This window comes from Drosophila elegans, unplaced genomic scaffold, assembly GCF_018152505.1.
Source record: "Drosophila elegans isolate 14027-0461.03 unplaced genomic scaffold, ASM1815250v1 contig_433, whole genome shotgun sequence".
Classification (NCBI taxonomy): domain Eukaryota; kingdom Metazoa; phylum Arthropoda; class Insecta; order Diptera; family Drosophilidae; genus Drosophila; species Drosophila elegans.
The window spans coordinates 1,220,818-1,357,718 of NW_024545820.1; the positions used below are offsets into that span (position 1 = coordinate 1,220,818).

At 37.4% G+C, this 136,901-nt stretch overlaps 3 protein-coding genes and 1 long non-coding RNA gene across 4 annotated transcripts; 1 reads left to right on the top strand and 3 right to left on the bottom strand.

Moving 5' to 3' along the window:
- Positions 1-8,671: 8,671 nt before the first annotated feature.
- On the bottom strand, positions 8,672-24,509 carry LOC121467513. Its single transcript, XM_041708932.1, has 5 exons — positions 24,353-24,509; positions 10,925-10,950; positions 9,207-9,233; positions 8,724-8,966; positions 8,672-8,683 (listed from the first exon to the last, which is right to left on the bottom strand). The coding sequence occupies exons 1-5, from the start codon at positions 24,507-24,509 to the stop codon at positions 8,672-8,674; spliced, it is 465 nt and encodes a 154-aa protein (XP_041564866.1).
- A 9,011-nt stretch (positions 24,510-33,520) lies between these two features.
- Positions 33,521-34,963, bottom strand: LOC121467514 (uncharacterized protein K02A2.6-like). Its single transcript, XM_041708933.1, has 2 exons — positions 34,758-34,963; positions 33,521-34,481 (listed from the first exon to the last, which is right to left on the bottom strand). The coding sequence occupies exons 1-2, from the start codon at positions 34,961-34,963 to the stop codon at positions 33,521-33,523; spliced, it is 1,167 nt and encodes a 388-aa protein (XP_041564867.1).
- Positions 34,964-44,365: 9,402 nt separating this feature from the next.
- Positions 44,366-121,459, top strand: LOC108149592 (troponin C, isoallergen Bla g 6.0201). Its single transcript, XM_041708923.1, has 6 exons — positions 44,366-44,475; positions 44,592-44,619; positions 44,837-44,870; positions 44,930-45,328; positions 45,387-45,407; positions 121,289-121,459. Exons 2-6 carry the CDS (start codon positions 44,617-44,619, stop codon positions 121,291-121,293), a joined length of 462 nt encoding a protein of 153 aa, XP_041564857.1. The 5' UTR covers positions 44,366-44,475; positions 44,592-44,616; the 3' UTR covers positions 121,294-121,459.
- LOC108149593 lies at positions 48,980-49,530 on the bottom strand. The gene is made up of 4 exons (XR_001774632.2): positions 49,465-49,530; positions 49,324-49,410; positions 49,172-49,263; positions 48,980-49,111 (listed from the first exon to the last, which is right to left on the bottom strand). It is a non-coding gene; the product is annotated as an uncharacterized LOC108149593 (long non-coding RNA).
- Positions 121,460-136,901: the final 15,442 nt, after the last annotated feature.

The window sequence follows — 136,901 nt, forward strand, 5'->3', positions numbered from 1 at the left end:
ATTCATTAATTCTTTTGATCAATCCACTAAGTAAATGAGCTGCACATAACTCTAGTTTGGGAATAGTTTTTCTATTTTTAATTGGATTGACGCTACTTTTGCTGGCTATTATATTCACAGAATTTCCTACCTTAGCATATACTACGGCTGCATATGCCTTTTCGGAAGCGTCCGCAAATCCATGAAGTTGTATCCCCAAACAATTCTTGGAACTAATCCATCTTGGGATTCGAATCTTTTCTAAAGATAATAAACTTTCTTTATAATTTTCCCAATAATCTTTGTCTTCCTTGGATAACTCCTGATCCCACTCACTTTTATTTATCCATAATTTTTGAATAAAAAGCTTTCCTAAAACAGTGACAGGAGCCAGCCATCCTAGGGGATCATAAATTTTTGATAATGTCGATAACACTACCCTTTTGTTAGTTTTTTTGGATTCCCCGCAATTTACTTTAAATTTAAATAAATCTTTTTGGGGTTCCCATTGAAGCCCAAGAGTTTTAACGCTTTCATTTTCCGTAATAGCAAGCACTTTGTTATCTCCTGTGTTCTCAACAGTTTGAGTTACTTTAAAATTGTTGGAAACCTATTTCCTTAAGTTAAACCCTACCTTTTGTAGTTCCTTGGAGATTAGTTTAATTAAATTGTTGGCATCTTCCACAGAATCAGCCCCAGCCATTAGGTCATCCATATAGCAATCATTCCTAATTATTTCACTCAAATATTTATTTTTACATTTATCAGCAATATCTACCAGAACTCTGGTAGCTAAATATGGTGCGGATGTAGTACCATATGTGACTGTTGTCAATTTATAATTTTTTATTTTTTCATCTGGAGAGTTTCTCCATAAAATGTACTGGTATTGCTGATCCTCATCATCAATCTTTATTTGACGATACATTTTTTCAACATCCGCGGATACCACATATTCCCATTTTCTCCATTTAACGATAATGTCAAAAATATCCTTTTGAACTCGTGGACCAACCCACATTATATCGTTCAAACTTTTGTTATTAGTAGTTTTTGCTGAAGCGTCAAAAACTACTCTTAATTTGGTCGTCAAGCTCGAATCTCTGATCACGGCTTGGTGCGGTAAGAAATACTTGCCTTCATTCTGCACTTCGACCATATGTCCTAAATTCATATATTCTTTAATAAAATTAGTGTAGTCTGCCCTTAGTTTCTCGTTTCTTTTTAATTTTTTCTCCAGATTCATAAAACGAGCGATCGCTTGTTTCTTTGAATCCCCTAAGGTGACATCATCTTTAAATGGAATTGACACAATGTAACGCCCATCTGAATCTATCTTTATAGTTTTTGTGAAACTATTTTCACATATTTCAGATTCGATATCATTTTTATTTTCATCCTCTACTTCCCAATACCGATCCATATCTTTTAATTCTATGGTGGTTGCTACAATTGTCTTCTGTCCCTTTGATTTTTTACATCCAGAGATAATCCACCCGAAATCGGTTTTTTGGCCGAGGAGGCCATTTATTTTGACCACTCCACTCTGTAGAATGTCAGTATATAGATCTGCTCCAATAATTAGATCTACACGCCCCGGCTTATTAAAGTCGGGGTTGGCCATATTATATTTTTCCCATTTTGTTTTGTCAACATTAACTTTGTGGGCTGGGAGAGCCCTCATAAGTTTTAAGAGTACTAATGCTTCAACTTTTAAAATTTTTTGGGAAGCATTACATTTAATTGAAAGATGAATTTTGTGCTTCGAGATGCACTTTCCTGTGGAGAATACTCCACTGATCTCTGTTTGAGATCGAATTTTTTGTAATTTTAGAATCTGCACAGATTCTTCAGAAATTATGGTGCTTTGAGAACCACTGTCAATCAAAGCTCTGAAATTTTCAAACCCTCCATTCGAGGATTTTATTTGAACGCGTGCTGTAGCAAGCAACGCCTGTTCGGATGTCCTGCAAGTGTTAACCTTTTCTAATTTTTGGTTAACGTTATAATTTATATGTAGCATGCTGTGGTGATTTTTCTTGCAAATAGAACATGAAATGTCGCTTTGAAATTTTTTATTAAATGAGTGTTTCAGACATTTGAAACACAAATGAGCATTTTTTACTTTTTCCATTCTTTCTGATGGATTTAAAACCTTAAATATCTGACACTGGAATATAAAATGTCCCGAAATTTTACATATGGGACAATTATTAGTAGCTAATTCTCTTATATTGCTACTATATATTTTTTTTACAGGCTTTTCATCCTGAACTGAGCTTATCGAACTTAGCCGTTGCTCTAAAAATTCAATGACGTCCGATAACGCTTGAATCTCTTTAGTTTTTTTAACATGGCTCTCATATATTTGAAGAGCTTCTTTGTTAAACTTCCTAATTATTATATGTGCAAACATAATATCCACTTCATCAGAAAGTTGTGCCTTCAATTTTATCATATGTATTGACTCGTTAATCGTGTCAATAAATATTTTTAGTTGCCTAACTGAATCAACATTTACGATTTGAGGATGCAGAAAGCGGTTTAATTGATCGGAAAAATGTTCCTTTTATTTTCGTACCGCTTGGTTAATAACTCCCAAGCGGCCTCATAATTCTCCCCAGATCCCAACAATAAGTGAGAAACCACATTTCTGGCTTCTCCCTTAAGTGAGATCTTAAGGTAACTGAACTTAAAAGAAGGACTTAGATCCTCTCTTAAATGAATGAGTTCATTAAACAACTCATAAAACAGGTCCCAGTCTTTGGAATCTCCATAGAACGTGGGTACCTGAATTTTAGGTAACGTTGGCAAATCATCAATTTTATGATTTCCAACGTTAACCTTTCCGGGCACAATTTGTTCGATTTTTTTTCATTGTGTTGGTTATTGACGAGATGTCGAACTCTAACTCGTTCAAATCCTCGTCATAACCCCTATCAGTGACATCTACTTGGTCGACTTGTTTAAGACCTACTATTTTTGTCCAATAAAATTCTAATTTCTGGACTCTAATCTCAAAAGTTGAAACATTATCAGCTTAATGTCTTCAAAAGTTTCTTTTAAGTATTCCCGTACCTGTACTATTGCCCTATCTAATTTATTGACAACTTTAGAACTACTGGCCTCTAAGTCAACTTCGTCAGCTTTGTTTAAAACCCTATTTATCCTACCTTTTATATTTGAGAGATCTATCATCATTTTCTCATAATGATTCTTCTTGAAGTAGTCATGATCGACTACTCCAATTTTAACCAAAACCGAATGATTTTGAACACATTCGGACCTTAATTCCTCATACTGTTTCAAATATTCAAATGATATACTAGGTAGCTCTTTAAGGGTATGAATTAGTTTTGTAATTTCTACTTGCCTTTTTATTAAGGCAATAGTTTCAGCGGACAACATGGTTTTGACTTTAGTTTTGTATATGTATATATATAAAAATAAATTGTTGTTCGTTAAAACTCGAGAGCGTCTAAACGGATTTATCTTTTCTTAATATTAAAATGTTCGTAACTTATAAAAATAAATTTTAAGATTAACTTAGCTGGTGTATTTGTTGTCGTCACTGCCGTTGTCGCCGTTGTAGTTGTTTTAGCTGATGATGTTGTTGCTGATGCGCTTGTTGTTGCGACTGTTGTTGCTGATGGTCGTTGTTGCTGCTGCTGCCGTTGTCCTTGTCTCTGTTGCCGTTCCTGTTGTTGATCCTGCTAGCCTTCCTTCAGTTGTCGTCTCTTTGAGGGTCTTCGTTGTTGTTTTTAAAGATGATTTAAGTTTTTTTTATTTATTTTTGAACAGTTAATATTGGGTGTTTTTTTTTAATATATGTTTTTTGTCACTGATAGTTTAAATATATATGTATATATATACTTTTTTTTCACTTTTTCGATGTGTGGCCTGATTTTAATTAATCACTTTTTTTTTTCTTTCGTTGTTTCAAGGCCACGAATACGCCTCAAAATCAAATTGTTCGATGACAATTTATTATATTTTTTTTTTTATTTTAACTTGTCGATTTCTCGACCACAATTTCACAAAAAAAATTTTATTATTTTTTTATTATTTTTGAAAATTGCTTTAAACAATAAGGACTCTTATTTGTCCTTTTGCTTTTAAATTTATACTCTGTTATAATTAATCAATTAAGGTGCTGGCTTTCCACTAAGTCTCTTACCACTGGTGGGGGAAAACTGTAGAGTTGCTCGTAGGACCAACATGTTAAGGATAGTAAATAAATACAACCTTTTTGTTTGAGTTCTGTATTGAAACTGTTTCATTTTATTTAAAACTTCTTGACAAGAAACTTATGTGAAAATCTTATTCTAATCTTAGCTATGGTCTACGCAGAGACCTAATCTTTTAGTCTGGGCGGGGGAGTTATTTATTTTGCCCCCCGCACACCGAGAGTTCGGTATTAGATAACTCAAGTGGCCTGCTGTTACAGATTACAAGTGCATTTGAAAAACTGAACCCTTGGCGGGTCCCAGATCGTAAATTGTGGCTCTTATTACACATTTCTACATGACATGTGCAGAGCTCATTAAATCTTAGACATAATATTTATCAGTGTTCGTCTGAACAGGTGTGTTTTCTTCAACAATTCTGTCCTCAGGGTTCTCTAAAAGTGGATGCTTACATACCGGTTCTTCGTCTGCGAATAATAGAGCTATGTGCTGAATGTCCCTCTTGAAGAATCCTTTTGCTGTTTTGACTTCCACTACTCTGACGAAATTGTCTTTTCCGTGGAATACCAATTCTTCCCATTGGCCATTGCAGTACTGGTGTGCTATCTTCTTTTATTAACACCAGCTCTCCTTCCTTAATGTTTGCTGATGATCGTCTCCACTTTGGTTTTGCTGTAGTTGTTGTAGATAATCAGTTGACCATTGCTTCCAAAGGCGTGCTTAAGTTTTGATACAGCTTGCCATCGTTGTTCCAATGTCTGTGAAGGTTCGCTGTCAGCTTGGGCGGTGAGTGGTTCTCCAATAAGAAAATGACCTGGAGTAATTGCTGTCAAATCATTTGGATCAGTTGACATGGGAACCAAAGGTTGAGAGTTTAAAATTGCTTCAATCTCGACTAAAACAGTTTCTAACTCCTCATAAGTTAGATTAGCTGTGATGACATTTTTTAACAGCAAATGCTTAGCTGATTTTACAGCAGCTTCCCACAATCCTCCAAAATGCGGTGCTCTTGGTGGAATAAACTTAAAATTGACTCCTTTATCAATACAGCTTTCCACAATGCATTGTTTTGCCTTTTCGGAAAATATTGCATCTTCCAGCTCTTGAAGCTTATTTCTTGCTCCAACAAAATTAGTCGCATTGTCGCAATGCAAAGTTTGACATTTTCCTCGTCGACTTATAAAACGACGAAGCGCTGCCAAAAATGCCTCTGAAGTAAGATCACTTACTAATTCTAGATGGACTGCTTTAGTCGCAAAGCAGCAAAATATTGCAATATATGCAGTGTGTGGTTTCTTACCACGAATTTTATAATGAATCTTAAATGGTCCACAATAATCAATGCCAGAGTTTAAAAATGGTCGTGCTAGCGTTACTCTTAATGGTGGTAAATTTCCCATTATTTGCTCCAATAATTTTGGCTTGGCTCTCGTACACTTTACGCAGTTGAGAACAACACTTCGGGCGATTGTTTTTGCTCTTATAGCCCAATATCTCTGGCGTGAAATAGCCACCAGAGCCTGGACACCAAAATGCATATTGTCCTTATGCATTTTTTCAAAAATTAATTTTACGATTTGGTCGCCATATGAAAGTAATATTGGGTGCTTGGCATCAAATGACAATCCAGCTGCTTCCAATCTACCTCCAGCTCTGATGAGATCATCTTGGTCTAAAAATGGTGTGAGCGTGCTTAAACTGCTGCCTTTTTCAACTTCACGACAGTTCTTCAAGCTCCTATATTCCGTACCGAAATGCCTTTCCTGGATAATAGGTAGTATTACTTTTCCGGCTCGTTCCATCTCTTCTAACTGGATTGTTGCACCTTTGACTCGTGGCCTTTTTTTTCACACGCATAACATTTGCTATTATCCCAAGCAGTTTAGAACTTGAGTTCCTATGGCTTATGCGATAAAATAACACATCATCTTTCACTGTTACTATTGATGAATTTGGGGTCTATATGATACGCTCTGATTTTGCAGCAATGAATGGTGCTGGCCACTTTGTAGATGGCCCATATAAAAATAGTGGGCCAAAAAACCAAAGGCTGTGACTGGCAAATTTGGAACCACATATTCCTCTTGAAGCTACATCCGCGGCATTCTGTTCTGATGGAATATGGTGCCATTCCTTTTGAAGAGACGTTTCTTGAATTGTCGTAATCCTAGAAGCCACAAATTTATCCTTTATTGTAGTGGGGCTATTTATCCATGATAGCACTATTTCCGAATCTGACCAGTAGTATGTAGGAATTGCTTGCATTGATAACTGTTCCTTTACATTGTATGTTAGTTGTGCACCTAGCACTGCTGCTTTCAATTCCAGTCGGGGAAGCGTAATTGTATTTATTGGAGCCAAACGCGTTTTTGCGCACAGCAATTGTACAGTCACCCTTTTGTCTTTGTGAACTGCTCGAATATAAACGGCTGCTGCATATTCATTTTCTGAAGCATCAACAATGGTGTGGATCTCCTTTGAAATCGTTTTTTTTCTTCAAAGACATGACGTGTAATTTTAATGTCATTAACGCCTCTAAACTGTCACGGAATTGGATCCATTGCCTTTGTAGATGATCAGGCAATTCCTCGTTGTAATCAAATTTCTCCTTTGTAAGACTCTGCATGAATATCTTTGCTTTAACGACGACTGGAGAGAATAATCCAAGAGGATCAAATATTTTGAATATTTCTGAGACAACGCCTCTTCTTGTTATTTTGGTTGTTGTAGCAATTTGTGTTTTGCCACAAAGTTTGTCTATCTTGGGATTCCAGAGGATTCCAAGAGTTTTGATGCTGCAATCTTCATATGTAGTATCTTCCAATTGCACATTGGTAATTATGTCATCTTTATTTAACCCCTGTAGAAGTTGGTTGCTGTTTGCGCACCATTTTCTCAATTTAAATCCTGAGATTTACTCGGATGAGTAAAGCTTCCTGGATTGTATCTGCTCCAATAATGCAGTCATCCACATACAAATTATTTTTAAGAGCAGACGATCCCAGGTGATACTGCTTCAACTGCTTTGTTGCCAAGTATTCTAAACATCTTGTGGCTAAACAAGCTGCTGATTTAATGCCATACGTGACCTTCTTCAGTCGATAAAATCTCAATTTCTCTGAAGGGTCGTTTCTCCATACAATCATCTGATATTGCTTGTCATTTGGGTTTATCCAAATCTGCCTATACATTTTCTCAATATCAGCGGTAAACACATATTTGTGTAATCTAAACCGTAATAAAATATACATCAATGTATTTTGTACTGTTGGGCCTTTGTGCAATAAATCATTCAATGAATTGACGTCGGGGTCACCATATATACGAATTCAAATGAATTCAGAATGCTGAAATATATTTTTTGCGTGCCGCAAGTACAATACCAGTGGCAATAGTCGCCGCAATAAGTACAATACCAATTGGGCTGCGGAGAAGTGAATACGTCAAGAGATCTTTTCGTACTGATTTTATTGAGCATAACTTGGGGTTTATATACATGTTCTTGAGTCAAATGGGGTGTTTACATAGGTCTATTTTAGATTACAATTGTCAGTTACATGGCTTATCCTAATCAAACTATACAATTTAGATAACGATATCGTAGGTAAAATAGTCTCAAATATTCTGCATGCAGATGGTCTGAAAACGTGACCGATCGTGGGTTATCTTTTATGATGGGTCAGAATTGACACACATGTGCACGCAGGCATACGTGGTCCTGTTTTGATTTAGGTAGGCCGATATCACAAATGACCCTTGTCTATTTAACCCATAAATATCAATCCAGCTGCGAACAATTTTCTTTTTGGCGAAAATCGTACATTCTCCCGGCCGTCATTAATGTTGATGGTAAACGGCTGAGTTGTAAATGTGGTCGCACTCGTAGGTATACTAGGTCCTTGTTGAAGTGGTAGAGGAGACGTAGATTTACGCCATCTTTTGAATAGATGAATAAGGGTGATGATCATTACAAAAATCGATTTGATGATGCTCAATATTAGATAAATTGTGTGGTAGCTTAAAGTTTTTTTGTGGAAACAGTTCCATTTTTCTTTGAAGAAGCTCATTGAAATGTAGTTTCTGAGTGTCAATTACAACCGTCATATTTGAATTTGACGGCAAACTTTCAGTTAAATCGCTATCTCCAAATCGAGCATATGAAGCCTGTAGTGTAGTTTCTGTTGACTCTTGAGTCGTTATCGTCATCAATGTATTTCGAATTGTGCACCCAGGACTTGCAGTCAAATAGCCGGAGCCTTGTAGTTCTATGTTAGATGTCCCATCGAAGCAAACAGCAGAAAGCTTTAAAGATTCGTTTGATGCAAATATCCATTGATTCTTGGCATACATTCCAGACCAAAGAAAGGATTTTCTAGTACTTACTATTTTACAGGAGGAATCCGTTTTATAATGAAATAATTTCATCTCACAACTAATTTCTGATGAAAACATTGTTTGCTTGTTGAAACAAACAAAATCGCTTTTAGCTCTTTCTTGACATAACGTTAAGTCTGCTTCTGACATTTCAACAAATTCATCACGATGACTGTTGATTACAAGAAACGGTGATTTTATTTCAATCGAATGAATTTCATCTTTACCCAGAAATGGAATTGGAGTCAATTTGTAGATGTCCAGAACTTGCGAGGATATTAAAGGAAAATTTACTTTAATAATGACATGATCCTTCACAATAGTTCCTTCACCCTTCATTAGCTGGTATGCCATAAGAATGTTATCTGGGTGAACTGGGAGCATTTGTCCAGGTCTCAAGTGACTATGTATTTGTTCCATTTGCTCCTTTAGTTGTCGTGGTGATATTAGCATTGGGCTAATTGTATTATGACGAATATTTGTTAATACATTTATTATTTCTGCTTGTACCCGTTGAAGATTTGATGCCAGAATAGAAAGTTGAGTTGACAGTGTTATAAACCATGAAAGTTTTTAAAATACACTCTTGGTACTTTCTGTGTCGGAGATATAGTTTTCAATCAATTTTAATCGATTTGAGTTGGAAATCTCATCTCTTTTTATGACATTAATTGTTGAATCAATCAATGATGTCTAATTTTTTAATAAATTCAATCGTTGCCTTTAACCTTTGTTATTGTCTTGGCCATTTCGTTAGCATATGTTGAGTCTAATACGCCAAACAGACTACTTGCTATATTTCCAACGATATCCAGTGGTGCTCTTTGTCTACGTGATTTTGCTAGTAGGATATTTTCAGCCTGCAGATCTTCCTCCAAATTTTTGATGTGATGATACAGACTTGTACATGCTTCTTGTTGTGGAAATTGTGTACATAAATGACCAATTTTGCTAACTCCCATTGAAAATGGGTTTATGTCATTCAATACGGCCTTAAATTGTAATAAACAATTATAGACCAATCCGTTGTGGCAAATTGACCATTTCCAACCTTTTCAAAAAAGATTCCTGGCCTTGAAACAAATTTTGTTACATTGATTTATTGTGCAATAGTTAATGGTAACAAAAGAAGCATTACTATCAATGTCATTGCCATTGACGACAGACCTGAAGATTTTTTCCTTTTTGGTGTTGTTAAGAATAGTAAATAAATACGAAGTTTTTGTTTGAGTTCTGTATTGAAACTGTTTCATTTTATTTAAAACTTCTTGACAAGAAACTTATGTGAAAATCTTATTCTAATCTTAGCTATGGTCTACGCAGAGACCTAATATTTTAGTCTGGGCGGGGAGTTATTTATTTTGCCCCCCGCACAAGAACTCTCGGTATTAGATAGCTCAAGTGGCCTGCTGTTACAGATTACAAGTGCATTTGAAAAACTGAACCCTTGTCGGGTCCCAGATCGTAAATTATGGCTCTTGATGGAATTACACAGTTCTACATGACATGTGCAGAGCTCATTAAATCTTAGACATAATATTTATCAGTGTTCGTCTGAACATTCTGGCAAGGGCCGGCAAACTGTGGTGTATGTGTTGTAATTACATAATTGCTTCAATTGCAATATAAAATTAGTGGACTGTATTTATTCGATATATTTTATTTTGCATTATAAATTTAACACCTTGCACGGCTTGAAATGACTTATGTTTAGGATTACAAAATTTTTAATTTATTTATTTTTAATCAAAACATTCTTTAACATAATTTATTTATAACATAAATTGATTAAATATTAATTATACCGTTTGGTATGGCAATGGCTTGTAATTGCCTTCGTACATTTATTTTTCTTATAAAATATACAGTTAATACAAGTATTATAATAATTGCCAAAATTAAAGAAGCATGTCCAGTTACATGATGGAAGTCTAATTCTTTTAATTCTAACTTGTGAGTCTTTAAATATTGTATTTCTTGTGTTAATCGATTGATTTTATCAGTATGATTTATTAAGGGCAAATCGAGCTGGTTCCAAACTATCTTCGGTACATCATTAACCTCTCCAATATAAGACACAGAAAATGTTCCCTGATCTTCTAGCTGAATACTGTGTTGGGCAACTAATATTTTGTCATCAGTTCGAGCAGTACAATCTGACCTTAGCGTTAATATTCCTTGCTCAGGTAAATCCACTATTTCTATTTTCGAGTTGCTGCACTGAATTCTAGCCTTAGAATGGTTCTGAACCTTAAAAAGCCAACTGCTCTTCCTTTCTAACTCGACCCAATATGATTTACTCTCAATCACTGATTTATATTTGCAATCTGATTGCTTATTTGGTTTGAGAGGCTTAAGCTCACAACTATTATCGTTAGCACTACTCCAAGGCCAACTTCCTTCACAAACCCTTTTATTAATCTAATCTTTGACACTTATTAATGGTTGGTTCTGAAATGAGGTGAGAAGCATCTATTTCAAAATTGTAAACTAAGTACTGAGAATCGACATGTACTGTAATCATACGTTCATCTAGCCTAACTGGTACTGGGATAATTTTATAAAGCACCGAAGCATGTCTTCCAAACAAAGGTATTTTTGCATTGATAATTAACTTTTTATCTAAAAATAACCCCCTAGCCGTGGGTAAAGTATAAACCTCTTTTAATTCTGTACCTGTTCTTTTTCCTGGCAGAATTAAATTCTCTGACGAACTGTCTTTTATTTGGGAAATCTCACTTTTCAACTGACTAGGTTTCAATATATTGGTATTAAGTCGACCATGATTGATGTCAATTAACAGGCTTATGACTCCGGATTGAATCTTTTCGCATTCATCTATAATGTTACCTAATTGTTTTGTTATCATGAAGAAGTTGATGGACTCCTTGTACACATAATAAGATTTCTGCAATACCCGGCGGTATCAAGTTCTCAATTCTTTTATTCATTCCTTTAAAGTTTAAATTAACTTATTCAGTAGTCCTTTTCAAAATATTAGTCATAGAATCAACTAAGGAAGTTTGTTTCCTACTTAACTCATTAAGATTATGTTGATTGCTTAATAAGTTATTCATTTTGTCCTCCATTTGTATCCTGTCGTCTCTCTTTTAATTTTCTGGATTAGTTTCCACCTGTCTAAATTCCCAATTCTCTCATTTTCAATTGGTTCAACTTTTTCTAGCGGTGGTCTACCAATCAAGAAATGTCCTGGTGTTAGGACTTCATTTTGATCAATTTCATTTTCATGGGTATACAATAGTCTTAAATTTAAGCATGCTTCTTTCTGACATAAAAGTGTTGACATTTCTTCGTATGTCAGTCTATTTTCCCCGATTACCCGTTTCAGATGGTATTTAATGGTTTTAACTCCAACTTCCCAAATACCTCCGAAGTGAGGTCCTGCCGGGGGGATAAAATGCCAATCAATTCTATCTTTTTCGAGCTGCGCGGCAATCATTGTATTTTCCTTGATTGCTTTAACTAAATCTTGATCTAATTTTCTTGAGGCTCCTACGAAATTAGTTCCGTTATCCGAATAAATATTAGCACATTTACCTCTTCTAGCAATAAATCTTCTAAGTGCTGCTAGAAATGCTTCCGAGGTTAAGTCACTTACCATTTCTAGATGTATGGCTTTGGTGGCCATACAAACAAATACGGCAATGTATCCCTTGTACGTCTTTAGTCCACGATTCTTGGAATATTTAACGAAATAAGGACCTGCGTAATCTATTCCAGTATTAAAAAATGGGTACGACATCATAACTCTGTATCTAGGCAGGTTGCCCATTATTTGTTGAGCTGTATTTTGTTTGTATCTCGCACACTTGACACATTCTTTTAAATACTTTTTTAATGAATTTTTTAACCCAAAATCCAATACTTTCTTTGGATATAATTTCGCATTAGGTTTATTCCTCCATGCAAAGTTTCATTATGAGCATTTTTTATCAACAAGTTAGTTAAATGGCATTTGTCCAAGATTATTGGGTGCTTAACTTTAAATTCTGCACCGGAGTTTTCTAGTCTTCCTCCCACTCGCAGAATACCATCATTATCTAAAAACGGATTTAACGACAATATCCTATTATTTGTCTTAATTTCCTTATTTGTTTTTAAGCATTTTATTTCTTGGCTGAATTGATATTCTTGTTGCTTTCTTATAACAATCTTTTCAGCTAGTTTTAACTCTTTTACAGATAGGAAGGAAGGATAGGATTCCTTTTTTATCTTGATTTGAATGAATCTATTTATGTATACTATTACTCGCATAATCTTTTCAATACTGGAAAACCTCTCCAGTAAATTATAAATAGGATTATCGGTTTTATTGTTTAAAATTGAATTTATCAAGACAATTTCTCCTGTGGATTCCTGGTGAGGCCATTGCTCCTGTGGCTCAGATAACCACTTCGGACCTTTCCACCAAAGATCACAGTTAACCAATTGGCTAGAACTAATTCCCCTTGATGCTAAGTCTGCAGGATTTTCTTCAGACTTCTCATGATTCCATTTGGTATTCTTTAGTTTACGAATGTCACCTGTTCTTCGTCTAATAAACTTGACTTTGCTATCTCCATTGTTTATCCATGCTAAAGTGATAGTGGAATCACTCCAAGCGTAGATTTCCACTGTATTATCAATGGATTCATTAATTCTTTTGATCAATCCACTAAGTAAATGAGCTGCACATAACTCTAGTTTGGGAATAGTTTTTCTATTTTTAATTGGATTGACGCTACTTTTGCTGGCTATTATATTCACAGAATTTCCTACCTTAGCATATACTACGGCTGCATATGCCTTTTCGGAAGCGTCCGCAAATCCATGAAGTTGTATCCCCAAACAATTCTTGGAACTAATCCATCTTGGGATTCGAATCTTTTCTAAAGATAATAAACTTTCTTTATAATTTTCCCAATAATCTTTGTCTTCCTTGGATAACTCCTGATCCCACTCACTTTTATTTATCCATAATTTTTGAATAAAAAGCTTTCCTAAAACAGTGACAGGAGCCAGCCATCCTAGGGGATCATAAATTTTTGATAATGTCGATAACACTACCCTTTTGTTAGTTTTTTTGGATTCCCCGCAATTTACTTTAAATTTAAATAAATCTTTTTGGGGTTCCCATTGAAGCCCAAGAGTTTTAACGCTTTCATTTTCCGTAATAGCAAGCACTTTGTTATCTCCTGTGTTCTCAACAGTTTGAGTTACTTTAAAATTGTTGGAAACCTATTTCCTTAAGTTAAACCCTACCTTTTGTAGTTCCTTGGAGATTAGTTTAATTAAATTGTTGGCATCTTCCACAGAATCAGCCCCAGCCATTAGGTCATCCATATAGCAATCATTCCTAATTATTTCACTCAAATATTTATTTTTACATTTATCAGCAATATCTACCAGAACTCTGGTAGCTAAATATGGTGCGGATGTAGTACCATATGTGACTGTTGTCAATTTATAATTTTTTATTTTTTCATCTGGAGAGTTTCTCCATAAAATGTACTGGTATTGCTGATCCTCATCATCAATCTTTATTTGACGATACATTTTTTCAACATCCGCGGATACCACATATTCCCATTTTCTCCATTTAACGATAATGTCAAAAATATCCTTTTGAACTCGTGGACCAACCCACATTATATCGTTCAAACTTTTGTTATTAGTAGTTTTTGCTGAAGCGTCAAAAACTACTCTTAATTTGGTCGTCAAGCTCGAATCTCTGATCACGGCTTGGTGCGGTAAGAAATACTTGCCTTCATTCTGCACTTCGACCATATGTCCTAAATTCATATATTCTTTAATAAAATTAGTGTAGTCTGCCCTTAGTTTCTCGTTTCTTTTTAATTTTTTCTCCAGATTCATAAAACGAGCGATCGCTTGTTTCTTTGAATCCCCTAAGGTGACATCATCTTTAAATGGAATTGACACAATGTAACGCCCATCTGAATCTATCTTTATAGTTTTTGTGAAACTATTTTCACATATTTCAGATTCGATATCATTTTTATTTTCATCCTCTACTTCCCAATACCGATCCATATCTTTTAATTCTATGGTGGTTGCTACAATTGTCTTCTGTCCCTTTGATTTTTTACATCCAGAGATAATCCACCCGAAATCGGTTTTTTGGCCGAGGAGGCCATTTATTTTGACCACTCCACTCTGTAGAATGTCAGTATATAGATCTGCTCCAATAATTAGATCTACACGCCCCGGCTTATTAAAGTCGGGGTTGGCCATATTATATTTTTCCCATTTTGTTTTGTCAACATTAACTTTGTGGGCTGGGAGAGCCCTCATAAGTTTTGGGAGTACTAATGCTTCAACTTTTAAAATTTTTTGGGAAGCATTACATTTAATTGAAAGATGAATTTTGTGCTTCGAGATGCACTTTCCTGTGGAGAATACTCCACTGATCTCTGTTTGAGATCGAATTTTTTGTAATTTTAGAATCTGCACAGATTCTTCAGAAATTATGGTGCTTTGAGAACCACTGTCAATCAAAGCTCTGAAATTTTCAAACCCTCCATTCGAGGATTTTATTTGAACGCGTGCTGTAGCAAGCAACGCCTGTTCGGATGTCCTGCAAGTGTTAACCTTTTCTAATTTTTGGTTAACGTTATAATTTATATGTAGCATGCTGTGGTGATTTTTCTTGCAAATAGAACATGAAATGTCGCTTTGAAATTTTTTATTAAATGAGTGTTTCAGACATTTGAAACACAAATGAGCATTTTTTACTTTTTCCATCCTTTCTGATGGATTTAAAACCTTAAATATCTGACACTGGAATATAAAATGTCCCGAAATTTTACATATGGGACAATTATTAGTAGCTAATTCTCTTATATTGCTACTATATATTTTTTTTTACAGGCTTTTCATCCTGAACTGAGCTTATCGAACTTAGCCGTTGCTCTAAAAATTCAATGACGTCCGATAACGCTTGAATCTCTTTAGTTTTTTTTAACATGGCTCTCATATATTTGAAGAGCTTCTTTGTTAAACTTCCTAATTATTATATGTGCAAACATAATATCCACTTCATCAGAAAGTTGTGCCTTCAATTTTATCATATGTATTGACTCGTTAATCGTGTCAATAAATATTTTTAGTTGCCTAACTGAATCAACATTTACGATTTGAGGATGCAGAAAGCGGTTTAATTGATCGGAAAAATGTTCCTTTTATTTTCGTACCGCTTGGTTAATAACTCCCAAGCGGCCTCATAATTCTCCCCAGATCCCAACAATAAGTGAGAAACCACATTTCTGGCTTCTCCCTTAAGTGAGATCTTAAGGTAACTGAACTTAAAAGAAGGACTTAGATCCTCTCTTAAATGAATGAGTTCATTAAACAACTCATAAAACAGGTCCCAGTCTTTGGAATCTCCATAGAACGTGGGTACCTGAATTTTAGGTAACGTTGGCAAATCATCAATTTTATGATTTCCAACGTTAACCTTTCCGGGCACAATTTGTTCGATTTTTTTTTTTCATTGTGTTGGTTATTGACGAGATGTCGAACTCTAACTCGTTCAAATCCTCGTCATAACCCCTATCAGTGACATCTACTTGGTCGACTTGTTTAAGACCTACTATTTTTGTCCAATAAAATTCTAATTTCTGGACTCTAATCTCAAAAGTTGAAACATTATCAGCTTAATGTCTTCAAAAGTTTCTTTTAAGTATTCCCGTACCTGTACTATTGCCCTATCTAATTTATTGACAACTTTAGAACTACTGGCCTCTAAGTCAACTTCGTCAGCTTTGTTTAAAACCCTATTTATCCTACCTTTTATATTTGAGAGATCTATCATCATTTTCTCATAATGATTCTTCTTGAAGTAGTCATGATCGACTACTCCAATTTGAACCAAAACCGAATGATTTTGAACACATTCGGACCTTAATTCCTCATACTGTTTCAAATATTCAAATGATATACTAGGTAGCTCTTTAAGGGTATGAATTAGTTTTGTAATTTCTACTTGCCTTTTTATTAAGGCAATAGTTTCAGCGGACAACATGGTTTTGACTTTAGTTTTGTATATGTATATATATAAAAATAAATTGCTGTTCGTTAAAACTCGAGAGCGTCTAAACGGATTTATCTTTTCTTAATATTAAAATGTTCGTAACTTATAAAAATAAATTTTAAGATTAACTTAGCTGGTGTATTTGTTGTCGTCACTGCCGTTGTCGCCGTTGTAGTTGTTTTAGCTGATGATGTTGTTGCTGATGCGCTTGTTGTTGCGGCTGTTGTTGCTGATGGTCGTTGTTGCTGCTGCTGCCGTTGTCCTTGTCTCTGTTGCCGCTCCTGTTGTTGATCCTGCTAGCCTTCCTTCAGTTGTCGTCTCTTTGAGGGTCTTCGTTGTTGTTTTTAAAGATGATTTAAGTTTTTTTTTATTTATTTTTGAACAGTTAATATTGGGTGTTTCTTTTTAATATTTGTTTTTTGTCACTGATAGTTTAAATATATATGTATATGTCGGATCTTTAGTTTTGTTTTCGTGGTATTACGCTCTTAAAATAAGAATTAACATGAAATGCTGTATTACTTGGAATTACATTTTTACTTAGAATTAAAGCTTATGTTATGAATGCCACTCGTTGCTTTTTGTTCCTCCCTTCGCATTCCTTTCTTTATACGAGTTTCTGTGTGTTAGTGTTGCGTTGAGCCTAACGGAGGTCCGTTATGTGCAGTCTCGCTGTGACATGGTGCGAGTAAAAGAGACGGCCATATGGTATTTGGTAAAGTATGTGAACAAGGGGATGTTGACCAATTTGGGCTGTATAAAAGGGAGCTCTGATTGATAGATCGGGCAGTCTCGATCGAGGTACGGTACTAAAAGGTCACGAAATGTCACAGCCGAGAAAGCGCACGGCTCGCAACGCCCTAGAAATCATCGAGGAACTCGATGTTCCGACATCAGAAGTGGGATCGCCTACACCCCAAGTTGAGTCCGATGATCGCGTTTGTGCACTTCTAGAAATGCAGCACCGAAGCATGATGGAAGTGATAAAAGCAGTGAAAAGTGCAGAGCCACAAAGAAGTGAAAACAATCCAGTGACATTACCAAAATTCAACCCCGATACCGCAGGGGCAAGTGCAGCGTCTTGGTGCTCTACAGTGGACCTGATAGTGTCAGAAAAACCTATGTATGGAAGCGCACTGATCATAGCACTGAGTAAATCCCTAGAGGGTAGCGCTTCCAATTGGCTATCCCAAATTAGTTATTCTGGAATGACCTGGAACCAGTTCAAAGAACTCTTTCTGCAACAATTTGAAGGCAACGAAACTACAGCGGCTACAGTGTTCAACGTTTTTAACGGTCGCCCAAAAGACGGCGAATGTTTGTCCCTTTATGGAAGCCGTCAATTAACCACTCTGATGGCCAAGTGGAAATCAATGACGACAGAACAAATAGCCTTGTCAGTTGTTCTAGCGCATACCGCCCAAATAGACTCTAGATTGCAACGTACAGTCTTTACGACCGACATTAAAACACGAGCAGAGTTGCAGAACGAGTTGAAGGCATTCGCATTCGTCAATAAGGGAAACTATATTGCTTCGGAGAATCCTGTGGCCAAAAAGCCGCGCCTGACAACACCACCTAAATGTCACTTCTGCGGGAAAATCGGTCATAAGATCGTCGACTGCCACGCGAGGAAAAACAGCTCAAAAAACCAACACGGAGCCCATAAAATTTCCAGCCGACCGATCGACGCTAACAGGGGAACCATTACGTGCTACCGGTGTGGCAATCCGGGACATATTGCATCGGCTTGCCCAGGACGTCTATCATCACAAATACAGGGCAAATCAGAAGAAAAGCGTATTAACTTGTGTAACGTATCAGGACCAATAAGCACTTTGACATCATCCGGTGAGTCGTATCCATTTTGCTTTGATTCTGGAGCAGAGTGCTCCCTCGTAAAAGAATCGGTATCCCAACAGCTGTCCGGCACACGAACCAATAATGTTGTTAGCTTAAGAGGGATAGGAAATAATACGGTAACTAGTACGTTACAAATATTATCTAATGTCATGATTAGCGAGTACACGCTTGAAGTTATTCGGTATGTTGTTCAAGATAGTTATATTAATTATAGTATAATAATTGGCCGCGAAATTCTAAGTCAGGGCTTTGGCGTATCAATAACGATCGATAAATTTAAACTGTTTAAAACTGTATCTGTAAATACCTGTTCTGCTTTGATTAATAGTTTTAATTTTTCAAATATCGATACCGGTTTGGATGGTGTAAATAAGTCAAGCTTGTTGTGCATTTTGAATGAATTCTCGGACGCATTTATAGATGGATTCCCTAAAAGTCGAGTGACAACCACAGAGTTTCATATTCGATTAATTAATCCAAATAAGACCGTCCAAAGGCGGCCATACAGACTCAGTATCGAGGAAAAAGAAGTAGTGAGAAAAAGAATAAATGAATTACTACAAGCTAATATCATCCGTCCTAGCTCTTCTCCATTTGCTAGTCCGATGCTTCTGGTAAAAAAGAAAGACGGATCTGACCGACTCTGTGTAGACTACCGCGAGTTGAATTCGAACACGGTGGCAGAAAAGTTTCCCTTGCCTCTTATTAATGATCAGATCGCTAGATTAGGTGGGGTAAAGTATTTTACGTGTTTGGATATGGCAAGCGGTTATCACCAGATCCCGATTCATCCAAACTCAGTTGAACGTACAGCATTCGTTACACCAGAGGGTCAATTTGAGTTCTTAACAATGCCTTTCGGACTTAAGAATGCGGCACCTGTGTTTCAAAGGGCGGTAATTAAGGCGTTAGGTGAGCTGGCATATTCATATGTCGTAGTTTATATGGATGATATCTTAATAACCTCTGGTACAGAAGAAGAAGCATTTGAAAGATTAAGAACAGTTCTAAGCTTATTATCTCAAGCTGGTTTTTCATTTAATATCGCGAAATGTTCCTTTTTAAAAACAAGCGTGGATTATTTAGGTTTTCAAATCAAAGATGGCGAAGTTAGACCCAATCCACGAAAGGTGCATGCTTTGGTCAATCTACCCCCTCCACAGTCAGTTACACAAGTAAGGCAGTTTATCGGTTTGGCGTCCTACTTTCGACAGTTCGTCCCAAAATTTTCTGAAATAATGAAGCCATTGTACGCCGTTACCTGTAAAAATAAAGTATTCGAGTGGAAAAGCGACCATGAGGAAGTGCGAAAAAAAATTATCAAAATTTTAACTGATAAGCCGGTGCTTTTCATTTTTGACCCGAAATATCCCCTCGAATTGCACACTGACGCGAGCATGGATGGCTACGGTGCAATACTACTTCATAAAATCGACAATAAACCTAGGGTCATTGAATATTTCAGTAAACAAACATCTGCAACTGAATCACGTTACCACTCTTACGAGTTAGAAACACTAGCCGTGTTTAACGCTATGAAACATTTCCGACACTATTTACACGGCCGTCATTTTGTTGTATTTACGGATTGTAATTCTCTGCAAGCTACGCGAAATAAAATAAGCCTTACACCAAGAGTACAACGTTGGTGGGCCTATATGCAAATGTTTGATTTCGATATAAAATATGTACCTGGTGCAAAAATGGCCCACGTAGATTTTTTATCACGCAACCCGATGCCATCGAAGGTAATTACTAAATTGTATCCCAGTCCTGAAAACAAATGTGTTTCGTTGGCCGAAATATCGGACAATTGGTTGCTGGCTGAGCAGCAACGAGATGAAGAAACTTTATCCATTATTTCAAGAATTCAAAATGAAGAACTGGGAGAAGATTTGGCCAAAACATATGAATTGCGTTCTAAAATACTTTTCCGTATAATTCAAAGAAATGGTAGGACGCGCAGCCTTCCAGTAGTGCCCAGATCATTTAGGTGGTCGGTAGTAAACCACGTCCATGAGGCAATAGTTCATCTAGGGTGGGAAAAGACATTGGACAAGATGTATGAGTTCTACTGGTTCGACAATATGTCTAAATATGTCCGAAAATTTGTAAGTAATTGTATCACCTGTAAATTAACAAAACCACCCTCGGGTAAATTACCAATTGAACTCCACCCTATACCGAAAGTAGATATTCCATGGCACACTGTTCACATAGATATAACAGGAAAATTAAGTGGCAAAAGGGATCAAAAGGAGTATATTATAGTCCAGGTTGATGCCTTTACTAAATTTGTTTATTTGCACCATACCATAAATATTACCAGTGAAAGTTGTGTTGAAGCAGTGAAATCGTCCATATCTATGTTTGGCATACCAACAAGAATCATAGCAGATCAGGGAAGGAGTTTTACCGGAGCAGTCTTTGGAGACTTTTGTAACATGCAAAAAATACAATTACATTTAATTGCAACGGGAGCCAGCCGTGCAAACGGCCAAGTAGAACGAGTAATGAGCACCCTGAAGGGTATGCTGACTGCCGTAGAAAGTAGTCAGCGTACTTGGCAGGACGCTTTAGGCGAGATACAATTGGCCATAAACTGTACTGTAAATCGAATTACGAAAGCAAGTCCTCTAGAACTATTAATTGGAAAAGAAGCGAGACCTTTTAATATGTTACCCCTCTGTGAAGGAAATAACAAAGTAGATTTAAGCACTGTAAGAAATAAAGCCAAAGAAAATATGAAAAATAATGCTAAATATGAAAAGAAAAGATTTGATAAAAACAAATGTAAAGTTAAAAGTTTTAAAGTTGGTGATTATGTTTTGCTTAAAAACGAAGAGAGGCATCAGACCAAATTAGATAATAAGTTTAAAGGCCCATTCTTAGTGACAGAGTTACTTGAAGGCGACCGCTATGTTCTAAAATCACTAACTAATAAACGAACGTATAAATACGCGCACGAAGCTTTAAGAAAAATGCCTATTGAAGAGATTCCCAGAGAGTTAGATGTATGTAATGAGAGAATAGAAAATGATGATAGCTTATTGGTGGATTCCAATGAAGCAAGCGACGTGGAAGGCGACGTCGCGAGTCAGTTAGAGGATTCTAACTAAGATGTGGCATTGATGGACTTCAATGCGAGATTCTGTACAATCATACACCTAGATCAACTCTAGCCACTAGGTTGCTGTAGGTGCATACATGATCATGTATTCACCTGGCTATGGTGAGGCGCCTAATTAGTGGTGGAAACCTGATTGGTGTGTTTGTGATAGATGGTATTCAAATCTTTGGGAATCGATTTCTAGTAAAGGCTCTTCGCAAACGAATAATCTAATTAACTAGTAACTATTGAAAAAAGTAACAACGAGCGACGTATTAATACGTTTTATTATTTTTTTTATGATCGTTTCAGATTGAACGATACCTTCTAATTACTCTTAGTATTTTCATTAAAATTTGTAACACACGAGGACGTGTGGATATCAGGATGGCCGTGTCGGATCTTTAGTTTTGTTTTCGTGGTATTACGCTCTTAAAATAAGAATTAACATGAAATGCTGTATTACTTGGAATTACATTTTTACTTAGAATTAAAGCTTATGTTATGAATGCCACTCGTTGCTTTTTGTTCCTCCCTTCGCATTCCTTTCTTTATACGAGTTTCTGTGTGTTAGTGTTGCGTTGAGCCTAACGGAGGTCCGTTATGTGCAGTCTCGCTGTGACATGGTGCGAGTAAAAGAGACGGCCATATGGTATTTGGTAAAGTATGTGAACAAGGGGATGTTGACCAATTTGGGCTGTATAAAAGGGAGCTCTGATTGATAGATCGGGCAGTCTCGATCGAGGTACGGTACTAAAAGGTCACGAAATGTCACAGCCAAGAAAGCGCACGGCTCGCAACGCCCTAGAAATCATCGAGGAACTCGATGTTCCGACATATATATATACTTTTTTTTCACTTTTTCGATGTGTGGCCTGATTTTAATTAATCACTTTTTTTTTTCATTCGTTGTTTCAGGGCCACGAATACGCCTCAAAATCAAATTGTTCGATGACAATTTATTATATTTTTTTTTTTTTATTTTAACTTGTCGATTTCTCGACCACAATTTCACAAAAAAATGTTTATTATTTTTTTATTATTTTTGAAAATTGCTTTAAACAATAAGGACTCTTATTTGTCCTTTTGCTTTTAAATTTATACTCTGTTATAATTAATCAATTAAGGTGCTGGCTTTCCACTAAGTCTCTTACCACTGGTGGGGGAAAACTGTAGCGTTGCTCGTAGGACCAACATGTTAAGGATAGTAAATAAATACAACCTTTTTGTTTGAGTTCTGTATTGAAACTGTTTCATTTTATTTAAAACTTCTTGACAAGAAACTTATGTGAAAATCTTATTCTAATCTTAGCTATGGTCTACGCAGAGACCTAATCTTTTAGTCTGGGCGGGGGAGTTATTTATTTTGCCCCCCGCACACCGAGAGTTCGGTATTAGATAACTCAAGTGGCCTGCTGTTACAGATTACAAGTGCATTTGAAAAACTGAACCCTTGTCGGGTCCCAGATCGTAAATTGTGGCTCTTGATCGAATTACACAGTTCTACATGACATGTGCAGAGCTCATTAAATCTTAGACATAATATTTATCAGTGTTCGTCTGAACAGGTGTGTTTTCTTCAACAATTCTGTCCTCAGGGTTCTCTAAAAGTGGATGCTTACATACGGAATAATACAGCTATGTGCTGAATGTCCCACTTGAAGAATCCTTTTGCTGTTTTGACTTCCACTACTCTGACGAAATTGTCTTTTCCGTGGAATACCTTGACAATTCTTCCCATTGGCCATTGCAGTACTGGTGTGCTATCTTCTTTTATTAACACCAGCTCTCCTTCCTTAATGTTTGCTGATGATCGTCTCCACTTTGGTTTTGCTGTAGCTGTTGTAGATAATCAGTTGACCATTGCTTCCAAAGGCGTGCTTAAGTTTTGATACAGCTTGCCATCGTTGTCCCAATGTCTGTGAAGGTTCGCTGTCAGCTTGGGCGGTGAGTGGTTCTCCAATAAGAAAATTACCTGGAGTAATTGCTGTCAAATCATTTGGATCAGTTGACATGGGAACCAAAGGTCGAGAGTTTAAAATTGCTTCAATCTCGACTAAAACAGTTTCTAACTCCTCATAAGTTAGATTAGCTGTGATGACATTTTTTAACAGCAAATGCTTAGCTGATTTTACAGCAGCTTCCCACAATCCTCCAAAATGCGGTGCTCTTGGTGGAATAAACTTAAAATTGACTCCCTGATCAATACAGCTTTCCACAATGCATTGTTTTGCCTTTTCGGAAAATATTGCATCTTCCAGCTCTTGAAGCTTATTTCTTGCTCCAACAAAATTAGTCGCATTGTCGGAATGCAAAGTTTGACATTTTCCTCGTCGACTTATAAAACGACGAAGATCTGCCAAAAATGCCTCTGTAGTAAGATCACTTACTAATTCCAGATGGACTTCTTTAGTCGCAAAGCTGCAAAATATTGCAATATATGCAGTGTGTGGTTTCTTACCACGAATTTTATAATGAATCTTAAATGGTCCACTATAATCAATGCCAGAGTTTAAAAATGGTCGTGCTTTCGTTACTCTTAATGGTGGTAAATTTCCCATTATTTGCTCCAATAATTTTGGCTTGACTCTCGTACACTTTACGCAGTTGAGAACAACACTTCGGGCGATGGTTTTTGCTCTTATAGCTCAATATCTCTGGCGTGAAATAGCCACCAGAGCCTGGACACCTTATGCATTTTTTCAAAAATTAATTTTACGATTTGGTCGCCATATGGAAGTAATATTGGGTGCTTGGCATCAAATGACAATTCAGCTGCTTCCAATTTACCTCCAGCTCTGATGAGATCATCTTGGTCAAAAAATGGTGTGAGCGTGCTTAAACTGCTCACTTTTTCAACTTCACGACAGTTCTTCAAGCTCCTATATTCCGTACCGAAATGCCTTTCCTGGATAATGGGTAGTAATACTTTTCTGGCTCGTTCCATCTCTTCTAACTGGATTGTTGCACCTTTGACTCGTGGCCTTTTTTTCACACGCATAACATTTGCTACTATCCTAAGCAGTTTAGAAATTGAGTTCCTATGCTTTATGCGATAAAATAACACATCATCTTTTACTGTTACTATTGATGAATTTGGCGTCTATATGGTGCTGGCCACTTTGTAGATGGCCCATATAAAAATAGTGGGCCAAAAAACCAAAGGCTGTGACTGGCAAATTTGGAACCACATATTCCTCTTGAAGCTACATCCGCGGCATTCTGTTCTGATGGAATATGGTGCCATTCCTTTTGAAGAGACGTTTCTTGAATTGTCGTAATCCTAGAAGCCACAAATTTATCCTTTATTGTAGTGGGGCTATTTATCCATGATAGCACTATTTCCGAATCTGACCAGTAGTATGTAGGAATTGCTTGCATTGATAACTGTTCCTTTACATTGTATGTTAGTTGTGCACCTAGCACTGCTGCTTTCAATACCAGTCGGGGAAGCGTAATTGTATTTATTGGAGCCAAACGGGATTTTGCGCACAGCCATTGTACAGTCACCCTTTTGTCTTTGTGAACTGCTCGAATATAAACGGCTGCTGCATATTCATTTTCTGAAGCATCAACAATGGTGTGGATTTCCTTTGAAATCGTTTTTTTTCTTCAAAGACATGACGTGAAATTTTAATGTCATTAACGCCTCTAAACTGTCACGGAATTGGATCCATTGCCTTTGTAGATGATCAGGCAATTCCTCGTTGTAATCAAATTTCTCCTTTGTAAGACTCTGCATGAATATCTTTGCTTTAACGACGACTGGAGAGAATAATCCAAGAGGATCAAATATTTTGAATATTTCTGAGACAACGCCTCTTCTTGTTATTTTGGTTGTTGTAGCAATTTGTGTTTTGCCACAAAGTTTGTCTATCTTGGGATTCCAGAGGATTCCAAGAGTTTTGATGCTGCAATCTTCATATGTAGTATCTTCCAATTGCACATTGGGGATTATGTCATCTCTATTTAACCCCTGTAGAAGTTTGTTGCTGTTTGCGCACCCTTTTTCTCAATTTAAATCCTGAACTGACTAATATTTTGTCTAGCTAAGTTCGGATGAGTAAAGCTTCCTGGATTGTATCTGCTCCAGTAATGCAGTCATCCACATACAAATTATTTTTAAGAGCAGACGATCCCAGGTGATACTGCTTCAACTGCTTTGTTGCCAAGTATTCTAAACATCTTGTGGCTAAATAAGCTGCTGATTTAATGCCATACGTGACCTTCTTCAGTCGATAAAATCTCAATTTCTCTGAAGGGTCGTTTCTCCATACAATCATCTGATATTGCTGGTCATTTGGGTTTATCCAAATCTGCCTATACATTTTCTCAATGTCAGCGGTAAACACATATTTGTGTAATCTAAACCGTAATAAAATAGACATCAATGTATTTTGTACTGTTGGGCCTTTGTACAATAAATCATTCAATGAATTGACGTCGGGGTCACCATATATACGAATTCAAATGAATTCAGAATGCTGAAATATATTTTTTGCGTACCGCAAGTACAATACCACTGGCAATAGTCGCCGCAATAAGTACAATACCAATTGGGCTGCGGAGAGGTAAATACGTCAAGAGATCTTTTCGTACTGATTTTATTGAGCATAACTTGGGGTTTATATACATGTTCTTGGGTCAAAAGGGGTGTTAACATAGGTCTATTCTAGACTTCAATTTTCAGTTACATGGTTTATCCTAATCAAACAATAAAATTTAGATAACGATATCGTTGGTAAAATAGTCTCAAATATTCTGCATGCAGATGGTGTGAAAACGTGACCGATCGTGAGTTATCTTTTTTGACGGGTCATAATTGACACACATGTGGACGCAGGCATACGTGGTCCTGTATTAATTTAGGTAGGCCGATATCACAAATGAGCCTTGTCTATTTAACCCATAAATATCAATCCAGCTGCGAACAATTTTCTTCTTGGCGAAAATCGTACAGTTTGGTTGTTCGCATGAGAGCTTTATTTGATAGTCTCCGATTTTAATAAAATTAAAATCGTAGTTGTAAAAAAATAAATCATAACTATTTGTCGAAGAATTAAAAAAAATATAAAAACTGCAAAGTTAAAATTTTTTTATTTATTTTTCTAATTGTTTCTATGGTTGCTAAATGATTCAGTCGAATTTTATGCTACATGCAATAGGAAGACAACTTTTGGGAAAGTTTAATACAGACGGACAGTCGGACAGACGGACATGACTAGATCGACTCTTCTAGTGATGCTGATCAAGAATATATATACTTTATAGGGTCGGAGATGCCTCCTCCACTGCGTTGCAAACTTATGACTGAAATTATAATACCCTCTGCAAGGGTTAAAAAATATAAATAAGTTATAAGTTATTATTGAGTCTTCTGCATTGGTCAAATTTAAATTAAAGAAATTGTACACTTATTCGAGATACGGAAAATCCAAAAAATTCATGCAATTCCAGCTCTTCTTTTGGATGCTATATAAATATAAAGAATCAGTTATAAATGATCAAAATAATAAAAACAGTTTTAAGGTATCTTTTATAAATTATAAAATTTTTTTAAGGATGAGAACAAATGTTAACATTTCGGATTTACGGTGAATAATTTTTAATAGCATGGAAGAGCAAGACAGCGCATATTTTTTTCGTCAGCTATTGAAATGTCCGTCCCTAAAAGGAATAAAAAAATTTTTTCACATAAACAGTTTTTACATAGACAAGTTATCAAAAACTATGTGTTATAGAAATTTATAACTAACTACGAAAAATAGAAGGTCAATAAATCCAATACAATATCTAAAAGAGAATTACTCGCCCAAAAACATGTAGCATGTTGCAAATGTATATATATAGCGTACATCTTCGAATCAGCAACCTAAAATTTTAGTTGTTTTATTCGAGTCTATATAGTAAAGCAGATCACTTTCAAAAAGACAATGCACTAATTTTTCAAGAACTCAAGAACTAGAAGTGTATGAAAACTCCATAATTGCAAGGCTTTTGAGAGAAGTTCTTGACGTTTAGCTGCTATATCCACCGATAGCTGATGATTTTAAAGTGACCTGCTAACGAGGTCTGAGTTCGGTTCCCTATCCAGTGAGTGTTAGTGGTATAAAAGCTATCGAACAACTTTGTGATACAGATACCTTAGACAACAGAGAATGTCATTGCCAATTTGCGGAATTCAATTCCGCATCAAATGATCTAGTAAACTTTAATTACGGTGTTTGGAAAAAATATTGAAAATGAACAGAAACTCAAGCCGTGCTTTTTTTTTGCACTAAATTAAGTCGTTCATTTCTACATGACAAAAATTAAAAACACTATAGTCAAGTTCTTCGAATATTAGATACCCATTATTCAGCCAACAAATTTCAAAGTAAATATACCCTCAAAAAACATTCAAGGCTTAGGTGGCCCCATCTGTCGAACTGCATAATAAACACTAGAAGCAGCAGCCGATCAGCGGTAGAGGGGCGGCAAAGAGGCGGCAGAGGACTTAACAAACCTATAACTTCTAAAATAATAGCTCGATTTTGCAAATTGTGGTGCCTACCGATAAATATGACTAGGCCACACACAGAGTATAACAACAAAGGCTTAACATGTCTTAGAGTGACGTGACAGGCGTGTTTAGAGTTTCGCGATTTGTGGGCTGTAGTAGGCTGCGTAGGATACGAGTATCTGCATTTCAAATCCCAAATCTCTAGCTTTTATAGTTTCCGAGATCTCGATGTTCATTCAGACGGACAGAAGGACAGCGAAATAAGAGAAACTGCAATTGTTTTGTTTATTTCTTTTTTTAGTTTTCTAGTTGTTTTGAATGGATTTATATAACCGTAATTTCAAAATGGTAAACTATCACTAAATATTGAAAAACTGAACAAAAAAATGAAAAAACAGCATATAATAATTTTTTTCATTTTTCCCGATTGTTCCTTTGGCAGCTTTGTGATCCGTATTCCGATCTGACTCATTTCGACGTATACTACCGGCAATAAGCAAAAAATTTTTTGCAAAGTTTCATGAAGATAGCTTTAAAACTGAAAGATAAGCTTGCGTAGAAACGGACGGACGGACATACTAACTGACGGACAGACGGACATGGCTAGGTACACTCTCCTAGTGATGCTGTTCAAGAATATATATGCTTTATAGGGTCGGAAGTATTGCTCAACTGTGTTGCTAGCTTCTTGCACTTCGGCAAGCCTAAGCTTTTGCATTTATTACAAACAACTACATTGTGATTTCTATGCCTATAAAAATAAACTACGGCTGTTATATGATATTGTTTATCGATTTAAAACTAAGCTCGTAATACTGAAAAAGTAAACAATAACTACACCTAAAAATATGTTCAAATGAATTTAAAAAGAGTGAAGTTATATTTTTAAAAAATTTTTTTAAATATTTTTTGTGCTGTTAGATATAGATAGATATATAGATAGATATAGTTAGATATATATATAAACCATTAATATATCTTAAACAACTAAAAAAAAATAATTTTGAACTACAAAGTTATTTTTAAGTTTCAAAATCTGAGAGAGTCGATCTGTCTGTCTGACCGTCTGTCAGTCCGTCCGTTTCTCTCAGTTTTTATCAGCATGAAGCTCTCCTAAAAGTTTCCGAGCTGGATCGGACGACTATATCACATGGCTCCCATAGAAACAATCGAGAACAAAATAAACAATTAATTTTAACTTTTCTGTTTTTTTATTTTTCTTCATAGTTTTTCGAGATAAAGTAATTGTTTATTGTTTCTGAGTTATGGGTTGAGTTTGAATAAAATCAGACGTCTATATAATAAAGCTCCCATGGGAACATTGAAAATATAAAAAAAAATGAAAAAAAAGGTTAGCTTATCTAATTTGTAATTTCTTGTTTTAGTTTCTTTTGGATATAGTTATTGTTTAATAAGTTAGAATTAAGCTTTTAATTTTATTCAAATCGCAGAACGATATCATATAGGTGCCATAGGAAGGATCGAAAAGTTTAGCTAAAAATCATTATAGCTTCAATGTTATTAACAATCGGACGACTATATCATTAAGCTTCCATGGAAAAAATTTGAATATAAAAAAAAAAATTTAACTAATTTTAAATTTTTCTTTTGGACAAATAAATGGTTACAAATAATAAATTACGCTTTTAATTATATTTAAGTCGGAAATATTATATATAAAAATCATACTCATATAATTCAAAATTTACATGTTTTAAAAATGTTTCATCTTTGTTATAGCTGCAAGGGAATATAAGCTTCGGCTTGTCGAAGTTCGCTTCCTTACTTGTTGCTATTAACTTCCAAAATAATAGTTCCGGTTATTTTTTGTGAGAGTCGATAAAAATTGATCCAATAAACATATACATCTTATTAACTGGCTTGTACTATGTCTCTGAGTAACATGAAAGGCTTTCGCCACTTGTTTTCGTTGGAGTGGTCGTGAACATTAAAAAACAAAAAAAAAACGCTATAGTCGAGTTCCACGACTATTAGATACCCAAACCCTAACAAATTTCAAAATAAATGTTCCCTCAGAAAACAATCGGGTTATTGCTGGCGCCATCTGGGGAACTGCATTAACAACACTACAAGCAATAAGCGAGCAGCACCCACCCCCTTATCTTATGCAGAGGAGCGGCAGAGACGAATAGTTTTAAACCACAAACACATTGACAAGTTTCACCTTTGAAATTACTCACTTAAATCCGCTGCTCTTCATTCTCGAACTCCGGTTTTTAGATATGCAGTGACGTCATATCAAAATAATTGCAATAACTTTTTCAAAAATTTTATTTTTTTCCGATAGAAATGACCGAAACACACATACCAAGTCCAATCACTACGGACTACCAATGACATGTCTCAGAGTGACAGTAAATTCTTTCACGATTTGGGGGCGCTAGAGTAGGCGTGGCTCCGTTTTGAAATAAAATTGCGCTGCCAAGGAACTACTAACTAATGCATGCCAAATCTCAAATCGCAAGCTTTTATAGTTTACGAGATCTCGACGTTCATACAGACGGACAGACAGACGGACGGACAGACGGACCTAGCTAGATCGACCCGGCTATTGATCCTTATCAAAAATATATATACTGTATATGGTCGGAAACGCACGCTACTGCCTGTAACATTATTTTCAACGAATACAATATACTTAGGTATTTACTCGACGAGTAACGTTGTAGCAATTTGTGTTTTGCCACAACGTAGATTTACGCCATCTTTTGACCAGATGAATAATGGTGATGATCATTACAAAAATTAATCCAATATAAATGGCGATTTGATGATGCTCAATATTAGATAAATTGTGTGGTAGCTTAAAGTTTTTTTGTGGAAACAGTTCCATTTTTCTTTGAAGAAGCTCATTGAAATGTAGTTTCTGAGTGTCAATTACAACCGTCATATTTGAATTTGACGGCAAACTTTCAGTTAAATCGCTATCTCCAAATCGAGCATATGAAGCCTGTAGTGTAGTTTCTGTTGACTCTTGAGTCGTTATCGTCATCAATGTATTTCGAATTGTGCACCCAGGACTTGCAGTCAAATAGCCGGAGCCTTGTAGTTCTATGTTAGATGTCCCATCGAAGCAAACAGCAGAAAGCTTTAAAGATTCGTTTGTTGCAAATATCCATTGATTCTTGGCATACATTCCAGACCAAAAAAAGGATTTTCTAGTACTTACTATTTTACAGGAGGAATCCGTTTTATAATGAAATAATTTCATCTCACAACTAATTTCTGATGAAAACATTGTTTGCTTGTTGAAACAAACAAAATCGCTTTTAGCTCTTTCTTGACATAACGTTAAGTCTGCTTCTGACATTTCAACAAATTCATCACGATGACTGTTGATTACAAGAAACGGTGATTTTATTTCAATCGAATGAATTTCATCTTTACCCAGAAATGGAATTGGAGTCAATTTGTAGATGTCCAGAACTTGCGAGGATATTAAAGGAAAATTTACTTTAATAATGACATGATCCTTCACAATAGTTCCTTCACCCTTCATTAGCTGGTATGCCATAAGAATGTTATCTGGGTCTCCAGTGACTATGTATTTGTTCCATTTGCTCCTTTAGTTGTCGTGGTGATATTAGCATTGGGCTAATTGTATTATGACGAATATTTGTTAATACATTTATTATTTCTGCTTGTACCCGTTGAAGATTTGATGCCAGAATAGAAAGTTGAGTTGACAGTGTTATAAAGCATGAAAGTATATAAAAACCATGAAAATATAGTAAAAATATATATTTCTGTGTCGAAGATATAGTTTTCAATCAATTTTAATCGTTTTGAGTTGGAAATCTCATCTCTTTTTATGACATTAATTGTTGAATCAATCAATGATGTCTAATTTTTTAATAAATTCAATAGGTGTTTTTCGTTGCCTTTAACCTTTGTTATTGTCTTGGCCATTTCGTTAGCATATGTTGAGTCTAATACGCCTAACAGACTACTTGCTATATTTCCAACGATATCCAGTGGTGCTCTTTGTCTACGCGATTTTGCTAGTAGGATATTTTCAGCCTGCAGATCTTCCTCTAAATGTTTGAAGGTATGATACAGACTTGTACATGCTTCTTGTTGTGGAAATTGTGTACATAAATGACCAATTTTGCTAACTCCCATTGAAAATGTGTTCATGTCATTCCAATACGGCCTTAAATTGTAATAAACAACTATAGACCAATCCGTTGTGGCAAATTTACCATTTCCAACCTTTTCAAAAAGATTCCTGGCCTTGAAACAAATTTTGTTACATTGAATGATTGTGCAATAGTTAATGGTAACAAAAGAAGCATTACTATCAATGTCATTGCCATTGACGACAGTCCTGAAGATTTTTTCCTTTTTGGTGTGTTTTCTTCAACAATTCTGTCCTCAGGGTTCTCTAAAAGTGGATGCTTACATACCGGTTCTTCCTCTGCGAATAATGGAACTATGTGCTGAATGTCCCTCTTGAAGAATCCTTTTGCTGTTTTGACTTCCACTACTCTGACGAAATTGTCTTTTCCGTGGAATACCTTGACAATTCTTCCCATTGGCCATTGCAGTACTGGTGTGCTATCTTCTTTTATTAACACCAGTTCTCCTTCCTTAATGTTTGCTGATGATCGTCTCCACTTTGGTTTTGCTGTAGTTGTTGTAGATAAGCAGTTGACCATTGCTTCCAAAGGCGTGCTTAAGTTTTGATACAGCTTGCCATCGTTGTTCCAATGTCTGTGAAGGTTCGCTGTCAGCTTAGGCGGTGAGTGGTTCTCCAATAAGAAAATGACCTGGAGTAATTGCTGTCAAATCATTTGGATCAGTTGACATGGGAACCAAAGGTCGAGAGTTTAAAATTGCTTCAACCTCGACTAAAACAGTTTCTAACTCCTCATAAGTTAGATTAGCTGTGATGACATTTTTTAACAGCAAATGCTTAGCTGATTTTACAGCAGCTCCCCACAATCCTCCAAAATGCGGTGCTCTTGGTGGAATAAACTTAAAATTGACTCCTTTATCAATACAGCTTTCCACAATGCATTGTTTTGCCTTTTCGGAAAATATTGCATCTTCCAGCTCTTGAAGCTTATTTCTTGCTCCAACAAAATTAGTCGAATTGTCGGAATGCAAAGTTTGACAATTTCCTCGTCGACTTATAAAACGACGAAGAGCTGCCAAAAATGCCTCTATAGTAAGATCACTTACTAATTCCAGATGGACTGCTTTAGTCGCAAAGCAGCAAAATATTGCAATATATGCAGTGTGTGGTTTCTTGCCACGAATTTTATAATGAATCTTAAATGGTCCACAAAAATCAATGCCAGAGTTTAAAAATGGTCGTGCTTGCGTTACTCTTAACGGTGGTAAATTTCCCATTATTTGCTCCAATAATTTTGGCTTGGCCCTCGTACACTTTACGCAGTTGAGAACAACACTTCGGGCGATTGTTTTTGCTCTTATAGCCCAATATCTCTGGCGTGAAATATGCCTGAAAAACGTCGTGTAGATTGGTTCTGCCTCGGCTGCTGGGTAGGCTCTGCTGCGCATTCAGGAGGACGAGAAACAGGAACAGGATCAGATTGCTGAACAACTGGCGGAGTTAGCGGTCGATCTTGTTGCTGTATTTCTTGATTGCAGGATGGCTTTGGCAATTCAGGAATCCACCAAAACTCTGGAGGTCTCTTGATTGAGTTGTTTGCTGACAACTTCGGTTTTAGCTGGTTGAAATGGCGCTTGATGTAACCATTTGACGTGCGAACAATGAACAGCATTTTTCCAACTGGACGGTCGATAATGCCTTCAATCCACTTTTCTCCCCTTGAATAGTTTCGAGCGTATACCATTTGATTAGAGATGTACTTGGTGATTGTCCGTTTATTCTCGACAGGCTGCTCGAAAAGTTGACTAAGCACGGTGCGGACTGGTCGACCGTGGATTAACTCGGCAGGAGTTTTACCTTGGGCGTTTGGAGTGAACCTGTAAGAAGAAAGATATTTTGTTACAGCTTCCCTAAGTGGTATACCGTCTTTGAGGTTCTTCTTGACTGCGAATTTAAATGTCTGTACAAATCGCTCTGCTAATCCGTTGGATGCTGGATGAAACGGTGCTGTGGTAATATGCCTTATACCGTGCAGTTTGCAGAATTCTTCGAAGGCGTCAGCTGTAAGCTGAGGACCGTTTTCGCTAACCATGGTTTTCGGGTATCCTTCGATGGCGAAAATCGAAGAAAGTGCAGCGATCGTGTTGGCGGTTGTTGTAGACGACATTTGGATGACAAATGGGAACTGTGAGTACGCGTCCACGCATATGAGCCACATAGCGTTAAAGATTGGACCGGCGAAGTCGATATGAATTCGCTCCCATGCTGTTGTTGCTGCTGGCCAACTTGGTGGTGCAGGATTGTTGCACTTGCAGATGCTACAAGACTGAGCAAGGCTTTTGATGTCATCGTCTATGGTAGGCCACCAAACATGTTGTCTTGCCAACTGCTTCATTCGAATAATGCCCCAATGGCCTTCATGTAAGAGTTTTAGGATACGGGCACGTAGACTGGCTGGAATCATAATACGATTTGCGTCTGTGTGTAGGCAAAGCAATTGTTTGTTAATTGTAAGAGCAAACTTCCGGTTAAAGTAAGGCAATAGAGCTTTGTTGCCTGGCTGGAGTTTTTCTGGCCATCCTATAGATACGTACTGCAGGACCTGTTTGAGAACTTTGTCTTTGTCCATGTGGTTGCGAATTTGCTCGGAATTTATCGGTGGTGATACTTCGACTACATTGTGGCAAGCTTCGTCTTCTTTGTCGAAGTCTGGATCTGTACCCACTGGGAGGCGTGAAAGAGCATCTGCATTACCATGAGCAGATGTGGATCGATACTGGATATCGAAGTTGTAGGCCATGAGAATAATAGCCCAACGTTGTAGCCTGTTTGACGTCATCAACGGGAGATGCTTGCCTGGATTAAAAATGGTTACAAGCGGCTTGTGGTCTGTGACTAGGATAAACTTTCTGCCATAAAGGTATTGATGAAAACGCTTTAATAATTAACTTTAATTGCGCTGATTCTTCGCCCTAAGTATTCTATTTCGTCCTTGAAAAAGAAGCATTTTTGCCGTTTGCATCTGATGCCGTTCTCTTGAAGAGTGCGGAGAACTCGGTCGATTCGGTTCAGATGTTCCTCGCTTGTAGGTGCTGAGATGATGATGTCATCTAAATAGTTGCCACAACCTTCTATTCCTTTTAGAAGTTGCTCGAGGTATCTTTGGAAAATAGCTGGTGCGCTTGCAATCCCGTAAGGAAGACGCTGATATTGAAAAAGGCCCAGTGGAGTGTTTACCACCATGATTTCCTTCGAAGCCTCATCTAATTCCATCTGGAGATAGGCATCCTTGAGGTCTATCTTGCTGAACTGCTTACCATGACGAATGATGTGAAATAGAGCTTCTTTTGTTAGTAACGGATACTGTTCGACGTCGATTTGTGCGTTGACTGCCTGTTTAAAATCGCCACAAATACGAATATCGCCACCTGGCTTAGGAGCGAGCACGATTGGGGATGCCCAATTGCTGAATTTTATTGGTTTCCAAATTCCGGCTTGAGTGAGTCTGTCTGCTTCGGCTTTAAATTTGTCCATTTGAGCGAACGGAATTTGGCGGCATTTATAAAACTTTGGCGTCGCTGAAGATTTTAAAAATACGCTGGCTTTGAAGTCTTTAATGACACCCATGGCTGGTTCAAACACTTCGCTGTACTTGTTGCAGAGGTCACTTACTTTGTCATTATGTACCTCAAAAATGTTTGATACTTGCATGATATCAAATCCGAAAACGTTAAATAAATCCATGCCGAAGAGATTAGTAGAACTTTCTATAATTGCCACGATTATGACCACTTGTTTCTCTTTCTCTCCGCACTTTGCGAAAGTGTGAAGCTCCCCTAGTATTGGTATTGGAGTATGTCCAAACGCATGTAAAACTCGGGAACACTTATGCAATTTCGGCTTCTGCAGCAAGGCGTATGTATTGGAGTTTATCACGGATGCTGTTGCTCCGGAATCCATTTGAAATGAGATAACTTGTTTTAATATTTCGAGGTCAATAACTTTTCTGTTTTGTTGACATTTTACTTGACCTGTGACACTGTAAACTGCTTCGATCACTTCGACTTCGTTTGCTTCGTTCTTATTGGACTTTACTTCCCGGTTATTTACTTGACCCGGCCATTTGACATTTGACTTGGCATACTTTGACATACAGACGACTGCTATATGACCTTTCCTACCGCTTTTGTGACATACGGCGGTTCTGAACTTACATTTTTCTCTGTGGTGAGTTTGACCACAACCAGAGCAAGATTTAAGATCACCTTTAAACGATCTGGCATCGTTTCCACTGCTTGCTGGCTTTTTGTGTATGTGTGGATCGCATTGATTGGATCCTGTTTGTATACGTTCTCTTTTAGCGTTGCAACGGTTTTTGTTGTTGTCTCATAGGTTTCTGCAACTATGAGAACATCTTCAAGAGTTGGCTGTGACTTTTGAAGAGCAGATGCCCGGACTGCATCATACGGAGTATGTACTATGATCTGATCTCGTATCATCTCATCTACATAATTTGTAGATTTGTTTGCGTTGCATACAAATTGGCATTCACGAGCGATCCCGCGCAAGTCGGCTACCCACTCTCTATGTGTTTGTGAATGCTTCATCTCTCGTTTGAAAAACTCGTAGCGAGCTGCTACAATATGGCGTTTTGTAGTGAAATGCTCCGTTAGCTTGTCTGTGAGCTGATTGTATGTATACGTGTTCAAATTGTTACTCCCGAAAAGATTTTTTAATAGTTCGAATATGTTAACACCACACCATGAAAGGAAATAAGCTTTTTGTTTTTGTTCTGCACTAACCGAATATGCGTTGAAGTGCTGCGATAATTGTTCCAGATATGACTCCCAATTTTGATTGTCTTTGTCGAATTTGTGGAATGGAGGACACATAGATAATTCACCCGCGTGGCTTGAATCACTAGCAACTGGAGAAGCGTTTTTTTCTAGGATTGCTTACATCCATGTTCGTTGTTGTTCAATAAGAGCTGCTGTAAATTCTTGCTGTTGAGCAAGCATTGTCTGGATTATGTTCTGATCTGCCGGCATCTTGATGAAAATCAACGACTACGCGACACTGTATTACACAAAAACGATGTGTTTTTGCGGCTGATAACACGGTTTACACAAGAATGTTGTACTCCTTTACGATTTTACACAAAAACGATAATTCTTGTGGCTGAGATTGTGCTTTTTATCCTCGTCGCCAATAATGTTGTGTTTGGTTAGGAGCGTTCTCGGTGAGTGCTTGGTACAGACTGACTTTATTCAGAGATCAGCGAGAGAATGAACAAAAGTAACGTGTGTGTGTATACATGTGGGTGCTTATAGAACGAAGGAATACAGATTAGTTTTGGATGTGCGATGTAACGAGAATACATTTTGCTTATACATAACACATATTGTCCTTATGCATTTTTTCAAAAATTAATTTTACGATTTGGTCGCCATATGGAAGTAATATTGGGTGCTTGGCATCAAATGACAATTCAGCTGCTTCCAATTTACCTCCAGCTCTGATGAGATCATCTTGGTCTAAAAATGGTGTGAGCGTGCTTACCCTGCTGCCTTTTTCAACTTCACGACAGTTCTTCAAGCTCCTATATTCCGTACCGAAATGCCTTTCCTGGATAATAGGTAGTATTACTTTTCCGGCTCGTTCCATCTCTTCTAACTGGATTGTTGCACCTTTGACTCGTGGCCTTTTTTTCACACGCATAACATTTGCTACTATCCCAAGCAGTTTAGAAATTGAGTTCCTATGGTTTATGCGATAAAATAACACATCATCTTTCACTATTACTATTGATGAATTTGGCGTCTATATGGTGCTGGCCACTTTGTAGATGGCCCATATAAAAATAGTGGGCCAAAAAACCAAAGGCTGTGACTGGCAAATTCGGAACCACATAATCCACTTGAAGCTACATCCGCGGCATTCTGTTGTGAGGGAATATGGTGCCATTCCTTTTAAAGAGACGTTTCTTGAATTGTCGTTATCCTAGAAGCCACAAATTTATCCTTTATTGTAGTGGGGCTATTTATCCATGATAGCACTATTTCCGAATCTGACCAGTAGTATGTAGGAATTGCTTGCATTCATAACTGTTCCTTTACATTGTATGTTAGTTGTGCACCTAGCACTGCTGCTTTCAATTCCAGTCGGGGAAGCGTAATTGTATTTATTGGAGCCAAAAGCGATTTTGCGCACAGCAATTGTACAGTCACCCTTCTGTCTTTGTGAACTGCTCGAATATAAACGGCTGCTGCATATGCATTTTCTGAAGCATCAACAATGGTGTGGATCTCCTTTGAAATCGTTTTTTTTTCTTCAAAGACATGACGTAAAATTTTAATGTCATTAAACGCCTCTAAACTGTCACGGAATTGGATCCATTGTCTTTGTAGATGATCAGGCAATTCCTCGTGGTAATCAAATTTCTCCTTTGTAAGACTCAGCATAAATATCTTTGCTTTAACGACGACTGGAGAGAATAATCCAAGAGGATCAAATATTTTGAATATTTCTGAGACAACGTCTCTTCTTGTTATTTTGGTTGTTGTAGCAATTTGTGTTTTGCCACAAAGTTTGTCTATCTTGGGATTCCAGAGGATTCCAAGAGTTTTGATGCTGCAATCTTCATATGTAGTATCTTCCAATTGCACATTAGGGATTATGTCATCTCTATTTAACCCCTGTAGAAGTTGGTTGCTGTTTGCGCACCATTTTCTCAATTTAAATCCTGAACTGACTAATATTTTGTCTAGCTCAGTTCGGATGAGTAAAGCTTCCTGGATTGTATCTGCTCCAGTAATGCAGTCATCCACATACAAATTATTTTTAAGAGCAGACGATCCCAGGTGATACTGCTTCAACTGCTTTGTTGCCAAGTATTCTAAACATCTTGTGGCTAAATAAGGTGCTGATTTAGTGCCATACGTGACCGTCTTCAGTCGATAAAATTTCAATTTCTCTGAAGGGTCGTTTCTCCATACAATCATCTGATATTGCTGGTCATTTGGGTTTATCCAAATCTGCCTATACATTTTCTCAATGTCAGCGGTAAACACATATTTGTGTAATCTAAACCGTAATAAAATATACATCAATGTATTTTGTACTGTTGGGCCTTTGTGCAATAAATCATTCAATGAATTGACGTCGGGGTCACCATATATACGAATTCAAATGAATTCAGAATGCTGAAATATATTTTTTGCGTGCCGCAAGTACAATACCAGTGGCAATAGTCGCCGCAATAAGTACAATACCAATTGGGCTGCGGAGAGGTAAATACGTCAAGAGATCTTTTCGTACTGATTTTATTGAGCATAACTTGGGGTTTATATACACGTTCTTGGATCAAAAGGGGTGTTAACATAGGTCTATTCTAGACTTCAATTTTCAGTTACATGGTTTATCCTAATCAAACAATAAAATTTAGATAACGATATCGCAGGTAAAATAGTCTCAAATATTCTGCATGCAGATGGTGTGAAAACGTGACCGATCGTGGGTTATCTTTTTTGACGGGTCAGAATTGACACACATGTGGACGCAGGCATACGTGGTCCTGTATTAATTTAGGTAGGCCGATATCACAAATGACCCTTGTCTATTTAACCCATAAATATCAATCCAGCTGCGAACAATTTTCTTCTTGGCGAAAATCGTACAGTTTGGTTGTTCGCATGAGAGCTTTATTTTATAGTCTCCGAATTAAAAAAAATATAAAAAACTGCAAAGTTAGATTTTTTTTATTTATTTTTCTAATTGTTTCTATGGGCGCTAAATGATTTAGTCGAATTTTATGCTACATGCAATAGGAAGACAACTTTTGGGAAAGTTTAATACAGACGGACAGTCGGACAGACGGACATGACTAGATCGACTCTTCTAGTGATGCTGATCAAGAATATATATACTTTATAGAGTCGGAGATGCCTCCTCCACTGCGTTGCCAACTTCTGACTGAAATTATAATACCCTCTGCAAGGGTTAAAAAATATAAATAAGTTATAAGTTATTATTGAGCCTTCTGCATTGGTCAAATTTAAATTAAAGAAATTGTACACTATATTCGAGATACGGAAAATCCAAAAAATTCATGTAATTCCAGCTCTTCTTTTGGATGCTTTATAAATATAAAGAATCAGTTATAAATGATCAAAATAATAAAAACAGTTTTAAGGTATCTTTTATAAATTATACAATTTTTTTAAGGATGAGAACAAATGTTAACATTTCGGATTTACGGTGAATAATTTTTAATAGCATGGAAGAGCAAGACAGCGCATATTTTTTTCGTCAGCTATTGAAATGTCCGTCCCTAAAAGGAATAAAAAAATTTTTTCACATAAACATTTTTTACATAGACAAGTTATCAAAAACTATGTGTTATAGAAATTTATAACTAACTACGAAAAATAGAAGGTCAATAAATCCAATACAATATCTAAAAGAGAATTACTCGCCCAAAAACATGTAGCATGTTGCAAATGTATATATATAGCGTACATCTTCGAATCAGCAACCTAAAATTTTAGTTGTTTTATTCGAGTCTATATAGTAAAGCAGATCACTTTCAAAAAGACAATGCACTAATTTTTCAAGAACTCAAGAACTAGAAGTGTATGAAAACTCCATAATTGCAAGGCTTTTGAGAGAAGTTCTTGACGTTTAGCTGCTATATCCACCGATAGCTGATGATTTTAAAGTGACCTGCTAACGAGGTCTGAGTTCGGTTCCCTATCCAGTGAGTGTTAGTGGTATAAAAGCTATCGAAAAACTTTGTGATACAGATACCTTAGAGAACAGAGAATGTCATTGCCAATTTGCGGAATTCAATTCCGCATCAAATGATCTAGTAAACTTTAATTACGGTGTTTGGAAAAAATATTGAAAATGAACAGAAACTCAAGCCGTGCTTTTTTTTTTGCACTAAATTAAGTCGTTCATTTCTACATGACAAAAATTAAAAACACTATAGTCAAGTTCTTCGAATATTAGATACCCATTATTCAGCCAACAAATTTCAAAGTAAATATACCCTCAAAAAACAGGGGCGGCAAAGAGGCAGGAGCTCGATTTTGCAAATTGTGGTGCCTACCGATAAATATGACTAGGCCACACACAGAGTATAACAACAAAGGCTTAACATGTCTTAGAGTGACGTGACAGGCGTGTTTAGAGTTTCGCGATTTGTGGGCTGTAGTAGGCTGCGTAGGATACGAGTATCTGCATTTCAAATCCCAAATCTCTAGCTTTTATATTTTCCGAGATCTCGATGTTCATTCAGACGGACAGAAGGACAGCGAAATAAGAGAAACTGCAATTGTTTTGTTTATTTCTTTTTTTAGTTTTCTAGTTGTTTTGAATGGATTTATATAACCGTAATTCCAAAATGGTAAACTATCACTAAATATTGAAAAACTGAACAAAAAAATTAAAAAACAGCAAATAATAATTTTTTTCATTTTTCCCGATTGTTCCTTTGGCAGTTTTGTGATCCGTATTCCGATCTGACTCATTTCGACGTATACTACCGGCAATAAGCAAAAAATTTTTTGCAAAGTTTCATGAAGATAGCTTTAAAAGTGAAAGATTAGCTTGCGTAGAAACGGACGGACGGACATACTGACTGACGGACAGACGGACATGTCTAGGTAGCCTCTCCTAGTGATGCTGTTCAAGAATATATATGCTTTATAGGGTCGGAAGTATTGCTCAACTGTGTTGCTAGCTTCTTGCACTTCGGCAAGCCTAAGCTTTTGCATTTATTACAAACAACTACATTGTGATTTCTATGCCTATAAAAACAAACTACGGCTGCTATATGATATTGTTCATCGATTTAAAACTAAGCTCGTAATACTGAAAAAGTAAACAATAACTACACCTAAAAATATGTTCAAATGAATTTAAAAAGAGTGAAGTTATATTTTTTAAAATTTTTTTTTAAATATTTTTTGTGCTGTTAGATAGAGATAGATATATAGATAGATATAGTTAGATATATATAAACCATTAATATATCTTAAACAACTAAAAAAAATAATTTTGAACTACAAAGTTATTTTTAAGTTTCAAAATCTGAAATCTGAAATTTATTTAGTGTGAGGTGCTATTGTGGAGGAGACATTTTCGACCCTTTAAAGTATATGTATTCTTGATCAGCGTCACTAGGAGAGTCGATCTGTCTGTCTGACCGTCTGTCAGTCCGTCCGTTTCTCTCAGTTTTTATCAGCATAAAACTCTCCTAAAAGTTTCCGAGCTGGATCGGACGACTATATCACATGGCTCCCATAGAAACAATCGAGAACAAAATAAACAATTAATTTTAACTTTTCTGTTTTTTTATTTTTCTTCATAGTTTTTCGAGATAAAGTAATTGTTTATTGTTTCTGAGTTATGGGTTGAGTTTGAATAAAATCAGACGTCTATATAATAAAGCTCCCATGGGAACATTGAAAATATAAAAAAAATGAAAAAAAGGTTAGCTTATCTAATTTGTAATTTCTTGTTTTAGTTTCTTTTGGATATAGTTATTGTTTAATAAGTTAGAATTAAGCTTTTAATTTTATTCAAATCGCAGAACGATATCATATAGGTGCCATAGGAAGGATCGAAAAGCTTAGCTAAAAATCATTATAGCTTCAATGTTATTAACAATCGGACGACTATATCATTAAGCTTCCATGGAAAAAATTTGAATATAAAAAAAAAATTTAACTAATTTTAAATTTTTCTTTTGGACAAATAAATGGTTTACAAATAATAAATTACGCTTTTAATTTTATTTAAGTCGGAAATCGATATCATATATAAAAATCATACTCATATAATTCAAAACTTACATGTTTTAAAAATGTTTCATCTTTGTTATAGCTGCAAGGGAATATAAGCTTCGGCTTGTCGAAGTTCGCTTTCTTACTTGTTGCTATTAACTTCCAAAATAATAGTTCCGGTTATTTTTTGTGAGAGTCGATAAAAATTGATCCAATAAACATATACATCTTAGTAACTGGCTTGTACTATGTCTCTGAGTAACATGAAAGGCTTTCGCCACTTGTTTTCGTTGGAGTGGTCGTGAACATTAAAAAACAAAAAAAAAAACGCTATAGTCGAGTTCCACGACTATTAGATACCCAAACCCTAACAAATTTCAAAATAAATGTTCCCTCAGAAAACAATCGGGTTATTGCTGGCGCCATCTGGGGAACTGCATTAACAACACTACAAGCAATAAGCGAGCAGCACCCACCCCCTTATCTTATGCAGAGGAGCGGCAGAGACGAATAGTTTTAAACCACAAACACATTGACAAGTTTCCCCTTTGAAATTACTCACTTAAATCCGCTGCTCTTAGATATGCAGTGACGTCATATCAAAATAATTGCAATAACTTTTTCAAAAATTTTATTTTTTTCCGATAGAAATGACCGAAACACACATACCAAGTCCAATCACTACGGCTTGACATGTCTCAGAGTGACAGTAAATTCTTTCACGATTTGGGGGCGCTAGAGTAGGCGTGGCTCCGTTTTGAAATAAAATTGCGCTGCCTAGGAACTACTAACTAATGCATGCCAAATATCAAATCGCAAGCTTTTATAGTTTACGAGATCTCGACGTTCATACAGACGGACAGACAGACGGACGGACAGACGGACCTAGCTAGATCGACCCGGCTATTGATCCTTATCAAAAATATATATACTCTATATGGTCGGAAACGCACGCTTCTGCCTGTAACATACTTTTCAACGAATACAATATACTTACATAGGTATTTACTCGACGAGTAACGGGTACAAAAGGATTTGTAAGGTGTCAAGAATTTATTTTTTATACTGTCCGTATGGTCAGTATGACAGAAAATGGCAGCTATAGGATATAGTCATCCAGTTTTGATCAACCGATAGGTTCTAAATATCTGACATCAAATAGGACAAAACCAAAGATTTATACTCAAACAGAAAAAATTGAAATTTAACAATTTGAACAATAAAACATACGGTTTCGAAAGTTTCAAACAGGCAATGCCATATCAATTTTTCTAGTTATGGACAATCTTTTATTTTTATATTGTTGACTAGTTAAACTATTGACATGTTAATGTAAAGACCACCTTCATTCACCCTGCGTTTATTGCTCTGTTTTTCTCATCATCGATTGGGGCGGAAATTTAGTCGTTTTTATGCAGTTGTAGCCGCTTACATTTTTATTGTTAGTGTTCGGTAAACTCTTGACATTTTCGATTGCCGATGAACCACACATACAACACAAATTTAATTTTTTAGACGCTTGGTGGTAATTAAACGTTATACATCTTATTTAAATTGCTATAGAAAATCGAATATAATGTATATTAATGTTTGTTACATTTTTTTCATGATTTTTCATATATGTCCCAACGGTATAAAAAGTTGAACTTAAATAAAACTTCTCAAAATGGTAAGTAACGATAATTTAGACTTGTTATTCAAAATCTCTTATGCTTTTCACTTTAGAGTTGCATAATTCAATGAAAAAAAAAACTTGTGTGTTGGATTTAACCAAAGTCAAATACTTTTAAAATGGCCTATCACGTTTTTAACAAAAAAATAAAGTTTAAAATTATTGGCTTTGCGGATTCATGAACATAATACAATTTTAAAATTCATATTTGCAGGGTGATGGAGAATATGACAAGGAACAATTGAGAAGTAGGTAAAAATTCGGCATTCATTACATTCTTATTAACTTTCACTGAAAAACTTTTTAGTTCTTCGGAATGCTTTTAAAGCCTTTGACCACGATGGATCAGGATCGATCGATCATGCAGATGTTTCTAGCATTCTTGAAATTTTAGGTCAAAAATTAGAGCCGCCAGCGGTTAAAGCACTCATTAAAGAAGTAGATAAGGGTGCAACAGGTAAATTGGATTTTAGCCAATTCTGCAAACTGGCCGCTCGCTTTATTGAAGTTGAGGAAGATGTAGGAGCATTGCAAAATGAGTTAAAAGAAGCTTTTCGTGTATACGACAAAGAAGGAAAAGGATATCTAACCGTTGCAACACTGAGAGGCATTCTTCACGAATTAGATGATAAATTGTCTAACCAAGACTTAGACATGATAATAGAAGAAATTGATGCGGATGGCTCGGGTACAGTTGACTTTGACGGTAAATAGTAAAATAGTTAAAGAATTAGAACCAAAATAATTTTTGTTTTTTTTTACAGAATTTATGCAAGTCATGACAGGTAATATACATTAATATTAACAAATGACAATGAAAAACTGAGCAGTAAATTTTTTTAAAATAGCTTTATTAAATCAAATCTACTACATTTAATTTAAAAACCACAATTTAATTTAACATTTTTTCGAAAGTGTCTTTTTTTTAATATTTATAAAACTCAAAATGTATTTTTTAGTATTAAACACAATGAGGCTATGTTGGATTTCCTATTTTTATGCGTTTGAAGGGAGTATTATAAAATATATAAGAAGTATGTAAAGAATACATTTCCGACCCTATTTATCATATATGTTCCGGATCAGCATAACTAGACGAGTTGATATTGCCATGTCCGTCTGTTTCCTTACCGTTTGCGTGTTCAGGTTTAAAGAAAGAGACTTGCAGCTTTCACAATCGTATTGTTTTTATGAATAAGCAAGTTTGAAAGATCCGAAAATAACAAAACTAGAATCAAAGCTAACTAATAAGCCGAAGTTTTATACCCACCCATGCTGTCTTGGGATGGATTCAATATTATATCAAACCATTTTATCAGGCAAAAAAGAAATATATACGCATACAATTCTACGAAAGCAACCAAATTTAAAATTTACACAATAATTCCTCTGTAGATATATAGAGATACAGATATAGGATATTCAATTTTTTTTTTATTTAACGCTTATCAAAAATATATATACTTTATAGGCACTGAAATTATAATACCCTCTGCAAGGTTATAATAAAACATATTCTACAAAATGTTTATGTATATGCTTACAAACAATACCGACGCAAGCATTGCCGACAAGGCAAGCCGACGCCCTTGCAGCTATTGCAAGACTTAAATACTTTTGAAAACATTAAAATTATGATTTACTTGCGTATATTTTGAAAAACACTGAAGCTATGATGATTTGCAGCTCAATTATTAGATAGTTATTTTATATATTTTTATTATTTCTATGGGATCTATATGATATTGTCGTCCGATTTTGATGAAATTTAAACAGTAATTCTTAAATATTTAACCATTACTATATGTCGAAGAACTAAAAAAAAAAATAAAAAAACAGCAAACATATAATTTTTTTTGTATTTATTTTCCGATTCTTTCTATGGGAGCTACATATATGATATAGTAGTCCGATTTGGATGAAATTTAGAACGTAACCTAAAATATTTAACCATTACTATATGTCGAAGAACTAAAAAAAAAAATTTAAAAACAGCTAAGCTATAATTTTTTTGTATTTATTTTTTCGATCCGGCTCGTTCCGACTTATATACTACCTGCAATAGAAAGACAACTTTTGGGAAAGTTTCATTCAGATAGCTTTAAGACTGAGAGACTAGTTTGTGTAGAAAGGGACGGACAGACGAACAGACGGACAGACGGACAGACGGACATGGCTAGATCGACTCGCCTAGTGATGCTGATTAAGAATATATCTACTTTATAGGGTCGGAAATGTCTCCTTCACTGCGTTGCAAACTTCTGACTGAAATTATAATATCCTCTGCAAGGGTATAAAATTTATATGTCTGCGGTTTTTAAATTTTTTTTAGTTCTTCGACATATAGTAATGGTTAAATATTTTAGAACTACGGCTTAAATTTCATCAAAATCGGACGACTATAACATAAAGCTCCAGTGGGAACAATAAAAATATATACTTCGGCAAGTCAAAGTTTATATACCCTTGCAGGTACTGCAAAAATTAAATATTCTTGAAAAAATTATAACTATGATGATTTGCAGCTCAATTTTTGATAGTTCCTATGGCAGCTACATGATATCGTTTTCCGATTTTAATAAAATAAAAAGCGTAATTCTCATATTATTAATAGGTCAAAATATTTTCTAAAAACATTACAAAATATAAAAGTTAAATTTTATTAATTTTTTTTTTTTTTAATTTTTATTGCTCCTATGGGAACCTTAATTTTGAAATATTTAACCATTACTATTGTCTAAGAACTAAAAACTAGGAGAGTCGATCAAATATTTTTTTTCCGATTGTTCTAATGGGAGCAATATGCTGTAGTTGTCCGACCCGGCTCGTTCCAACTTATATACTACCTGCAATAGAAAGACAACTTTTGGGAAAGTTTCATGCAGATAGCTTTATAACTGAGAGACTAGTTTGCGCGGACGGACAGACGGACATGGCTAGATCGACTCTCCTAGTGATGCTGATCAAGAATATATAAACTTTATAGGGTCAGAAATTTCTCCTTCACTGCGTTGCAAACTTCTAACTGAAATTATAATAACCTCTGCAAGGGTATAAAAACATGTATAAAATAATATATATTAGAGTGGGCCGAAAAAGACATTTTTTTAATCAAATGGCAAAAGTGCGGGAAAGTTTGGTTTGCGTTTTAAATTTGAGATTTATTAATTAATTCCTTCTGTTCCTAGCAGGGCACCAAATCTTTGCATTTCTCGAATTTAATGTTTAATTGTTAATGCATTTTTCATCATTTTTTATAAACAGCTTTTCGACCACTTTTTAATGCCTTAAAATGGTCCAGAACTCACCACGTGGAAGTACATAGTTGCTATTCGAGTTCCATTTTATTTTTTTACTTTTTTTTTAGCTTTTTGATATTGATTGTTTTTTACGTATCTTATTTGTTCGTTATCAAATATTCTTTATTTGTTAAAAAGTGTTTTTGTTGCTTTTACCCATTAATTTAACGTACTTATTGTGCACAACGTGTTGTGTTGGGAACTTTTCCATCGTCTTTGGCAACTTTGGTCCCGAACACTACTTGTGAAAAGTTTGCAACATTGGTGCCAAGCAGCTGATTCACGCACAAAATTTAAAATAGAAAATGTAGGACCCGGTTGCCAGGAAACGAAGGACTGCAGTAAGCTGGGTAACATGGGCAATCAAGGGTTGTCCTAAGTCGAGTCCAATTTTCCCAATAAGGAAAATAAATAGATCTTTGTCAATCCGGTAAGATTGAAAAAATCTGCAAAACTTTCAAATATTAAAGTAATTTTGAAATAATGGCTACTTACTGGCGATCTGGCAAACTAAAAATGTTAGCATTGCATCTTAAATTTCGGTTATTGTGTTTAATGTCTAACATTTGTTGTCTTCTTAACTTGTTTTTGGTCAAAAGTTGTACAAACATTGTTCAAATCAAAGCAACAATCTTTGAATTATTTCGGGCAACACAGCTGATTTCCAAACGAGTTGTTCGACCATTTTGTTGGTCAGTTTCCATTACTGCCTTTAAAATAAGTAGAATTTGATATTTTTGGCTAATAATGATTTTTTGACTGATTTTAGACATTAAATGTGAGCACCAATAATGCACAAAGATTAGGAAAAGCAGCGTGCCAAATGTTGATCAAAGGTCGACCTGGAAAACTTAGGAAAATTGTAATTTCCCTAATTTCCCTCTGATTATGTTAAAGTAAAATCCGCCAATTTCAACGAATTCACTTCCAAGTGAAAACTGGAACAGGCCTGATTGACTCATATCTTAGGAAACATTTTAAATATTTCAATTGGTTAAAAACATTTCCACTTTGGTTTACGGTTACCTAAAAAATTGCGTTTTTTTGGCGAGTTTTTCAATTGTAAGGTTAAGGACAATATTTGTTTCAATTAGAGCACGGTTGTGATGTTTCATCGTATTAGGATGGGATGTTAATTTTCTTTTTTATAATTTTCACACTTCGTGGAGATAGGCGCCAAGAAGTTTAGTCTAAAAGAAAAAAAGTAAGGTTATCAAATTTTGCAGTGAAAGGCTTTAATGCTAGCTTACGCCCTCGATGTAGTTGTAGATATCGATCTTTTCATTTTGAGAGTGGGCTCCGTCGTCACATGCTCCCACTGGCACAAGGTGATGGTCTCAATCTGTAGAAAAAACACAGAATTAATTGCACGTTCATCTTCTTCATAAATATTTTACTTAACGCCACCAGCTCCTCCTCACTTTCGATCGGGAAGGATTCAGGTACCACTGCATCCTTGGAAAATCTGCCTCACGGCCGTCACCTTATACTAATTGTCAAATATATTTATTTATTGTTTATTTATTTATATTTATGCACTTACCTGATTAATTAACAATTGCCTAAAAGTTTCACTTTTAAAAACACTTCCTAACTCTGTTGCACTCGAATTGAAGTGCAAAGGGAATGGGGAGAACGAAAAACGAAACCGAAATTTCTACCTGACGCGTGCCAGGGTATATCCGACCATAACAATGCCTTGTAGTTAAAATCACATAAGGCAGATAATCAAATATTAACATTTTGGCGTCTATTGCAACTTTACAATAACTTCCAAAATGTTATTACATTTAATCAATAAAAATCATTTATATATCATCTTAAAAATTAATAAATATACTAGCGCTTCTAAAAAAGGGTATTCAAAAGTCTACACAGTTCCTTTTCTTCTTGACATTTTGATTTTTTTCTCCGTTTCGTCTCCGTCCAACCCTCTCTCTTTATCAGCCGCTGCTCCGAATTACTTCGAAATAAACATCAAAAAAGTTTGAACTACGGCAGTGGCCTGCTTAGTTTTGAACTTTGCTAGATGAAGCCCATGTGATTTGTTTTTGTTTTTCGAACATGTCGGCCAGGAAAAAGCAGGGAAGGGAATTTCAGAACTACAAGGAACCTTCTGGAGTTTTGCAAATCCGCCGCCCCTTTTCCAGTTTCCGAACGAATTTGATAGAAACAAAGCAAGGGTTGTCATGGTACGAAAAAAAAAAATAATTTTTTTCTTCGAACTTATTTTTAGCAAGAGCTTTTCGGTTTTTTTATATGGTTAGTTTAAAAGTGTTTTTGTTCTTATTACCCCAACACTATTGCCAAGCAGCTGATTTACACACAAAATTAAAAATACAAAATGTAAAAACGAATATTTTCTCTATTTAATATTAATTTTATTAGGAGGAAACATAGGAACAACAAACAAGACGTCATATACATATGAAGTTTATGGAGGAGAAAGTTGCTCGGGGGTTTGTGAAAGGTGACAGATCTGGCAAATGAAATATAGCATTGCATCTTAAATTTCGGTTATTGCGTTAAATGTTGTTGTCTTCCCAACTCGTTATTTACCAAAAGTTTCAAAAACATTGTTAAAATTAAACCAACAATCTTTGAATTATTTTTGGCAACAAAGTTGATTTTAACACGAGTTGTTCTATACTTTTGTTGGTCAGTTTCCATCACTGACTTTAAAATTAGTAGATTTTGTTATTTTTGGCTACCAATGATTTTTTGACTGATTTTATATATTAAATGTGAGCACCAATAATCCACAAAGATAAGGAAGAGCAGCGGGCCAAATGTTGATCAGAGATTTGTTTGGAAAACTTAGGCAAATCATAAGCTTTTGCTAAGGGCAGTAGCGGCAATCAGCTTTTTTATTTCCCCTCAAATAGTAATTACCTTAGGAAATTTTTTAGCAAGCAAGGGAACTTATATTATATGAAAGTGAAATCCGCCAATGTTACCGAATTCACTTCCGAGTGAAAACTGGAGCATGCCTGCTATTTTCAGTCGAAAGTTTGCAACGCAGTGAAGGAGACATTTTCGAAAGTATTATATTTATATTCTTGATCAGCATCACTAGGAGATTCGATCTGGCCATGTCCGCATGTCCGTTTGTCCGTCGCAAGCTAGTCTCTCAGTTTTTAAGCTATCTGCATGAAAATTTTCCAAAAGTTGTTTTCCTATTGCAGGTAGTATATAAGTCGCAACGAGCCGGATCGGACGACTCTAACACATAGCTCCCAAAGGAACGATAGGGAAAAAATGAAAAAATATTTGAACTTAGCTGTTTTTTATTTTTAGTTTTTGTTTTTATTTATGTACAGTAATGGTTTATTATTTTAGAAATGACAAAAATAAATAATCATTAGTTCAGATTTATTTTTATTTTATCGGAAAACGATATCATATAGCTACCATAGAAAGGATCGAATAACTGTGGTGAAAGTCATCATAGCTTCAATGTTTTTAAGGTTATACGCTTATAATTCGAAATGTAGATGTTTTAGAATATTTATTTATTTCGACTTGCCGAAGTTTGCTTTTTTTCTTGATTCGCTGGGCTTTTCCTTAGACTTTGTTTTTATATTTTTTATAACATATCCCTAGATATTTGATTAAAACCGGTTGACTATTGCTATAACTGTAACTGCCATATGTCTGACTTACTGACCATACGGTTCTAAGATAGATTCTTGAAACTTTTCAAATTATGTTTTTCTGTGGTGTTCGACATATTGAAGAACATGTTGCGCTTGCTCCTTGTCTCGTTTCTTGCCATCTTTATCGCTTAAGAGGGTATTCTTGTCTAGAAATTTTAAGAAAATCGATTTTTTTGCATATTTTGAAAGTTTAGACTTTCAAATATATGATCCTAAGGCGATTTTTCAAAATTCGAATTATTTTCGGAGACACAGCCAACTTTGTGACGTGGAGTCCGAGCCATTAGAATAGTTTTCTAATCTTTATACGCGTTTTTTTCTAAACTATTTTTATTTTGAGGGGTTTGACAAGTTCCACTGAACCTATTTCTTTAAATTTTGGTATATATTTTGTTTATAGTACTCTCTATTGTGTTTGCCTTTTTAAAATATTCGAAAAAGTCGATAAAATTGGTTGAAAAACATTTATTGTTTTCAAGTCGACTGTTACTGAATACTTTTGTATTAATAGACAAAACGCGAAACTTGTGTGAATGCAGTAACATTGCGTCGACGAAAGGGAGGGGTATCGATAGAGTTCCATCGATCACTTAATTTAATATTCCAACAATTTCTCTTAGAACCTATCTTACTACAAAATGTAGTTCGGTTCAATTGTTCTTTCTTTCGAGGGAGTTCCACCAAACAACAATCCCATACAGAAGAATTGTTCTGACTATTGCTATATAAAGCCAGTGTACGAACAAAGCTATGGCCTCATTCCGTGTGCGGTCTGCTATGTTTTCTGTCCAGAACAGTCTCCTGTCCTGTACTAAGCCAAGGTATTTAGCTTTTTCGCTATAGGTTAGGCGAGAATGGTTTAGATTGGGAGGCTTAGTTCTGGAACCATGATTTTTCTGGTGAAAAGTACCAGGTCTTTTATTATTTGGGTTAACCCCTAGTCCACACCCCTGCGCTCACCCGGAGAGTTTTGACAAGGCTTTTTCCATGAGGAAACTGATTGTTTCTGGGTATTCACCTTGGATTAGTATTATTACGTCGTCCGCATATGCTATCACCTTGAGTCCCCCTCATTCTATGAGTAGAAGTAGTTGGTTAACCACTATGACCCATAGTTGGGGGGAGCGGACTCCTTCTTGAGGAGTACCTGTGCTAACTGGTCTAGTAGCCTGGGCCAGTTGAGGTCACTACTCTGTTATGATGGTTCGTTAGTACTCGTGTGATGGCTTCTGGAGTGACGTTATTGAAGGCTCCTTCTATGTCAACAAAAACCGCCAAGGAGTATTCTTTGTGGTGGAAACTGTTTTTTATCTGGGATACTAGTGTGTGTAGTGCAGATTTGGGCGATTTGCCTTTCCGGTTTGCGTGCTGAGCGGTGGAGAAGAGTTTAGGCTTACTGTTGTTCTGAAGCGGGGGTCTATTAGTCTTTCTAGGGTCTTTAGTAAAAACGAAGACAGACTTATCGGTTTAAAGTCATTCGGAGATGTATGTTACGGTTTGGCAGCCTTGGGGTTGTAGATGACTTTTACTTCTAGCCACCTTTTAGATATATATTGAAGTAGTAAGCAATTATGGAAGATTGCCTTAAACCATGGTAGGATGATGTGGAGGGTCTTTTGCAATTGTGCTGGGAATAGACCATCTGGTCCTAGTGATTTGAATGGCTTAAAAGTGTTTATAGACCATTTGATGAGCTCTGTACTAGATATTTCTGAGATAGCGTATTCGTCGAAGGGGTCTGATCTATTAAGGGTCGAGGCCTCCCTAGGGTTGGAGGGAAAGTTAGTATCTAGGAGCAGCTCTAGTGTTTCTTGGCTGGTCTCTGTCCATCTGTCTGACGAGTTTTTGAGTTATCCTATGGTGGCTGCGGACTTGGAAAGAATCTTTCTAGGTCAAGCCGTTTCGGAGGTGGACTCTATGCTGCTGCAAAAACGGACCCACTCTTTGACTGTTTATAATTTTTTCTTTTTGTACACGCTTAATTTCGTATAGTATTCACTTAAGCTGTTGTCAGTGATCTTATAATTGGCCATGTTGAATTTTTTGTCTACAATCCTTTTTTAGGTGTGTGGTGGACCACCATGGAAATTTATTGTTCAATGTAATTTTCCTACTAGAACATGCTCTTTTTAAAGCCAGTGTCTGTGAAGTGTTAACTATTTTGTCAAGTTTATCCGGGTGTACGGATTAAAAAGTGTGAGGGTCTCTAGGTTATTGTCTAGGAGTTTGGTTTAGTACCTCCAATTGGTTTTTTTAAATTGGTAATTTATTCAGGGTGAAAGCATAGAGCATTTATGGTAAACTCGATATAAGTATGGTCAGAGAAATAATGGTCATCCCCGACCAGTCAGTGTCTAATTCGGTCAATCAGGGACTCAGAAGATGGAGAGATGTCCAAAACTTCCCTTCTGGTGATAAAGGTGGGGTCATTTCCTCTGTTTCAGATAACTAGGTTGATCTGTAAAATGTAATCAACGTAAACTCACCTCTTTCGTTGGCATCTGTACTTCCACATTGTGTGTTGTGTGCATTTGTATCGCCTCCTAGGATCAGTTCCTTGGAGGAGGTGGCGTGTACAAGTTATTGGAAAATTAAACTAGGTAATGGCCCTCTGTGGTCATGAGCTAGGTAGAAAGATGATATGAAGGGGTGAGTATTTTTACTCAGCTCGATTTTGACCGTTGTGAGGTCGCCGTCTCTGAACTGAGAAAGAAGATAAGTATTAAGGTTAATCTGATAAAAATGCAAGTTCTGGGTTTGTCCCTTCCGCTTTAGGCCACTGATTTTATTGCCCTCAATCCAGGCTTCTTGTATAAGGATTGCGTCTATTGTGCCTGTTTCCAGGCGCTTTAGAAGGGCAGATGTGGCTGCCTTACTATGGGGAAGAAAAATTTTTTAAGCACTTCTCTATCCAGACTCTGGATGCCGCTGGTTAGCCACCACCTCCTCGGCAACGTCGTGCAACTTTGCTGTGCCCACTTTGGTATGCAGACTACGGAGGGACTCCGTGAGCTCCTTCTCCAGTTCCTCTTCTCGTTTTATATCATCGTTGCTTATTGGTTAATACGACGCGCATGCCACTAGGTGGTCGGCCGCCAGCTTGTCCATATCATAGAAACGGTGCCTTACCTTCTCGAACTGGTAGTTAACGTTGTACTTTTGGTCTGCCAGAGGTTTTAGGCATGTCGTGTTGCGCAAGCTGACAACGTTAATGATGCTCTTCTCACTCTTTTCAGCTTTAACCACCTTATATCCGTCTGTGGGTAACTTGTGGTTAAACCTGGTGTAGGTCTTAAGAAGCTCATTTTGGTCTGAAGGTTCTGCAGGGATCCACTCTTTGGCCATCGCAATCGCAGCCTTGTGCGGGGCTTCCGACCGCTCGTCCTCGCAGGCAATGAGTTTCACATTGCCTTGATACCAGCCTGCATCGGTACTGTCTGGTGGGGGTCCTGGATTGTTGTCCAGCACTTTGAGGGAAATTCGTGTTAGAGCTTTCCTGACCAGGCCCCATTGATTTCTGTGTCTCCGACCGCTTTCCTCTTTGCGCTGGAAGACCCCGATGATCTTCCTGTCCTTCACCACCTCCGCGAAGGATTCCGACTATGTTCCTCGGTTGGTGATTCTGGCCTTTTTGCTGGCTGGTTGTGCCACCTCCATCGACCGCTACCGTTTATTACCAACAGGGGTCTGGCTGGCGTCAAAATGGGATATAACAGCCTTTGCTTACTCGATATCTTCCTGGATTTTGGTGAAATTCTCATCTGAGGTCTTGTGCCGAATTAAGCGTTCGGCCTCTCCCGTAAGGTTCGTTTTTAAATACCAAAATTTTTGAGTAGTGGGTAATGAAGATTTATGAATCATTTTCTTAAATAAGTTATGAAACTGTTGCCGTTGTATAGAATTTCCATCAAATTTAGGAATGGATACCTTTGTCTTCCTGCTTTCTGTCTACGCCGAATGACATTTGAAATGTTATGATGGCATCTTCAGCCATTAAATATCGGGAATCATCATATCCCAATTTCTTATGGTTTTTGAATTTTTTTTATGAATTTGGACATGAATCTTTTCTGTTATGATCGGCTAAAAATTTTGTCGCTTTTCAACCGTCACCTTATTCATGATGCGCTCCAAACTATCAATTAGTACCCTTTGCTCCTCATCCGTAGATGTAATGAATTCCTTTCCATTTTGTAGTGCTGATAAATTTGTGGAGAATATATGTAGGTATTCATCCACCAAGTTCTTTATATCAATGAAATAATTATTTGTAAAATACCTGTGGTCAACTTTTTCTTTTTTGAGGATAGGCAGGCTTAGTCTTTCTGCTCTCTGAACCTTTTCTAAAATTCCTTATAATACTTTGGATGCGCTCGCCCAGCGCATGCTGTTCATCCAATAAGGAGTGAATGTTTGACGTTTATAAAATAAATCTTTTAGAGGTATTTTATTAATTATGTGCCTCGACTCCCACCATGGCTTACAAAATATTTGTAAAAATGGTCAGTAATCAAGTACCTTTTGCTTTTGTAAGGGAAGTTCTGTTCGCGGAGTTGACCAAAACTTGTCTTGTTTGTGTGTTTTAATCGCCAAGTTGATCGTACACAAAGACAGAAATTTTGGTCGCCTTGTTGACCTTTAAAATCTGCCATATAACTGTCTATCAAGTTGTCAAGTTGATAGCAGTTACAAAATAGAGTCCGCTAAAAGACTTTCTATTAAATTTTTTTTTTTGGTAGGTCGCCTTGCTGACCAGATAATCACAATTGTGATCGATGCCGCTGTGACCAAACAATGATCGGGAATGCGATTGGAGTCCCAATTTGGAGTTACAAAATTTACAAATTCAAATAAATTCAAAGTGCTGAAATATTTTTTTTCTTGCGTGTCGCAAGTACAAAACCATTGGAAACAGTCACCGCGTTAAGTACAATACCAATTGGGCTGCGGAGAAGTGAATACGTCAAGAGTTATTTTCGTACTGATTTTATTGAGTATAACTTGGGGTTTATATATATGATCTTTGGTCAAAAGGTATTCAATTTGGTCTACTCAAAACAGTATAGCATAGACACAGATGTCTTAGGTAAACATGTTCCTGCATATCTGCATACAGATGGTGTGAAGACGACCGATCGTTGTTCTTCATTTATGACAGGTCAGAATTGACATGTGGACCCAGGAATACGTGGTTTTGTACTTGTTTAGGAAGGCCGATATCAAGAAACGACCCGTATATATTTAACCCATAAACGCTGATACAGCTGCGAGCTATTTTCAGGTCCAACCCTGAGTACGTGAATGGACGGGAAAAGAACACCCGCCCTTTCTGCAAATTTTCTGTCTCCTGGACTTGCAATATCTTCTTATGAATGAAGCAGACTTTGCAGGAGCTTATAACTGCCTTCACCAAATTTATTAGTCTCGGAACCCAGTATCTTGACCAAGTGAAACGTACCACTAACTGGTTACCGCCATGTACAGTTATGAGATGCGTAAAATTTACCACAAGCCGAGAGAGTGAGCATTGGTACGGGAGGACTATGGGATGGCGTTCATCATAACGCATAATCGGCCGTTACTCGGCCGCACGCCCTTATTAGCCATTCCTGATCTATATAAGGGTTCAAAAAGAGGATTTTTATCCCAAGCAGCGAAATTCATTAGCAAAATGGCGGAAAGTTCCTGGACCTTTAGGCGGACCACTCTTGCATAAAGATCTTGGCACACACAACAAATAGAGCGATCCAGGTTGACCGATTCTGGGTCAACCAGCTTGCCAATTTGGGTAAGGGCATTGCGCTTTGTGGGGGAGATCTCAGTTGCTTAGTCTGGATTTCTTTTTGGTTGGATGTCCATTTTCTTAATGGAATCTATGGCACTTTGTAGCTCGCGAACAGTGAGCTGAGCATCCTCTGCGGTGTCAGCTCCCGAGAATACCTTTTTTACATACATGTAATTGCGAATGACATGGCTCGCTGTTGGATGGTTGAGCTGAAAGTCAGTTGCCAGCTGTTTCAGAGCTCGAATCGCCAGGACGGGCGCACAATTGGCACCAAAAGCCATCGTCTTTAATTCAAAACTCGAATGTACCCCCCGCTGTTTAGGAATAAGATGCCTTGGCTGTAGATATGTAAACGTTCTGGCGAACCATCAGTTGCTTCCATAAGATTTATTTTCTTTGCGAAGACTTATCTACGGAAATTGCTGGTCGTCCTAATGCATTTTACAACATAGTTGGCTGCTCATTTTGTTCATCACCAAAAAAATATTTTCTATGAATCCACGATTCGTACTTTTTTGTTAATATATCTATTTTCCGTTTTTGTTCATTCCACTTTACTTCAAAGGCTTCTTAAAGGCTTCATGGAGTTGCCTTATCCATTTTATGTTCTATTTCACTTTTCACTACATATATAAGCTTTACTTACCTGAACTCAACTCCATGACTAAAAAATAAAAATAATTGGTAATTACACTGATTTTCTCGAAGCCTTAACAGGTGTAATTATAATTTGCAATACATATGCTATAAAGATTGTATCACCTGCATCACCTTCATGGTGTCTAGTGCATTATAGTGCAGATAAAAATTATAGGAGCAAAATATATTGGGTTCTAAAGTTAATTTTTTTTTTAATTTTTTTAGGTTTGTTACTTTTTTTTTACTTTTAGAATGAGTATTAAATAATATAAATAATCATTTTGAGTTTTATATATCATTGAATTTTTTCTTACATAAAAAATTTTAGTTTGACGAATTATTACGCGTATTTTGTAGGCGTAACTTAACAAATGTAACATCTAAAAAATGTTGGAGCTGTGCTTATTATAATAAAAATAAATCAAGTAAATAACAAAAAAGTTGTTAATTTTGCAACGAGTTTTGAGCAATGTAAATTGCCGTAAGTCTTCAGTAAAAATCTCGGTCTCGCACGGAGGAAGCCAACAGCCTGAAGGAATATAAGACTGGGTAGGATCACCTTGTGTTTGCACAGTTTGCCGAGCTACTTGCGTTTGTAGACGCAGTAGCAATAATTTTACCTAGCCCGGAGAATTGGCAAGCTATCAACTGCACTTTATCCGACTGCCACCAAGCAAATTATGTGATTTGTGTGCCCGCTTCCGTGACGGCGGTAAAGCCGGCTGTCTATTTGTCCGTGGCAGGGGGGTCGGTAGACCGTGGTTCCCGATAGTGGTCCTAGCCGCAATTGATATGGAAAGAGGCGGTTGGCCTGTGACATCATCTGTAGAAATACGTTGATTAAGTTAAGAGGGTAACTGCCCTCTTTCACCCGCTGGCCTTGAGACTCAGTCGGGTTATAAAATTAATAAGTCGATAACGGCGATCGAGGCGAGTTTAAGTTGAAGAGCTTTGGCTCTTTATTTATTGGAATACAAAGGTGAACTAAACTTAAGTTGACTAAACGTTTAACGTATGGCCGGATGCTCGGGGCATCTTCGCTGACAAAGCACAAAATTGATTAAGTCATAAGATCGCTGGCCACCAATAGTATAAAGGCACGGCCCATAGCGGTGCACTTTGCTGGCTCAGAACTTGGACACCATAAGGGTGGTACAATATTAGGGTGGCCATACGTGAGATATATTGGTATAATATATAAAGATTAATTATTTATTTATTTATTTCTTTATTTATTCGCCAATGGATAAATAAATAAGCTAACTTAACATTAAAGCTAAGTATTAATTAAAAAATATTCCTTAAGCAATTGCCTAAGCACATGAAACTCAATTATTAAGTGAAACATAAAAATGTAAAATTGTATATAAATATATGAAAATGGATTATTATAATCTCAAATTGTCCTGCCTTGCTTACGCTGGGAGATGGTAAGCTTCCCCCTTAAGTTTGTTGCCGTCCTCGGTGATTCGCTACCGACTCCAGCGTTGTTGCAATAGGACCAAGCCGCACAATGTAAGGCCAACCGCGACTACTACGGCGAACAAGCTCTTCGGAGATCCCCCGGCCGACAAGTCGTCTCTAAACTCCTGCATGAGGCACAGGTTTTGTTCGTAGCAGTAGCGGAAGGCTTAGTATATGGTCATGCCCCGTGATATTGAGTAGGGGTGAGGCCGCGATTTCCGGACTCTTATTCGTCGACGATTATTACCCAGTCATCTACGACTATAAGGGGTTCCAGGTTGCTAGGACGAGAGCGTCACTCCGGTGCGTGCAATTGACGGGCGCAGGTATCGCGGGTGGCTAAGTTGGTGGAGGTGCAATCAGAGACCGCTAGGATCCCGTCATCACATTCCGCTACTGTGTTGTCCGCGCGACCGGGAAGAGCAGGATCTTTATACAAATAAGCTTAACTTTAGGATACTGTACTACAATATGCATAACAACGTTAGATTGGAAAATTGTAATTTTAGAAACATCCATTAGACTTACTATGGGGACCTCAGTAAGCTGTTCGTCAAAGATAGCCTTTATGTCGTTAGCGTGTGTAATAGTGAGCATACAATTTAGGATTTCGGAGATTAGCATTTCTGGCGAGGAGTGTTTCGAACAAATGACCTGAGTCAACAAGCCCGTGCTTCTTTTTCCTTGAGTTAGGTTGAGTAAGTTAATGTGTTTTTGTATTTCTGTGTTAATAACAACCTGTCTATTGTTAGCCTCAATAAGCGATGCCTGATTGGTATTAATTCTGTTGAGATCATCCGTGTCGGGCGTACCCACCACGACCTTTAGGACTGAGCCCAAAAAATCAAGGCTCCTTGCTATCCTGTGGTGTATCCTGATGTCATTCGAAATATTCTGGGCATGTTCGATGTCGACTTCCAGCAGCCTCCTCATGTGGGATTCTGGGAACAGTTCGAGCATTCTGACTGTGGAGTCAATTATGCTAGAAAATTCGGACAAATTTGTCGAGTGCCTAACCAGGCCATACTGTTCCCATACTAAAACATTCCCGTCTAACACCGGGATGTATTTCGCATGCGATAAGTGAACCGCGTACTTGCGGTGGCCAGCATGCCCTATGGATCACCCTCCCCCTAATGAGATCAGATGTTCCCAGATCTGTTTCCACACGCTCTTCCGAATAAAGCGGCGTCAACTTGTTCCCTAATCGCCTGTTGTTACGTAGGTGTACTTTTTCACCAACTTCGAAGACTCGGTTCTGTCTGGAAGGATAAATTCTGTCCAAGTAGACCGTTGTGCCTCGTCAAGTTTTGCTTTAATTGCCAGTTTGATCTCGTCGCTGCTGGCGTGGATGACCTCCACTGGCATAAACCCTGTGACCGAATGTAGCGACCTATTGTATTCTACGGTAGACCGCAATATCAGTTCCACAGTACCCTCGATTTGATTTTTTATCAGTTTTGAGGCATCCGGCGATTTCTGCCAGGGTACTGTGAAATCTTTCTACTTGGCCATTGGAGCTACTGTGTAGCGGTGGCGCATTGAGAACATCGAAGCTGTGTTGGTTTTTCAGCAATGATGTGATTGTTTCGGAGTTGAAAGAGTCCTCGTTTTCGCAGTATATGGTGTTAATATTTGGGTATTCCATTTGGAGAATATGAGCTCGTACATCTATTAGTATCCTAGAAACTAAGGGTTGTTCGATAGCGAATTTGGACAATTTGTCAATACAGGTTAAGTAGAATTTTTTGTCAGTTGAAAAAATGTCGATATGCAACATTTCTTCTACGTATGAAGGGATAGGTGCTTCTTAGGATAACAATTTGGGATAACTTCGCTAGCTAGTTTTGACATGTTCGGGAAGTAATAATCTTGGAGGATTTGACTTGCGTTCTCTTGTGCAGCCCGATGGGCGCGATTGTGCTCGGTGTTTGTGATCTCAAGCTGTTCATTGGCATTGGTAATGTCGCGGACGAAGTTTTTACAATGCCAAAATATTGTTGTCGGGAACTCCTGCCTCAAGGCATGTTGAATGCGAGCCGTGGTATGGAAATCACAGTGAGTCTTTGCAACGGCAAGTCGTTCGCAAGTCTTAGTTATTAAAGGTCATGATGTGGCGAGTTCTATTGTTTTATGAAGCAGTTAAGGGGATTGTCAGTGGTTCCTATGGTGTACTAGAGCGCAAGCTCTCAGCCTCTAAGTTGTTCAGGGGTTACCGAGACAGGGCGTCAGCTACCAAATTTTGTTTTCAGGGTGTGTAGAACACTTTCCCTTTGTTCTCATCAATAAAGGCTTTCCATCGCTTTATCTTAGCGTTGGTATTTTTGTCGGATACGGCGTATATAAGAGTCTGGTGGTCTGTGAAGATCCGTTGCTCCTAGCTAATTCTGTAATTTGCCTATTGCCCATACTATCGCCAACAATTCCTTTTCGTTGGTGGCGTGGTTTAGTTCGCAGTCTTTTAGTGTACGCGAAATCATAGTAATGGGTCTTTTATTTTGAGACAATGCCGCACCTGTTCCACTCGCTGAGGCGTCGGTGGTTAAGCCAAACGGTAACTTAAAATCGGGGTATGTCAATATGACATCTTCTGATGCCAAGATATTACGAAGGTGATCGAATGCGTTTCGCTGGGTTTCATCGAACCTGAAAGCTATTTTTTTCGACATATTTTTGCTGACCGTTCCGTTTTACCGGCAAAGTTTTTTACAAAACTTCTGTAATAGCTGGCAGGCCAAAAAAGGTCCTGAGGCTAAATAGATTTTTTTGGTTCGGGGAACTCTTTTATTGCCCTAACTTTTTTGGTTCTGTTTTGGTTCCTCCTCTTGTGACAATAAATCCTAAAAATTCTACGCTCTCTTCCAAAGAACTTCGCCTTTTCCCGTGCCATCATGTTGGCATCGAGCAGGCCCTTAAGCATTATATCAATATGCTTAACATGTTCGTTTTTATTCTCGGAAAAAATTATAACGTTATCAACGTAGACGTAACATATTTTTGCCAATTTCTTCCCGCAGCACATCATCGATGGCTCTTTGGATAATACTACCTGCGTTTTTTAGGCCGAAAGGTAGTCGGCAAAGTTCGTACTTCCCTCCCATAACTGCGAAGGAGGTTTTTTCTCGGTATATTTGATGACACCCTGACTTCAAGTCTAGGGTAGTAAAGAATTTGGCTTTCCCCAAGTTCGCTAGAATCATGGGTATACTTCGCATGGGATAGCGATCGGCGACTGTTCAGCTTCCTGAAGTCGATTACTAATTGCTTCTTTCTGATGCCATCATCGTCAGTCCCTTTTTTGTCAACCACCCAATAGGGCTGTTGTATGGGGATCTGGACGGCCTAATTATACCATAATTAAGTAACAAAGTCTGCTGCCCTCATAGGATAGGGGTATAGTTTGGAGTAGACGGGTTCGTCACTCATAGTTTGAATAGTAGCGATGACTGAGGTGTTAAAGGTTAGTGCCTCGTTAACACCTTAAATCTTTTCAGAATAATTTTTTTAAATTCAGCTTTCGCCGAAATTGGTACCACTATGTGATCGATTTTGGTGAAATTGACGTTTTCACACTCAAAGAATTTGAGCTTTTCGGTGGCGTTTGCCTATTTTATTATGCCGTTGCACAAGGCCAATGCTACTCCTGCTCGCGTTAGCGAATCGAAGCCTATTATAGCATCCAATGTGCTCAGTGTGTCCAACATTTATTTTTGACGTCACTGGAGCCGTGAATAGAGCTCACAAATAAGGGGGTCTCGACAGGCATTACTTTTCTTAGCTCCTTTACGGGCTTAACGTAATTTTTTGCCGCCCCCGTGTCGATGAGTATTGTTAGTGTTCTGCCAGACAACTGTCGCTCGATGAACGGCAGTCGGGAGCGCTCCCTTAAAAATTAAAGAGGTAATTAAGTTCGGCAGAGTCACTATCTTCCTCAATGTTGGCAACTTCAGCCTCAGCAGTGGCGGAGTAACCTGCCTCCTCCTGTTGGGGTTGGGCTATATTATTAACGCGTTGGCGTCTTTGGCCTGATTGACGCTGAAAAGAGTTATGCCTTTTGTAATTGTTATTACTCTGTGGCTTCCATCAGCTTGTTTCCTGCCTTAAGTTGTCCGTCGAGGAGTCTACCTCAATGGGTTGAACTGTATACTGGGCTACGGTTTCAGGATCCCTGCGCTTCGGCCATAGGTTGTCCTCATGAGGCTTGGTTGAAATATAATACGGTGTTGTGGGACGTGAGGAGTGACTGAGCGGGACTGTAAATTTTGTTTTTAATAATGACAACGGCCTCGTAGTGGCCTTCGCTGCCGTTGTATTTTTTAAATACTTCGTATGCATCTGATGCAGCCTGCCTCCAAGATACGTATTCGTCGTGGCTTCCATTGAATGTTCACAGAAATTTTACAATGTCTAATTTGACATCGCATTTTATTTCAGGGTTCGGTACTGCCCTTTGATAAACCTTAACCTGCGGCGCCTGCGCCGTCAGCGCGCTAACCTGCGTTCTAACAGATTCTAACTCTGAGGCAAAGGCGCTTCTTAAACGCTCTTCCGTCGCTATCAATTTCTTGTTTTACTTCCCTATACTCCGAACGCATTGGTAGCTAAAGGGAGCTGAGTAAGCTAACGGCAGATATATTGGACAAATGCGAGGTATTGAACGATTGGAACACAAGAAAATTTGTTTCGGTGAGGCCACTTTTCTGCAATATCAGCACAAGCGCCGTTGCCAAAACCGCAAAAACAACAGAAAAAGGTCGAGGTGACTTTTTCGCGCTAATATTGAAGCGTCTCCTAATAAACAAAAATGTCGAATTAGTTTATCCCACGAACAAATTCAAAGAACAAAGTTACGGAACGATCAAGGAGGGCGACGACAGATGTTGGTCAATTCGACTATTAATACAGAAACACTGGATTAATTCGGTACAAACAGGCACAGTCAAAATGGACTGTCAAAAAAAAAAACAAGAAAATAAGCAAGTGGCAAACTAAGTTAAGTTCCGGCCAAATTGCTGACACAGCGTCTGGACGGAAGCCCGTGCATAGCCGGCAAGCACTACTCATTGGAGTGGCCGCTATGAGTTTCATTTATGTTTGCTTTAAGTTCAGCTCTGATTTAAATTCAATAAAGAGCACATCGCTCATAAAACAAACTCCGGCAACCGCCGTTAAACAATTTATCATTTGAACACTGACTGAGTCTCTAGGCCAGCTGTGAACGAAGGGCAGTTATCCTTCCAACGTAACCTTCCTAATTCATCATTGGGAATTCTTCGGCTAGCCGTCTGACAGTCAGCAGCCAACAACTAACAACCAACAACCAGCAGCCTGCAGCCAGCAGCCAACGACCAACAACCAACGACCAGCAGCCTGCAGCCAGCATTTAGCATCCAACAGGCAACAGTGACGTCCTGACGTCCACCTACACCGAGAAGACAGGAGAGGCTACCGTTCACCTCACCATTACTCTAATTGGCGCCCAACGTAAAAATACCCTTTGAAATAAAATCGGGGAACCATCATATGGCCATTGAATTCAGCCCTTTTGTGTCGTTGTATATTTTGCCTATTCCTAAAATTCTTTGTGTTAGCCTCGCAACAGTCTCTGGATTTTTTTATCGCTACCCCACCCCACGCCGTTACTCGAATTTATATTTATATTTTTTGTTTATATTGCAATTATGTTTAGCTTCGCTTCTTTGTATACCATAGCGGCAGCTCAGCCGCCACGATCCCTTGGCTATAGCAATTTTGTTTATATGTTTGCTGCTTAGGCATGCAACTCTTTGTTAGTGGATCTTAGCATAGCTATAGCTATTGTATAGGATTAATATACAATATAGCGACTCAGAGTCGGACAGTGAGAAGCTTCATATTGCCTCCACACCAATACGAGCAGCCACTAGTGCCCGTACAAACACAAATAATAAGCGCAGAACATCTCAATCTCAATGCTGTCATTAAGGCATTGTTATAGCCTTAAGGGAAAAAGCTGCCGAAGATCTGCGCAGAGAAAACGAATTGCCCAGAACTAAAGAAAATCTGGCCGGCCAGTTGGCGGCGGCACAGATTGCGCCCACCACTGCCGAAGCCCCTCAGATACAGATCTACGAGCCCGTAGATATTACAGGCAACGTAGAGTGCAGCTGGACGCAGTCAAGTGTCAGCCCGAGTTCAAGGGACATAAGAAACATATGAAACATACCGCATATTTAGGGATCATATTAATAGCTATCGCCATTATCAGGCGGTGGTTATCATTAGGAGTAAAATTAGGTGCCCTGCCGATGCCGTGCTGTCTTCGTTTGGCACGGTGTTAAATTTCCATGCGATTATATACAGTGACAAGCGACCGATGCATGTTAACGAGCAAGAAATGGGCTCCCTTAGGCAGGGAAATCTCTCCCTCCTGCAGTAATACGATGAGGTTGAGAAAAAGCTCACTCCTCACAAATAAGGCTAATATGTCGTACGACGCTTTGGCGGCAAAGGTCTTATGCGACAAATTCTGGAATGATGCCCTCCGAGTATTTATCTCGGGATTAAGACGCAGTCTCACAGACGTCCTCTTCTTGCCAAAGTCGAAGACATGCCATCAGCACTTGCTTTGGCACAAGAGGTGGAGTCGATAGGTACATATTCGCAGCTTCATTTGCGAAGAGCCCGGAAGATAGGGATAGGAAACAATATCCGAAGGTGCAAGAACGCCAACAGGCTTCTGCGTATACTAATTCCCAGACAGGTTCTGGTAAGAATCCATACTACACAAAGCAGCAAAAAGTTCTAATACACGCTGCTCCACGAAGTGATAGGCTTCGTGAAAATACTCCTTGGCCCCCATGGGACCCATCGGTGTCCAAGATGCTTAAGCCATCTCAGGCCCCGGTATACCAAAACAGGAAGCCGGCCGTCTCCGATCGATCAAGGCCATTCAGGAATTACCCGAACCCAAAAATATATTCGAGGTTAGATCGTTCCTTGACCTGGCTAGCTATTACCGATGGTTTATTAAAGATTTTGCGTCAATAGCTAGGCTCGTCTCCGACATTCTAAAAGGAGAGCATGGAAGTGTCAGTAGGCACAGATCCAAAAATATCCAGGTGCAGTTTAGTGAGTAGTAGCGCCTTGCTTTTCAAAAGTTGCGTTAAGTTTTGGCTTCCTCAGATACCCTGATTTCAAAAACGCATTCGATCTAACGACGGATGCGTCGGCATTTGGCATTGGCGCGGTACTATCCCAAGAGGGAAGACCCATTACCATGATCTCGAGAACCCTAAAGGACCGAGAGGTTAATTACGCTACTAACGAGCGGGAACTATTAGCCATAGCTTGGGCACTGGCCAAGTTACGCCATTACTTATATGCAGTAAAAGATATAAATATCTTTACTGATCACCAGCCATTGACCTTCGCAGTATCGGACTCCAATCCGAATGCGAAAATCAACCGGTGGAAACTTAATGTTGTGGAGCAGGAGAAAGCTTATTCGTGTGCGGCCACTATTCACAGCGAAGTTTCACTCACACACATCATCGCAACCACGGATAAGCCATTGAATTGCTTTCAGAACTAGATAACTCTGGCTTTCCTTCTAAACGTAGCTTCGTTGTTTTTGGAAACAAAAGACGACACAATATTGACTTCGCTTGAGTCGCTGATTAAGGAGTTCGCGGACACCATTGTCCCCAAAGGCGTAAACGCCATTCATTGCGATTTGCACACGCTAGCGATGATACAGGATGACCAAATTCTGTCGCTGAGAGACGAGAAGTCCTCACCACCGAGCATAATAGGGCTCACAGATCTGCACAGGAAAATGTCAAGCAGGTACTTTCGGAATTCTATTTCCCGAAAATGACCAAGTTAGCGAATGAAATCCTCACTAACTGTAAGACCTGCGCTTAAGCACAATATGACAGGCATCCTAAAAACTTGAACTTGGCGAAACGCCAGTACCGTCTAATGTGGGGGTAATGCTGCACATAGACATTTTCTCCACGGATAGGAAATACTTCCTCACATGCATTGACAAATTTTCGAAATTCGCAATGGTCCAACCTATTCCCTTTAGAACCATAGAGGATCTCAAACCGGCTCTACTAAAACTCCTGAACGTCTTCCCTAAAGCCTGGGTCTTTCAATGAACCTCATTGAAATCGCACACCATTCTGACCATGCTGGAAGTTGATCTTACTGGCCATATAACAAGTCCATCCATTCGGTCATAGATAAGAGACCAGCCGACGAGGTAGTCACACAATCGACTCACCCACAATGCGAATACATGATAAGATTATGTATGCCCAAAATAAGCTGAGAAGAACAGAAGTGTTTAATTTCGGCGACTAAGTCCTAGTGAAATCCAACAGAAGACTAGGCAGCAAGCTTTCACCGTTATGCGAAGAGAAAACCGTGGAAGCGGACATGGGGACCACAGTTCTCAGTAAGGGGAGTTGGTCCACAAGGACAACCTTAGGTGGACGAAGCACAACCTTGTTGCCATTCGTCTGATAATGTTTCACCATTTTTTCTATTTTTTATCCCTAGCCACTTAAGTGTTTGTCATTATCACGTTTTATTTTATTATTCTTACTAATTACTCATTTACGCGCACTACTTAAATTTTATAAAACACTAAAATAAATACAAAATTACAGGTTCACATCCATTCCTCTGCTATTCCTTTTGACCCTAACACTGGCACACGTCACAGACTACTCGCAAGCCAAATACATTCCCATCATTGATGGACGAATTTTAGTATAGGAAGAATTCGCATTCGTGAGACACTTAGCGAATCTCTCGGAGTAAAGGCGCGTGGTGGAAGAGACTGGTGGCACGATCAACATGTTTCCCCAGTCACACATGCAGAAGCTCTTGAGCGTAGATGTCGCTCACCAGCGTGACCTGCTCGAATCATTACCTAGAAGTTTAGACTTCTTGGGAGCGGCGTTAAAAGTAGTGACGGGAACGCCAGACGTGGAGGACCATGAAAAAATCAAACTTAACGAAATCCAACTTATCAATGCAAATAACAGACAGATAAATATTAATAACAATGTACAATAACAAATCAATAGCATTTCCGACACTGTCAATCAAATTCTGAGTGCAGCCTTCATCCTGAAAGGGGAGTAGTAAACTAAGTTAACCAGGCGACGGCAATGACCGATCGTCCGACAGCTCGCTCCGGCCAAATTGCTGACACAGCGTCTGGACGGAAGCCCGTGCATAGCCGGCAAGCACTACCCATTGGAGTGGCTGCTATGAGTTTCATTTATGTTAGCTTTAAGTTCAGTTCTGATTTAGATTCAATAAAAGCACATCGCTCATAAAACAAACTCCGGCAACCGCCGTTAAAAAATGTATCATTTGAACACTGACTGAGTCTCTAGGCCAGCAGTGAACGAAGGGCAGTTACCCTTCCAACGTAAACTTCCTAATTCATCATTGCGAATTCTTCGGCAAGCCGACTGACAGCCAGCTGCCAACAACCAACAACCATGCAGCCAGCAGCCTGCAGTCAGCAGCCGACAACCAACAACCAGCAGCCTGCAGCCAGCATTCAGCAGCCAACAGGCAGCAGTGGACCTGACGTCCACCTACACCGAGAAGACACGAGAAGCTACCGTTCACCTCACCAATACTCTTATTTGTATAAAAACCCACACCAAGCACATAAAATACAGTGTTTATTTATTTATTTGTTTATATATAAAGTTTTAAGCTTTGGAACCAGTTTGCGTTATTTGAGTTTTTTGATTTTTTTTTATTTTGTCATGCACTTTAAAAAACATAATGAAATCAATACCAAGACTGGTGGTAGTTCTGTGTTTATTTATGTGTAGCCCTTTAGCTATCGTTGGCGTTCAGCTACTAACATATTATTTTACTTCAGGGGTGGACTGCGAGTACTAATATATTTAATATTATTCCTTTAGTTGGCCACCAATTATGTGATTTGTGTGCCGGCTGGCTATACTTCGGGGTCGGGAGACCGTGTCCGTGTCCGTCGGTAGACTAGTGGTGCCAGCCGCAATTAATATCGAAGGAGGCGGTTGGCCTGGTACATCAACTGTAGAAATACGTTGATTAAGTTGAGAGGGTAACTTCCCTACTTCACTTGCTGGCCTTGAGACTCAGTCGGGGTATAAAATTAATAAGTCGATAACGGCGATCGCCGAAGTTTCAGTTGAAGAGCTTTGGCTCTTTACTTATTGGAATACAAACGAGAACTAAACTTAAGTTGACAAAATGTAAAATGTATGACCGGATGCTCGTGGCATCTTCGCTGACCAAGCAGAAAATTGCTAATTGCTAATTGCTACGATCGCTGGCTACCAATAGCATAAAGGCATGGCCCATAGCGTTGCACTTTGCTGGCTCAGAGCTTGGACACCATAAGGGTGGTACAATATTAGGGTGGCCATACGTGAAATATATTGGTATAATATATAAAGATTATTAAGTGATATATAAAAATGTAAAATGATATATAAAGATATGAAATTGGATTAATAAAATCTAAAATTGCCCTGCTTAGCTTACGCTGGGAGCTGTTTTATGAATATTCTTGTGATTTTTGGTGCTGGAATAGACGATGTTTGGTCAGCACTTCCAAAGGACTACTCTTTGTTTTAAAACGAGCTTGGTTTCTACTTTAGTCGAAAAAGTGCTTCTGGAGCAGTGAAACAGAGGCATCGACAAGAGAAAAACAATTTCTCGTTGGCTTTTCAATAGCCAATTCACTTTAGGCTCCGTCTACCATCAATGACGTTGCGTATAAACTTGCCGTTCCAAATTTTGCCAAAAAATTCCACCGCCAACTTCTGATGTTCCTATCTTATGCCGTTTAACCCAGTCTTTTTATTATATTTTGATCCCATCACTAAATAACTGTAAATTGAAATTAATCATTATAGATTTTTTTGTGGGAACAATAAATTCTTCATTTGTTTAACTAAGTTTTTGTTAGAAGATGAAGACGTTGACGATCGACGGTGGCAGTGTGAATTAGAGTTTAACTTTTTCACCGTCTTCTTATCGTTCCCCCAAAAAATATTGAATTGCCTATAACAAAGGCCCCTCAGACGCTTGGGCGTTTGGGAGGAGCATTGAAATTGGAACTTATACCAATTTATATTTAGTCACCCTTATGACCTTGTCTCACCAAAATAGGTAAATAGAAACAGCAAAATATATTTATCGCAAATCAAAACGAAATTATTAAAAAATCATGAATTTGAGCGAGTTTACGGATATCTTTAATGCTCAACAGATCAACCATAATGCGACCGAGGAATTTGCCAAGTTGCATGACAAGGAAGGGGAGCTGATGGTGTTGTTCGACGGGTTTGCAAAGGAGAGCACAAAAGTTTCGGAAAAAGAGCAAGGATCCCCGTATATGTGGGTGTTTCTTCTTGCCAGTGCAGTAAAGCATTGTGGACCTGCGAGCAGGATATGCTGCGCTCACTATTGTTTTCAGTAATTTTAATACAAAATAGATTTTATATTCAAAAGAAATCAAATTCTGCGCAATACTTGATAAAAACCCAAAAACGAAATATCGTTACAAATCAGTATTTTCCGGTGTTTTTTCTTAAAATGTTAGCATAAATTTGTCCGTCAAAGTCCGTCAAATTTTAAACTAACTGGGAAGTTTTTGAACGGCAAAAGCTTATAGACCATCCCTTCAACGGATGGTGGAAGGTGGATGGATCTCGTGGAAATACGCTATTAGTCTAAATGCGTTTTAATGCGCCAACGGAATCCGGCTATTAGTATGCTGTAGCAGAAGCTGTCATTTTATATTAATATTTACAGTATTTTTTGGGGGAACAAGCAACAATAAATTCTCCATTTTTTTAAACTAAGTTTTGGTTAAGTTATACTTCGTTTTGAGCACTCGGAAGAAGAAGACGTTGACGATAGACGGTGGCAGTGTGAATTGGAGTCTCACTTTTTCACCGACTTCTTATCGTTTTCCCAAAAATAAATATTATATATGTTTGTAGGTTTATTGAATTTTTATTATTTATATATGTGGTTGCCCCTAGAACATAATATAGTGACAGTAGGACGCTAAACCAACACTTGAATTGGTTTAACTCCGAGAAAATTATGCATATGAGGGCCAAAGACACAGCGATGCTCACTCGTAGAATGCAGAGTAATTGAATACACAAGGATTACTTGAGTACTGATTTTATTAGGGTTGAGGTCGGTTTTATATACACGATTTCAGAGTCAAGGGGGCCACCATTGCACAGAAGTGGAATGGGGTTGTTAGTTAAAAATACATTGCATTGCTTAGGTTCTAAGATATACAAAGGCTAGAGTTAGTAAAAATAGATTCCGAGTTTTGAAGGTAAAGCAGGCAGAGTTAGCGCTGCCTGTATGCGTCGACTGAAGTGGTATGATAACATACTCCCGGCCGTTGAACAGGTGTTCAACATCATCCAATATTGATCTCAAAGGCGTCGGATACGGGCGTCTGGTGATGTCTTCTTGGGGTGTTGATTAACATTGGCTTCGCTGGCAGGTCGATGTCCTTTGACGATGACGAGGTTGGTTGAGGCGACTTCTTTTGGAAACGTTTCCATACATAAAATATTATCAACCCAAGTGATAAAATTAGGGCGATATAGGCACTTATGTGGTGATGTTGTAGTTCGACGATTTCGTTTGGCATTTTTATTTTTATTCTTGGAATCAGTTCCTTGCTGAGCTCATTTAATTCATTATAACTTAGCTTTAATGAGTTATTTGCTTGCGAAACTTTAGCAAGCGGTGTTAAGGATTCATTTAGACTACCAAATCGAGCATTCGATAATTTCAATGTTCCAGTAGAGGTTACCTGATGGCCAATAACACTCAGAACAGGATTTCTTAGAGTGCACTTCGGATCCAAGGATTAAAGTCCAATATTATCAATTGTAATGGTTGATAATTGATCATCACATACTGCTGATAACTCCATCGGTGATTTAATTGAAAATATCCAATGATTTTTTGTTCTCAATCTTTGCCATGAGAATGATCTCGTTGAACCCTTTGTTTGGCACAATGACGAGGATTTGTTGTTAAACAAATGAAACTCACAATGATTGTCAATGGAGAACATGGATTGCTTATCTGAGCAAATATACTCTTCGCCATTAAGTATGTAACAAAGTTCAAATTCACTTGACGACATAGTTATGAATTGATCTCGATGTTGATTCACAGCCATAATTGGATATTCAATATCAAGGGAAATCATTTTATTGTTGATGATTACCGGTATTGGAACCAAGTTATATATTTCAAATAACTGTGTTGATACTTACGGCAGTGTTAATTTAAAGATTACAAAATCCTTAACCACCTTTGCTTCTGCCTTCATCAACTTATAAAGTTGAAGTACGTCGTCATTGACGAGAGGGAGCAAATTTCCTTGAGGCATGTGAATTTTGAGTTTATCCAAATGTGGTCGAAGTTGCTTGGGAGAAACGAGAAGTGGACTTATTTCATTGTGATGCACATTTGTCAGTGCATGTGAAATTTCTGTCTGAACTCTCTGAAGACTTGCTGCCAATATGAATAATTGATTCGTCAACGCAATATACCATCGAAAGGCCTTAAGAGAAACTAGACGAGCATTAGCTATATCCTCCATTTGCTGAGTCATTATTTTTATCCTTTTATCGATAGCAGCTTCATCTCGATTCATAATGTTTATTGTAGAATCAATTATCGTAGTTTGATTTTTAACTAATTCTAAAATGTAATCTTCTTTCGATTTCACCTTTTGAATAGTTGATGACATTTTCTTGGCATATTCTGTGTCTAATACGCCAAATAAACTGTTGGCAATATTTCCAACAATATCCAAGGGAGAACGACGCGTTCTTGACATGTGGAGCAAATCATTTTCAGTTTTTATTTCTTCATTAACGTGTTGAAAATGATGGTATACAGCAGCACATGCTTGGATTGGTTGTATATGTGAACACATTTGACCAACCTTAATTGTCCCCATGTAAAATGTCTTTACATCTTCGAGGTTCGGTTTTAAATCATAATAAGCTTTGATTGTCCAGTCTGCAGTTGCTAGTCGAGTAGATCCAATTTTATCGTAATAAATTCCTGGCCTTAAATCAAACCTGATTATATAAATCGAACCTGCAGCAGCTAATGGTAATAGCAGCAGTAAGATTAATAACGGCATCGATAGCATTGGTAGGGATGGGCTTTTCCGCCTTTTTGGTTCTTGATCTTCTTCTTCTTCTTCTTCTGCATCTTCTCCATTTATTTCCTTTCATTTTTCTCCTGGATCTTCTTGACGAAATAGTGGAGCAAGCTTATGAATCGCTCTTTTAATTACTCCTGTTGCAGTTTTTACGTCTGCAACTCGCACATATCCATCTTGGCCTGGATAAATTTTAACTATTCGTCCAATAGGCCATTGCAGCATAGGCACATTGTCTTCCTTGACAATAACCATCATGCCTTCTCTTACATTTTTATGGGCCTGTTTCCATTTTGAGTGTTTCCATCTTGGAGTAAGAGGCCGAGAATTTAAAACTGCCTCAACATTTGTGATAACAGACTTCAACTGTTAAAGGGTGAGGTTAGCAGTTGACATATTTTTTAATAATAGTGTTTTTGCTGATTTTACTGCAGCTTCCCATAATCCACCAAAGTGAGGGGATCTCGGTGGAATAAATTTAAAATGGACACCCTTCGTATTGTACAGCTGGACTATAGAGTTCTTAGCCTGCTGTGAGTGGATTGTTTCTTTTAATTGGTTGCTGACGCCAACGAATTTTGTCGCATTGTCGCATTATAGGGTCTGACACTTTCCTCTACGATTTATAAATCGTTGTAGTGCTCCAATGAATGCAGCAGTTGTTAAATCTCCCACAAGTTCCAGATGGACAGCCTTTGTCGAGAAACATACAAATACTGCTATGTATGCCTTATCAGGTCGCTTGCCTCGGACCTTGTGGTGTATCCAGAAGGGTCCGCAATAATTGACACCGGTATTTAAAAATGGTCGATTTTGTGAAACTCTATGCTCAGGTAGTTTTCCCATTATCTGAGAAAGCAACTTCGGACGAAACCTGGTACATGGCACGCATTTCATGATAACGTTTCTAACCATAGGAGTGATTTTGATAATGTGATACTGTTGTCGTACAATACCCTTTAAAGTAGTTTGTCCACAATGCATATTTTCTACGTGAAGTTTATGTATCAGCATTTTGACGATCTCGTCATCATGGTAGTAAGTAGGGATTCATTGCATCCCGAGAAATTGGGGCATTTTCCACCCTTGTTCCTACTCTTATGATAGAGTTTTCGTCCAAATGAAGATGAAGAGAAGCGACCTTGCTGCTGTTGGGTAATGGTCGTTCGAGATGACGTCGAAGGTGATTAAATTCATTTGTGAAGTCAGCCTGTTGTATACACCGTATAATTATCCGCTTCGTCAAACTCCAGTAGCTCGGTTTGTTTTCTATTTTTACGATAACAAAATCGTAACATGTATGCAATTATACGTTGTAAGCGATTAAACGAGTTTCCATGTTTAATTCGATATATTTATTCCCCTAGTGTACATGTTGCCAATGTAGCAATTTTAATTTTCCGTTCCAAAGAAATAGTGTTATCCCTTGGAGCTTTAAATAGAGCTGGCCATTTCTCTTCAGATCCATGAAGAAACAGTGGTCCGTATAACCACAATGTATGACCGCTTAATTGAGATGCGGGTATCCCTCTAGATAATAAATCTGCAGTGTTGAGATTTGATGACACATGTCTCCATTGATTCAGGCAGGTTGTATCTTGTTCTTTAGTGCATTTGATCCCAATGGCCATTTTTCCAAATGTTTATTGGCCAAATGCTCCAAGCATTTTGTGGCAAGAAATGGAGCTGAGGTTGTGCCATAAGTCACAGTTTTCAGCCGGTAATATTTTATTTCATCAGACGGATTGTAGCGCCATACAATCATTTGATTGAATTGGTCTTTTGTATTCATCCAAACTTGACTATACATTTTTCTATATCAGCCGTAAAAACATATTTGTGAATTCTGAATCTCAATAGAATAGAAAACAAATCACTTTGAATAACTGGTCCTGGATAAAGCACATAATTCAATGATTTTCCTGTAGATGTTTTACAGGAAGCATCAAAAACTACTCTTAATTTTGTAGTAGTACTTTCCAGCTTAAGAACACAGTGGGGAGGAATAAAGTAATGTTCCTTTGGCATTTGATTAGGCAATACTTGTTTCATATGACCTAGTTTTTCGTATTCGGCCATAAATTCGTTATACAAAATTTTAATATCTGGGCTGGTTCTTCGTTCCAACGAAAGGAAACGCCTTGTCGCAATATCGCAAGACTTCCCCGGGGCTGAGGGATCTTCAGAATAAGGTAATCTGACTATTAACCTTCCGTCTTGTGCATGTGGAAGATTTTCCAAAAAATGTTTTTCGCAATGTCTTTCCTCTGGTGTCCTGTATTTTCTTATTGGTTCCATGTTGTCCAATTTCCAGAATTTGTTCAACGACGATTTTGCTTCCTCGGCTGAGGAAACTACCATGCAATTCTGTGGCATTTTTGAGCACATGTTGATTTTTCCAGCAATGATCCAACCAAATTCGGTGTTCTGGAGAATCGGATGGCCTGGATACGACTTGATTTGCTCTGGCCTTATGATAGAGAAGTGATGTTCGGCGCCAAGCAGTAAATCAATTTTTCTTGGTCTTGCGAAATGAGGATCAGCAAGCGGAATATTGTTTGAGATTTTTAAATCACTTATTTTTACTTGTTCAGTGGGCTGATCTGCCACAATATGAGGAAGAACAAACGCTTCGACTCTTGCTTCAAAATCACTATGTTTTGATTTAATTAGTACACTAACACGTCCTTTGCTTATTCGCGGCTGGCCTCCAACTCCCTCAATGCGAAGGTTTGTTGGATGTAGTTGCAACGATAACCGCTTAACGAGTCTTTCAGATATTAAATTTATTTGTGATCGGAATCGAGAAGTGCGCGAAAATCTCCTTCTTGATTGTTTACTCTTTGCACTATGACTCTAGCCGTTGCTAACAGTGTGTATTTTTTCTCATAACTGTTTTAAGTAGCAGCAGACGCTGCTGTTTTTGGTTCGGTACTGGAATTCCCGTTACCTAAATGTAGCAATGTGTTGCGTTTTTTGTTGCATTTTATGCATGTATATTTAGACATGCATTGTTTGGACATGTGGTCTGCCTTTAAGCAATTAACGCACAATTTCTTTCGCTGAACCCAGGCCAGCCTTTCAGCAGGAGAAATATCCTTAAATCTATCGCATTTGTAAATGCTATTTCCTTTTTGACAAAACAGGCACACCAATGAATTCGCTGTCGCTGAAGCACTTGTTTTGTGTTTTTCCTTATGCATTTTGCCGCCAATGGCTTCAAGTGCGAGAAAACGTTGTTCCAGAAACGCAAGGAACTCTTTTATTGATTGAATTTCCCTGGTAGTTTTCTTGTCTTACGAAACAGAAGGACTGGATCCCAGGCTTCTGTTCTGTTTCCAATATTTTTTAAGGCTTGCAATGATTCATTGATGTTGTCATGCAAATTTTTTATTGATTGAGAATCATTTGTCACATTATGGCGATCAAATAATTTTTCAAATATCGCAGTAGAAAGGACTCGCTTATTATTGAAACGTTTTTTAAGCATGGTCCAGGCGGTGTCATAATTAACTTCTGTTAATTCTAAATGCCTAACTAACCTTTCTGCTTCTCCAGAGAGATTAGCTTTAAGATACCACATTTTTTGTATCTTTGGGATAGCAGATTCATGAACCATTTTATTAAAAATGTCATGAAATTGTTGCCATTTTAGATAGCTTCCATTAAATTTTGGAATGGAAACTTTTGGCAACTGTATTGAAGAAATTGTAGCCACCGATGAATTGGTAGCTACTGAAACTGCTTCAGTTGATGGCTGACTAAATTGTAACATTGCTTCTTCAGCAGAGATATATCGCTCCATACTATAACCTAATTCTTCAGGTTCGATGCACAATTTGTGAATTTCAAAATGAAGACTTTCAATTTGTTTCTATAAACTATCAATTACTGATTTATAGGTAAATTTGTTTTCTGGAGCTATATGTTTCATAGTTCTTGACATAGATTCCAGAACCGCCGCTTGGTGTCTTATTAATTTTTGTATTTGTTCCACAACTTCTGACGATGTTTCAGTTTCCATCGATTGAAGAACTTTAGAACTTTCTTCGATAGCTTGATAAACAATCGTTTTCATTTGATTGTAGTATTGCTTTTCAAAATATTCATGCGACATTGGAGTATTATTTAACATATCCAGGATAATATTATTTCCTTTGTCGAATTTTTTCCAATACTCCTTAATTTGGCGTTTTCTGTATTCAAAATAAGACGCCTTTTCCTTTCTTTTGCTGGAATCCTTTTTGATATTTCTCAGCAAAATTGGATTTCTTCGCCTATTTGGCTTTGAATGGCAATCAAATTTTCAACCTCCATTTTGCCTTATATAATGCCTGACCCGTTGGAAGATAATTTATTTGCTTAATATAAACTGGATACGCTTCTACTCGCACGCGATTTTATGGTCAAAGACAAGTAAGGTTTTAAGGATTAGAAAAAGAGCCAATTCAATAATTTCAAATCTTTTTATTTAAAATTGTTAGGATACAATCGTTTCCCAAAATGTGCAAGAGTCGCCGTGTTGACTACTTGAAATTGTTGTATTTCAGTTGAAGAGCCGCCTTGTTGACTACTTCAATTTCGGAAATTAATCGACGGTTATCCTGAAAGTCGCCAAGTTGACTTCAGTAAATCGGATTAAATTTTTGATGTAAGTTGGAAGAGTCGTCGGGTTGACTTCTTCTACTTTTAAATATTTGTGTTATTGGAGTCGCCAAGTTGACATCCAATATTGTAGTAAAAGATCGCCAAGTTGATCATTTACTCCTTGAAAAAAAATTTTCAAGTTGCTCGGGAGTATGCTCGGAAAATTATTCGAGGCAAATTACTCTTAGTTATGAATTCGGCTCAATAACAGGATTATTAAGCAAGATTTTCACAACTTTAAATCTAGATGATTCGATCGCCAAATTGATCGGGAATCTGTCTAGAAAAATATGTGCATAAATTAGTCGCCAAGTTGACTAGAATTTCATGCAACGGTCGGGGTCACCAAAATGTTTGTAGGTTTATTGACCTTTTATTATTTATATATGTGGTTGCCCCTAGAATATAATCTAGTGACAGTAGGACGCTAAACCAACACTGGAATTGGTTTAACTCGGAGAAAATCATGCATATGAGGGCCAAAGACACAGCGATTCTCACTCGTAGAATGCAGAGTAATTGAATACACAAGGATTACTTGAGTTCTGATTCTATTAGGGTTGAGGTCGGGTTTATATACACGATTTCAGAGTCAAGGGGGCCATCATTGCACAGAAGTGGAATGGGGTTGTTAGTTAAAAATACATTGCATTGCTTAGGTTCTAAGATATACAAAGGCTAGAGTTAGTAAAAATAGATTCCGAGTTTTGAAGGTAAAGCAGGCAGAGCTAGCGCTGCCTGTATGCGTCGACTGAAGTAGTGTGCTAACAATATATAAAATATATAAAGAAGCCGTTCTCAATCGCTTGAGCGTTTGTGAAGAACATTGAAATTGGAACTCATACCAATTTATATTTCGTCGCCCTTATGACCTTATCTCACCAAAAGTGTTAAATAGAAACGGCAATCAAGCCCGTTATGTCAGATATGTTAATATGCTGTAACAGAAGTTGGATGTATATATGTATATAAGTGCGTTTATGCCGTCCGCGCGCATGTAAAAAATGGTGGAAACAAAAAAATTTTGAGAGTCGACTTAAGGAATTTTTTTTGTATCTGTTTATTTGGATGGCCTACGGAAAACTTTAATGTATGTATATATTTTGGTAGACTATATTTTGGTAGGAAAATGAGTGCAAACCATTTTAGCTAGGGAAACACAATAAAAAAAATTTTTAGGACGTAGGGGGCCAAATTTGACAAAGCACTTGAAAAATAGGAATTTGTTTTCACTGTGCGCTTACAATATACTTACCACACCTTAAATTTTTCGTTGAATTTGGATTTATTTCTATTCGGTTTGGCGATTTATTAGGGTCTGATGAAATGCTGCACGCAGGCAGAACAAAAACTTTCAAAGTAAAAAGAACGCACCGTTACTTTGGGGGAAAACACAAAGAGGAATAATATAGCAGTGGTGCATATACAAATAATTTCAAAACCGCGGTATAACTAATTTAACAAAAACTTAGTAATTTATGTTATTTTAAGCTTTTTTCCTACTATTTCGAATATGGTCCTTCTTCAGCTTACCCCTAGTGAACTTTTACTTTTTGTGTGCTTAACTTTACAAAAATTCTTGGTTAACACATATTCAATATCAATTACTTTCTTATATAAATGTCTTATGAAATGATACTTAATATCTATATGTTTACTTCTAGCATGAAAACTAGCATTCTTAGCTAGACATTGGGCGCTCTCATTGTCTGAAGTGTTAAAATGATATTTTTTTTTCCTTATGGGATTAAAACAAATAACGATTTGCTTGCACATAAATGGGCTGTTTCCCCACTGTCAACGCACCAAATATTTTCCGTTAGTCCAATTTGACCTGCTGCGGTAGCGAAAACCGAGTACGACTTTTTGTTCTCTTTGCGTTGGCTTTCAATATTGGTTAACTTTTCTGATCTTGCGTATTTCTCTTTTGAGTAGCACATTGTCGAAACAATTTTTTCTGACGACCGAAGTTCCAGCATTTCAAAGTTCTCATGTCTTTCTTATGCTTAGCCTTGGCTTTTTCGGCGCGCGATGCTTACATTTTCTGTTCGGCTCTATCTGTCGTTTTGTTAACCTCTTTTCGTCGTTAATTTTAATTTTCAGGGAACTCAATGAAGGCAAATAATCTCAATAGCGATTATGAAATCTTCTTACGAATCACATAGGTTAGGCATCATAATTATTACGAGCATTTCTTTTGGCACTGGTTGATCAAACTTTCTTACATCTTCATATACAGCAACTGTTTAAATAACTGTATTCTACGCGCCGGTCCAGAAGGCATGTAAACATTAGCCAGCTTTTTCCAAGCTTCCATTGATGATTTGCAACAAAATACTCGCGAGGGCCTTTTCATCCTTGACATCAAAGTTTGCCTGATCTGCTATCGTTCCACTTTCGATTTTAATTTCACGACCGCACACAATTAACCAAAGTTCTGAGTGTACTAGCAGACTTTTCATCTGCACAGCCCATGAACTAAAATTGTGACTATAACACTTCAGTAATACAACACGATTTTTGGGTTAATACGTTTATTGAGTAAGATAGTTAAAAGATTGATTAGGATTTTGTTATAAAAAACAAATCAAACTTCTCTTTATTGAGTTGGATTAAGAACAAATTTACTTAATTTAAACAATTGTTGATTATAGCTACGCGTCGCTCCATCGCTGCCACCGTCTCTGCCGCTGTTGCTGTTTCTGCAGACGTTCTTTGATATCATTGGTTGCTGCTCTTGGTCACCGTCGCCGTTGGCCAAACTTAATTGTAATTGGCCGGTGCATTTTAATTATTGTTTTTATTGTATGCATTTAGTTGAGTTCGATCTACTTTGCAAATTGGCTGTTCTGCATTCCCACGATCGCCAAACCAAAAGGTGCGAGCTCAGCGCAAGTGGCTAAGTTCGTTTGAACTTATTTGAGAGCATTGCTTTGCTGTTTATTGTGCAATCAATGCTTACCCTTTTCAGCTGTCTAGGAAATTGTATTATTGAGGGCACTGCTTTGCTTTTTGGTGTGCAATCAATGCTTACTATTTTCTTCTGTCTGGAAATTTTATTATTTTGGGTGTTAACTCTTCCCTCCTTAATCGCGACTGTCCTCGGTCGCAACGTAGTAGAGTACAGGTCCGGAATGCGTTGGTTGTTAATGTTGAGTTCCTTGCCCATTTGTAGTGAGAGAACTTCCTCTAACTTAGTCTTTTCTTCCAATAGTTGAAATGACGGAGGTTCTGGTTCGACTACGTTGATTTCCATTGACTTGAAGATGGTTTCGCCAATAGTTACCGTCGAATTACGGTGTTGTATTATGAAAGAACCTTGCAGTTGTGGAAGTTATTCATCGAGATTAAACTTCTTTAACGAGACTGGTCCATTAAATTGTTCAGCAGAATGGTGCCTGGTAGTATTTCTTCGATATCCGGCATATGTTGATTGTTGATCATCTTACATTCTCGAAGGTTTAAGAGAGCATTTGCGCAAGTATCATTGTTTAAGTCTACAAATTTTCTGAATTAAAAATTGTCTTATCATCATAGAATTCAGAAGGTTTAATTATTGCAAATAATTGTCTCTTACATTCTAAAATATTTACATTTTTTTATCATTGATTATTTTTTTATTGCTTTACATTTAAAGTTCTACAGTTGTCTGATTTAATGGTTAGTCTTCCGAATAATGTAAAAGGGTCGATGCCATTTGTGGCTTATTTGATTCGATCAAATTCTAATAATTCCTCTAATTTTAAAAATAAGTTATTTTCTTTTTTAAAAATTTCTTCCCTATATTGGATTCTGTGTTCGTTAATACAAATGAATTTATTGTGTTTGATTTGGCCCATGTAATTACGTATATTATGTTGGTTATTTCTTCTTTTATTAATTGAATTTTATACTATAAAATATTTGCTTTCTGATTTCTTCCGAGCTTTGGGTAACTTTTAACATTGCATTAGTTGGTTAATTTTTTGATTAATTAATCTGTTAATTACTACTTGTCTATTGTTTTTTATCTTCTAAGATCTGATAGTCGTGTTGATCTGGTGATCACTTCAGGCATTTCCATGCAGTACCTATTGCATCTATTGCCCTTTTTTTGTCGTTCTTGAGTTTGGGGTATGCGTTAATCAGTTTGCATCTGTTTTAGTGCATAGGAAAGATATGGGACAAGTGAATGAAATTAAAATAAATCTCAAAAATTATTTTCTTATATTCTTTTAATGTATGATTTTTCCGGTTTGTGTTTTAATGGTGGTCATTTTGTTTTCCGCTATTATCTCAGCTTTGTATCTAGGTGTAAGTTTAGTTCCTAACTTTTAATCTATTTTTACGTGAACAGTTTCGACCTGTCGAGATCGGCTGTTTGTTTATTTTTAATTTTCTTTTTTATTTCTTCTCGTTTTTTCTATGTCTTCTGCTGAACTGAAAAATATGTCTATGGGTCTTTCTTTTGTTACAAAATGGATCGATTTATTATATTTCTGAACTGATTTAAAGATTAAATCCTCAAATGATATGCTCCCGTTGTCTTTTTTAAGACACCGCATGATTTCGGATAGGGTTGAATGAAACCTTTCTATTTGTGCGTTACTTGTCAATGCGTACGGATTAGTGGTGTGTACCGATATTTTGAGTTCATCTTCTAACATAAACTTTGTTGCTGCTGAGCCAAATGATCGTTCATTGTCCATCATTATCCATTTTGGCATACCGAAAGCAATTAACATTTCCCTCTAAAATTTTTACTTGAACATATTTTGAAAACTTGTCAATTCCCGTTAAGACTCTATGTTTTTCGGCAATATAAATATCTTGTGAACTATTTCTCCTGGGTAATTAGGAATAGGGGTCGGTTGGAATACTCCTTTTGGGGAGTGTCTATCGTATTTTGATTCTTTACAAGTTTGACAGGATTGAACTATTGCTTGGATTTTCTTTGTAACTTGTGGAAAAAAATTTATTTTTCAAAATTTGTCATTTTTTCTCTTTTGCATCTCTATGGGCTCTTTTATGTTCGAGGGTAATTATTTCGTTGGACATTTTGTTGGGATACTGAAGTTACGTCGTCTATTTCGCCATTACCTCTTCGGATGTAATGATTCCGTTTATAAGCTTAGGGTCAAGTCTACTAGTTAAAATTGCAATAAGTTTTTCTTGTGTGTAAGATTTTAGTTTAATTATGTGTCTGTGGTATGTTGGGAATGGTATTTCGAAACTACAGGAACCTGTATCGGCTGTAAGTAGAAATAATTGGTTTTTAAATACTGTAATTGGAGCTTCTACCGAAAATATGAGGTTGCACGACGAGCTTTCGTCGCTATGGGCTGATGCTGAGGAGCTGATTGAATTGATTTCTGCGGGGGCCCGAGACGACGCGTCCGCTACCACATTAGCTACTCCGGGCTTTTATCTGATCTCGTGGCTATACTCGCCAATGAGGTCTCTTTAGCGTTTAAGCTTAGCGTAATGGTTATTTACGCTATTCAAAAACTCAAGGGTTGGTGATCCGTGTATATTACCACTTTTGAATACCCCTAAAGATAATGTATTAAAATTTGCAGCGTCCAAGCGACCGCGAACATCTCTCTTTCGTTAGTAGCGTAGTTCTCTTCAGTTTTTGACAGGGTGCGCGAAATGAACGTTATTGGCATATGATTTTATTCCAATACTGCGCCTATTGCGTAACTTGAAATTCTTCCCCAAAATCTGGATAGGCAAGGGTACCCTCCCTGGAGACGAGAGTATTTTTAAGTTTCTCGAATGCTGTAATCGCGTCTTTGCTCAAGTTGATAGTGGTTCTGCTTGACATGGCATTTCTCTATTTGAACCCTCATATTTGAGTACTCTTTCCAAATTTTTGCCGTGCTCCACTTCGTTTTTGATAAAGACTATAATATCATCGTTTTTCCTATGTATTCTCTCAATACGTCATCTTATGCTCTTTGAATAATGGGTGGGGAATTTTTCAAACCAAATGGGAGTCTCGTAAATTCATATTTTCCGCCATTTTCCACGAATGCTGTTTTTTCTATGTGCGTATCTTTCAGTGGTATTCGGTGAAAACCACTCTTAAGATCTAATACCGAAAAATACTTGTCCCCCCGCTGTGCAATAATTTCTCCAATTTCGGGAATGGGATACCGATCTGAGATAGTAACTTCATTAAGATTCCTATAATTAATTTCTAATCTGTTCTTTTTTTCTTCGGACTGACCGGACTTTTTCGGAACTACCCAGACTGGTGCATTATATTGTGATCTTGGTGATACCATCTCGTAGCATCTCACCTACTATTTCACCTACTACTTTAGTAGTGTATGCTAACTTTATATCGGGGTCTGCAAAGAGGGTTTTGTGATTTTGTACGAGGAGTTTTATTATTGATTTCTGTGACTCGGTCATATGGCTAACTTGCGTTCCAATTGAACTTATTGCTTGTGTCGCTAATTGATGAATTTTAATTTTGCGTTTATTTCCAAGAATTATTAAATCATTTTTACATCTATTATTGCTCCTAGGCTTTTCATTGTCCAATACCGTGGAAGGTTTTTTAGTGTGTCAAGTAAAAAAAATTTCATGGGTGTATCCGAAATATTAGCGAGCTTAAGTATTGCGTGTCGTGTTATTTTAGTGTTACTTCCGACTGAACTAACTGAAAAAGTGTTTTCATTTGGCTTTGGATTTGGTACTAATTGGTTTTGAATATATTTTCGACTTAAGCCCGTGTCGATTAAGAATCTTAGAATTTTTCCGTTCCCGGTGGTTATTTTAAAGTAAGGTATTGAGGGCCGGACCGATTTATTCTAAAAAATAAAGTTCTGACATATCTATGTATTCTTGTTGTTCTGTATCGCTTTGACTGATCGACGTCCATAAGTACCGGTTTCGGTTGTGGTCTAGGCGTTTTGGTGTGCTACTGCACCGGCTTGGTTTGTATAAGGTTGACTATAAGATTTGAATTGATTAGTTTGAGTAATTGGGGGTTTTCCAGATTGTTTTGGGTTATGGTAGAGATGCGGATGGAACTTTTGTTTGACGGCTACCAACCGATATGGTTGTTGGGGTTTGGGTGGTAACATGGGTGCACTCCCTAGATATGGAGTTTTTGGTGTCTCGTTATTCCTAGCAATTTGGTTCTCGAGCAGACTGCATAAATGTAGAGCGTCTCCTAAGTCATTTCGTTCTTTAATGGCCAGCAATTGTGCCAGGTTTCCATTAAGGCCTCTGCTCTCGTGATGACAGGTTCGGCGGATTCCGTTTTATCCCACGCTGCAACGATCTCTCCTCAGTGTGAGTTTACTAAGGGGCCTTCTATGAACCTTAATTCACGTTCCCTTCGAACGGATCCTAAAGGCGTTTTTTAAACGGATTTTTTTGCACTTCCGGGTCTCTGGATTTTTGGTTTTTTACTTCTCACTGATTGGACGGAGGTTCAAAACGAAACTTCAGAATTTTTTACTTTCCGTTACTTGTTACTTGTTATCCTTTCGCGGTTTTAATCAGGTCCCTGTTCGGGCGCCAGTTAAAAACAAATCAAACTTCCCTTTATTGAGTTGGATTAAGTACTAATTTACTTAAGTTAAGACATTGTTGATTATAGCTACCCGTCGCTCCATTGCTGCCACCGTCTTTGTCGCTGTTGCTGTTTTTGCTGACGTTCTTTGATATCATTGGTTGCTGCTCTTGGTCGCCGTCGCTTTAATTATTTTGTTTTATTGTATGCATTTAGTTGATTTCGGTCAACTTTGCAAATTGGCTGTTCTGTATTCCCACGATCGCTGACCAAATGGTGCAAGTTCAGCGCACGTGGCTAAGTTAGTTTGAACTTTATTGAGGGCATTGCTTTTCTGTTTGTTGTGCAATCAATGCTTACCCTTTTTTTTTTTGTCTGGGAAATTGTATTAATTTGGGTGTAAGCTAGTGTAACACTGTCACTGCTTCTCTAAGACTCCCCTTGAACTCCTTATATCCCGTTATCCACCACGTGCTGTGTTGAGTTTATCGATTCCGTTTTGGGCTATAATCCTGATCAGGGTTCCCACATCTTTTTTTTTCCAGAAGAAGTTTGAGACCTGCCTGTGGCACCTTTGTTGTAAGTAACTCGATCCCGTTTATTGTGCAAATTCTTTGATTACCGCGCTTATGAACTGACGACCGTTGTCCACTGTCGACGTTTGGTGGAAACCTAGCCTTGAGAAAACTTCCTCCATCTCAGTTATTATAGCCTTTGATGTGATGTTCTTCGTTATTTTGTACTCCATATATCGAGAGTAGTAATCGATGAGAACTAAAATATATTCTCCGTTAGGTAGCGGGCCCAACAGATCGGGTGCCAAATACTTCCATGGGCCATTTGGAAATAAGTGCCTTTTCATTGGGGGAGCAGACACTAAAATACAGCTACGACGGGTCTTAACGAATTCTTCAGCGTCTCTATCCATTCATGGACACCATACTTTTGAGTGCCACTTCATTGCACTCTCGCATGGATGACCCTCATGTGCTAACTCCAAAACATTCCGACGTAGATCTTTCGGGATCACTAGCTTTGTTCCTCTTAGAAGCAGAATACCTAGCGTCGACACTTCAAATCGAAACGGATAGAATGGACTTCCACTAATCCTCCTTAAGGCACGACATTGCATCTATTATTTCCTCATCTTGAGTACTACTCTCGGCTATTTCTGTGATTGATAACCAAACTGGTATTGAATTTGAGTCTATATAAAGTATGTTTTTCTCTCCCTGCCAATCGAATGCGTTTGACCCGGTTTCCATGTGCATAAAGTTAGCAGAAAAACTTTTGAAATTTATACTTTTTTCTTATCGACAATTTGCCGCTATTTATCCGTAAATTATTCGTGAAAATTTGACGCTCAATTTTGTTTAAAAATTATGACATGTTCTGCTAACTTGATATCAAGTAAGCAGAACATCTTACTAAACTTGAACTTTTAATCAATTTTTTTAGCTGGGAGTTTACCGTTATTTATCCGTAAATTATTCGTGAAAGAAAAAAATTTGCTGTTCCTGTTTTAAGGATTTTTTTTTAAAACAGATAAAGAACAACCAGCAAAATGTGCGAATTGTAACAAAGATCACGCTGCCAGCTACAAAGGGTGTAGAGTCTATAAGGAGCTCATTTCTAAACAATTAGCTACTGGTCGAAAGCAGATGCATAGCAAGCGTCATAATAAAAATGATTCTGTAATTTCCATCACCTATTCTGTCTGATAAGCCGACCCAAGAACCAAAAGGCTATCAATCATACGCCCAAGTTGCTGCAGGAAACAGTAATACGAATACTTCTCTAGAATACTTAGAAAAACAATTTGAACTCACCAATAACTTGCTTAACATGAATATGTTACTGGTTAATAAATTATGCAAATAAGTCTAAACTTAGGCATCTGGAATGCCAATGGGCTTTCCAACCATGTTAATGAGATATCCTTATTTTTAAAAACAAATGCAATCGACAACATGCTTGTTTCAGAAAAACACTTCACCAGTAAATCTTTTTTTAGAGTAGTTGGATATGACACAATAAGAGCTGATCATCCGTCTGATAGAGCCCATGGAGGCGCAGCAATTCTTGTTGAAAATTGTCTAAAATTTAAAATCATGGACTTCACCAGAGATGCTATGCAGGCTGCCACAATTGAGATTAAATGCATGCACGCAGATGTCTCAATCTCAGCAATATATCTTCCACCAAGATTTACAATAAAAGAGCTCGATTTTAAGAACTTTTTTCAAGGACTGGGTACAAAGTTTATTGTTGGAGGCGTCTTCAATGCCAAACACCCATGGTGGGGCTCCAGACTCATTAACCCAAAGGGATCAGAATTATATAAATGCATACGAAACAATAATATAACAACTCTCTCAACTGGTAAGCCTACATACTGGTCCACAGATATTCGAAAAACCCCAGACTTGATTGACTTCGTATCATTCTCTGGTATCCCACAAACACACATTCGTTTAATGGAAAGATTTGATCTTAATTCAGATCACTCTCCAATAATAGCGACCTATAGCACAATAGCTCATATACTAGACAAGCCCTATAAAGTCATCTCTGGTTCCACAGACATTACCGCGTTTAAAAGCTACCTAGAAGAAGCCATAAGCCTAGACATTTCGTTAAAAACAGGAGAGGAAATAGACTATGCTGTGGAGCTTTTCACAAACACAATTCACAAACCGAGCTATATAAATACGAATCACACCCACAGAAACCAACAACCAAGCCAACTGTACCTTACTACTGAAATTCGAGAAAAAATTCAACTCAAAAGGGATCTGAGTAAACGTTGGCAAGAAACTCTCTATCCTGCTGACAAAAGGTTATACAACAAAGCTTCATCTGAGCTTAAACAATTACTGTCTAACCTACGAAATGAATCTTTAGCGGCATATTTGAGAAACTTAGACCCTAATTCTAGCAACAAAGAGTATAACCTGTGGAGAGCAACCAAATATCTAAAGAGACCTGCAAAAAGAAACATAATCATCCGCAAAAGCAATGGAAATTGGTGTAGATCTGACGATGAACAAGTTGAGGCATTCGCTCAACACCTCATTCTGTGTTTCAGCCAAACGATATTAGCAATCCTAAAACAGAAGCTGAAGAAGAAAACTTTCTTGGGTCACCCTGTCAAATGAGCTTGCCTATTAAAAGAATTTATTTTGACGAAGTTGTCACAGAAATTAAATGCTTCAACAATAAAAAATCACCTGGCCCGGATAAGATAGATGGCATCACTCTTAAAACTCTACCATCAAATTGCATTTGGTTTCTCACGCTAGTATTTAACGCTATTCTTAGGCTAGACCACTTCCCAAGTCAATGGAAATATGCAGAAATCATTATGATCCTCAAGCCAAAGAAGACAGAAACTGAACTATCATCTTACCGTCCCATTAGTCTGTTGACAATATTCTCGAAAGTATTTGAAAAAATACTACTGAAGAGGATGTTGCCAATTTTGAATTCAGAAAAGACCACGGGACCACTGAGCAATGTCATAGGGTTATCAATGAAATTGTATCTGCACTTGAGAACAAAAAATATTGTACTACAGCATTTCTTGACGTTCAGCACGCGTTTGATCGTGTTTGGTACAATGGATTAGTCTGCCTGATCCATTCTATTTATTAATGAGATCCTACTTGTCTAAGAGATGCTTCTACGTGCAGCAGAGAAATGATACGTCAACACTACTTTGCATAAACGCAGGCGTTCCTCAAGGGAGTGTATTGGGACCAGTCCTTTACACACTATACACGCCAGATATGCCAGTAACAAACAACTGCACCATTGCAACATATGCTGAGGATACAGCCATTCTGGCAACAAGGTCATCTAGAGATGAAGCATCTCATCTCTTGCTATGTGAGCTCAGTCTGATTGAAGCCTGGTTCCTTCGCTGGAAAATTAAAATCAACTCCCTGAAGTCTGTCCAAATACCTTTTGCACTAAGACCAGGAAACTGCCCAAATGTCACCCTTAACGGCTCAGAAATTCCATAAGATACCTGTGTGAAGTATCTTGGCATGCACCTACCGCAGACTAACATGGAAACACCACCACCACAACACAGACTGAAAACACTGAAAATGTCCTGGTTACTAGGTAGGAAATCAGCAGCCACTTTGGAAAACAAAATTCTTCCCTACAAAGCCATTTTGAAGCCTGTTTGGACCTACGCTATCCAACTCTGGGGAACAGCTAGCAATTCAAATATTGAAATACTTCAGCGCTACCAATCAAAAATCTTGCAACAAATTGATAACGCTCCATATTATGTAACCAATGCAACTATTTATAAAGATCTTAATATTCGAACTGTAAAAGAAGAGATAAACAAATATAGTAAGAAATATACAGACAGACTTCACTTCACAGTAGACAATAGCTTAACATTCAGAAGACTCAAGAGATTCCACATTCTTGATCTCCCTGATAGGTAAATTAAGAAAACGAGAAATTAAATCAATAGCAGGTTTCACTGGAAATCTGCTATACCTGTTATGTAAATATTAGTCATACAATTTTCTTATTGTCATTAGACAGAGTGTAAATAAAAATTAAATTAAAAAAAAAAAAGTTTATTAGCTTGCCTGGGACCCTGACATATTCGGTTTTGCGATTTTTTAGAGACTCATAAAATGCTGCATGCAGGCAAAACAAGAACTTAAAGAAGAAAAAGAACGCATCGTTACTTTGGTGCAGAACAGAAAGAGGAATAAGATATAATGTGGTGCATATACAAATGTTTTCAACAGTTTTTTTTGTACTTTTAAATAACTTGGAAATGTATATGTATTAATTATTTATATTCACATCCGTAGCCGCTTGCCTGTCGAATTAATTAGTTGTCTTCTTTCTAGCCGGGTGACTGGCTCCCTCGCGCTGCTGCTGCGACGTGAGGGGGGTGACAACTAAAATTACAACTGGGGGGGTAACTGCCCTCCTTTGCCTCTGGTCTTAAGCTCAGTAGGCGTATTTCAAATAATAACAAGAAAGAAAGCAAACTTCGGCAAGACGAAGTTCATTTACCCTTGCAGCTATTGCATGAATTAAATACTTTTGAAAACAGTTAAATTATGATTTACTTGAGTATATGCTGAAAAACATAGAAACTATGATGATTTGCAGCTCAATTATTAGATAGTTATTTTATATATTTTTATTATTTCTATGGGAGCTATTTGCTATAGACGTCCGATTTTGATTAAATTTAAACCGTAATTTTGAAATATTAAACCATTACTTTATCCCGAAGAACAAAATATTGGAAATATTTTACCATTACTATATGTCAAAGAACTAATCAAAAAATTAAAAAACAGCAAAGTTATAATTTTTTTTCATTTATTTTTCCGATTGTTCCTATGGGAGCTATATGCTATAGTCGTCCGATCCGGATCGTTCCGACTTATATACTACCTGCAATAGAAAGACAACTTTTGGGAAAGTTTCATGCAGATAGCTTTAAAACTGAGAGACTAGTTTGCATATAAACGGACGGACAGACGGACATGGCTAGATCGACTCTACTAGTGATGCTGATCAAGAATATATATGTAGGAATTAGGAATAAACCAGAAGAGCAAGAACAGAGAAACACACGGAGTGGACGTCAGTTCTGACAACACAGAGAGAGATCGCTAATGTATGCGTGCGTTTAACAGATCAAGAGAGAAAAACTCTAATAAAGTCAGTTGATGCCGAAATCTCACGCTAAGCAGTCCACAGAGACACACTCCACTTTGTAAACTCGTTAAAGTTTAAAACACCACACAACACTCAGTTTGTAATTAACTCAAATATATAATAATAAATAAAGCATTAAAATAATAAAACTACGTCGTCCTGGAAGTAATTCGCACTAACGGAACTCCCGGGGCCACAAATTTGGGGGCTCAGCCGGAATATTTGGAACTATTACAAACCTAAGTCACTAAACTTAGTTGAGTGTTAAAAACCTACATAAGTCTCTAAACTTAGTCGTGTGGTAAAAAAGTGGAAAAAACTCTGTGAATTGTCGTTGCAGACAGTTATAAACTAAAGCAAGTGTGCTGCGCAAAAAGAAAGACAACAAATTTGCAAAGCAGGGCAGCGTGAGTGAAAACGAGACGGCGGGTTTGCGCATCATTCGAGCAGTTGTGAAATTCGTTTTTGGCGCAACGAATGAAAGAGGCAAGAAACTGACAAAGAAGGCGATTGAACAGCGAGTGCCATTCTGGAGGCAGCGTAAAGACTTTGTGGTGAACGTCAACAAGCGAGAGGCAGGATCGTTGGCGGTGGTCATCTGGACAGGGTGGAGGGCGTGGAGCGGAAACAGTGGCAAGCGGATCGCAGAAGTTGTGCGTCAGGAGAGGGCGAGGACACGGGCGTCAGGAGGCTGGTCAAAGCGAAAGAAGGAAGACATATCTGGTGAGGCAGCGAGAAGAATCCAAAGCTGTATTGGTGACACGGCGAGAAGACATTTCTGATGAGGCAACTGTACAAATCCAAAGCTGTATTGCTGGGCTGGTGAAAGAAAACGGTTGAAGAAATTTGGTGAGTGACAGAGATAACATCGAGAGGCGAGACAAGATTTTTTGCAACTTGGCTGGCAGAAGGCGCTGTGCCAGAAAAGAGAAGTGGAGAGCAGCACTGACCAATTTTGTTTTAAAGACCTCTTGTTGGTCTAATTGGAGAGTAGGAAATAATTTGAAATTTAACAGATTGCGTGCCTGCAGTCGGACTGTTGTGTCAACAGCTTAAGTTAACATAGTATTAAGTTTGACATTCATTTCACATTAACTTAGAGTAAAGTAAAGTACAGTTTACAGTTTGAAAGTCCAGTATATATATAAAAAACTTAACTTTGCCGTGCAGACGGATTTGATAAACATTTTTGTATTTTATAAGCACTGTATTTTATATCCTTATATTCTATAATTATATTTAAGTAAAAATGAACAAGCAAGAGATTTTGGCACTGCTTGTGGCAGAGTTGCGCGCTAAGTTGTCAGAGCTAGGTCTTAGTACAACCGGAAGAAAAGGCGAATTGCAAAACAAACTACTTGCTCACTATGGTTTGCAAACTGATGAAAACGATGAAGTTGCGATTGAAGTGGATGATGATGAGGATGGATCTTTTACATCAGTGAATTCAGACAATTACCAGGCAGGTGCAGGTGCAGGAAATGGTGCGCACAGGGAAAATCGAATTGTAAGCGAACAGAACAGTCGAATTGGAAATGCGAACACAGGTAGATCGTGGTTTACATTAAAGGATGTAGAGGGGAGTGTGTCACAGTTTTCGGGAACTGGTTCATCTGACATTAATCAGTGGATCGAGGAACTTGAAGAGTGTGCACTTACGGTTGAATGGAGTCAGTTGCAGGTGTTTATATATGCAAAACAATTACTCAGCGGAGCGGCTAAGCTTTACGTTCGTAGTCAGCGTAAAATTGGCGATTGGGGCTCACTGAAAGCTGCATTGCTAGAAGAATTTGGGGTTAAAGTTACATCGGCAGAGGTTCATCGTAGACTTGGCAAGCGACAACAAAAGAAAACCGAAACGTTACAAGAGTACCTGTACGCGTTAATGGAATTGGCGAAGCCAATTGATTTAGACGATGAAAGCTTGATCGAATACTTTGTCGACGGTATTCCAGACTCGAAAGGAAACAAGGCTTTACTTTATCAAGCCAAGAAGTTAAAGGAGCTGAAAGTTCAAATCGAGGCATATCAGAAAATGCGAGGATCGGTGAAGCACGTCAAGTATGACTCTCTTTTTATAAAGGTGAAAAGGAGACAGTGAAAGCAGTTGAGAAGGTTAGGAAATGTTTTAACTGTGGTGATGAGTCTCACATCAAGAAGGATTGTCCAAAGAGAGACAACAAGTGCTTTAGGTGCAACCAGCCAGGACATAGAGCAGCCCAGTGCAAGGTCGAGCTAGAAACTAAACAGGAAAAGGCAACTAATCTAGTGCAGATGGAAGGCAGGGAGAAGCCAACAAGCACATTCACGTCTTCGGGATTGGAGTTGAAGCATGTTTCGTTTGGGAAAGTAACCTTCAAAGGATTAGTAGATACAGGAGCAGACTTGTGTTTATTGCGACGCAACGTTTTTATAAGGCTCGGAGTAGAAAACCTAACAGGAGGTGAAAAATGTTTGACAGGAATTGGGGAAAGCCAAATTGTGACTTTTGGAAGCCTGACAATACCAGTGCAGATTGATGGCATCAATCTCAACGTTGAGTTTCACATTATATCGGACGAAGACATGGCATTTGATGCAATTTTGGGTAGAACTCTTCTAGATAGTGTCGATATGAAAGTGACAAAGGACGGAACCGAGTTGGTTCGAAGATCAGACAGTCGGGTCGGTAAAGGACAAAAGTTTGAAGTTCGTGAGAAAGAGAAAACGGAAGTTCATGCTCAGAGCTGCTGAATGAATTTCAGAGTTTGTGTATGATGACCATGAAGCAGGCAGAAAGCAAGCTAGAGGTAGACGTTTTACATTTGCCGCACTCGCAGAGAGGTGTTGTGAAACGCATGATAGACGAATACAAACCAATTAGGAATGTTCATTGTCCAGTCGAGATGAAGATTTTATTAAGCGATGATGTGCCAGTTTTTCAGCATCCTCGACGTATCGCTTTTAGTGAACAAAAGGTAGTTGACGAGCAGGTTCAGGAGTGGCTTGAACAAGGGATAATCAAGCCCAGTACTTCAGAGTACGCTTCTCCGATCGTACTTGTGGCAAAAAAGAATGGCCAGAAGCGATTGTGTTGTGACTATCGCAAATTGAATGAGAAAATAGTGAGGGACAATTTTCCTATGATACAGATGGACAACGTGATTGAGAAGTTACAGGGAGCGACAATTTTTACCTTGTGAAGAAAAATATCACTCATACGAGTTGGAGGTCCTAGCAGTCATAGGAGCGTTGACAAAATGGCGAATTTATGTTTTGGGAACGAAGTTCAAAATCATCACGGATTGTAACGCTTTCGCCATGACGATGAAAAAGAAAGAAGTTCCGTTGCGAGTGGCTAGGTGGGCAATGTATCTGCAAGACTACGATTACGAGATAGAACATCGATCAGGTACAAAGATGAGGCATGTAGACGCACTGAGTCGAGTAGCTTGTTTTGTGTTGACTGACAGTGTAATGCACAAGTTGAAGGAAGCTCAGGTGGCAGACGAGTGGACAAAGGTAATCAGGAATCTAGTTGAAACAAAGGGGCATGAGGATTATTACATCGTCAATCAAATATTGTTTAAAAACCCAGACAGAGAGTTGATTGTAATTCCATCTCAAATGGAGACTGAGATTATACAGATTGCTCATAAGCAAGGTCATTTTTCGGCAAAGAAAACACAGGAGCTGGTGGAGAAATCCTATTTCATTCCAAAGTTGAGGGATAAAGTAGCTAAAGTTGTAGGCAGCTGTGTGGAGTGCATCTTGGTTAACGCAAAATCCGGAAAACAGGAAGGATATCTAAATCCTATCGATAAGGGGGACAAACCTTTAGTCACTTATCACATAGATCACGTAGGGCCGATGGAGATCACCAAGAAAAGATATAATCATATCTTAGTAGTTGTCGATGCATTTTCGAAATACGTTTGGTTGTATCCGACGCGTAGTACTGGAGTTGAGGAGGTGCTAAACTGTTTAGACAGGCAGGCCATAATATTTGGAAATCCCTTCAGGATCGTGTCAGATCGTGGTGCAGCTTTCACATCGCACTTATTCAAGGAATACTGCGAGAAAGAGAAGATCCAGCATTTATTGATCGCTACAGGTGTACCTCGAGGTAACGGGCAGGTTGAGAGAATGCATAAGATCGTGGTGCCAATGTTGTCAAAGATGAGCCTAGAAAATCCAGGAAATTGGTACAAACATGTGGGTAGAGTACAGCAGCTAATAAACAATATCGAGCCTAGGAGCACAAAGGTAACCCCGTTCAAGTTGCTAACAGGTGTGGACATGCGTGTAGTTGACATTGCAGAACTCAAAGAACAGGTGCAGCAGTCTTTGATAGAAGAGTTGGACGAAGAGCGTGAACAGATACGCAAACAGGCCAGGGAAAACATTCAAGCTTTACAGGAGGAGAACGGAAGAGCTTTTGATTCAAAAAGGAAAGAGGAAAAGCAATACAAAGTCAATGACTTAGTTGCGATTAAACGTACTCAGTATGGGGTGGGTTTAAAGTTGAAAGGAAAGTATCTTGGTCCCTATAAGGTCGTCAAAGTTCACAAGCATGGCAGGTATGATGTGGAGAAAGTGGGAGATAGCGAAGGACCTTTGAAAACTTCCACAGTATCTGAGTTTATGAAGGAGTTAAGGACGAACACCACGTCAGGAGGGCCGAATGTAGGAATTAGGAATAAACCAGAAGAGCAAGAACAGAGAAACACACGGAGTGGACGTCAGTTCTGACAACACAGAGAGAGATCGCTAATGTATGCGTGCGTTTAACAGATCAAGAGAGAAAAACTCTAATAAAGTCAGTTGATGCCGAAATCTCACGCTAAGCAGTCCACAGAGACACCCCACTTTGTAAACTCGTTAAAGTTTAAAACACCACACAACACTCAGTTTGTAATTAACTCAAATATATAATAATAAATAAAGCATTAAAATAATAAAACTACGTCGTCCTGGAAGTAATTCGCACTAACGGAACTCCCGGGGCCACATATATACTTTATAGGGTCGGGTACGTCTCCTTCACTGCGTTGCAAACTTCTGACTGAAATTATAATACCCTCTGCAAGGGTATAAAAAGACGATGGTCTGAGTAGTGTTCTTGAGCATAGCTCTTTATTCATAAGAATTCAAAACAAGACTCAAGTTAAGGAATAATCTTATAGCTAACAAAGCTCACAGCGGCAGTGCAGTGTCGGCCGTCGGTGCATGAGTGCAAATTGGCCGGAGCGTTGTTCTCAAGTTGACTATGGTCAACGACTCTGGTCTGGCGAACCACAGTTAACTTATACTTTCGGATGTATGATTTACTTTGATGTACATACGTCCAAATGAACCTATGTATTTTTGTTTATCAATATGAACAAAAAGAAATTGGATTTAGGTTGCCGAACGATCAATGAAAAAACGGAAAATGGAAAATGCCGCAGATATTTTAATAATTGCCGTTGTCGGACTTTATCGCACTTGGAATTTGGACAAATCGTACAGAAAGCCAAACGAACCGATGTTTTCGATTGGCTGACTGCAGACCGCAAATTAATAGCTAAAAAAAATTTCGTACTTATCTTAAACAAAATAAAAGAATAAAATGATCGTGGAGGTCAGCGGCTGTAGAAGGCATTTGTGGAATGCTATGAGTGAGAAACACTCGGCGATCGTGACAAAATAAAACACGAAAATAACTTTTCAACGGTTGCGCTGACCGGCCGGGCGTTTATTTAGTCACTGACAAGAATGAAACTAACTCAGAGAGCCCGCCCTAACGCAGGAAGCTGCGGGCTCTGTCAGAGCGCGAAAGTGCCAACCTGGAGAGAGGGAGAGAGCGGGCGAGCGAAAGAGAAGAACCTAAAGCCCGTTCCGCGGCCTGAACAATGTCCTTTCAGCTTTTTCGTGTGCCCATACTAAACCTTGATTAAAGAAGCATTCGCTTGTGGGGAAAAAAAGCTCGCTCGAACGTGTTAGATTCCATATTGGCTGGATGATTCGGCAACACTATCGAAACGAATGTGGTTATCAAAGTGTATTAATTTTGGCACTCCTCACTGATAGAAGATGTTCTTTTTGAGGAAGCTTACCACGGCTATTGCGGTTGCGGTCTAACCAGACGAATTTAGTGAAATGGTCCAGGCACACAAAAATCATGAACGGTCTGCTTGTTTTGTTCGTAGTTTGGCTGACTCTGCATATTTATTTATTTTTAACTGTTACCTGTACGTCCACCGTCATTTGGGGAAAGTAATAGAACTGCCTTAGTCTGGCTAAGATTTGTGCCCTCCGCAATGACATGCCGTGCGGGAATAGTGTGCTTGATGAACTAAGTCTTGTGGGAGTTCCTCTGGGACCTCTGAAACCAAAAGGTTCCATGTATTGTCCTCGCTAATTGCTTCGCAGGTTCGGAATAAACCTTTTATAAACGTATCCCTCGGTCGTCTGAGTATCCGGTGTTTTCTCTGAATATTTTTCAACTGCCAGAACCAATTTACTGTATTTCTTAGTCTGGAAAGCACCTGTTTGTAAGTCAATGTTTATTTCTGCCGCATCTATAAGTATCAATGTTACCCAGTGTTATCTTGAGAGCTACACTTTCTAAAATCAATTTTAAAGTCAAAGGCCTATAATTTTAAACTCCACCTTGCTAGCCTGCCTGATAAGACCTTTTGTCCCGTGATCCGTTTTTACCTTGAATGGCAAACATTGTATGTAACGTATTGTCGGATCTAACTGATGCTCAGTATTGCCAAGTAGCATTCAAGTTCAGTGATGCTGTAGTTTCTTTGTATGAAACGCAGGTACAATCCTGTCATTCCCAAAAATCGCCGCATATGTTTGCGGAAATCGACTGTGGGAATTCTTGAACAGCACTTATCTTGGACTGATCAATTTTTATACAGCCCCGCCTACTGTATATCCGAGGATATACATACATTTTTTCCTGCTCTACCCGCCTCGCTGACCCGGCGCCACATTTATAAATGATCGATAAAAGTGCGAAACTACATCAGTATAACGTCTAGATACAATTTTATCATCAGCCTGCACATTCGCTGGGCGGCGTTGCATAAGCTAAGCCAAACGGCGTTGTTCAGTCAATTCGGTGGCGATTAATTTTTTTTTAAATAATGTAACAATTAGTACCTAAAATCTCTTGAAGTCGAACTTGCGCTCTTGTATTAGAAAGAGCTTTCGTTCACTCGCACTCGCGAGAACCATTATTGTAACTTGAAAACTTATTTAATGGCTCTAGAAGAGCTTGAATAAATTTGAGTGGGGCACTCTCAATTTGAAACCGAAGGTGTCAGCAAGTGTTGTTCTCGTTTGTCCGACTTATTATTGGAAAATAAATTGCCGTATCGGCAGTCGTGATTTGCACGAACATTTTGGCGCCCTCAGTGTGGACATTTTGGACATTTGGACATTTTCATCGGACCCATTTCGTTGGAACCGTTGGGACTTTTCGTTGGAGCCATATCGTTGGAGAAATCTTGTAAAATTTGGTTGGAGCCGATTTTTAGACGCCAAGCAATTTAATTTGGACTAAAAGCCCTCAATGCGAAAATTGGTTTGAGAGTGAGAAGGCCCTATTATAAAAATATTTGACATCAAACAAATAAGGTAAAAACTTAATTAAAGAAAAAAAATTATACCCCTATTCGCAAGTACCAGCAAAAAGTGTCACAGGACAAGAATTACCGTATCTTTGGTAATCGTTTTCTCTTTGTGCCAGTTTCGTTTTGCTGTGGCTGCATACATAATTGCACACAGTTATTTAAGCCCCTTGACCGCAGCTAAGCCCAGCTTATATACATAAAAAAAAATTGACTGATTTGCATGGTAGTTTTTCACGCATTGTTACCATTGCGCTAGTCTAGTTGGAAGTCACTTTTATGTTCAAACTGCGCAAAATTTAAAAATTATTTTGGATAACACTGCGCTAATTTAATTGGAGATCACTCAAACTGAGTTCGATTTGTTTCAGTGAGTTAATTCGGAGTTACAGTGGAACATTTCGCTGAATTAAAACTTTGGGAAATAATTAAAAACTATTTTGTATAAACTGAGTGCGATTTGTTTCAGTATTTTTACTGAATTACAAAATTAAAACGTTGTAAAATAGTTTACATTTTTTTTTTTCTAACACTTCGCTTATTTAATTGGAGATCACTCATAAGAAGTTCGATTGGTTTGAGTGATTTGGTTCAGAGTTACAGTGGAACATATTAACAATTATAGCTTTTAAAAATATTTAAATCAATTTTTTTTTGTAATTTTCTTAAAAATGATTAAAAGTCGTGGAGCTTCTGGCAGCAATACTTCTATTTTAGAAGAAGCTGATTCAGAAAATATAATGAGAAAATTGGATTCAGTTAAAAAGGATATAAATCGTATAGCTAAAGCCGTGCAAAATAAAAAGATTTCGTTTAACTCTGTACAGTTGGATTGTCGTTTTAGTATTTTAGATATTTATATAGTTCGTGCGTTTTCGTTACAACTGCAAATTGAGGATGACGATCCGGAATTGTCATCGCGATCTTGAAGAACTTGAAGATTTATGCGTGCTAACCAAGGCATTGTTATTGTCAGTAAATAGTCCAGCCCCACCAAACAATCTAAACGAATCAGTGTTAAATACAACTGTATCAAATACAAGGCAACTTCCTCGAATGCAGTTGCCCAAGTTAAACGATTCTGGGAGTTGGAACAAGTTCCAAAATTCAGGTGACAAACTATATACCCCACAAGAAATGCTTTGTAAGAAAATCATTCGAAAAACGATTGTTCGTTTAACCACAGATCGATTGCAAGTATCCTTGCCGTTTAATCTTAGTCCAACGTGTCTCTGATCATCGTTTGAAATGGCAAGAAGACGTTTTTATCGTTAGAGAGACGATTAAGTAAAAATCCGAACACACAGTTAATGTTTAATTAATATATGGAAGAGTATTTGGCTCTCGGATATATGACTGCAATGGAGGGTTCAATTCCGAAAGATTCGCATTGTTGTATACCCTACCAATGTGTAGAACGTCCACAAAGCACATCTACTAAGCTTAGAGTGGTATTTGATGCATATTGCAAAACTACTTAGCAAGTATCGCTTAATGACCTTCTTAAAGTAGGACCAAAAATACAGCCATGCTTATTTTCCACTCTCCTTAGGTTTCGTTGCTGCAAATACGCACTTGTTGCAGACATAACTAAAATGTACCGTCAAGTGGAGGATGACGAAGCGCAACGAATTTTTCAATTAATTGTATGGAGAAGAGATGCTGCCAGCCCCTTAAAACTTATCGTTCCATTATGTTCCATTTCTAGCAGTAAGATGCTTAAAATATCGTAGCGAGACCCATTTGCAATTTCATCCTCAAGGTGCAAGATGTCTTGGCACCTGACCCAGAGCAGGAAATGACTATTCTTCGTCGCGAGCTAATTGAGATCCTGGAACCAGCAGGCTTTGTTTTGACAAAATGGGCTTCAAATTGCAAAACAGGTACAAGCGACAAATTGGACGCGGACATTTTACACGGAGATCTTCAAGATCTCAAGACTCTTGGATTGACATGGAATCCACAGACTGACGTTTTCAAGTACGGCGTTAGGAAAGTTTCCACAAATCAGGTGGTTACAATAAGATCAATCTTGTCCTTATCGCCACACTTTTTGATCCTTTGGGTTTGTTATGCCCAATAATAACCAGATCGAAAATATTTCTGCAAGAGGTTTGGCTTTTGAGTCTGAACTGGGATGACCCTGTGCCCCAAGACTTTGAAAAGAAGTGGAACCTAGTAAAAAACGAATATGCATTCTTGGAAAAATTGGTTATTCCAAGATTTGTTGGAACAAGTGAACAAGCAGTGTGCCAAATTCATGGGTTTGCTGATGCTTCTATATGGGCAAATGGGTGATGCCTTTACGTTAGAGTGGTTGAGCCAAGTGGGGTGTCGGTGCGGTTGCTAACAGCAAAATCTAAGGTTGCCTACTTAAAAACAAAGACGGTGCCCAGACTAGAGCTATGTGCAGCGCATTTGCTGGCAAAGCTTTGGAAAGAAGTTCGCAACATCATAACCTTTCCAGTCGATAGTGTTGTCCTTTGGTCCGATTCTGAATTAGTTCTTCACTGGATACAAACTCATCCATCTCAGCTTGCTACATTTGTCTGTAATCGAATTGCTGATATACAAGATGTTGTGTCATCAGCTGTTTTGCGGTATGTGTCAACCAAGGAAAATCCGGCGTATTTAGTCTCGCGAGAATGCTGTGTTGATGAGCTAGATACCTCATTTTGGTACAATGGTCCTAGTTTTTTACAGAATGAAGCCGAGTGTTGGCCAATAAATTCTCATTTTCAGCTTTCAGAAACAGAAGCCGATTTTGAACTTAACCCGAACTTCGTATCTGAAAGTAGTTCTCATTGTGACTTATATGTATCGATTTATTAACCGAAGGAAAAAGATATTTTGAAATTTAATTTGTCCGTCAGCGGACGAGCTTGGAACAGCGTTTCTTAAAGTAGTTGAAGCTATTTAAAATACAGCATTTGCTGAAGAAATTGTAACACTAGAAAAATCCGCTAATATCCGTGCTGGAATTCAAAAATTAAATCGTTTCTATCTGTTGAAAAGTTTGGAACGTTTTCATACTCTTTGTTGCGAGTAGGTGGTCGTCTTCTACATGCCCCCATTGCTCACAACGCTAAATTCCCCTTGTTAATGCCTAAAAATTGCAAATTTGTGACTCTATACTTGAGACACTTACATAGAACCAACTGTCACGCGGGTCCACGGTCGTTGATTGGCCTTCCCAGACAAGTGGTTTGGCTTATAAACGCACGTCGCGAGTGCAGTACCATTGTACGGCAGTGCGTTCATTGTTTTCACTATAATCTAAATCTAAACTTCTATCACAGATATTGGGTAATTTACCAAGAGATCGATTGCATGAAAATAGACCCTTTGAAGTAAGCGGAGTGGATCTCTTTGGGCCTGTTAAAGTCTGACTTGGAATTCGGGGAAAGCAGCCAGTCAAGATTTACATAGCAGTGTTTGTATGCATTGCTTCCAAGGCTGTAACATACATTTGGAAATTGTGAAAGATTTGACGCCTAATACATTTATTTTTTGCTTATCCAGGTTTGTGGGTCGTCGTGGTCCTGTTGTCAAACTTTATTGCGACAATGCCACGAACTTTGTGGGAGCTGCTCGAAACCTGAAGGAGCACCATCACCATCGAGTTCATCACTCCTAGAGCGCCACATATAGGCGGTCTTTGGGAGGCGGTCGTAAAATCGGCCAAACATCTTCTTCTCAAGGCTATGGGAAGCTCTATTCTGAAGGAGGACGAGCTCCATACCGTCATAGTGGAAGTAGAAGCCGTCCTAAATTCGAGGCCGCTCATCGTAGACAGTGGCAGTCCCAACGAGGGAGAGGTTGTCACGGCAGCTCATCTGTTAGTAGGCACAATGCTGCCGCCCGCATCCGCGAGCCAAAGGCAGACGGCAACCTCACGTACTTGCAGAGATGGCAGCTAGTCTAAGCAATCAAACTGACTGGTCGCGGGACTATCTTCTGAGCCTACAGCAGCGAGGCAAATGCACCAAAGGCGTGGAAAATCTTCAGATCGGAACAGTGGTGCCAATCCACAATTAAAATTGCACTGCGAATCATTCATACATAAATCAACCAAAGATCACTAAACATAACATTCAAAACAAGTGTCCTAAAAGCCCGCTCCCCTTAAAAGCAATCGTCGGTAGGGTATGCAGGCACCAACCGCTCGCAAAACATCTACAAGAGCTGATTTAGTTTGAAGTTTTCTCAACAACTGAAGAGCAGTCGGTGTTTTAAGTGACACGACTGCGATATGCCCTGTTCCCATCTCAGTGGACTGATTTCTATTATTTCGAGTACATACATATATGTAAAATATTTTACTGCTACCACTGATTTGAATTTGTAAGCAAAAATAGAATGTATGCTGAAATATTACAAAAATATATTAAAACATATAATATTCATATTTTTATCATAACCCAATAGTAAATACGCCCATATTCTTAGGGTACCAAGTCTGAAAAGTGGCAAAAGACGAAATATTCTTGATGCGCCGAAATGAAATAAACGCACACATGCTCCCGTCTATGAAAATGCATGAGCACGCATACATACAAAGACGAATTCAAGCGCAGGGCAGCCTTCTTCAAAAAGCGCGTCTCTGCGACTGAACGACTGAACTCGTGCATGAGTGCGCGAGCATAAAAATGAGAACAAGAATGAGAGAGCAAAAAACCCGAATGCACACGAAGTGCAGGGGCCTGCTGTTGAGAGCACCGGGGGCCTCCCGATAAAAAGTTTATGTGTCCAAATTCGTTGTATGAAATGACCAGTCTATATGTTGTATGGTTAGTGCTAGTATCTAGTGAAATAAACTTTTGTGTCCGAAATCGGTTAAGCAGAACTACAGTTAAAAAAATGGGCGAAAAGGCTGTAAATCGGTAGTAAAAATGGTACCATACAAACAATGTTCAGTGTATTTTCTGATTTAGAGAGTCTAAGTGCATCGGGAAATTAAAGTTTGATCCCTGGAGAAAATTATCGATTTCAATTTGTAAGCCAGTGTAGTTGTTGTTTTTGCAACCTGGACTGGTGACTCTAGTAGGCAACCGAAATGCGGCACACGTGGTGAACTTGAATGTGATGCCTTATGTTTCTGCAAACGAAGTAGCATGCTTCAGGCAGTCGAGCTCCGTTAGTAGTGGCATCAAAATACGATCAGACCTCACAAAACTTGTGGCCTTGTCGCAATAGATAATTTTGACAAGTCAAAGTCGACTGACAAATCTAAAAAAGCACATTAGAAAGTATTTCGCAGTTTAATCCTATATAACTTCTAAATGCACCGCTTCAAACAAGATTTTTAAATGGAAAAGTTTTATAGTTAACAAAATAAATCGGCAACCTTTACCAAATAGCAACCCGAAAAATAATAAACGTCCGCTCACTCTTAATTAGTACCAAAGACGGTGGCTCTTGAAAAGTTGTTGTAAAATCAGTTGAATTAATGACTCCAAGCAATCAAAATTTTTTAATGCATCAATTTGCTCTCCCAGCGATATGTGTCAAAAGAAATATATAATTAGATTGAAAAAAATTACATTTTGTTGGTGATATTTGTACTGATTTTTACGAATACTACGTCCGGCTTTAAGCCAAAGAAATTCAGTTACAATTCTAAATATTTTGGTATAGGAAGTTGTTTTATCAACAAGTTCTACTATCGGATAAAGATTCTTATTGGCCGCGATAAAAGCGATGGTTTACTTGACTTTCTCTATTAATAATTCCTCTTCAGATAGTTTAAAGTTTTCGTCGAGGGAACCAACATAAAAATGCCCTCAGCAAACATCCACAAAAAACTAGGTCTGCTGGATTTTGAGTAGAGGAGAAATTACGAAATTATACTTTTGATGTCCTGAATAAGTGTCACTCTATTGGCGACGATCGTATGTATTTAGTTAATACATCTTCAGAAATTGAAAAACAATCTCTAAGTCGGTCAAAAAAGAACAACTTTGTTTTCATGAACTTAGAACTTGGTGCAGCTCATATAGTTCCAGTACCGAACTTGTTTGGCCTTCAGCGCAGCAACCTTTAATTTGGCCGTGTTGATCTGAGATTTGAATTTTTAATTCTCATATAACCGTTTTGTAAAAAAAATTGCTTTTTGAATACTTAAATTCATCATGATGTGGATCCCAAATCAGGCCTAGGTTGTTGCTTTCGTCGTGATTACCTACGAGACTGACAAAACCTGTGAAGATTTATCACCAACACCATTTTATGGGTGTGAAACCAAAATGTTTTAAGACCTGAACTATTTCTGTGCGTAATACGAGTACCTCTTCCAGGGTATTAACACTAGTCAAATTGTCATCCACATACAAGTTGTAAAATAGTGCTCGCATATAGCAGGATGCGATAGGAGGTGCTTGCTACAACTAACGGCCAAAAATGGAACCGAAAAAAGTAACTGTATTTAATCTTAATATTTTTAGCATATCCGCTGAATGCTCTCTTGAGACAATCAATTGAAAATTTTGTTGGGTACTGGGATTTGACGGCACTTTTTAGCTATTTTCGCTGTGATGACCAATTGGCGGTCGAAACCACAGTACAAACGAGTAGTTGGGCCAACCATTATAAAGTCGTTTCGAGATATTTTGCTAGAGACACTTACTAGAATACTACTTTGTGGACGCGCTTTGTCGTCCCAGCACGTATAACACAAAATAACGCGGCTTGCTCAGAGCTCGCTAATTTGATTAGGAGTAAGTTCCTTTTTTATAAAGGTGAATCGTGAGTATTGTTGACAATCTTTTCTCTAAAGAAAGGAATATTCGTTTCCCAGTAAAACTTTTATTCGCTCTCTAAGAGTTTTCGATAGTTATCAGTAATAAAATTTACCTAAGATTCCCAATTTAACAGTGCTCTAGCCCAGTGGTAGGACCCATAGCAATTTTTGAATCATACTACTGTGTTTGCTAAAATAACCTGGACACTGGAGAAAGTTTTTGGTCGTGCTAAGACCATCACATTTTTTGAGGGTTCTCTTGAGTAGCTAAATAGGATTGTTTAAATGGCTACTGAGGGAGCAAAGTTTCTTGTGGATTTGGGCTTGCATTAATGTGAAACCACGTGTGGTAAGGCTTGATACAGACCTTCCTATTTCCTGACTTGCAGGATGAAACTTAATGTCCCTTTTGAAAACAACTGAGTCAAAGCAGCTGAGATTGCAGAGTACATCGTACATGATTGAATAGAATACTGTTCTGATTTGCAGAACCGACGTTTTGCTTGGCTTAATTGCACCGCCACTAAGGGAAACCTATTCTTTTTTTTTGGGATTACTAGACTTGAAAAACAAATATTTAATAAAATAATTTGCAATATTATCGAGGGAAATTAAACAACTTTTCTCGAATACGTTTTTGACAGCAGCTAAGCCCTTGAATAATTTGCTGAAATAACTTGGTAGTATTTCACTGTGCCTTAAGCCCCTCTTTTTGTTAATTAAGTGGTAACACCACCTTGGATTTTTTTAAAAACCGATTTTTTTTTTGCTTAAAGTGCTTTTTGATAGACCTGAGATTACGGAGAATACAATATCAAGTTTATGGGCTCGGAATTGCGGATTAATGGTATTAAACAGTAGCATTACTTCGAACACTTATTACCATGTATAGAAATTTTAAACGCGTTTTTCTCAAAACACGGTTTTTAAGAAGGTACACCACATTTCTCCTACAAATCTCCACCGATTCCAAAGATATGTAAATACTAACAATACGATCCTCTTGGATCTATACAAAACTCAAAATGTTATGTTCTTTATAACAATTAATGTAATAAAACACATAGGTAAAATAGCGATTTTCCCTTCAAATAATTGCAATTTCGTAACTAGTCCATATAATAGCGAATACCTACGATAGATCATAGCCAGTACATTTCCCATAAAGACGAAAACTTGACTGTTGCAGTTGGATGGAGATTTTGGCAGCTACAAGGTGTACGATGAATACACGCCCTGCGAGAGAGGCAATTTTGCAATACCATCTCAACTATAATTACACTAATTTACAGCCGAAATACCCCCAAGCTAAAAATACAAATTTCTGGTAGAGTATGACTTCTGGATTTCGTGTATAATACAAAAATATTTTTTTTGGGACAGTTTTTTTTTAAGATTTTTCAAAGTTTTTGTCAGCTGTCTTTTCAAATTTTATTTTATATTTCGAGTTGTGGCCAACCGATCTTGGTGCATTTTACAAATTATTACTACCAATAGATCACTCTTTAACAATGTCATACTGAGTAATTGGATTGGATAAGTCATTTGTCTGCAAGAGCTCGACAAACACAAACTCTTTGAAAATGTTGAGCCACAAGAAATCGAATTTCCAATGAATTTCTGGCATGAATAGCTTGTCCGATTAAGTCGGATACCAACAATAAGTTGGAATTCATATGGATTTTTCAATGGATTTTTTTCGAGTTTTTAATAGTATAGCAGTTGTTTTACAGCCGTTTAACTATATAAATTCTCGAAAAACCCAATAATACCTAATAAATAATGGCAAATTAATTGCTGGCAACTATTGGCCGTGTTTCGCGCGAGCTCCGGTAAAAGCGAAAAGACGCTAAACAGAACTAAATACATAGCTATTCAATTAAAAAAAAAGAAAATGATTAAAACAAGTGCATAATTATTTTGTAATAGTGCCATGCTAAAAAAAAGCTCAATAAGCCACGACCCAGATAAAGAGCGTTGAAGCTCAGCGATTCGGAGAGACGGGAGACCAAGCTAACACAAAAAAAAATAGGATGTTTATAGTTTTTTGATGAATCTCCTAACCAAAATCAGAGGTCCAGAAGAATGCTTTTCTTAAATTTATATTTTTTCTGATAGCGCTGCTCTCGGCTTAAAAATAAATGGATATTATCCATTTTGATAATATTTTGATTTTGTAAATCACTTGAAATGCGCATCAATCGAAATAAATTTTTTGCAAGCTCACATGGAACGGGTATAAGAAAGTGCAACTAAAGTGAGTACTAGTACAAAAGTGAAGCTGAAGTTAGCGGACGTGTATCGCGCGAGATCCGGTAAAAGTTAAAGGAAGTGAATGCTTTTAAAAGTAAATGAAAAAATTTACAAACAAAAAATATACATATACAAAATAAGCGAAAATACGATAAAACAGATATTTATATATAGTGCAACTCTTAAAAAAAAGATCAATGAGCGACGAACCAAAAACAGGGCGTCGAAACTCAGCGATCCGAAGAGACGGGTACTTTTCGTATGTATCAACTCGCGATAGCGAAGTGCAAATAACGTCTACCAAGGGTATTTCGGCCCTACTGACGGTTGATAGCCAATAAACACGGTCTTGCTCCCCCTCTCTATTTACTCTTTCACCTTCTTCTACGACGTGGAGTTCTCAGTGTAAAAACAGCAATGGCTTTCAAGTTGTTATAAAAGGAATCGAGCCCGATGTAACCCCTAATGAAGTTATCGATGCCCTCAAAGATAACGGGTTTTTAGCAAAGAACGTTAGTAACACCATTAACAAGAACAAAAAGACACAACCACTCTTCAAGGTAGGGCTGGAGCCAGATAGCGGAGTCTTGAAGAAAAATGAAGTGCATCCTATCTAGAGACGCACCTCACAAGCAAATACAACTTCCAGATAAGAGGCTACACCTTCTACCGCACAGATCATCCAGATGGTAAAGCCCACGGCGGAACCGGCATCCTAGTTAGGAAACGCATCAAGCACAATTTTCACCAAAGGTTTGCAACAAACTACTTGCAGGCAACGTTTATCATAGTGCAGCCAGGTAACAGAAACCATTCTATAGCCGCCGTATACTGCCCGCCTTGCTTTACAATCTCTGAAGGACAATTCATGGAGTTTAACAACTTAATTGGAGATCGCTTCAAAGCTGCAGGAGACTATAATACTAAACACACGCACTGGGGATCACGACTCGTGATTAGCTGAGCCCTGAAGAAAGAATCTGAAAACGCACAGCTACGGTAGATCGAAAAACTTTCGCTAACCAATACAAAATATCCTCTGTGGATGGCTCACCCAAACCTGAGCTCTCCGATCGAAACAATCACTCCAATAAAAAATTAATCTGGTAACTGCTGGGCCGAAACTATTGCTTCACATCTCCGAAAAGTCTTCCAGCCGATCGCAGCCACTGGTCCATTTGTGTTACAAAAAAAACGAATCTGAAACTTATTCCAGTTTCAGCCAAAGGAGATCGCGAAAGTTTTAGGGGAACTGACACCGAAAAAGGCCCCGGGCGGTATCCCTATAACCCCAAAAATGATAATTGAACTTTCAAACTCTGATATCGAGGTTATTTGAAAACTCTTCAATGGTATAATACGTCTCGGCTACTATCCTAGAAATGGAAAAAATTTACTATCATAATGATACCAAAACTCGGAAAATACCATATCTGAAAGCACACAATAACATCCAATAACATTAATTTGGCTTCCGTCAAAAATGGAGCAATCGAACAAGTTAACAGATTAACATCAGAAATTTGCACAGCTTTCGAGCATCGGGAATACTGTACCGCAATATTCCTCGATGTATCTCAAGCTTTCGATCGAGTCTGGCTCAATGGTCTCATGTATAAAATCAAAACAAACTTGACTAAGCTACTTGAGTCGTATATCTACAATAGAGTCTTCGCAGTAAGGTGCAACACAACAACACTTGACGACTACATTATCGAAGCTGGAGTCCCGCAGGGAAGCGCACTTGGACCTATTCTGTTCGCTCTATATACAGCGGGTATTCCTAATAATGAGCAGCGAACAACATCAACGTTCGCTGACGACACTGCAGTCTTAAGTCGCTCTAGGTGCCCAAACCGCAACATGTCAACTAGCGAATCACGTCATCGTAGTAGAGATGTGGATAGCTGACTGTCGTATTAAAATAAATTAACAAAAATGCAAACACATTACGTTTATTCTGAACAGGCAAAAATCTTTGAATAATACGCAGAGTCCCCAAGCCAACGAAGTAACATATCTCGGCGTTCACCTAGATAGACGACTAACATGGACAAGACACATCAATGCAAGAAACTACATTTAAAACTAAAAGCCAGTCAGATAAAATAGACAAACAAAAAGCGACCTACAATGAAACACTCTCTGTGCACCCAAACCATCTCGCAAGAGGCTTGACCCGGGTTTCCAGCAGAACTCGCCTACACCACTACGACCTCCCAACCCAGCAATAATTCTCAGGGCCCCATAACTCAGTCAAACGACTGTTAGTTAGGTTATTACCATAAGATTTGATACACTTGTTGTTTGTATCCAATAGGAAAATTTTCAACAAATAAATAGCAGAGCAATTAAAAAAAAAAAAGAAGACAGTTCATCCATGCGGTTCTTATTCTAGAAGTATCTTCCGTAATAGAAAATGCTTGTAAATAAAACTTCATCCTAAAAGATGAGTTTTCGATATAAATGTTCATCGAGCATATAAACCGCAATGTTTGGGCTCTTTCAATTTCCGTTTTTGTTTAACTTTTTCGATTTTGGAGAAACCTTATTTATAAAAAATTTAACAAAGAAAAAAAAATATTAAGAGAAAATAGTTTTGAGACAAATTCGTTGAGAACTTTCGATTGCTTTTAAGCATTACTTTCCTAACATTTTTTTTTTTGTTTAAAAACATTATAAATATTTATTTTTAATGGGGTCTAGTATTTAATTCTTAGATCCTCTTTTTTCAGCGTTAAAGTAATGGTCCTGGGTTTTAATAGCCTTAATGCCGTGTTGTGGGTAAAATCGACCCAACAAACTTTTTGCATATAAAATGTGTATTTTATAAATTTTAAAAATAACCTTTAACACTTTTCAACATACATTTTATATGGTGAAGCCTATTTGTTGCAAGTATATTTGTATTGTGAACTATAAAGTCGGTCAAGCCCTACAAGTCAGCAACTCGGTTTCTGGTTGTTCATGATTTTTAAGGAATGTGTTCTTCTGGGATATATTCCCCAAATGTTATAAAGTATATATACCACAAGACTGGGAAGATAAGCAACTGCTCACCAAAGGACTACAGGCCCATCAATTTTAACAGCGTACAGCACGCCTACCTCTAGGGCTGGTAAGTTAACACTCAACGTTTAACGGTATCGCTTTTACGCTGGTCCTTCTCATTAGCAATACAGTTCTTTGGATCTCGTCACATTTAACATTTGGAAAGGTGCATACATCAGATTGTTTGGGCCATTGGTCCCTTGACTGTCGGAGAAAGTGTGGCCCATTTACCCATTCTTCAGGATTGGGCTTGGATGTGAATTTCGTGGCCATATCTGCTACATTTAGCTTCGTTGGAACCCAATGCCATTGACTGGCATTCGTAGTCTCCATGTTTTCTCCAACACGGTGCATGACAAAGCCGTAAAAATTTGGTATGGAAAGCGGCGACTTTGCTTTTTGCTGCGACCAATGATATAGTGATGTCATCTCCTTTTCCTATTCGAAAATAGCAGACGGCTGCATATCCGAACTCGCTGGCATCCACAAAGGTGTGTAGTTCGGTGAAGTCTGCGATATGGAGTAATGGCGAGTAATGTCGTGGGACATGAACTGTTGCGGTTTGGGAAAGCAAGCCCTTCCATTTTTCTATAAAAGCTGAGGTGCCGGTAAGACATCGTCCCATCCTATTCCTGTGCGCCAAATTTCTTTTTTTTTTTTTTATTATATATGCATTTTATTTATTGAATCTTCTCTGAAATGAGACTTACAATAAGTATATAAAATCTTAAATTAAAAAGCTATATCTGACAGTCAAGTTGACTGACGCGGGATGAAAGGGCTCTAATAACTATTGCTGAGCTGGAAGGTCATTTCGTTGCAATCGGGTCCGGTTGGAAACCCTGGCTAGGCCCCTGGCGAGAAGTTAGCTTGGTGTGGTAGGACGCCTTTTGTTTTGAAATTTCATCTTTTACGGGTAGAATGCCAAGATCTCTGTGGATGTTGTCGTTCCGAACATACCAAGGTGCCCCAGTGATAGTTCTCAGGATTTTTGATTGTGCTCGCTGGATAATGTCGATGTTACTGCTGCTCGCGTTTCCCCACAATTGGGAGCCGTAAGTCCAGACTGGCTTAAGCGTTGAATTGTAGAGCAGAACCTTGAAGTCCAGGCAGAGGGGGGAGCGAGCGTTTATGAGCCAATGGAGGTTATTGGATTTTAGTTTTAGATGAATTTTCTTAGCTTCGATATGTCCCCGCCATGTAAGTCTTCTGTCAAGGTGCACGCCAAGGTACGTAACATCGTTAGCTTGTGGAAGTGGCGTGTTATTCAGAGTTAGCGGGGGACACGTTTGTCCGTTAAGAGTAAACGTTATGTGTTTACACTTTTGCGCATTTATTTTTATACGCCAGTCTGATAATCACCTCTCCACTACCACGAGATGATCAGCTGTTGCCTGAATTGGGCATTTGGAACGACTTAAGATCGCGGTATCGTCTGCGAATGTAGAAGTAGTTAGCCGCTCGTTCGTGGGAATATCTGCGGTGTAAAGGAGAAATAGAGTTGGACCAAGGGCGCTACCTTGAGGAACTCCAGCCTCTATCGTGTAATCGTCGGATATTGTAGTGTTGCATCTCACGGCGAAGGCTCTGTTGTAAAGGTACGATTCAAGTATCCTGTGAGTGTTTTCCGGTAGTAACGTTCTGATTTTATGCATAAGGCCATCGAGCCAGACTCGGTCGAAAGCCTGCGCAACGTCATGGAATACCGCACTGCAGTATTCCCGAGACTCGAATGCAGTTCGTATTTCTGTTGTTAATCTGTTAACTTGCTCTATTGTTCCATGGCTTTCTCGAAAGCCAAATTGATGCGCCGGAATAATGTTGTGCTCTTTCAGATATGGGATTATGCGTGTCAAAAGGCATTTTTCGAGCAATTTTGACAGACACGAAAGTAAACTTATCGGTCTATATGAGGCTGGTATTGTGTGATCTTTTCCTTGCTTTGGGATCATTATGATTACCAATTTTTTCAATTTTTTTGGGAAGTAGCCAAGTCGTGCAATCCCGTTAAATAGTTTACAAATTGCCTTAACTGCGCAGTTTGGGAGTTCAATTAGCATCTTAGGAGTTATTAGATCACCGCCTGGGGCCTTTTTTGTTTTTAGTTGCTCGCTGATGACTTTTGCAACTTCGTTTGTTTGGAACAGAATTGGCGCCGTCTCAGTTCCACCTCGAATTGACGGCGACGGTAGTGTGAATGAATTATTTGCAGGGTTTGGCTGAAAAACATTTCGAAGGTGTAAAGCAAATGTACAGGCTCTGTCTTTGTCGCTTCTGGCCCAGCTGCCTGAAGAGTCTCTTACGGGAATTACTGTTTCGGCCGGCGCACTTAGATTTGGGTGGGCCCTCCACAGGGGATGCTTGGTGCTGGTGGGTCAAAGTTTCTCAATGTACTGGCGTTGTGCTTTTTCTTCTTCGTGCCTTAGAGCCCTGGTAAGTCTGCGACCAGCTTCCTTAAGACTATGTTTTGAGGATGGCGATCTGCTGGTTTGCCAAGCACGCCTCAAACGTCTTTTCCCCAAAAGAAGGTGTTCGATTTCAAGGTTAGTTTTGTGTTGGTGTGTGTGCCCATTCCTCCCTTGCGTTGTAGAGACTTTGGCTGCTGCGACGAGTACAGACTCCAGTGCTTTGGCATAGCAGTCGATTTCCTCCTTGAAGTTGAGCTGTGGACTTAGTTCGATGTGGGAACTTACGTACTTTTAAACTTCAGCCAGTTGGTTCGATGCGACGTCAGCCTGCAAGGGTGCTCGATTAATTCCGGGCTTTGAAGAAGAGTTATTAGCACTGGTGAGTGGTCCGATGATAGATCCAAAAGCGATTTTGCAGATATTAGATTGCGAGGAATATTTTTTGTCACAGCAAAATCAATTAAATCAGGTAGTTTTCTAGGATCTGTTGGCCAGTATGTAGGACTGCCTGGTGAAACGTAGTCCAGTTTGTTGCATGTTTTGATGAGTGCATTACATAGTTGCCTTCCTTTGGGGGAACAAGGCGGGATCCCCAGTGTGTGTGCTTGGCGTTGTAGTCACTTGCTGCTATGAATCGCTCTCCAAGTGAATTGTAGAAGTCCATGAATTGGTCTTCTGAGATTGTAAAGCGGGGTGGGCAGTAGACAGCGGCAATGGCAAGGTTGCTGGTGCCCAACTGTAATTTTATTGATGTAGCTTGCAGATAATTTTTTGCAAAACGTTGGTGAAAGTGGTGTTTAATACGGTCTCTTATTAAGATGCCGGCTCCGCCATGTGCTTTACCATCTGGATGATCGGTGCCGTAGAACGCGTATCCTCGTATTTGAAAGTTATATTTGCTGGTGAGATGCGTTTCTGTCAGCAACATAACGTCGATGTGATTTTCGTTCAGAAATTGAGTTATTTCAGGCTTATGCCGTGAAACACCGTTGGCGTTCCACAGAGTTATTCGGAGGCTAGGCATAATTTATTTGGACTGCTGAGCTGCGAGCATATGTAACAAGATATTTTGGTTTTGCATTAGAGTTTGCATGGTGGTTTTCATGAAGGACATAAATTCCATCATATTTAGTTGCAAAGTTATCATCATAGTTTCCATGTTACTTTGTGGCTGTTCCATGGCCTGCTGTATGTTATCAGTTTTCGACTCTATGTGAGCTGTGCCTGATCTTAGAGCACTGGCGTAGGAAATGCTGTTGGTGGTAATTGAAGGGCCAAATGATGACCTGGCTGCTTTTGCGAAGAAAACTTCGGGTGTCGTTTGTGATTTCATGTAAATGTTCTGGCGTGCCGTTGTCGCTCTTTGCATCCGACTTTTCATATACTCTGTAGTTTGCTGTGTGGTTTCCTTGGCAGTTTACAAACTTTTTAGTGAGAGAGTCTTCCTTGTTGGCAGGGCAGGGTTCGGAGCCGTGGCAGTTTCCACAAGCTACACAAACTGACCTGAGGGTGCAGTAAGCCGTGGTGTGTCCGTATTCCTGGCAGTTTGTACATTGCACTGGCCCGTTCCGTTTGTGCGGCTCTTCAACTGTGATCCTACGGTGCAGAAGGAACTGCAACTTGTAGATCGGGTGCACTGCGGTTTTTTTCAAAGTTCTGCTGTCTGGCTCCAGCTCGACCTTGAAAAGTGGTTGCGGCTTCTTGTTTTTGTTCATAATGTTCATAACATTTTTAGCGCAAAAACCGTTTTCTTTTAAAGCCTCTATAATTTCAGAGGGGGTCACATCGGGTTCTATACCCTTGAGGAAAACTTGTAAGCCCTTGCAACTTTTCAGCTGGTACGTGTAGTAATTCTTTTTGGCATTGTTTAGGTACTTCGACACTGCTCGGAAATCATCTTCGATTTTGGTTTGAAGTTTGGTTTCGCTTGTATTCCCTTTCATAAGCGGAATAACATGAAAGTTATCCTTCCCGACAAGCTCAACTATTTTATTGACTAGGACGTTGGAGATCTTCTCCCGAATAAAGATAGGTGGGGGCTTTAGTTTCTTTGGGGCTATTTCTTCGTACTCTGTTTCAGGCTCCGCCAGAATGGAAAATCTTTTTTTATTTAATGGCCCGAGATTTGCAGGGCCTTTGTTGTTACGGTTTATTTTGGGCATATTGCCGTCAGATTTTTTTGGGGGGGTTAGCTTGCGCTTGGAAATATTAATATAGCGATCCATGCCTGTCTGCATGGCCGAACCCGCTTGCGGAATTGTAATTTTTTCTACCGTAGCTTTGTTTTTGCCGTTTAACCCGATTTTTGCACTTGGTTGTGTTGTTGCTTTACCCGCTGCAGAAGGAGAGAGTGGAGTCGTTATTGCATTGTTGGCGACAGAGACCGTTGTAGTTGACGTAGTAGTTGCTGTTGTTGTTGCACTAGGTGGCAGAAGCTCGGTTGGAGTTTTGCATTGCTCACTCCATGTTGTTTGTGCGGTGAAAAGCAGGGCGGGAGAGCAAGAACTAGCTCTCTGGTTTTCGGCGGTCAGTAAACTTGCACTTTCTTGCACTTTCGGTTCTAGAGTATTACTCGTGAACGAGAAATAAGCATTGTTTCGGGCCAAAGAGAGACGACGTTTGTCTTGCTCTCTCTGAATTTTTTCACGGGCTTCGTCTTGTTGTTTTTGGCGTTGAGTGCGCTGATCCACGTTCTTACTCATTTATTGATAGAGCGTAATATTAATTAATTAATTAACTAAAACTTTGGTTTACGATATACGAATTATCATCGCGAATCGCAAAACCTCGCGTTTATAAATTTTTTCGAACGTTTACGACTTAGTGGCTTATTTTTTTTCCGGAGCGTTAAGAAAACACGTCTACACGCGACCGAAGTAGAAAAAGAAATTTCTTGTAGCAGAATTTTTAGGCCTATGGTGAAACAGGATAAGAATCCCAATGGGTCAAATATAGACATCAACACTTGTAGGGCCTTCCATTTGGTTGGCATCGCTTCTTCGGAAAGGATGTTTCTTTTCATTCGTGTTAATTTGAAAAAATATTTAAACATATCAGTTTTCGGTTTTCTCTGCATCTCCGAGCTCCTTTGCCGGTTGTAGGGTAAACGAGTCGCCCAACAAATGCTTCAGAACTTCGGGGGAGTTAGATGCCCAATTTCGTATATTGAAGTCTTTTGCGGCGTGTATGTCCCGAACCTCTAAAGAAACCTTGATTGCTTCTGTTTCGTCGGCCAGACTGTCTATGTAGTCGTCGACATAGTGTGCTTCAGTAATAGCTTCAAAGGCTCGGGGACTCTTCAGTTTATACTCCTTCGCGTTCTTATCTCGCACGTAATGAGCAATGCATGGAGCGCAGGATATGCCGAAAGTCATTGCTTTCATAGCAAATATCCTTGGAGCTCGGGTTTCTTTTTTAAACCATATAAATCGCTGAGCGTGCGAATCTGCTTACTCGATACGAATTTGGTACAACATTTCTGCAATGTCACCGCAAAATGCTATTTTTCCGGAACGCCATTAAAACTTCAGAGAGGGAATGCAAAAGGTCAGGACCCGTTATCATGAAATCGTTCAGTGACTTTCCGTGAGATTTAGCTGCTGCATCCCATACAAGCCTAACTTTTTCTGGTTTATTTGGGTAGTGAGTGATAAATATCGGAAGGTACAAAACGCGCTCATGCTTTATAGTCATTTCGGCGCTAGACATCTCGACTGCGTAACCCTTCTCGAGTAAATTGTTAATCTGTACCTCAATCTTGTCATACAAATCAGGTTCCCGGGATATTTTCGATTTCAGACAGTCCAATCTTTTCATTGCGCTATTATAGCTTTCTGGTAAAATGGGGTTGGTGTGACGCCATAAGAGACTAACTTGATATTGGCTATCAATTTTTGTGCAAGTACTATCTAATATTTGTAGGCCTTTTCGTCATCGATTTATCGAAGAGTCCTTGGAGTATCAGAGTCAACATTGGTTCAGCACTTGAATAAGACTTTAAGGGTATTCCATTTAGGTGCGGGTATTTGGCGGTTAACTCACTTACGTTGACAGTTTGTTTTGGTAGGCCCAAATTTTTGACTGTGTGGACGTTATTTAGCCAATATGATTTTTGGTCGTCTGTTCCTGAGATTCGAATATTAAGGCGCACAGAGTTCCTGTCCATTCTGGTGGTTTGATTAGTCCACTGCATACATATTGGGTCAAGAGTGCCGCGTAAGTGTGTTGGTGTGTTGGGGCCGTCCGGTGTTGTAGCTGGTGTGAGTGTGTACGTTATTTGGTTTTGATACGGCGTTGAAACCACGGTGGAGGCTGCTTCGGCGATCTTGTATAACCAATCACAAAAGCCTTTACGTTTCCAATAGATCCGTCTTTTGGGTGCATTGCCCAAGTCAATTTATATTGATTTGGGAGCTTGTCAACTAACTCCTTTACAAGCATTGGGTCGTTGACGTGAGCGTTGAGTTTGCATGCTTCCATCGTAGCGCAGATGTTGCAAACTGCCAGGGCGTAGTCAATCAGTGAGTTTACGGATATTCTCCTTGCTTTGTCGATTAGGCGATCCAAAATTTGATCAGGGCGGCCGAAAAACATCTTTAATGTGCTTATGACCTCGGGGACCATTGTTGGCAACAAAAGCTTGTCTCTCACTAGGTCGCACGCCTTTCCTTTCAGACATCTTTGGAGGCATAACATGTTTTCCACATTCGAGAAGCCAGTCACAGAGGTGCTGTTCTCAAAAGCGCTTATAAAGGCTGGCCACTCGCCTGGATTTCCGTTAAAGGGTGGCAAGTCTGCTGGAAGTATTTGGCGTGCTGATAGCTGAGCGCTGGTTGAACCCATATTGCTGTGCAAGTATTTCATACTTTTGCTGGATATATTTTTGATCAGCTTCCCGCTTTTCCTCTCACATCTGTAACATAAGAACATTAGCGGATGTGTTAATGATTGAATTTTTTTTAATTAATTTTTCCGATTGTTCCTATGGGAGCTATATGCTATAGTCGTCCGATCCGGCTCGTTCCGACTTATATACTACCTGCAAAAGAAAGACAACTTTCGGGAAAGTTTCATGCAGATAGCTTTAAAACTGAGAGACTAGACGTAGAAACGGACGGACAGACGGACATGGCTAGATCGACTCTGCTAGTGATGCTGATCAAGAATATATATACTTTATAGGGTCGGAAATGTCTCCTTGCACTGCGTTGCAAACTTCTGACTGAAATTATAATACCCTCTGCAAGGGTATACAAATTATTACTTTCGTGTTTTTTAATTTTTTTGTTAGTTCTTCGAGATATAGTAATGGTTAAATATTTCAGAATTACGTTATAAATTTCATAAAAATCGGACGACTATAGCATATAGCTCCCATAGGAACAATCGGAAAAAAAATATAAAAAAATTATAACTTTGCTGTTTTTAATTTTTTTTTGTAATTCTTCGATATAGTAACAGTAATGGTTAAATATTTTAGAATTACGGTTTAAATGTCATAAAAATCGGACGACTATATCACATAGCTCCCAAAGAAATAATAAAAATATATAAAATAACTATCTAGTAATTGAGCTGCAAATCACCATAGCTTTAATGTTTTTCAACATATACGTAAGTAAATCATAATTTTGATGTTTTCATTTAATTCTTGCAATATATGAACTTCGGCTTGCCGAAGTTTGCTTTCTTTCTTGTTTTTTCTTTTTTTCACTATAGAGTAATTTCTCTTGCACACGTGGAACTTAGTCGTTCAATACACGTATAGTAAGATTTTTTAAAGAATGTTACAGCCGGCCATTAAAACGAAGCTTCTAACAGTATTTTAGTTGAAACGATTGTTAATTTATTTATATTTAAAATATATTCTGGATTATATAGAGCTTTAAAAAATCTTCCTCTCTTCTTGAGGCTCGTGGATGCACATCGATTGATGTTAAAATGTATCGTTCTTTCATTCGATAATAATATTGTAGAAAATAAATAATAAGAATTAAATTTCAAATTACTGTACTGGGGCGGTAACAGAAGTGTTTGCACTCTTCGACCGTGAAATCATCAGCTGAGTTCAGTAAAATGTAGTTGTAGGTTTCCATATTAAAGACAAATTCACGTAGCAAATTCATTTAACTATAATGTTTATACATTATGGCAAGGGCACATAATAATGAAATTAAAATATACGTTATTAAGCAATTAGTAGTGGTAATCTTTTATGTAGTTTAGCAATCCAGATTTATTTCTTTTTGTTTGTTAAACTACGTAAATTAGTTTAATTTTCTTCACTATAATATTTTTATTTGAGTAATTATTATTATTATTAAAAGCTTAAGAAAATCTTACAATTAAATAGCTAAAGAAAACCTTTTTTTTCCGTCATTTTTAAAATTTCTACGTTACAGAACTCGGGATACAAACTTCTTTTATATACTGTTCTCGGTTAAGTGGTTATCATATTTTATGATATCATGCGAATGAAAGTAAATAGGCATCCATCGGCGCTGGTGTGGTGAAAATTAAGTTGGGACGCAGTGAAAACAAGACAAGGTTTCAATATGACACGCATTCACACGATATTTTTGAGAAACGACTTAAAGAAACTTTTTGCCATTGATTATCCCAATATTCAAAGCCGCGGTACCCAATAAAAAAATTTTTAAATTATTCTATAATTCAATTCAGTTCGTAAATCAGCTCGTTCTGCTGAATTTAGTTCTCACAGTTTATCATGATTTTCTTGCAACATGTGCAAAATGGCAATTACAAAAAAAAAATTTGTGGCTTAAAACAAATGAGTGTCATTTTTGTACTCCTGGATTCCAACGGCACCACTAAAAAAACAATTACACTTTTCTGAAGTGAATTATCGATTTAATTTTGCAAGCTAGTTGAATTATAAAAATAAACTTATTGTAATTTTATGCAGAAATAAAACAGAAATAATAGTCAAAATACGAATGATACTACAAAAGTTAAAAATTTGTGTCTAGTTATTAAAATTTTTATGTAAATAAGTGTTGATAAAATATTTTAGTAATATAAGATAGGGCAACATTTATCAGGTAACATTTTTTGGGTTTTGAATTGAAGTTTTTAAAGTAGCGATGAAAGTGGTCAACAAAACATAAGCTTCTGAATTATTTGTTTAGTAAAGTTGCCTCACATTTTAAGGGAAAGTCTTTTAGAAATTTATGTGAATTTTGATTAGTATAATATGTCTTTTGCCTCAAGTACCTGAAAATGTCAATTTATGAACCATTTTTTTTGCACATAACGGCCAAAATTCAATAAATTTATAATTATTTTTTTTTATTTTTCACAATTTTTTGCTCATAACTCTTACTTTTCAATTTATCGCTTGAATAGAAATGTTTAAAAATAATAATTTTTTAACCATTTTTTGTGCATAACGACCAAAACTCAATAAATTAATTATTATTTGTCTATGGTACATAATTTATTGGCCATAACTCTTAAGAAAACTACAAACATTTCTCAATTTATTTCCAAAAAATTAAATATTTAAAATGTTTAATACTCTTATGTTTTCTCAAATTTGTAACAAGTTTATACAAGTTCAAACAAAATGTTATAGGCTGACATGACTTTTTTAATGTATACATTTTTAGTTTCATTATATATTAATTTTTTATTTGTTTTTTTTTAGGATAATCTTCTACGTGATCTGATGGGACGTATGCTTAAATGATGCACAGTGGACACAACCATAAATATGGGCTATACTCATTTTTATCAAATTTATCTTAATCCTGTAGCTGTTTTAAACATTTGATTAAATTGCATTATATAATCGTGATTAAACTGGAATGAAACCAGATTTAATGATATTTCTTAATCCACACAGAAAAAAAAAATTTATTAGATATGATACTCATTCTGATGAAATTCCGTATCATTTTATGCGTGATACATAACTTATCAGTTTGATATCATCGAAATGTAAAAATATATATTTCGACAATATCAATTTTACTGCAGTAATCCGAATCAACAATCAACGGCTTGATTTTTTCATCCGTTACTCGTAGAGTAAAAGGGTATATCGTATTCCCTGAAAATTATGTAAAAGTCTCCGACCCTATAAAGTGTGTACATTCTTAATCAGGATCAAAATCCGAGGCGATCTAGCCATGCCTGTCTGTCTGTCCGCATGAACACCGAGTCGTCGAGACTTCAGAAACTATAAATAAGATTTGGGATTTAACATGTTATGTCTACGCAGTGTAAGTTTAGTTTAATACGTGGTCACACCTACTATGTATAATGCCAAAGTCTTTCATGTCACGATGAGGGCTTTGTGTGTGCTTCGGTCATATCTTCAGCGAATAAGCTGCCATGTTGGGGCTATTCAAAAAAAAAAATTATTTAAACAATATCCAGCCATGTGATTCGGTCTGCCGAATCTCGGCTTCTTCACCCGAAGTTTTCCATCTCTGGCAGCCTCTCGGGTTTTGCAACCAACATTTATCCGTTCCTGGGTGCCAGTCGGCTGATCCGGAAGGCCTTTTTAACTATATAACCTTCTCTTCGCCTAGTGGACTATTTTATATTAGGTAACACCCAAAATAATACAATTTCCCAGACAGAAGAAAAGAGTAAGTGTTCAGACGAACACTGATAAATATTATGTCTAAGATTTAATGAGCTCTGCACATGTCATGTAGAACTGTGTAATTCGATCAAGAGCCATAATTTACGATCTGGGACCCGACAAGGGTTCAGTTTTTCAAATGCACTTGTAATCTGTAACAGCAGGCCACTTGAGCTATCTAATACCGAGAGTTCTTGTGCGGGGGGCAAAATAAATAACTCCCCCGCCCAGACTAAAAGATTAGGTCTCTGCGTAGACCATAGCTAAGATTAGAATAAGATTTTCACATAAGTTTCTGGTCAAGAAGTTTTAAATAAAATGAAACAGTTTCAATACAGAACTTAAACAAAAAGGTTGTATTTATTTACTATCCTTAACATTTTGGTCCTACGAGCAACTCTACAGTTTTCCCCACCAGTGGTAAGAGACTTAGAGGAAAGCCAGCACCTTAATTGACTCTTGTTTTCCCCTTTATGGTAAGAAACAGAGTATAAATTTAAAAGCAAAAGGACAAATAAGAGTCCTTATTGTTTAAAGCAATTTTCAAAAATAATAAAAAAATAAAAAATTTTTTGTGAAATTGTGGTCGAGAAATCGACAAGTTAAATTAAATTATATATATATAAAAAAAAAAATATTAAAAAAAAAAAACCCAATCTTAACTGTTCAAAAATAAATAAATAAAAGGATTAAAAAAAAAAAAACCTTAAATCATCTTTAAAAACAACAACGAAGACCCTCAAAGAGACGACAACTGAAGGAAGGCCAGCAGGATCAACAACAGGAGCGGCAACAGAGACAAGGACAACGGCGGCAGCAGCAACAACGACCATCAGCAACAACAACCGCAACAACAACCGCAACAACAAGCGCATCAGCAACAACAGCATCAGCTAAAACAACTACAACGGCGACAACGGAAGTGACGACAACAAATACACCAGCTAAGTTAATCTTAAAATTTATTTTTATAAGTTACGAACATTTTAATATTAAGAAAAGATAAATCCGTTTAGACGCTCTCGAGTTTTAACGAACAGCAATTTATTTTTATATATATACATATACAAAACTAAAGTCAATCCCATGTTGTCCGCTGAAACTATTGCCTCAATAAAAAGGCAAGTAGAAATTACAAAACTAATTCATACCCTTAAAGAGCTACCTAGTCTATCATTTGAATATTTGAAACAGTATGAGGAATTAAGGTCCGAATGTGTTCAAAATCATTCGGTTTTGGTTCAAATTGGAATAGTCGATCATGACTACTTCAAGAAGAATCATTATGAGAAAATGATGATAGATCTCTCAAATAAGAAGGTAGGATAAATAGGGTTTTAAAGTTGACTTAGAGGCCAGTAGTTCTAAAGTTGTCAATAAATTAGATAGGGCAATAGTACAGGTACGGGAATACTTAAAAGAAACTTTTGAAGACATTAAGCTGATAATGTTTCAACTTTTGAGATTAGAGTCCAGAAATTAGAATTTTATTGGACAAAAATAGTAGGTCTTAAACAAGTCGACCAATTAGATGTCACTGATAGGGGTTATGACGAGGAGTTGAACGAGTTAGAGTTCGACATCTCGTCAATAACCAACACAATGAAAAAAAAATCGAACAAATTGTGCCCGGAAAGGTTAACGTTGGAAATCATAAAATTGATGATTTGCCAACGTTACCTAAAATTCAGGTACCCACGTTCTATGGAGATTCCAAAGACTGGGACCTGTTTTATGAGTTGTTTAATGAACTCATTCATTTAAGAGAGGATCTAAGTCCTTCTTTTAAGTTCAGTTACCTTAAGATCTCACTTAAGGGAGAAGCCAGAAATGTGGTTTCTCACTTATTGTTTGGATCTGGGGAGAATTATGAGGCCGCTTGGGAGTTATTAACCAAGCGGTACGAAAATAAAAGGAAAATTTTTTCCGATCAATTAAACCGCCTTCTGGATCTTCAAATCGTAAATGTTGATTCAGTTAGGCAACTAAAAATATTTATTGACACGATTAACGAGTCAATACATAAGATAAAATTGAAGGCACAACTTTCTGATGAAGTGGAAGTGGAATTAGGAAGTTTAACAAAGAAGCTCTTCAACTATATGAGAGCCATGTTAAAAAAACTAAAGAGATTCAAGCGTTATCGGACGTCATCGAATTTTTAGAGCAACGGCTAAGTTCGATAAGCTCAGTTCAGGATGAAAAGCCTGTAAAAAAAATATATAGTAGCAATATAAGAGAATTAGCTACTAATAATTGTCCCATATGTAAAATTTCGGGACATTTTATATTCCAGTGTCAGAAATTTAAGGCTTTAAATCCATCAGAAAGGATGGAAAAAGTAAAAAATGCTCATTTGTGTTTCAAATGTCTGAAACACTCATTTAATAAAAATTTTCAAAGCGACATTTCATGTTCTATTTGCAAGAAAAATCACCACAGCATGCTACATATAAATTATAACGTTAACCAAAAATTAGAAAAGGTTAACACTTGCAGGACATCCGAACAGGCGTTGCTTGCTACTGCACGCGTTCAAATAAAATCCTCGAATGGAGGGTTTGAAAATTTCAGAGCTTTGATTGACAGTGGTTTTCAAAGCACCATAATTTCTGAAGAATCTGTGCAGATTCTAAAATTACAAAAAATTCGATCTCAAACAGAGATCAGTGGAGTATCCTCCACAGGAAAGTGCATCTCGAAGCACAAAATTCATCTTTCAATTAAATGTAATGCTTCCCAAAAAATTTTAAAAGTTGAAGCATTAGTACTCCCAAAACTTATGAGGGCTCTCCCAGCCCACAAAGTTAATGTTGATAAAACAAAATGGGAAAAATATAATTTGGCCGACCCCGACTTTAATAATCCGGGGCGTGTAGATCTAATTATTGGAGCAGATCTATATACTGACATTCTACAGAGTGGAGTGGTCAAAATAAATGGCCTCCTCGGCCAAAAAACCGATTTCGGGTGGATTATCTCTGGATGTAAAAAATCAAAGGGACAGAAGACAATTGTAGCAACCACCATAGAATTAAAAGATATGGATCGGTATTGGGAAGTATAGGATGAAGATAAAAATGATATCGAATCTGAAATATGTGAAAATAATTTCATAAAAACTACAAAGATAGATTCAGATGGGCGATACATTGTGTCAATTCCATTTAAAGATGATGTCACCTTAGGGGATTCAAAGAAACAAGCGATGGCTCGTTTCATGAATCTGGAGAAAAAACTAAAAAGAAACGAGAAACTAAGGGCAGACTACACTAATTTCATTAATAAATATATGAATTTAGGACATATGGTCGAAGAGCAGAATGAAAGTAAGTATTTCTTACCGCACCAAGCCGTGATCAGAGATTCGAGCTTGACGACCAAATTAAGAGTAGTTTTTGACGCTTCAGCAAAAACTACTAATAACAAAAGTTTGAACGATATAATGTGGGTTGGTCCACGAGTTCAAAAGGATATTTTTGACATTATCGTTAAATGGAGAAAATGGGAATATGTGGTATCCGCGGATGTTGAAAAAATGTATCGTCAAATAAAAATTGATTATGAGGATCAGAAATACCAGTACATTTTATGGAGAAACTCTCCAGATGAAAAAATAAAAAATTATAAATTGACAACAGTCACATATGGTACTGCATCCGCACCATATTTAGCTACCAGAGTTCTGGTAGATATTGCTGATAAATGTAAAAATATTTATTCGGATAACGGAACTAATTTCGTAGGAGCCTCAAGAAAATTAGATCAAGATTTAGTTAAAGCAATCAAGGAAAATACAATGATTGCCGCGCAGCTCGAAAAAGATAGAATTGATTGGCATTTTATCCCCCCGGCAGGACCTCACTTCGGAGGTATTTGGGAAGCTGGAGTTAAATCCATGAAATACCATCTGAAACGGGTAATCGGGGAAAATAGTCTGACATACGAAGAAATGTCAACACTTTTATGTCAGAAAGAAGCATGCTAAAATTCAAGACCATTGTATACCCATGAAAATGAAATTGATCAAGATAAAGTCCTAACACCAGGACCATTTCTTGATTGGTAGACCACCGCTAGAAATAGTTGAACCAATTGAAAATGAGAGAATTGGGAATTTAGAGAGGTGGAGAGAGGTAAAAGAGATTTCTGGGTTAAGTGGAAAGAGGAGTATTTACATACTCTGCAACAGAGGCACAAGTGGAAGAGAGACAGTCCTAATATAGAAGAGGGACAGATTGTGTTATTAAAAGATGAGAATACTCATCCAGCCAGATGGCCAATAGGCAAAGTAGAAAGGATCCACAAGGGCAAAGATGAAAAGGTCAGAGTGGTAGAAATAAAAATAAAAGATGGATTTGTAACTAGACCAATCACTAATATTTGTCCTTTAGAAGGAATTAAGTCTGTGGACAAAGTTGAATCTGACCCTGAAGGAACAAAACCTGAAAGACGAACAAGAGGTACATCGACAATATCGAAACTTTCTTTTATAATGGTTTTGTTATTATGTATATTGTGTCAATTCTCTTACGCTTCAGCTAAAGTTGATCAGCCAAAATATGCAATTGAGAAAATAAACAAAACTTCGGCATATATCTAGATCCAATGGGTGACGTAGAGATTGTAGCCTCCTCTTGGAATTTAATTATATTTTATAATATGGACGCTTATTTCGAGATGATTAAAAAAGGTAAAGATTTAATCCCAAAAATGAGAGTAATTTGCGAAAGACTTCTTAGTTTTGAGGATCAGTGTGTTTTAGTTTTCAATAACACAGAAAGGCAGATCTCAGACTTAGAAGAAAATAATAAACTTTTTATGGCTCAGGGGAAATCAAGAAATAAACGAGCTCCGTTTGGATTTATGGGATCGCTTTATCACATTTTATTTGGGATAATGGATGAAGACAACAGGATACAAATGGAGGACAATATGAAAAACTTATTAAGCAATCAACATAATCTTAATGAGTGAAGTAGGAAACAAACTTCCTTAGTTGATTCTACGACCAATATTTTGAAAAGAACTACTGAAGAAGTTAATTTAAACTTCAAAGGAATGAATAAAAGAATTGAGAACATGACGGCTGTATTGCAGGAATCTTATTATGTGTACAAGGAGTCCATCAACTTCTTCATGATAACAAAACAATTAAGTAACATTATAGATGAATGCGAAAAGATTCAATCCGGAGTCATAAGCCTGTTAATTGACATCAATCATGGTCGACTTAATACCAATATATTGAAACCTAGTCAGTTGAAAAGTGAGATTTCCCAAATAAAAGACAGTTTGTCAGAGAATTTAATTCTGCCAGGAAAAAGAACAGGTACAGAATTAAAAGAGGTTTATACTTTACCCACGGCTAGGGGGTTATTTTTAGATAAAAAGTTAATTATACCTTTACCTTATAATTATAATTAATTAATTATACCTTGCAAAAATACCTTTGTTTGGAAGACATGCTTCGGTGCTTTATAAAATTATCCCAGTACCAGTTAGGCTAGATGAACCTATGATTACAGTACATGTCGATTCTCAGTACTTAGTTTACAATTTTGAAATAGATGCTTATCACCTCATGACAGAACCAACCATTAATAAGTGTCAAAGATGGCAATCTAATAAAAGGGTTTGTGAAGGAAGTTGGCCTTGGAGTAGTGCTAACGATAATAGTTGTGAGCTTAAGCCTCTCAAACCAAATAAGCAATCAGATTGCAAATATAAATCAGTGATTGAGAGTAAATCATATTGGGTCGAGTTAGAAAGGAAGAGCAGTTGGCTTTTTAAGGTTCAGAACCATTCTAAGGCTAGAATTCAGTGCAGCAACTCGAAAATAGAAATAGTGGATTTACCTGAGCAAGGAATATTAACGCTAAGGTCAGATTGTACTGCTCGAACTGATGACAAGATATTAGTTGCCCAACACAGTATTCAGCTAGAAGATCAGGGAACATTTTCTGTGTCTTATATTGGAGAGGTTAATGATGTACCGAAGATAGTTTGGAACCAGCTCGATTTGCCCTTAATAATTCATACTGATAAAATCAATCGATTAACACAAGAAATACAATATTTAAAGACTCACAAGTTAGAATTAAAAGAATTAGACTTCCATCATGTAACTGGACATGCTTCTTTAATTTTGGCAATTATTATAATACTTGTATTAACTGTATATTTTATAAGAAAAATAAATGTACGAAGGCAATTACAAGCCATTGCCATACCAAACGGTATAATTAATATTTAATCAATTTATGTTATAAATAAATTATGTTAAAGAATGTTTTGATTAAAAATAAATAAATTAAAAATTCAAATTTTGTAATCCTAAAACATAAGTCATTTCAAGCCGTGCAAGGTGTTAAATTTATAATGCAAAATAAAATATATCGAATAAATTCAGTCCACTAATTTTATATTGCAATTGAATCAATTATGTAATTACAACACATACACCACAGTTTGCCGGCCCTTGCCAGAATGTTCAGACGAACACTGATAAATATTATGTCTAAGATTTAATGAGCTCTGCACATGTCATGTAGAACTGTGTAATTCGATCAAGAGCCATAATTTACGATCTGGGACCCGAAAAGGGATCAGTTTTACAAATGCACTTGTAATCTGTAACAGCAGGCCACTTGAGCTATCTAATACCGAGAGTTCTTGTGCGGGGGGCAAAATAAATAACTCCCCCGCCCAGACTAAAAGATTAGGTCTCTGCGTAGACCATAGCTAAGATTAGAATAAGATTTTCACATAAGTTTCTGGTCAAGGAGTTTTAAATAAAATGAAACAGTTTCAATACAGAACTCAAACAAAAAGGTTGTATTTATTGACAATCCTTAACAGTAAGCATCGATTGCACAACAAGCAGCAAAGCAATGTCCTCAATAATAAAATTTCCCAAACCGAAAAAAAGATCATTTATTGCACAACTAACATCTAAGCAATGCCCTCAATAAAGTTCAAACGAACTTAGCCACGTGCGCTGATCGTGGGAATGCAGAACATGTCGAATGTCGAATGCAGAATGTCGAACTCAACTAAATGCATACAATAAAAACAATAATTAAAGTGTACCGGCCAATTACAATTAAGTTTGGCCAACGGCGACGGCGACCAAGAACAGCAACCAATAATATGAAAGAACGTCAACAGAAACATTAACAGCGGCAGAGAAGGCGATGGAGCGATAGAGCGACGCGTAGCTATAAAAATCAATTGTTTAACCTAAGTAAATTAGTTCTTTCCAACTCAATAAAGAGAAGTTTGATTTATTTTTATACCCTTGCAGAGGGTATTATAATTTCAGTCAGAAGTTTGCAACGCAATGAAGGAGACATTTGCGACCCTATAAAGTATATATATTCTTGATCAGCATCACTAGCAGAGTCGATCTAGCCATGTCCGTCTGTCCGTCCGTCTGTCTGTCCGTTTCTACGCAAACTAGTCTCTCACTTTTTAAGCTATCTGCATGAAACTTTCCCGAAAGTTGTCTTTCTATTGCAGGTAGTATATAAGTCGGAAAGAGCCGGATCGGACGACTATAGCATATAGCTCCCATAGGAACAATCGGAAAAAAAAAATAAATTATAACTTTGCTGTTTTTAATTTGCTTGGGGAAATTGTTGAAGTAGTTCCATTACCTTAATTTCAATGTTTAACTTATTTTGAATTTCTTTTACAACAAGGTATTTTGAATACGCGTCTATACAAGTAATAAATGTTAAATTTTGCGCGTAGATATATCTATATGTAAATTTTCTCCTTCTTTAGTTAGAACAATGGCTTCCCCGATTGGAATTTTTATTGGGTGCCTGTTATATTTATTTTCATTACAAATCACACAATTTTTTACATATTTCTTTCAATTTTTTAAATAAGTTTGGCCAATAATATAACCTACTGATTTGTTTATAATTTTCATCTAGACCCCTATGAGCTCGACTGTGTGTTTCTTCTATAATTATGGCTTTATCTTCATCGTTTTCTATGTCTTGAAGAAAGATTCTCGTAAAAAGAAATGGGTTAGTGAAATTATTTTTTAAGGGTAATTGAATGTGTTATAAGTCCTCTAATGTACAATGAATTCTTACCGTAATGTTTGGTGGAATATACTCTTTTAATATAGTTATTACATTTTCTGATGTATCGTATTCAATTATGTGTCGTGTCCTGCCAAAAACTTACAGTGACTCATGTATTGTAAACCTCCCCGTTGTTAATAACAGTTGTTGCTTAAACTGATTTAACGGTTTACGGGTCTCTTGTATTACATTTTCAAAACTACTGTCAGCAGAATGCTGTGTGTTTTGACCTGAGTCTGACTGTTCTGTTTGTTCTACATCACTGTTTGTAATGTTATTTATTTGTGTTCGAGATAATGCATCGGCTACAACATTTGTTGTACCGGGTTTATATATTATTTTTGGGGTAAAGCTTTCTATGAAAGAATACCATCTTTTCATTTCTACGTTGGGATTTTTGTCCGAAATCGTGAAAGACAAAGATTGATGGTCCGTTTGGATTTGTATACAAACTACTCCGTACAAATATGTAGTTTCTCAAATTTTTTAAGGCCCATACTATAGCTAGCAGTTCCTTTTTGTTTGTGGCATAAAGTTGCTCGGTTTTATTAAGTGTTTTAGAAATGAAAGTAATTGGTTTATTATCCTGTGATAATACCGCCCCGATAGCTACGTTTGATGCGTCTGTTGTCAAAGTGAATTTTTTACTATAATCTGGTTGAACTAATTCAACTTGTACTATTAGATTCTCCTTTAGTTCGTTAAAAGCTTGTATAGCTGACTCGTCTAATTGTATTAAAACTTTTGTAGATACTCTTTTAGAAACATTTCCATTTTCCCCTCCTAAATATTTTGTAAGAGGTTTTTCAATTTTTGCATAATTACGGACAAATTTTCGGTAATAGCTAGTTAAGCCTAGAAAACTTCGAAGTTCACTAATATTTTGTGGTAACTGATACCTCGCTGCCGGCCACTGCAATGCGATCCCCTTATGTCAATGTCGTCAGACAAGACCAAGACAATATAGACTTCTGCTTCACATTATAATTTATTGAAATGATTTTCATTTAAAAAGGTGCACATTTGATAGACAAATGAAAGTGTAAATTTAGGTGTCAAATTAATTAAATTGAAAAATATTATAAGCGGTGTATATAATATTTGTATTAAGAAAGAATATAAATTTAAGAGTAATATTTGGATACTATGAATACTACATGACTCTAAATTTAATATAAGAGGATTATATATATAAATGTTTAAATTGCACACAGATCTAGGTATATATATATATATATATACATAAATTAATTTTTTAAATATTATATAGTGATAAACCTTTATTGATAAAAATATCCAACGAACCTCGGCCACGAGCCTTTCTTTAAGAACTTTAGAACTTTAATTTATGTTTAGATTAAAAGCTTAAGATGAAACTGTCGCATCTTATTCTGAAATTCAATTATGCTGACCGATGCAATTTGACACTTGAAACGCAAAATGCGTAATTGATTGAGCTTCGAACGGAAGCTGATGTTTACTTTAATTTTGATTTGTTTAACTTAGCTGGGGAACCAAGATCGGACCTCAAAGTCAAAGGCAAAGACAAAGGCAAATGCAGAGATTGAAATTATTGTTTATAAAAGCCGATTTTTCCGATTGTTCTTATGGGAGCTATATGCTATAGTCGTCCGATCCGGCGTTTCGGGAAAGTTTCATGCAGATAGCATTAAAACTGAGAGACTAGTTTGCGTAGAAACGGACGGACAGATGGACAGTCAGACGGACATGGCTAGATCGACTCTGCTAGTGATGCTGATCAAGAATATATATACTTTATAGAGTCGGAAATGTCTCCTTCACTGCGTTGCAAACTTCTGACTGAAATTATAATACCCTCTGCAAAGGTATACAAATTATTACTTTCGTGTTTTTTAATTTTGTTGTTAGTTCTTCGAGATATAGTAATGGTTAAATATTTCAGAATTACGTTTTAAATTTCATAAAAATCGGACGACTATAGCATATAGCTCCCATAGGAACAATCGGAAAAAAAAAAGAAAAAAAAGAAAAAAAATTATAACTTTGCTGTTTTTAATTTTTTTTTTGTAATTCTTCCACATATAGTAATGGTTAAATATTTTAGAATTACGGCTTAAATTTCATCAAAATCGGACGACTATATCACATAGCTCCCAAAGAAATAATAAAAATATATAAAATAACTATCTAATAATTGAGCTGCAAATCTTCATAGCTTCAATGTTTTTCAACATATACGCAAGTAAATTATAATTTTAATGTTTTCATTTAATTTTTGCAAAGCTGCAAGGGTATATGAACTTCGGCTTTCCGAAGTTTGCTTTCTTTCTTGTTTTATATAAAAATCATAATCAATCTTTTAACTGGCGCCCGAACAGGGACCTGATTAAGACCGCGAAAGGATAAGAAATTCCGCGACTCGCGAAGTTCGGAAAGTAAAAAATTCGAACTTTTCGTTTTGAACCTCCGCCTAATCAGTGAGAAGTGAAAAACCAAAAATCCCGAGACCCGGAAGTGCAATAGTGACGTTTAAAAAACGCCGCAAATTGTCACTCCTGAAAAAAACAGGACTTGGACCCAGTGGAATAGTCCGGCCAAATTTTTTCGCCGTGATCCCTTTAGTATCCGTTCGCAGGGAACGTGAATTAAGGTACAGAGAAGACCCCTTAGTAAACTCACACTCAGTAAAAATCGCTGCAGCGTGGGATAAATCACGTGAGCAAATTAAATTTATCACTAGTAATATTGTTAAAAAAATATATTTTTTATTTTTTGTAACTTGGTGTTAAACTTTTTTATTTAATTTCACAAGTATAATACACTAAATTTTTCACAATCGAATTTCTTACTTCCGAGCTGTTTCTTGATCAAAAATGGACTGCCGGTTTAATTCTAAAATCTTATCCAACGAACCTCGGCCAGAAGCTTTTCTTTGAGCTTCTAGAACTTTTCCTTTTGTTAAGAATATAAGCTTAGGATGAAATCATGGCAACCTATTGTGAAATTCAAATAAGCTGACCGATGCAATTTGTTTTGGCTTGGATCGCAATAGTTTGAACTTAGAACGCAATTGATTGGGCTTCGAGTGGAAACTTATGTTTACTTTAAGATTTGTTTGTGTATCTTGGTAGGGAAACCAAGAGCGGACCCAAAAGCCAAAGGCATGGTCAAAGACAAAGGCAAATGCAAAGGCATACCCAAAGATTGTTTAAATTGAATTTTAAAAAAATTGTTTATTAATTCCATAAGCGGCCCGGTTTCACGGGTTGGTTAACTCTCCCCTTCTAAAATGGATCGCCCCGATTCATTATGAATTTCTTTTAAGCGTTCTCTTAGTTTTGAAAAAAAAACATTGGTCGTGGTTTGTATCTTTTTCTTTAAAAGTTTCTTCGTGGTTTGTATTTTCTTCTATTAAAATTTCTTCTTGGTTTGTATTTTCTTTTTTTTAAACTCTTTCTTGGTTTGTACTGATTTCTAGTTCTGGCCGTTGTTTTTTGGTTACAAAATTTCTGTATATTATGTAAAGTAATAATATTAAAAATATAATGATAAAAATTAATAATATAAAGGAAACTTATATTTTGGTACTATTAATTTTTACAAATGGATTGATAATGTTTATATTGTCAAGAGTTAGCTCCGAATTATTTGAAGCAATATATTCGGAAATGTCATAATTTATGAATTTATGCTGAGCTATATAGTTTAATATTTTGTTTTCGCTGTTAATGTAGGAGCTGTTATTAATAATAATTGAGTCATTGAACAAAATTAAATATGAACCTTTTAATTGAGTGTCGTCTACTATATTTGTTGCTGTTATTAAAATGGCACCATCCTGTAAGATATCCATTTTATTATTAATTTCTCTTATTTTAGAGCAATTGGCTTTTTCGCCGTTTAATAATTTTATAAAACAATTAGTTTCAAAACTTAATTTACAATAACTGTTAAACATTTCTTTCTTAAAATTAGTCATTATTTCATTATTTCATTATTTATTAATAATTTTCCATTGGAATTAGCAATAGCTCTTGTTTTGTAAAGGTCACATTTACCGTTAATCATGGGATATTTTATGTAAACTACAAGTAAATCATTATTTAATAAAATTTTAAAAGTTGATATGTCCATTAGGTCAGATAATACTACAGATTGTTTTTCATGATTGTAAATTTCTTTAATTTCATTCTCGTTTAAAATTTTTGTATTAAAAATTATTGCTTTTGCTAAGATAATAGTATCTAATAAATTTTACGATGTTTTCGTAAAATTGTGTCCTCGTTGAAAACTACATTTTTTCAGATATTTTACTTCATTAAATAATTTTGAATTTATTGTGAATTGCTTGTTGTTGTTTTCAATTAGGCTGTCTATTTTGTTCTGAACCGTTATGAAATCATCATGATCAGGAGTACCTGCTATCCATTTCCATAAAGTTCCTATTTCATTAATTCCTCTTTTTTGTCTTTTTATCTTATTTCTGATAAAGTTAATTTGATGAGTTCCAAGTCCATTGAAATTTCCCATTCTATGTCTGTTTTTGATGTTTTGGTCAAAGATCTGGTTTCCGTGTTAATCATTTCCTCATAAAAACTTAAATTAGTTATGTGCAATAAATCTGCGTATGAATCGTACGTCAATACGTCTTTATTGTCCTTAAATAATAAGTATTAGTGACTTGTATAATCAATTATTTCAGAACTTGTTAAAAGTATTAGGTTGAGTATAAGTATTGAAAAAAAAATTTTTCTGAAAAAAAAATAATAAAATATTGTTGTTTATATTAGAATTTAATATTATCTTTATGAATAATCCTATTTCTATTGTTGATTAGTATTTTGTTAGGCAAATTTTCCTTTACAACTTGTTTTTTATATCTGGATTTAAGTTTGTTTCGTTCCCCATGTTTTTTTTCATAAACAACTTGTCCTACATGATAATCTTTTTCTTTTCTGTTCTCATTATGTGTTTCTAACATTCTAGATTGTGTGTTTTTCAAGATAATGGGAATATTATCATGATCAATTTTATTATATAGGATATCAAATGGTTTTTCGTTTGTTGTGGAATGAATGCTCTGATTATATTTTTGAGCGGCTCTAATAATTATTTCGGAAAAATTAGTTATATTAAACTCTTCTTTTTTGCAGCGAGCTATTTCTGTTAATGTCGAATGTGCTCTTTTTACTTGTCCCTTTGAGGTACTGTGCCTCGGGTCTGCGTTATGTAAAATTAAACCGCACCTTTGTGCAAAAGATTTAAATTGGGCCGAGGTAAAGCTTGGTTCATTATCGGTCATTATTACTGTGGCTTGTGGAAATTTTTAAAGTAACTCCATTACTTTGTTTTCGATATTTAATTTATTTTGGATTTCTTTTACTACTAGAAATTTTGAATAAGCATCAATACAAGTTATGAAAGTGCGACTTTTCGCGTAATATATGTCAATGTGTACATTTTCTCCTTCTTTACTTGGGGTTGGGGCTTCACAAATTGGAATTTTAATTGGATGCCTGTTATATCTGTTTTCATTGTAAATTTTACAATTTTTTATATATTCTTTTAATTTTGTGCGTAAGTTTGGCCAATAATACAATCTATTGATTTGTTTATAATTTTCGTCAAGTCCCCTGTGCGCTCTACAATGTGTTTCTTCGATTATAAGTGCTCTGTCTTGTTGTTTTTGAATTCTGTAAAAGTCCAATGAATGAATACCTACTGTTATATTAGGGGAATGTATTCTCTTAAGATTGAAATCAAATTTTCGGGAGTGTGAAATTCTACTATTTGCCTGGTGTTTTCAAATATATTAATCGACTCATGTACTGCATACCTCCCCGTTGCTATTAGCAATTGTTGCTTAAACTGGTTTAAGGGTTTTCGGGTTTCTTGTATAACATTCTCAAAACTACTCTCTGCTGAATGCGGAGTGTTTTAATCTGAGACCGATTCGTTACTTTCAGTTAAGTTGTTAATCTGAATCCTTGATAAAGCGTCTGCAACTACATTAGTTGTACCTGGTTTTTAAATGACTTTTGGAGTGAAACTTTTTATGAAGGAATACCAGCGTTTCATTTCTATATTAGGATTTTTTAAAAAATTGCGAAAGATAATGGTTGATGATCGGTCTGAAATTCAATTCCAATCACTTCGTATAAGTAATTTCTTAGATTTTTAAGAGCCCATACTACAGCTAAAAGTTCTTTCTTATTAGTTGCATAAACTTTTTCTGTTTTGGATAAGGTTTTTGAAATAAAAGTAATCGGTTTACCTTCTGGAGATAAAACTGCACCAATTGCGACGTCCGAAGCGTCGGTGGTCAGGGTAAATTTTTTATTATAGTCCGGTTGAACTAATTCTACTTGCGCAGTGAGATTTTCTTTCAGCTCGTTAAAAGCTTTAATAGCTGGGTCATCCAGCTGAATTAACATTTTTGTTGAAATTCTTTTTGAAATTTTGCCATTATGACCGCCAAGGTATTTTGTTAGAGGTTTGGCTATAAAGGCGTAGTTTAAAACAAATTTTCTATAATAGCCCATAAGGCCTAGGAAACTTCTTAGTTCCCGAATATTTTTTGGAAGTGC

Coding starts and splice junctions, on each gene's coding strand:
- LOC121467513 (XM_041708932.1), bottom strand. CDS start 24,509: ATGGAACGAGCCAGAAAAGTATTACTACCCATTATCCAGGAAAGGCAT. Junction 9,234..10,924: donor TGAAGGAAGTTGGCCTTGGA/GTAGTGCTAACG, acceptor TTAAAAAATTAG/ACATCATTGATTGATTCAAC. Junction 8,967..9,206: donor TGATTGATTCAACAATTAAT/GTCATAAAAAGA, acceptor CGACAACTAAAG/GAGCAAATGGAACAAATACA.
- LOC121467514 (XM_041708933.1), bottom strand. CDS start 34,963: ATGGCCTACAACTTCGATATCCAGTATCGATCCACATCTGCTCATGGT. Junction 34,482..34,757: donor GTTCTCAAACAGGTCCTGCA/GTACGTATCTAT, acceptor TCAGTCTTGTAG/CATCTGCAAGTGCAACAATC.
- LOC108149592 (XM_041708923.1), top strand. Junction 44,871..44,929: donor TGACAAGGAACAATTGAGAA/GTAGGTAAAAAT, acceptor AAAACTTTTTAG/TTCTTCGGAATGCTTTTAAA. Junction 45,329..45,386: donor GGGTACAGTTGACTTTGACG/GTAAATAGTAAA, acceptor TTTTTTTTACAG/AATTTATGCAAGTCATGACA.